The sequence below is a fragment of the Pimephales promelas genome, chromosome 4 (assembly GCF_988280905.1).
Source record: "Pimephales promelas chromosome 4, fPimPro1.hap1.1, whole genome shotgun sequence".
In the NCBI taxonomy this organism is placed as follows: Eukaryota; Metazoa; Chordata; class Actinopteri; order Cypriniformes; family Leuciscidae; genus Pimephales; species Pimephales promelas.
Window position 1 is genome coordinate 24,082,556 of NC_142772.1, and position 135,978 is coordinate 24,218,533.

At 39.1% G+C, this 135,978-nt stretch overlaps 3 protein-coding genes and 1 long non-coding RNA gene across 15 annotated transcripts in view; 2 read left to right on the top strand and 2 right to left on the bottom strand.

Moving 5' to 3' along the window:
• ifngr2 (interferon gamma receptor 2) overlaps nucleotides 1-2,894 on the top strand; it is a 4,909-nt gene extending 2,015 nt beyond the window's left edge. Inside the window, exon 7 of the mRNA XM_039649876.2 lies at nucleotides 1,572-2,894. Within this exon, the coding sequence (XP_039505810.2) occupies nucleotides 1,572-1,697 (126 nt within the window). The 3' untranslated portion in view covers nucleotides 1,698-2,894. The remainder of the gene's footprint in view (nucleotides 1-1,571) is intronic.
• A 6,215-nt stretch (nucleotides 2,895-9,109) lies between these two features.
• slc4a4a (solute carrier family 4 member 4a) lies at nucleotides 9,110-85,005 on the top strand. Of its 9 annotated transcripts, XM_089130138.1 has the most exons (28): nucleotides 9,110-9,389; nucleotides 9,490-9,604; nucleotides 14,752-14,825; nucleotides 20,499-20,672; nucleotides 38,130-38,265; nucleotides 43,064-43,224; nucleotides 44,810-44,989; nucleotides 47,529-47,624; nucleotides 48,945-49,021; nucleotides 61,045-61,202; nucleotides 61,363-61,450; nucleotides 62,004-62,158; nucleotides 63,848-63,961; nucleotides 64,350-64,524; nucleotides 68,415-68,548; nucleotides 71,403-71,674; nucleotides 74,882-74,952; nucleotides 75,769-75,954; nucleotides 76,226-76,339; nucleotides 77,232-77,393; nucleotides 78,931-79,109; nucleotides 79,893-79,965; nucleotides 80,062-80,130; nucleotides 80,682-80,855; nucleotides 81,089-81,253; nucleotides 82,266-82,359; nucleotides 83,040-83,119; nucleotides 83,490-85,005. In XM_089130138.1, the coding sequence occupies exons 2-27, from the start codon at nucleotides 9,588-9,590 to the stop codon at nucleotides 83,081-83,083; spliced, it is 3,342 nt and encodes a 1,113-aa protein (XP_088986264.1). In that variant the 5' UTR covers nucleotides 9,110-9,389; nucleotides 9,490-9,587; the 3' UTR covers nucleotides 83,084-83,119; nucleotides 83,490-85,005. The 9 variants fall into 9 exon arrangements, with proteins under 9 accessions (XP_088986264.1, XP_039505832.2, XP_039505836.2 ...); XM_039649898.2 differs by lacking the exon at nucleotides 47,529-47,624; XM_039649902.2 differs by lacking the exon at nucleotides 47,529-47,624 and having other exon boundaries at nucleotides 44,810-44,962.
• LOC148981699 (uncharacterized) lies at nucleotides 52,451-55,722 on the bottom strand. 3 transcript variants are annotated; one of them, XR_016168306.1, is made up of 5 exons: nucleotides 55,112-55,722; nucleotides 54,842-54,902; nucleotides 54,637-54,717; nucleotides 54,300-54,404; nucleotides 52,451-53,405 (listed from the first exon to the last, which is right to left on the bottom strand). It is a non-coding gene; the product is annotated as an uncharacterized LOC148981699 (long non-coding RNA). The 3 variants fall into 3 exon arrangements; XR_016168305.1 differs by having other exon boundaries at nucleotides 55,015-55,722; XR_016168304.1 differs by having other exon boundaries at nucleotides 54,842-55,720.
• A 6,027-nt stretch (nucleotides 85,006-91,032) lies between the features above and the next one.
• Nucleotides 91,033-121,935, bottom strand: gc (GC vitamin D binding protein). Of its 2 annotated transcripts, XM_039650025.2 has the most exons (12): nucleotides 121,812-121,934; nucleotides 121,401-121,470; nucleotides 120,857-120,989; nucleotides 110,035-110,246; nucleotides 107,992-108,124; nucleotides 105,095-105,183; nucleotides 99,458-99,581; nucleotides 98,326-98,528; nucleotides 93,128-93,260; nucleotides 92,102-92,172; nucleotides 91,878-91,977; nucleotides 91,033-91,226 (listed from the first exon to the last, which is right to left on the bottom strand). In XM_039650025.2, exons 1-12 carry the CDS (start codon nucleotides 121,870-121,872, stop codon nucleotides 91,185-91,187), a joined length of 1,371 nt encoding a protein of 456 aa, XP_039505959.2. In that variant the 5' UTR covers nucleotides 121,873-121,934; the 3' UTR covers nucleotides 91,033-91,184. The 2 variants fall into 2 exon arrangements, with proteins under 2 accessions (XP_039505959.2, XP_088986270.1); XM_089130144.1 differs by lacking the exons at nucleotides 91,878-91,977; nucleotides 92,102-92,172 and having other exon boundaries at nucleotides 121,812-121,935.
• Nucleotides 121,936-135,978: the final 14,043 nt, after the last annotated feature.

The following is a 135,978-nucleotide window of genomic DNA, read 5'->3' on the forward strand; positions in this document are numbered from 1 at the left end:
TTGTTTTGGTGCAATATTATTATTTTGTATATCTTGTTGAATCTGAGTTCTGAAGAGGCCTGCTTATCATCAGGCAACACGTTTTTCTTAAATTATCGTTCATCAGTTCGAAGAGTTAGATGTAAATTATTACTATTATCTTTTTTTTTAATTGAGTATTTGACTACTCGGCTAGTCCCTCCCTAGTGAAGGCCTCCTCTTTACATCTGTACAGATAATCGTTGTCGGGATAATTCCGGTTCACGTGGCTGGCTACGCCAAAGCGATAAAATGATGTATTATAAATTTTAAGGCCTAACAAGTAGTTTGTTGAGGGTTTTTTTTTTTTTTTAAAGGAACGACTACACGCCTCAGCACATGTATTCAAACGTGCATACCTATAGAATGAACTCTTAAAGGGATACTCCACCATTTTTTTTTTTTCATATTAAACTATGTTATTCCCTTAACTAAGATGAGTTGATGCATACCTCTCTCATCTCAGTGCGTGCACTCAATCGTTCTGGCGCACGAAACACTTTGATAGCACTCCCAAGCACTTCGACTTGGCGCATATATCCCAAGCACTTCAAAAGTGTCTTGCATGCCAGAGCGATTAAGTGCACGTAGACTAGACTTGTTTAACTACTGCGCTCCCTCTGTTTCCAGTAGGTGTGCCTCCTAGGGCAGTGAAGCAAGTGCATTCTGGGAGTTGTTGTCTTTCATCCACATAAGTCTTTTCTCAGTCTAGAAAGCTCCAAATTCAAAAATAATTTCACATTTCTTCTACATAAATGATCCATTTTAAATACACATTCATCTTTCCAGAGGTGAAGTTGATGCATACCTCTCTCGTCTCAATAGCTCTGGTGCGCGAGACACTTTGATAGCACATAACTTTGCCCATTTCATTGATTGGGATTCAAACAGAGAAGCGACCAAACACCTCCAAAACACCTTTAAATACAGTTACACAAGTAGTGTAATTTGACCTAGGACAGTGACACAAAATAAAATGTTGCGTTTTTCTAAGTGTGTAAAGTGGATAAGTATAATGTATGGCAGAATACCACAGCAAGTGCTTGGGAGCACTTCGACTCGGCTCATATACATCTATGGACTTGGCGCAGTAATATCATCGCTCTGGAGAGGGACTCCATTCTTCGTCGAGTTGCACTACTCGTGTAACTGTATTTAAATAGGGAAAACGTTGAGGTGTTCGGTCTCTTCTCTGCTTGGATCCTAATGAATGAACTGGGCTAAGTTAAGTGTTAACCAAGTGCCTTGCGCACCAGAGCGATTGAGTGCATGCAATGAGATGACAGAGGTATGCATCAACTCGTCTTAGTTAAGGGAATAACATGGTTCAATATGAAAAAAATGGTGGAGTATCCCTTTAATAACTAATGATCGTTGCGACGTAAGTGAATCAATCACAACCAACTTAAGCTGGAAAATAACTATTCCAGAGCTGTCATAAAGCCAAAACATTCTCTGTTTCTTCAATTTCCTATTAAAGCATTTTCTACATTGTTAAAAGCGCTATATAAATGAAGATGATTTGACTATTTATGTTCTTTCCCTTTATGTAGGTTCTGTATAATGAGTTTGCTCCGCAAGCTTGTCCAAGTCCCAGCAGTCCGAGTCTACGGTCGTATGACTTGATCACAGTAATAGAGGACAGCAATGAGGAACAAGAGAAAAGATCTTTGACTTAAAGATTGTGGCTGTCTTTACATGCACATTATTAGTTTATTTAAAAAAAAAAAATCTTTGGTATTTTTATTTGCAATTAACATACTTTGCACATCACTAACAAGCTTACAATTTCAAATCTGTCTTGTCTAAAAGCTTAGGAAAACGGTTACATGAGCAATAGTATTATTGTTGTTTAATGTTTATTTAGGGTATTTGGTTTACATTAGATTGCAATGATTTATGTTTCTAACACTTTTAACACTAAATCTGATAATAACTTTTTGTTGCCATGCTACAGTTTTAGAATAATGTAATTGCTATCTACATTTAATCTGCATACGGATCTATGATGGTGATGGGCGAAGTAGAGATTCAGCTAAAGGAAATAACTACATTCTGACAATAAATATTCAAATAACTTAAATGTAAGAATTCTTCAAATATTTTAGTTGTTTTTGTTTGGCCGTAACTGGTTACTCCACTTGACCCTCTGATAGTCGCTCCCTATTTCAGCTTAACTGCTGTAAGAACACATGCTCAGTTTTCAGCATTTCATGAGTTATGTTTTTATATTACAAAATTCCCTTTAAATACCTGTACATAGTACATGGTCTTCCCTCAGAGCATAATTTATAGTACATGTCCCTCATTATTAACATTTTATTCTATGTTTTTATATATGTATATTTTTGTTGAATGTCTTTTATTGTGAAATTAATTTGGTTGCCAAAATGTAAACACATTGAATCATTTCATATAGCAACTGTATTTGACGATGGAGTTAATTAGGAAGAGTAGAATGTGTGTCAGCTTATTTTAATTGTGTTCATTTGGGCTGCTTTTAATAAAAGCTTGCACTTGTATGTATTTTTCTATGTTCTTGTCGAAAAGTTTTGGTAGTGCCTACATTTGTGACTGTGGCCATTTAACATGCAATACAAACTGTGGTAGCTTAATATTTTTTATACTGTGAGTTTGTAAAATGATAGTGTAGTTTTTAATGAATAGTTTGATTAATAGCTTTAATATAATTGGTGAACATTGGAGATTTGAAACTATACTGAGCTCTCACTGTGTTCTTAGTTGAGAATTTAGAAATTTGTCTTTTTTGCACAACTGTGAAATTATCTTTATTAATTTAGCTGTTAATTTTTTTCTTGTTTTGATTGCAGATTTTATTTTACCTTTTTGAATAAAAGATTACCTTTTATTGTGAACATGCTCAAGACAATATGTTCAAAGTTTCTCAATTGTGAAACATGAAAAAAGGATAGATTACTTAAAAAAGACAGAAGTGTTTCCTCTTGCATTATTTTCAGTTATTAGCATGAGTTAAGTAGCCTATGCTAATGGCTTGATGTACAATATGCAAATTTTATGTTAAAAATAAAACTTTTTTTTCCCCAACCACAAGAGGGCACAAGCCTAAATGATTTTCATAAGCACTCAAGGAAAAGCCAACTACAAACTTCCTAAGCCTTTCTGCTTTTCTCAGAAAACCTAATCATATTTTGCAGCATTAGTCATATTTTTTATGTGATGAAAAGACTTGTTTATTCCTTAAGAAAACCTGGAGTGAAATGCCAAGACTGTTTTAGTCTGAACTGAACTTTTGCACTGTTTTATCCACAGAACATCTGATCTTTGCATGAGACTGAAGCGAAGAATGTGCCAGCGGCATACAATGTGTTGGATAGCTTTAGAGATGATAGGGAACAGACTTAAACTCCTTAACTCTTCCTCCTGAAGCTGTTGTCTCAATATCTCCATCAAAGGAATGTTAAGCCTCCATGCAGACCCACTGTGAGGAAAGAAGGACTTCAGATACTTGAAGCAGACAGGTGTTTACACAAGTGATGCTTGCCTTGACATGTGCAAAGACAGATTATCAAAGAGTTTGTTATTATCTAAACACTTTAAACTACCATGAAACACACCTAAACCAGCCCCAGAAGTTGGTCTTGGATGGTTCAAGCTTTGACATATAAGCTGTTTAGCTGGACTAAAGTTGGTCTTCCAAGGCTGTTTTAGCTAGCCTACATTTTTGTTGTTGTGCTATTAAGACTTGTGCTATTATGCTAATGAAAGCAAAAGATGTGTTGAACAACTGATAAAGTAAGTTAACCTTCGGTCTATGGGTCTAATAAAACCATTCTTGTGCGCAAAGGTCAATTAATCAATGAACAATTTAAAGAATGGATAGAAGTACGTTTGATTTAAAAGGATGTTTTGAAAGATGAGGATCTTCAGGTTGGAGTCACAGCAAATGCTCACATTAAATTAGAGTTGCATTCATTCATTGTGGCATTCTTTAATTATTTTAACAGGATTGACTTCTACACTCACCGGCCACTTTATTAGGTACACCTGTCCAACTGCTTGTTAACACTTAATTTCTAAGCAGCCAATCACATGGCGGCAACTCAGTGCATTTAGGCATGTAGACATGGTCAAGACAATCTCCTGCAGTTCAAACCGAGCATCAGTATGGGGAAGAAAGGTGATTTGAGTGACTTTGAACGTGGCATGATTGTTGGTGCCAGAAGGGCTGGTCTGAGTATTTCAGAAACTGCTAATCTACTGGGATTTTCACGCACAACCATCTCTAGGGTTTACAGGGAATGGTCCGAAAAAGAAAAAACATCCAGTGAGCGGCAGTTCTGTGGGCGGAAATGCCTTGTTGATGCCAGAGGTCAGAGGAGAATGGCCAGACTGGTTCGAGCTGATAGAAGGGCAACAGTGACTCAAATAACCACCCGTTACAACCAAGGTGGGCAGAAGAGCATCTCTGAACGCACAGTACGTCGAACTTTGAGGCAGATGGGCTACAGCAGCAGAAGACCACACCGGGTGCCACTCCTTTCAGCTAAGAACAGGAAACTGAGGCTACAATTTGCACAAGCTCATCGAAATTGGACAATAGAAGATTGGAAAAACGTTGCCTGGTCTGATGAGTCTTGATTTCTGCTGCGACATTCGGATGGTAGGGTCAGAATTTGGCGTCTACAACATGAAAGCATGGATCCATCCTGCCTTGTATCAACGGTTCAGGCTGGTGGTGGTGGTGTCATGGTGTGGGGAATATTTTCTTGGCACTCTTTGGGCCCCTTGGTACCAATTGAGCATCGTTGCAACGCCACAGCCTACCTGAGTATTGTTGCTGACCATGTCCATCCCTTTATGACCACAATGTACCCAACTTCTGATGGCTACTTTCAGCAGGATAATGCGCCATGTCATAAAGCTGGAATCATCTCAGACTGGTTTCTTGAACATGACAATGAGTTCGCTGTACTCAAATGGCCTCCACAGTCACCAGATCTCAATCCAATAGAGCATCTTTGGGATGTGGTGGAACGGGAGATTCGCATCATGGATGTGCAGCTGACAAATCTGCGGCAACTGTGTGATGCCATCATGTCAATATGGACCAAACTCCCTGAGGAATGCTTCCAGCACCTTGTTGAATCTATGCCACGAAGAATTGAGGCAGTTCTGAAGGCAAAAGGGGGTCCAACCCGTTACTAGCATGGGGTACCTAATAAAGGCCGGTGAGTGTATATGAGCATTAATTCTCTTGTTAACAGCAATGTAACAACTGCATCCTGCTACAGTCTTATAGCTTGCCTTTTAAAAGTTTGGTGTCAGATTTATTTGAAAATAAAATAATTTTATGCATCAAGGATGAATTAAATTGATCAAAAGTGACAGTAAAAACATTTATAATGTTACAAAAGATTTAAATTCTGTTCATTTGAACCTTCTATTCCTCAAAGAATCCTGCAAAATATATAGAGAAGAAATAAAAAAGTGTTTCTTGAGCAGAAAATCTGATTTTCTGAAGAATCATGCGAGACTGAATGACTTGAGTCATTGCAACGTTACATTTTACAATATTAAATAGAAATTTTTAAATTGTAAAAATAATTTTTCAAAATATTACCATTTTGTACAGTAGGCTACTAAATAAAATAAATGAAAAACAAATAATAAACACATCAAAAATCTTAAATGAAAGAAATCAACTTTTGAACATGCATGTCTTCCAATGTGCAACCCGTATAGTGAAACAAGTGAGAATCAAAACATATTTTTAAGGTGCAAACCACATTATTGTATATTCTTATCTATTTATGACCATATTTGTTATCGGAATGGACTTTCAAACTATGAACAAGATGTAAGCCAAGGCCTGTCATGTCTGTGTGTGACAGCTAAGATTGAAGAAGTGCATTCCCTCAATTACTAAACTATTATAAACCCCAGAAGAATCGTAACTGCGACTAGTAGGGATTTTGTTCAATTCTGTTCGCAAAAAGAATCAGATTCATTCCCTGATTCAATCTGACTCTTTCTGTAGATTACAGCATTCCACCAGTAGGTGGCGACCAGTGAATGTTTGAGTATTATGATTGAATCTTTGAAGTATTAATTTAACATCTTTGTTCCAAACAACAAATTAACAGCATTATTTAAAATACGAATTAGGACGATAATAATTAGGCCCACTTACATTACTTAATAATTAGGCTTGATCAACATTAGGCTACTTGTTTTTTTAAACAAAAGTAAACACATGAGGGCATTTAAAACACTAAATGAGATTACTAAGTCTATTAATTTCATGATAGTCGTATGCTTTATTATGAAGGTTTTCTGAAGGTGTTTTGAAAGAATCATAATCCTCTTTGTAAGATTTTTTTCCCATCCTTCCTGAGGAAGTGTTGGTGGATTTCGAGGACAGTGTGGTAGGCTACGATCAGCCTCGCAACCCTTCGCCACGGCACCCGTGCTCCTTCTTCCCTGGACCTCAGCGTGAACCATCGGCCATTCAGCCTCGCCGTACTCCTTCGGTATGTCGGCTCCACCTGGGTCGCTTCACCTGTCTGCTGCTCTCTCCTCCACCCCTTCAGCTGCGGCTCGCTCCTCTCTTCCTCAGGCGCCGCCTCTGCCCTTGGTCACTCCAGCTTGCCAACAGACCTTGGGATCTCCACCTCGATCTCGGGAGGTCGTCACTGATGCTCAGTCGCGGCCATCTAGTTCGTCGTAATCTCTCTACCACCTCGGCTCATCGGCTTCGCGGTGGGCTCCATTCACGCCGTCATTGCCTCCTGTCCCATAAACCCCATGGTGGCCCTCATCAGTGTTCCTCCATTGCTCCTCCCTCCAGCAACGCTGCCATGGGACACTCTGGCTGTGGCTTGGAAGAAGAGCCATCATCCCTTGGCTCACTTCACCTTCATCCCCACCCTGGACTTTGTTGATCGTCCTTAATCTCCCGGTCGTCCATTCAGCCCTAGAACTTCCTCCTGGGTGTCTGTACTACGCCTTTGCCATCCCCTCATCCTCTTCGTCTCCTCTTCTCCACGGCAAAAAGTCGCGCCTAACCGGGAGGACATGTTGTGTTTGGTCATAGTCTGCCAAAGTCATTTATTTGTTCTAATGGACACTTATTCTGTTTAGGTGTGGACTCCTGAATCACCATCATTATCACCTGTATATGTTCGGTTCTGTTTCTGTTCAGTGTCCGGTGTCGTCTAATTGTGGATGTGTATGTTGCACTGTTCGTCTGGATTACCCGTTGGATTTATTAAATATTACCTTATTGCCTTCTTCATCTTCGTTTCTGTTTATACAACCGATGAACTATGATAATGATAACAGTATTGGGTGCAAAATTATTTCTCATGCTCCTACAAAAGTCTAAAGAGTAGCCTACGTATTGATGATATACCAATGAGTCATGTAGCTACATGATGGATTAAAACTGCTATTTCATCCCTTCAAAAACTCTTTTTTTTATTATAGATGTGATGATGATAGTTTTTGAGTTCACGAATGGTCAAGTGTTTGGTTAACAGTATGCTGATGGATATAGATTTGTATTTTGAGAGTTCTTACTGGAAGTCATCCAAAAAGCATAACTCAAAGGCAATACAAAGCAGTCTTTAAGTGACATGATCTTCCTGGAGTCAATGACAAGATCCTCTCTTGATCTGAAAGTCTGTGTGTTTATTTTCCTCTTGCCTCAAGGTGAGAAGGTGAGTGTAGCCTACTTGTCTTGTAAAAGTATAGTATTTATGAGAAGGAAAACAAGAAGGAAAGAGGGATGATTCCAGAAGAGGAAAACTGCATAGATTCCAGGAGTCTCCAAATGAAACATGAAACATTGAAACAAGACTGTCTGGATCAAAAATGTTCAGAAACAGTTGAAACTTCAAAACTGTTGCATGCCATTATACAATAAATGCTTTAGAAAGCTCTCAGAGTGATGTTTTAGTTCAAAAGAATGGATTAAGAGTGTCTGCCAAGAAAAAAAAAAGTCAGTCGAGCAACAAGGCCTTCAAAATCCCTTCAGTTGTTTATTTTGCTCATTTAAAACCTGCAGATAACACCATACACATAGCCTACTTCTGTCCATGTCTGACTATAGCAACCTACAGCCTGTCTGAAACAGTTTGAAGACTCACAATGTCTTCATTCTTTTCTGCATATTAGCCTACATATAGGCAACATTTAAAGAATTTTTTTTATATATATTTTATTCTAAATCTCTTCTGGATTTTATAGGACTACAAAATGAGTCTCTCTATGAAAACAACAGAAAATATTCTAAATAAAAAACATAAATTGAAATGCTGACAATTGTCATTATGCTTCGAAAATAAGATGTTTGAATTCATTCATCTAATCTGCCGCTTGTTGGAGACCTTTGAATCATTAAAACAAATTTAATCTTAAAGAACATTACTGATATCTAAATTATTTGAAGCTAGCAAAAGTTCAGCTACAGTTCAAAACACAAAAGCGCAAATAGGCCTGTAAAAAAAACAGCTATTAGGCTAATTTCCACCACCACCAAAGTTTAATTCACCCAGTGTTCTGCCTAATGTGATTCAGACCAACAGCAAACAAAGATTCGAGTGTGTGTAAAGAAACTAAAGACAACAATGTGCATACATGTAAATATGACTTATATAAAAAAATCAACCTTGCCAACCATCCTCTAACTAACATATATGGACTTGAGTCCACTCCCTTTGCACATTTGGCTTTTTCTTCCTACAGGGGAGAGCATAAGAATGGCTGACCTTTCAGAGAGAGGCTCTCCGACTGTGTATTTAATATCATGTAGGCTACTACACTAGATTGATTGTGTGTTGTGTATGTGTCACAAAAGTAGCGTTCTGTTTGGTTTACATAACATAACATAACATAACATAACATAACATAACATAACATAAACATAAACATAAACACAACATAACATAACATGTTGTCTGATTGTGTGTGAGATTTCTTCAGAAGGTGTCGCTGTATCTCACGTGAACGTGAAGTAGCCACAAGGTGCGCGCGCACGGAGTACCTGCTTTCTTTCATCCCTCCGCCAAACTTCGGGTCCACTTTGAATCCGTTGATCAAATGAGCGCACATTAAACTATATACTCGGTTTACTTATGTCTACAATGAGGCGTGTACCATGTTCAGTCGTCTCATTACGGTATTTTGATTGCCGTCTTCTCAGAGAAATATGTGTAAGTCTCGTTTTACTCAAGGTAAACTTCTTGGCCTCCCACCCCACTCGTGCTGTGACGTGACTAGCAGCGGCTAGTGATAAATGAAACGCGCATTTTGAAGCGTCCAGTTGTTCTGCTGCTTCAGCAGACGCGCGTCTGTCACATGCGGTGGGGCACATTCACACAGAACTGGAGGTATTTTTTTTAATGTTCTTTTCTTTGTCACTTTTTTCTTTTTGCTATTGGAAAAAGTTATTCTAAGGAGTAACTAAAACCAGTGTTGTCAATGTTTTAGAGCGCCTAGTAACCGGACAGTTGAAACGTTTGCCGTTGCAGTGCTGGACTGAAACACCAAACCACTGGAATAAATTATCAGCTATTCAACTTCACAAAATGAGTGCCGGAAAGAGGTAAGAAATCCTGAAAACGTTTGCTATATTTACCGGTTCTGTGATTCGGGTTACAGTTCAGTTATCAAGTTTCATCCAATTCATAGTAGAAGAATAGCATCAGAAAGCCCCACTGTTTATCTGAATGAGTCTTCACACATGGGACAACTTTATCATTGTGCGTTTTCACGTTCCTACTTTTTTTTTCCAGTAGCCTACATAGCAATGCACGAAAACCTTTATAAAATATAGCTAAGTCATTCTGAAGGTCCCCTTCCATATCTAATCTGCTGTAAGTTCAACATCACAAGCTCTGTTTTTCTTTATAGTGTTTGTTTTTGTTGTTATTACAGCTTTGCAATTTTAAGTAATTACATATTTCTGCCACTGTCTCTATAGGTTAGCTCAAGAATACAAATTATGAAAAGATTCTGTTGGATAATGTTTTAGTAATGTCCGGTAACTAACTTAATCAGAACAAGTTGGCTACTGAATGCAATACATGGCTAATTTGTCAACACCTTCAGCGCCATCAAAACCTTAGGTCTTATTAACTAACAGTTCGATTGGAACTAAAGTTGGCCTGATTGAGTGATTCATTCATGGGAATTATCCATAACCTATAATAAACATGCAATAGTCATACACCCAAACTCAGGTCAATGCTGTTCATGTTCAGCATACATCTAAAGCAATTTCTTTATATTATGAAAACTTATTTACCTGGGCCTATATTTTCTCCTTTGTAGCCTATGTTCCATTTCTCAAAAATCAGCTATATCTACAGAACATATTGCAGAATTATTCTCTCAGGTGAGCCCAGATATGTAATCCAAACTGTTATAAAAACTTAAAGAAAGGGAGAACGAATTGATTTCATTTGCCTTAATGGGAATATTAGTTGTGTAGATTTTATTTATTTATAAATAGTTGAAAATGTTACCATTTACCAGTCTTGCTTGTTGTTAAGTGTGGGTTTAGTTTATTATGCTAGTTTGTAATAGTTTGTTACCCGGAAAGACTTTTAAATATGTTCTTAATTCTAGTCAGTCATCAGTTGCACAATGAGAGCATCGCTGAAATTAAACTTTACCCAATTGACACCAAAGTGTTTTTAAGGAAATGTGAGGTGAACTCATCTCATGTGAAGGAGACTGTGAGCCTGCTGTGTCACTATCTGTTCCATAGGTGGCAATGAAGTTTGGGGGAGGAAGAGGGACAGTTTTAATCTAATAGGACAGAGTGTGATGTTCAAAAAGCAGTTTGAATGCGGATCCTTCCTTTTTTTTTGTGCCTACTTCCCATAATGGTCGACAAAAGTATTTTCCAAGAAATATTTTACCTTTTAACAAATCAAAACACTCACACGCTCTCCCAGCTGATTAGGTGCTGAGACTTATATCAGGACAAAAATGCAAAAAAGGTTGACACTTTATTAGTTACAAAACAGGAGATAAAGAACAAACGGACCAAACCGTTTATATTCTTTGCCTCCTGTTTGTAACAAATAAAGTAGAGGGGTGACTTTTTTTTTTTTTTTTTTTTTTAACAAATCCTGGGTTAATCGAGTCTAGTTTTGCTTCTAAGATATTTTTTTCCCCTACAATTTGTACATTACGTACAAGTAAGATTACAATAAACAGGATTGTTTTGTAGAAGTCTGTGAATTATAATACGGGTTATTATTTTTGACACTATCTATAAATCTGGTATTATTGATGGTTGCTTTTAACAGAATTAACCATGCGGAGTGTAATGTCTAGCTGTTAGACAGTCATGTTCACAAGGTTTGTGTTAGCCAATAGGCTATTCATTGACCTTTTAACCAGTCTTCTATTATTATATTACGTCACAGATAACCAAGTGCTACAATAATTTACACCTTGTTTGGGTCACAGTAAACCTACCGTATATAGGCTAGTTATTGTTTAACAACATGTTTAATTGTAAAACCACCACACACCGCCACCTCGGTGATATAGTTTTTTAAATGGTCGTTAGTGTATTGCTAACTGTTAGCTTTTAACTTTTATTAAAGTTAAATAGCCCTTTGGGTGACCTATAGCTTGATGTGCTGTAGGAAAAACATTCCTCTATCTACATTTTGGCAAAACTCCAAAAAATTTACAAATCCAACTGTCTCCATTGACTTTGCATTGTGAGAGGCTGCCTCCTTGTCATTGATGACTTATAACAAAAGACAGAAAAATGCCTAAAAGCTGCTGCATGACAAGGTGTACCGCAAACAAGCTAAAAAACCCATGAAATAAATTATAAGCTTCAGAACCATAAACCGTAAAGCGGTTTAAGGAGACAATTGGATACAGGCAATAAAAGAAGCATCAGCATTTATGAATGGGTAAATTGTGTGTAAAAAATGGGTAAATCCTAGCTCTGCGTGTGCAGTGCACATTTTGTCAGTGGTAAGTCAAATTTCCAAATGACAGTTTTATATATTTATGTAAGCTAAGCTGTAGCATTTTTACAATATCATGTCGTGTACCAGTGGGCGTAGTTCTCAGAGTAGTTCGAGAACTAGTTGCGTTCTACCTCAATTGATCCACTTTTATGTCCTGAAACAACTGTTTTTTGGGGTCGACAGCTTATAAAAATGTATTTTTTTTAAGAAGTTATTTTGATTAAAGATTAAAGGAGTAGTTCACTTTAAAAAAAAACAAAAAAAAAAAAACTTTTGCTGATAATTTACTCACCCCCATGTCATCCGAGATGTCCATGTCTTTCTTTCTTCAGTCGAAAAGAAAATTAAGGTTTTTGATGAAAACATTCCAGGATTTTCTCTATATAATGGACTTCAGTGGGAACCAAACAGTTCAAGGTCCAAATGAGAGTTTCAGTGCAGCTTCAAAGGGCTTTAAACGACAACAGACGACGAATAAGGGTCTTATCGATCTGTCATTTAAAATAAAAAAAGTTAAAAAGTTAAAGTTTTATAAGGACTTATATTTTATAAGCTAGCCTTGCTCTGTTCTGTGAAGAGCATTCGTGTCTCTCCTGTTCAAACTCGTTCATCAAGATGAACAAACCTTTGTTTGAGTCATGACTCGAAGGGTCCTAGATAAGACCCTTATTCATCGTCTGGTGTCGTTGTACTGAAAGTCTCATTTGGACCTTGAACCGTTTGGTTCCCAATGAAGTCCATTATATGGAAAAAATCCTGGAATGTTTTCATCAAAAACCTTAATTTCTTTTCGACTGAAGAAAGACATGGACATCTCGGATGACATGGGGGTGAGTAAATTATCAGCAAAAGTTTTTTTTTTTTTTTAAATTGAACTACTCCTTTAAGGCACATGAATCTAGTCATAAATAATCTATGCACAGGTAAATCATTTAAAACAAACACTTTAATATTCCATTAAAAGTAAAATTCGTCCATTTTGACTTCCTGGTGAAAAACAAATTATGATTACAGGGGCAGATTATCGATTAACAGAGACTTATATCCATGCGGTTCCTTGCATAATAATTTATGATCATGATAGTGCATGATTTCTAAACTGATACATGTTTGCGTATCACAAAATCCTCTCGATGCGCCACCACTCACAGGACATTTCATTTCATTAGACAACCAACAAAATAAACTCATTTTACATTTCGCTGAAACATGCAAGAAGGAATGTGATATCATTGTGCAGAAATGCCACAACAGGCATGCTTTTTTCAATGAGTCTGGGTTACAGAATTGAGTGGTTGAACTTGGCATTTTTTCAGCATGCCTGATTGCATCTAGTCGAGATATGCAGTGACACTGGGCGCTCAGGGAGATCTGTGCTCTTATCAGAGGAATAAGCTCTATCCTTCCTGTTTGTGTTTACATTTTGGTTTGTTTTAATGGTTTTGTAAACATTCAGTGACAATTCATGTTGTAAGGAGCCCACAGAGGAAATCATTATCTGAGTGTGTTCTCAAGGAAAAGAAAAAAAAAGGAAAAAAGGTTTTAATGGATTTTAGAGGTCAAATTCACTTCATTTTCAAACCTGAAAAGATGATTGTGATCAAAACAAATAACATCATATCTATTTTCTGCACACCTTTAGACTTACCTCACCTTAGAGAAATGTCAGTGCCTGAATTGTTTCACATCTGGACTTCTTCCTAAAGTGTCAAATAGCAGTCACACCTCGCTAGGAGCAAAAATCTTTGTCCCAATAGTGGACAAATGGCTAAATTGTCCCCAAGATACAATTGTAAAGTGTGATGAAGTCTCAAATAAAGACATTCATTTGATGTGTTTATATTGAAATTAGTGTTATTGTACATGTGAAACTAACCACATACTCGTTAGTAAATAGCCAAAAATGCATTATGCATGCACATTATTGTGATGTTCACCAAATTTATAGGTAAATAAAATAAAATAAAAAGAGAATGCACAAATAACAAATGAGAAATACCTAATTTTAGCCAGATCAGGTCAGATGAAAGTTTACTTACAACTGCAAATTTGACCCTTACAGTCAAGTGTGATTTATTTTCCAGAAAAATACAGTACACATTGTTTGTTTGTAAAGTTTTCCATCTAAGGACTGATTATTATAGGTTAATAATCATTATTATAAGTTATTTCATTATTGATTTAATGCTACGTGGACATACTTTTACTCCAGCCTTTTTAAATATGTGTGTTTGTGCGTTGTGGATCACTTTTGATTATAATAGACCAGATAGAGAAATCCGATTGTCATAAACAGTGTTTGTGTATATGCTCAGTGTTTATCCCACCCACGTGTAACTTGTTGTATTAGCATTAGAATTGCTCTTTAGCTGATCTGAAATCTGTGTGTGGCAGCCTGGCTCACACCTTCTGTACATCAGACTCAATTAGCATCTTACTAGGCTGACCAGCCCGCCCCATCCCCCATAGACCGGATTACCCTCCCAATGTCTACCTGACCGCTCTTGCGTACCCTCAAGGGCAGCAGCCTCAGAACAGGACCGTGTCTCATAAGTTACATCACACATCTATTAACCAGGGCTGGATCCAGAACCAAAGACTTCCCCCTTGTTAGCGGTACCTGCTAACCTGGGAAAATGGCTAGTACTAGCAGAAACACACTGCAAGTGAATGAACCGCGATGTTATGGCTCCACGTTGTCTTTAGAAGAGAAGTGTGAGCAGTCTTTCTTCCTCTTTTACTACTATAGGGTGGAGGATGAGGCCGTGCTGGACAGAGGGGCCTCGCTACTCAAGCACTTGTGTGATCAGGAAGAGGTTGAAGGTAAGTACCTAATTTTTAGTCTAAAGTCACTTACTTCCATTGTTTAATTTGTTGTTTTTCAAAGTTTGGAACCAAGAAAATGTTCGAAGTGTGAGAGTCATTTGGTTTTGCTTTGATACAGTTTGATCTGATTTAGTTTAAGGCCATGAATGCAAGGTGATTTTGTGTTTACCCTCTCAGTTTCCTTCCGGTCCAAAGATAGATTTTAATGGGTGTTAGTGTGTGTTGTTTATCAAAGTGTACTTTAGGAACATGTTTGGGAAGGTACTTCGAAAAGCACACTATTTATTTTTTAAAACATTTTTGAATCTATCTATTGTAAGGCAGACAACTAGAATCAGAGTTAGAATGATACAGAGTCTGTGCATACAGAATATTTTCGTACTAGTAGGTCAGTATGGTATTCTAAACATAACCAGAGAAACTTTGTATTACAGTTGAATTTTTCATATATTTCACTATTTAAATAAAAGTACTATTACTGCTGTTAATAAGTGTTCATTTTATTAAAATTTTATTGGAAAAATCTTACTGACCCCAAACTTTACTGTTGAAAGTAGAAACATTAGTCTTAGAAATCCCCAAAACAACAACAAAAAAATGTCGACCAGCCCTCAAAGTAAACTATAACAACATATGTCTGTTAGACAAAGAGCCTATATGTCGCAGTTCTTTTAGATATAGCCTAGACCTTTATTAGCATCTATATTAGCATGCACAGTAGCGTGTCGCTATCTTCTGTACTTGTACCCTCCATCTCAACAGCTCTGTTACTGTGGTAACACAAGGTGCTTAGATGTTGAAGCCCATAATGTCCCAGCCAGAATCAGGGAATACGCTTTATCCAGTGACGAATTGCGTGCCACTCCAATTCAGCTCTCTTTCTATGGTCGCATAGAAAAGGGTCCCTCCGAAAGAACAGGAAGCTTGGCACAAAGCTGGCTCGACTATGTGTGGTTCCTCCCTCCCTCTTACCTCTCCCTTTCCTTCTCTTAGTCCTTGCTCTTACTCCCTTTTCCTTATCTGCTCCCGCCCATCCCAGCATAGGTGGGATCCCTATTCATAAATGGCTCTCGATGATCTTTCTGCACCATTTGTTTGTTTGTTTAAAACAAGCAATGAAAAAAGCAAAATGTCTTCAATTTACAATCAATTTCCCAGAATGTTTGCAGAAAAGATGCTGAATGTGCCTTGGAGCAGACCATTTTTGACTGATTCTTAACTTCAGACAAACAGCCACATAATTAAGTCACTTCCTCTCAAAGTACACGATTTGTACACATACACATGATGCCCCCCCCCCCCCCATAAAAAAAATCTGTTAGAATTTTTTATTTGTCAAAAGGCTTTTTGTATAATTGAAGACTTATTAGTAAATCATACTATTAAAAAAATCACGGTAATTCATAAAAAGTAATTCATACTATGACATTGTGACAAATTAGATTGTAACATTAAATATTATCTATTGTGAATGTACTAATGAAGTTGCACATATTGGTAATGAAATAAGATAAGAATTAGATTAACACACTCAATAATTGTCAGATGTACATGTCACATCTGGGAATACAATTTGGACTGCATCCAAATGCAGTGATCTCTCGCTGACTGTGAGAGTGTATTATCCTGTATAAAAAAAGAGACAGCAGGGCTGTGAATTCAGTTTAAACACACTTTGCATAATTTATAAGAATGGGTTATGTTTTACCAATACAAACAGATCTTTGTGTTAAAGTTCAGTGGATAATTATTGTCATTTTGCTTTGTTTGATATTTGTGAGCACTGCAGTTCAAAGTCCCAGAGACAGTTTTGACTTTTATCACAAAAAAACGTGCAGGTTTAATGAAGGATTTGTCTCTATTTCAGAGGAAAATCATTATAAGATCATAAAAACAGTAGCAGTAGTATCTTCACTATTGAGTCGAATATAGTAAACTGTTTTAGGAGAAATCTCCACTTAAATTCAGGATACACTGGATTGAAAACCAAGTGACTTTCTTTTCTGTTTAGACATTATGTACCTTTCTTATTGCATAAAATAATTGATAAATTTTTTTCACTAATCGGAAAGTAAGTAATTTTAGACCAAATTAGCAAGAAACAAATATAGAATGTTACCGCATCATGTCATCTAGCAGTGTAACGGTATGTTGTCACAATATATCACAATACAAAAATGCATCAATATATTATTGTGGATAGTGACTATAGATTGTATATAGTTCACCCAAAATGGAAATTACTAGTTTAAGTGTCAGTAGGCTACTACATTAAACTGCTATATGTTGAATATAATGTATAATAATGCAATGGGGAATATTTGTGGGTCCTTATAATGCCAAATATCTGATGTTACCAGTAAAATGTGGCCTACATTATTTTAAATATATCTAGTCAGTGACAGTGCAAGCTTGTTTGTCTGAAATAATTCAGGATTTTCAGCTTCATAATCATGAATATTGTTATTCTGGTGTCTCTATTGTCCTGTATTGGGTTTCCAGCACCAAGTCCATCCCATTCATTTACACCCACAATGAAAAAATCAAATTTTGGATTTTTATTAACCGTGCATTTTTTGTTATCATGTCTTGGAGTATCGCAATAAAATGGTATCGTGTGTTCAGTATCGTGATATGTAGCGAATCGTGACACGAAGGCACCGTTACACCACTAATATCATTGATTGTCATCTGGACTTATTCTATCTAGCCATTTAAAGATGAATTCTCACTACCAGTGACAAAGTGACACGATCCGATTCATTTCAGCTGGGGATTTCCGCCGACATGAGCAACAAAAGGCGTCAGGATGAAGGCATGTCCAGTGTAGTGACAAAGTTGAGATCTGTTTAACTTTATGCAAATGAAGAGTGACTTTCTGGAGCGACAACCAATTCAGTGGGTAGTTGTCTTCAATATGGAGTAACATCCGTGAATGTCATTCACAAACTTTACTTGGGACCGCCGACTAGCGACCTTACCGCCTGTCACTCGCGACGTGCAAAATGCAGTGGCTTCGTCTGTCGCCTAATGGCAGTGATTGTCCTGCGTTTAACCTCGTCATGCTTGATTATGTCATGAGGCTTATAAATCACTGTGGTGGTCTATTAGTCTCTCTGATGGGGTGAATCATGATCACTATGTGACCTGTGGCCCTACAGCTGGGCTGAAGATGTAAAGACAGCCTTGTAATTGGCTGTGGATAAACAAGTACAGATGCACCTGAATAAATCCTACATGACATGAAAATGACTTCGACTTAGTTTTACTTTACTTATTTTTTTTGTCATACTTTTAATTGCTTTATGAAACCTTCATTTGAGACATGCTTCAGCAATGTAACTCTTTAAATACTAAAGTTTTAGAAGTCTCTAATCGATCTGTCTAATACGAGTCTAATACTTGGGCTGAACATTTTTGACACAGATTGCCATGTTGTAGACCAGAATCTAATCCTTGTTATTTTAGACCTCAACATTTTTAGTTGTCAAAATGTTTTGCATCAAAAGCTAACAAGTGTTTATCTTTAATGTGACTGGGGGAGAGACATGGAAAGTGTCTGTATGATATGGATCTAAACATTGTACGTTCCACACTACCTGCTAGCTGTTCCAGACAAAATATTTTGACTGTCTACTGCAAACCCCTCCGGTGAAATCCACAATTTCCTGCATAAATTGCGTTGAGGAAGTCATGCCATTTATTCAGGTTCCATCATATGCCGTAACCAATGGGCCGCAAGGAAACAGTCGGTACTCTGCTCCTGACCTCAGTAACACTACACATTATTTATCTTACAGATATTGAAGTGTGTAGCTCTGGGATGGTCACGTGGTTTGTGCTATCTTGACAGAAGTGTGCTGTTTATCTCATGACAGCAACGATGTTAGGACTGACATTTTTGTATTTACTTGACTTGGCTGAGTCAATTAATTCTGTAAGTGTTTATCTACGTCATCAAGGGCTGTTTTGATATACTAAGGGGAATTCACTCAGAGCAAGCTGCAGCCACTAATAGCATTGTTTTTGCATATTTTGTCAGGGATGCGTTTGCATTTCATTCACTAAAGGCAATGCACAGCTTAATTCCATCACCAAGGCACCTGCTTATGTAACGGAGGCCAGCTAGTAGTTGCTGTGCGAGTAAACCTCACTTCCCGATCTCAATATGCGCTCTAGCGACAGCCGCTAGAGGCTGCAGTCTTTAGCCTCCTTGTTAGCGTGCCTGACTCTCATGCCGGAGACCCGGATTCGAGGCCCGCTCGGAGCGGGTCGAGTTGGACCCGGGTGTGAGACGTTACATTGGTGCCGTGACCCGGATGAGAGTGAGGTTTTGGGGGGTGAGTGTAACGAAGGCCAGCTAGTAGTTGCTGTGCGAGTAAAGCCTAGTTCACACTACATGATTTTAAAATGTTGGGCTGAACTGTGCAGTTCACATTACATGACTTGCTCTCAGTGAAATCATGAGTGTTCAAGTTGTTTAGCTGTTCACACCACACAACACAACGTGATTGATCCACAACAGGAGGTAACTCACTACACGAGTTAACAACGCACTGCATAGAGATACAACCACGATCGGATGATAAGAGCATATCATTTGTGACTCAATGAGAGCTGTTTCAGTACTATAGTACGGTCTAAATCCTGAAAATAATCAAACAAATAACGAGTTGACAACAACACGATTCTATCTGGTCTAGAAACCATGTTTTGTAACGAAAAACCACGCAATAAAACGAACCAGAAATGACGCGAAACTACAGAGAAGAACATAACACGCGAATATGGACGTCAGACAGAAACTAGTGCTGCACACTGTTTGCTCGACGATCTGCTCTGAGAAAAAAAATGCAAAAAAGAAAAAGTAAGATTTACCTGGTGTCCTCAACCCATGCGTTGCTATGATTGGCTGTACTCATGACATCACTGAGATTGAGTCGCGCGACTGCTCGAGATATCTAGCAGGCTAGATATTTTTCTGAGCTCGGTGACCTGTCTGCGAGCTGTCTTTGATGCGTTGTTGGCTCTTTCACACTAACGGATTGGCGAGCGTTAATCGTCCGCTAATCGCCCGCGATTTGCACGCGATAACACCCTGACTTGTCGGCGACTCAACGATTTGCAAATCGGGCTTAAATCGGGCTTAAAATCACGTAGTGTGAACTAGGCTTAAACCTCACTTCCCGATCTCAATAGGCGCTCTAGCGACAGACGCTAGACGTTAGAGGCTGCAGTCTTTAGCCTCCTTGTTAGCGCGCCTGACTCTCCTTTCGGAGACCCGGGTTCGAGGCCCGCTTTGGAGCGGGTCGAGTTGGACCCTGGTGTGAGAGGTTACACTTATTTCTTTAAAATACCAAAGTGCTCTCAGCCTCAATGTGTCTGGATTTAAACACAGTTAACTACTACTTTGTTGTTTTAACATACATAACATAGTTGTTGAAAGGTGAGGCAATTTACACTAACGTTCAAATGTTTGTGGTCCATGTTTTTTTGTTTTTATAAAAGAATAAGACAAAAATAATGATTAAGTTTTTTTTTTTTTTTTTTTTTTTGGCAGTGTGCTTATGCTGAGGAGCAATTGTTTTCTTGCTCTTACAAAAAAAAACATTTGGATGATGTCATGTGATCTAAATAGCCTGACTTATCTTCTCAATTTTACTCTCTCAGGTCACCACACCATATACATCGGTGTGCATGTGCCTAAGAGCTACCGTCGACGGAGACGTCATCGCCGGCGCACCAGTCACAAGGACAGAAAGGATAAAGTGACTGAGAACACTTCAGACAGGTCAGACGCAGAGAACAATGAGGAGGCCAGCAACAGCATCCTCAAACCACTCAGTAAGCGCTTGCCAAAGAGCCATCAGTTCACATTAACGCTGAAGTCTCCTTCACAGAGCCACAAACACACACACACACACACACACACAGATAGACACACAGCTACAAGCCAAGGCTGCTGCTGACTCTACTTTGTCAGAACAGATATCCAGAGCTGCCTAGCCAGTGGATGAGTGTGTTTGGACAGGCAGGGCTAGGGCCCCTGCGTGTAAGTAATAACCATCCAAATGGGTCACGATTGCCTGACGGTAGTATGTGTGTCTCTGAGATTTCTAATGGTGAGGTATTATACGCCCAAGGGAGGATCACTTAGGAGGCGTTTCTGTTGATTTGGATGCCAGGACTTTGAATGCTCTCTAATGATGTGATAGCTGAAAGGGAGAATGAGGAGGAAGAGAGGAGGTGAAAGGGATCACTTAAGCGAGGGAGAGGCTGAGAAAGAACATGATGATTGCAAGGTCATATAAGGAAAGTGTTGCCTTAAAATGGTGCAGTCTAAAAAATAGGTCAAAAAATGTTTCATGTACTAACCATTATGACAATTTAAACCTTAATTTGGGTTTTATTTATTTATTTATTTGTCAGTGGAACACACAAAAGGGATCTTCAAAAGAGTGTTCACACAGAATTTGTCCATACAAAGACACTGGCTTATAGTAAACACAGGGATGTCAATCTCAAAGAAGTAGATTTGTGCTCTATATTTTACTTTACAACATTCACCTCCACTGCAGGTTTCAAATTAAATATGGCACCTATAGTGTACAGGTTTGACGTCATTATTTCTGGTTACTTGACACTTGAGAACTAACGACATTTGATGCTGTGTTTGATTTTATTTTGACTGTGTGCCACTGAAGACATAATAGCATAAGGGTTTGGAACGACATGAGGGTGAGTAAATAATGATGCAGTTTTGGCTGGATTATTCTTATAAATTCTTAAATCTGCTAAGGTTTCAGTGCAGTTTACTGTGCTGACTCTGCACAAACTCGGTTATTGACCTTAATCTGAAACGTATTCAGCTCCTAATGGAAACTCAAGTGCAACCAAGCAGAATCAAGAACTTGACAGTGATGTCGACCCAGAGCTCACCTGACTTACCATCTCTGGGCTTTCAATTTATCCTCTGAATTCCCTTTATCCAAAAATACACTTGTTTTACAATACACTTGTTAAACAATTTGGTCCCATTAGTTAATGCATTATGCAAAGTAAAGTATATTAATGTTAGTTTTAAAAAAATATTTGTACTCATAATGTAGTTAGCTAATGTTAACAAATTGAACCTTATTGTTACAGTAAGTGTTACCATTTTAGCTCCATTCTGTAGGAACTCATTAACCCAAATATTTAAAAATATTTTATTCTATGAATCATCTTCCTTATCCTTAAAAGGGATGCATGTCATTTTTTTTTCAGTGTTAAAATACCTTCTCCTATTCTATTTTATATAACTATAAGTAAGTTATTTGTGGGTCATTTGGACAAATTAACTTTTGTCTCAACTAATGGTGTGAATTTGAGGTGGGGCTTCCTGTTTAGGTATTCTTGCATTTATGTACAAGTTAACTGAAAGGGAGAGTGAGCCCTCATACATTATTACACAAAGAATTAAGCCTCATTTTTATATGCGTATATGTTTTGTACATGCAAAATTGTCCACGTATATTGTTGTAAAGTGTGTCAGTGTCTGCTTTTCCTATGCAAGGGATTTTCTGATGGAAATTGATATAATGCAGAAGATTAGGGCAGTCCCACATGCAACAATGTTCTGGCTCCTTGCCTTCTGACCCTGAGCAGCGTGAGTACTGACCTTTGTTTATAGATGGATTACTTCCTGATTGTTATCCCTAATACGGATGCATGTTTGTTAGTATCAATCTTCCTCTTTATAGGCTGCAGCAAATAACACTGCACATCCATTTTAAATGTGAACATGATGTAAAATAAATAAAATAACTAATTGCAAAAACTATATAAAGGAATAGTTTACCCAAGAATGAAAAATATTTCATTATTTCTGTGGAATACTAAATTTGATTTTTTTGAGTGAGTCAATCTTCAAAATTACAAAAAGGCAGCATAGAATCTAGCCAAATGACTTCATGAGAGAATGCATGATTTCTGTATATATTTTGTAGTCATGTATTTTCAATGAATTATTGATTCACAAAACTGAATCAACTGATTTGGTTGCAGCGGGTAACCTGGGGAGGGGAAGATGATTTGTCAGTAAAAATTACAAAATTACAGGCCTTGTTTTTTTTTTTTATTTATCTTTTTTTTTTTTTTTTTTTTTTTGTAATTGCAAGAAACAGACTTGGAATGACATAAGATTGAGTAAATAAAGCCAGCATATTGTATCTCTTTAAACTGGCCTTGTTTTTAGGATGAATTCTGCTTAAGTGCTATGCACTATGGTTCATAGTACCAGCACTATGGTTCATTTTCATGCCTCCAAATATAGATGGGAAACTCTCCTCTGTGTTGTGTGAGATCATTGCTAATGATTCGGCAGATTGCAACTGGCCATTGTTTTCTTAATGTTATATTCAAATCTTTTCTCTTCTCATCTGTTAAGAGGAATAGTATCTATCAGATGTAGTGATTCGATTCAATTTGCTTTGAAGTTTTGTGCATTTTAAATGACATTAAGAATCAATAACGTTGACACACTGTAAATAATATATACATTTATATTCTCCATGTAAACTACAGTTCAAAGGTTTTGGGTTGGTAAGATTTTTAAATGTCTGTCTATTTAAAAATAAGTCTTATGCTCATTGTGATACATTTCTTTTATGACAACTATGAGAGATTGCATACATGGAAATGTGAATATTTTTGGTCTTGGCAGAATAGATCTGCTACCCTGCAGCCGCTGCAGAGCAAGTACTGAGACTTTCTATTGCAGTACATTCACAGACATTGCTGTGAGCATGTAAGACATGCTGCTGCTGCACGTCTTTTTTTTTTTTGATCCCTAGCTGGCATCTGGGGGAGGCAACCTCGCAACCAGTATGCTGCTGTGGGTGCCGCAGGGTTTCAAACTCGTTCGATCAATTGTCTCCTTGCTTTTCAGTCTGTGGCAACTACTCTTGTCTGCTGTGGGTCAAGCCGCTGGTTCTTCAGATCTTCTTCAATTTGCTTGATCCATGTTTTATTGGGTGCAGTGCACTGGATTCTCCACTGGGTTGGTCGTTTCCTGCATAAGAGTTGGTGTCGTATTCGATTTGCATCTATTCTAGACATGTGTCCAAACCTTCTCAGCCTTCGTTGTTGTATCTGCTCGTCAATGGCTGGTTTTCATTGATATCTGTCTCGGATTGCGTCGTTGGTGATGCGGTCGCGAATCGAAATTCCCAGGATCTGGTGTAGGCATCGCATTTGGAAAACTTGAAGTTTGGTCAAATCCATCTGGAGCAAGGTCCATGTTTCAGATTCATTGAGAATAATTGGTAGGATCAGCGTTTGAAAGAGGCGGATCTTGATCTTTGTCGAGATGTTGTTTCTCTTCCACAAACACCAGTTAAGGGAAGCGAACGCCACTGCTACCTGCCCCAATTCTGGTGTTGGTCTCCATAGAAGATGCCACTTTCTTCTCCTAAACCAGCGAACCAATGTGTTTGAATTGTTGCACTTGTTCAATCTGGACCCCGGCAAGGTGGAAGATTACTTGGGAAACATCCGTTGTGAGTACTTTGGTCTTTTCGACATTGATCTGTCGAAGTTATCTTCATTAGATTGAATGCCCTGTTTGCCCTCAAAGACTTTCCTCATAATGCAGTCCACCACAATATTGAAGAGGCCACATCTCCCTGACGGACTCCTGTTTGGATGGAAAACTGTGAGAGCTTGTTTCGGATTCGCACTTGACTGTTGGAATTCTTTAAGGAGTTTGATGACTTTTTGTGGGACGTGTTCAGTCTTCAATGCTGTAAGACAACTTGCGTATAATAATATGTATTCAAGGGTCCAGGCACTCCGATTTAGCTCAAAAGGAATTATCAATTAATTAATAGGGAATGTTAACAGAATCACTTATACGGCCGAGCAAATGACTCGTCCAGCGTTCATTCCAAAAAAGACTTTATTGATTATTCTAACTCATAAACTAATATCTAACACAATCACACACACACACACACACACACACACATTCATACGAGTTGCAGAAAGAAAGAGAGTGAGGAAAGAAAGAGTTTTAAGAGTGAGATGGTCTCTTTTCAGTGCTTTTGTAGCCTCGATTGGATGATCTTTATGAAAACATTGCCGATGATGGATAGGAGTCTTATAACCATTTATACTCCACCTAGGACGGTCCTCTCCGCCAAGGATGGTCCTAAGCCCGGTTGCAAAAGAAGGAAGGTGGGCGCCCTGGCGAGGTGACCAGAACCAGGAAACTGGGGAAACCAGCCAAGAAACCACATGGATTTCAAACTGAATACGATTTCAATAAATTCTGCATAACATGCATTAAATAACATACATTAAATAGCCCCCCAACAAAGCAGGAGACAAGATATGAGAAAAGTGCAGAGCCCTCCCCAACACAAACATCTTTTTCCAGATAGCATAAGGCTGTACAGCCAATGCCAAAGTTGGGCATCTTTTTCTTAGTCGCTCTAGATTTTTTACGTTGGAGCTCAGTTGTGAAACAGCTGACAGAGACTATTGTTATACACTTGTGAAGCAACTTTTTACCCTGCACAGTTGCACAGGTTAATTGAAGAAATAAACAATATAATACAAACATATATACACGTGCTGCTGAGTGAGAAAACAAGCTACTGCACCCAGATATGGATTTATACATATGAACACAGACAGAACGAGATTGGACACCACCACCCGCAAGACAAGTGGTTTATTTTTTGAGAGCCAAGAGAACGCACGTTTTAATATCAATGTGTGCTTAGGCTACCTACCCGACTGGCTTAATGCTAGTGGCCTATGACCATGTGTGCCTGAGATGATAAATAATCTGACAGAGCATGGCCTGAAGCTATGTGCAGCTAAGATCAACCACACAGATAAACATAGCTTATATGAAAAAATTGCCATGGATATAAATTTGAGTTATGTAGCTAAACATGGTTACCCTGTTAAAAGTGCAAATGCTTGTTTCACTTTAACCTTTTATCATATCCGTAGCTTAGATGGCGTATCCTGACAGCATTACAATAGACTGCTTGCTGCGGCATAGCACAATTGCGTAAATGTTTCAGTTAATATGCTTAGTTAATCACTCCACAAGACCATTAACATAACGCTTAAGCCGGGGACACACTTAACGACTGTAAGTCTGATTATAAATGTAGTTTGAAACTTACGACTGATCATGCCTAAACGTGCTGAGTAAGAGACAGTTGTGCTCATTCGGTGTTCACAGTCGTAGTTAAAATCTGCTCCAGTCATTGAAAAGTCTGTATGTGTGTTCAGTGTGTCCCTGGCATTAGATTAAACTGTAATGATTGCTCTTTTAGGAATTAATAAGCAAACCACATAAAATACAGATAATAAAGATAATTTAATTTGAATATGGAAAGTACAATTATGAGATTGATCGCATTAGTTTGATCTAAGTATTGCTTTTACATGAGGTAAACTTTAAATACAATATTGGCAAAATCCCATTATAATTGCAATAGTGAGGGTGCATTTTTACCCCCACGTTAATGAGAATCATAATATAGCGATTCAGTGCCGAAGTTATTTTATTTATAAAAACAGCGTGAGTGATGTAGTATGTGTATTTTTTGCATTGAGAGGATCCAAGCAAAATCTTTATTCAAGAAAAGTCACATTCAAGACGTTCTCATCACACCACTGATTTTTAAGATTAAAAGTTTATTTTTTAGTTTTAACTTGATTTATAATGGATGCTCTGTCCCTTCTCTCTGTGTCTCTTGATAATTTTAAACTTCATCAATGGGAGCCAGTCAGACCCTCTGTTGAGTAAGATGTCCCACAGGAGATCTCTTAAACCCAGAGGCAGGAGGGCTGGTGTACTGTAATCCTCTCAACTACAGTTATTCTCTTCCTCCACTGCAGGTTATTATTAGTTAATCTTACCTAAGTCAGACCCATATGTGTGATTGCCAGCTATAACAAATCTTTATATTCTTGACTAGTTAGTTAATATCGGACATGAACAAAATAATTGTCTTCTTGCCATTACAATAGTAACGGATAATCATGGTCTGCATGTGAATGTGGAAACACTGTTTAGTTGAATGTTGTTTTGGATGGATTATCACATTCTAGTGTATACATGTTTGTCAGCTTTGTGTATGATAATATTGGGCAGCAGTTGAACATGTATTATTGAAGCATAGAGAGTGTCTGGACATGCTGCTTCCTCTGACTGTGCTTTGGGGGATGTTTGGGATTAAAGGTGCTTATAGCTGACCACATGTCTTCCGACACACTATTCCCAATGAGCAGGAAGTGACCAGATCACACTCGGATATGTGTGAATATAAATGGACCGACACTGTGTATTATCACTTCTATGATGCACAGTGATCTCTGTCTATTATGTTGTCTAAAAATTGCATGTGATTTATCTTCCACTGAAAGTTTTGGTTCTCAGTTTTATTCATCTGCTATAATAAATACACCATTTTGAGTGTTTTATATTATTAACTACTACATCATAAAAAAGGAGTGCCTGTTTGTGTTGTGTGTACCATACCAATCATAACAAACTATTGATATATTGTGAATTTCAACACACCTACAATTTAGAATTTGGAAATCCAGGCCTTAACTAACTCTTATAAAGTTAATAAGTTTTCTTTCCAGGAAAGGAAGAAATAGTGTGTGAACTGTAAAATGTATTTTGCATACGTGAATAAAAAGTAAATATTCACCGTGGGTCTTTAAAAAGTCTTAAATTCAGTTATACTGTAAGTATCTTAAATATCTTAAATGGTTAACCAAATTCTTGATTTTAGGAGGTCTTAAATTCGAGTCAGGAAAACGGGAATCTTGACATGGTTTTAATGTGATTATTAAATTTAAAAATACAACTTAAGTTCTCTTACGAGAGGTTCTCTCGTACTGCATAATACCTTACACTAGGGGAAAACCTCTTTTCCACAAGATATTGAAGCCAAATATTATCCTTAATTTTGAATTAATGTAAAACGTGTTGCGGCAGCAAGCAGACATAGGCAAGACGGCTCACGTGCCTATTGGCTGTCCTGCGGCAACTGCAGCAGCCTATCGAGAGAGGTCCTTGGTGACGTCAGATCCACAGATCGCCGCTGCGACTCACACTTTCTCTCTCTCTCTCTCTCTCTCTCTCTCTCTCTCTCTGTCCTCTCTATAAAGCTAGCATCTTTTTAAAGATCCCTCTTTCCTGATGCTCACGCCGAGCTGCACTCAGTGATGGGGATCGCCATGTAATCTGCGTTTCCGGCCTGGGAGAGGATCATGCAGCTCTCGCGCTCGCTGATGGTGCCTGCCTTCACTGCGAGCTATTGCCCTAAGTGACTCTGAGGACTCGCCTGCATACTTTACCGAGACTGCACTTCCACCCGTTACAGTGCTGCGCCGTAAAAAGCGCCGTACTCACTGGGTCCTGAGCCTTCTCCAACCCATGACAGCTTGCCAGTTCGACTGCCAACTTCGCCAGATTCACTCGGGTCGCTCGCCGACGGACAACGGCTTCCATCCGCCGCAGCTTCCACCATTGACGACGACAAGGCAGCTGCATCTATGGAGGAGGCCAGCTGCTCTATCCTGGCTTTGAACAGTGAGGAGTGGGCGAGCTCTGTGGACCTCCCCTCCTCTGCCAGGGAAACAGGCCAGCATTGAGTTGGAACTGATGCGTCTGGTCTCACAGGCCATGGGGAGCTTGACCTCGAGTGGGATGTCCCCGTGCAGCCCTCACACAATCGGCTGGACGGATGTTTCCTGCAAAAGGACCGTGTCCCACCGCCTTCTAGGCCCACGCCTTTTCCTCCTGAGCTTCATGAAGAAGTCTCAAAGTCCTGGATTGCCCCCTTTTCAGACAGAGTGTGCATCTCAGCAGCATTCTCTGTGGTGGACAGTGCGAAAGACAGAGGATACCAATATCTTCCTCCAGTGAAAGAAGTCTGCTGGACGGCGAGCTAAAACGGTGTTACCTTCAAAAGCTTGCCATAATACTTCAACCATACTGCAGATAGCCATACTGCAGATACTCCAGGCCGACCTACTCCAAAAATTGGATGAGGAAGGACTGGAAGGTATCAGAGTGCTGGATCTAAGGAGCTCTACGGACCTGGCTCTTCGCACTGTGAAATCCGCTGCACAGGCAAGTGGGTGAACCATGGCCTCCCTCACTGTCACTGAGAGACACCTTAGGCTGACACTATCTGAGATGCCGGACTCTGAGCGCTCTGTGTTCCTCGACGTGCCCATCTCCCCAGCTGGCCTCTTTGGATCATCTATCAAAGATTTCGAGGATAGATTCATCGAGGTTCAGAAGACGTCACAGGCTATGAAGCACTTCCTCCTGAAGTGCTCTAGCTCCACAGCAGGTTGCTCAAAATAGCAGTATGTTCGAAGCTCCCAGCCACAGCCGCCGCCGTCGTCAAGGCTGGTACTAGAAACCACGCTCTCGCTCACAGTCTTTACGTTACTGCTACATCTCATATCGCCATTATGTTGTGGTCAGAGCCCAGATCTCATTCTACCCCCAGTATCAGAGTGGGTGCTGAACATTATAAAAGAGGCTATTTGCTGCTGTTTGCTCGACGTCCCGGCCGCTACACGGCGCGAGTCGAAACTACGGTAAAAACCGAAGTAGCCCATCTACTTCAAGCCGAAATAGCAAAACTATTGAGCAAATGGGCAATAGAGCTTTATCTCAAGCTCAGAGTGAAGGGGCCTTTACAGCAGATATTTTCTGGTATCGAAAGAAAGACGGGTCTCAGACCCAATTTAGATTTAAGACAGCTGAACAAAGTGATTGTGAAACGCCAGTTCAGAATGCACACAACCAGGAAAATCATCGCACAGATTTGCCAAGGTAACTGATGTATGTCAATATATCTGAAGGACGCGTATTTCCAAATACAAATAGCGTCACGTCACAGGCGATTCTTGAGATTCGCCTTCAAGGGCCAGGTACATCAATACACAGTCCTACCGTTCGGTTTTACAATGTGCATGGACGCAGCTCCCGCATTCCTCAAACTTCAAGGGATGCGAATTTTGAACTACTTAGACGATTGGCTGATTCTAGCTCGATCAAAGTCAGAGCTCGTAGAACACAGGACCATATTACTCGAACATCTCGAGAATCTAGGTCTCCGAGTCAATTGGGCAAAACGTTTGCTGTCTCCCAGTCAGAAAATATCTTTTCTGGGCACAGAACTGAACTCACTGTCTATGACACCGTGACAGTCGCCAGAGCGCAGACTGAACATTCAGCACATCACGAAATCCTTCCGCTGCGGCACTGTAATCCCGTTCAGAAGGTTTCAGAAAATGCTGGGTCTCATGGCCTCAGCATCATCAGTACTCCAGTTTTGTCTGCTTCGCATGCACCCGCTGCTGTTATGACTAAAAGCGCGAGTACCACCTCGGGCATGGGCCTCTGGTCTGTTTCGGCTCAAGGTCGATCTTAAATGTGTCACAGCTCTAAAATCTTGGTGAACACTCGACTGGTACCAGTCAGGTGTAAGCCTGGGGACTTCCTCTGGTATGAGAGTGGTGTTCACGATGCCTCCACCTTGGGATGGTGAGCGCTGTTCGAGGGCAGACCGTTCGTTGGCCAGTGGTCAGAACGAGAGAAGCTCCTACTCATAAACTGTCTAGAAATGATGGCAGTCGACAACGTGCTGAGCCGTTTTTGTCCCCGAATAAAAGGTCACCACGTTTTGGTCTGCTCGGACAATTTGTCAGTGGTTGCCTACATAAATTGCCAGGTTGGCGTCAGGTCCTGAAACCTTTACAGGCTGATGGAACGCCTCCTGGTCTGGGCTCAGCACAATCTGCACTCATTGAGAGCAGCACATGTGCATGGTCATCTGAATTTTGGACCAAACAGACTGTCCAGAAACAATGTTCCAGCAGGAGATTGTTCCCTGTATTCCTGGTCCTGTATTGACTCCGCTCTAATCCTGACATCTGAGGAGGGTCAAGTGTTGAAATACATTTTCAGATAACAAAAGAGAGATTTCACAAAATTTGAATTGTATTTATAGAGAGCAACACAAACGTCATGGTAAAATTCTTGTGAAGTACAGTATGTGACAGGCATATAAGGTAATCGGAGAGTGTTAAAGGGATAGTTCACCCGAAAATGAACATTCTGTCAGTAATTTCTCACCTTCATGTTGTTCCAACCACGTAAGACATGTGTCCATCTTCGGAACACAAATTAAGATATTTTTGATTAATTCTGAGAGCTGTCTCAGTCCTCCATAGGCTTCTATGTTAATGAAACTTGCCAGCCCAGAAAAGTTAGTAAAAACATTGTTAAATTAGTCCAAGTGACCACAGTGGCTCAACTATAAGTTTATCAAGCGACAATAATACTTTTTGAAAAAAAAAAAAAGATGAACCGAAGATGAACGAAAGTCTTACAGGGTTGGAACAACATGAGGGTGAGTAATTACTGACAGAATTTTCGTTTGTGGGTGAACTAACCCTTTAAGTGGCTCAATCTAATCACTTTCTGATGAGAAAGGGAGAACATACATAAGGGTCCATGTGAAGCTTTTGTCTGACTTGTGGGTCATCGACGATTCTGTCCTTTTGTTGTTGCCAACAGTTACATAATCACAAACTGAATAACAATAAATGTTTATCTGACATAATGTATGCTAGAAAATGTTGCTAATAGGGTGGAAAAGTTCAATCTAAAGAGGAAAATGAAAACTCAGGCAGTTAGCTGTCCCAAATAGCTATTCAAAGAATCATTAGGATGTACGTTCTCCATGATGTAGGAAAGTCGTTGTGAAGAAAGTGGTAGTTGTGCTCTGGTGTGCTCAGGGTATCAGTTACTGTCAGGAAGTCAGTAGGAGATGGCAGGGGAGGCAGTCAAGTGAAAGAACAATAGCTGTTCTGAATAAAACTCCTTTGTGCCTCAAACAAAAGACAAGAGCCACACATCACAGGCATGTGACGCCTCAAATGTGTTTAATCACTGTTGTGCTCATCACTGCTGGACTGATGTGAAACACACAGCAGTGATAACCAGCATTTGACTTCTTTCTTATACAGGTTAAATGTTTCATCTATAAAAGACTGAGAAAACATCATGTTACACATCATTTTGTCATAGTCTGAAAGCTGCAAATTCAATATTTATTAGTTGTAAACCAAAGTGTTGTGAGTCATACGTTTTTATAGTAGTTATTAACTTGATAATGGGGAAGAGGAACAAACCATAGTGTTAGCACAAATCCCACGTTTTTTGTTTTGAGAACTGTAGATAACCTATAATGAACTATATTGAACTATTTTGAATTATTGCTAGTTTAAGTGTTACCCCATTTGTGCATCCCTTTCGGAAGTTGACTTGAAACCCTCTTTGTGTCTTGATATGTGGCAAGTTGTGTGTTTCCGCCAAACATGTGTTGCTAGGAGAAAATACAAAGACAGCCTCTTAAAGGCCGTGTTGCAGGTTAACCACCACTGTCGATTAATGGGTACAAAAATCACTCAAGATATGTATATTATTTTTAAAATGTCTCAAAAATGGCCTTAAAGACCAGTTTTTAATGTTTTTGGTATTAACAGGTTTTTTTTTACGCAATTCGGTGATTACGTCACGTTAGGGAAAAGTGGAGGAAAGTTAACCTCAGTCTAGTATTAGAACAATGGCGACTGACTGGGATGAGGAAGAGGTGTCAAGAGCAAACATGTTTGATGGCCCGCAGCCGTATAATTTCGAACCTGCCAGACGTGAGAGGGCAAATAAGGAATTGCCAATGAACCTCTGCTATTATAAAAGGTCCCGTTCTTCACGATTCCAATTTTTGAACTTTAGTTAGCGTGTAATGTTGCTGTTGGAGCATAAATAATACCTGTAAATTTATAAAGCTCAAAGTTCAATGCCTAGCGAGATATTTTATTTAACAGAAGTCCCCTTTCAAAGCCTACAGCGAACGCCCAGTTTGGACTACATCTCTCTGCTTCCTTTTTTAATGACGTAACTAGGAATACACAAAAATAGGGGGCGTGGACTTGTTGTGCTCAAAAAACATAAAGAACGGGACCTTTAACGGAAATCAGTGAGGTCAAATGGCTAGGCACATTGTAGAAATTATGAGCCTATAAAGTAGTCCTGACATATTATAGAATGGACGATTTTCTTTAGTGCAATTTAGTACATTTCAGTATGGGATGTGCTGTTTTATTGGTCAGAGTGACGCTGGTGAGATTAGTTCGTGACGCGCTGACCATTGGGTGGCGCAAGCAATCACTTCCTCCCTGTGCTGTCGAGTCTGTCGCAACTCGCATGGCTCGGTCCATTGAGCCACGCAGATTACTTGTCAGTGCAGCGCGAACTCTGTAACACCGCGCCATTTCATCCCACTTTCGGTGTGTTTGGCTTCCCATACTTATTCTTGTTTATTTGTCAGACCCTGCAGTTGCTGTGTGACGCACGTTCGGTGACCGTAATGAGCTGGACGCGCTCCGAGAAAAGGGCGTTAACATCGAGTCCCTATTCTCCTATTCCCTATTTGACCATTAGGAATTTCAAATAACGAGCACCTAAATGTAGCCCATACAGATGTATTTCACAAGCAGCCGCGCCGCAGCCATCACCAAGCGCGAACCATTGACAGTGAGTGAAACAAAGCGAACTCACATGCCATAGTGTGACATGCGTATACCAATGGTGTAAAGATAATCATCATAGATGACGCCATGGGTTTTTATTTAAAATAAAGAACGTAGCCTACGCAATTTATATTCACAATACTTACTATAATATAATTTATATTATTTTGTTGGATTTTGTATTAGTTGTTTAAAGAGTAAAATGCATGTTTACAACCGACAAGTCGTCGGACTAAAAGGAAAAATAAATAAATAATTGGGTCGGCACTAAATTGACAGGTTTGGTTGGGTTATGACAAACTATAATATTTTTAAGAATGGCCTCACCATTGTATATCTCACCATCTCTATATCTATCTCTATATTTAGTCTATCTATATCAGAGTTCACTAACTGCGCTGACTTAGGCTCCGTAAATTTACATAGGACTTTTGATGTAAATATTGTGTATTCTGAATGATTCTCTTTTAAAATGTCCACAAGCTGCCAAGCCTCTGGTTTAATTCATGTCTGCAAGTATACAGGACTTGCAATGCTCCAAAGGCCATTAATTCTACTACGGACAGATGTGGGAAGCTTGTAACTGCCTCAACACCACAATTCACAGACCCATGAGCATTTAGAATTATTGTTATTCTGGTCTGTGCATGGCACAAGAATGTCATTGAACACTTGCTCTCAGTTGAAGTGAGAGGAATGTGGATTGGGATACTGCTGTTCGCATGTGGGATGTTGCACAGTTTTGCTAGTGAGATTGGGACTCTCCAGTATGAAGTGGCCGGTCAGCTAAGTCCCTTTTTGGACCCTGGGCATACTTCCCCCTCGCTTTTCCCATAAGCCCCTGGTGCATGGACAAAGTCCCCTTTGTGTGGGTCGTAGCTCTTGGCGAGAGAGCCCACAGCTTTGAAACTTTGTTTGAACGATGCGATTTTCATTTCTATCTGTCCTTTGCGCTCTCTCCCATACTGAACTCACCCATGCCTCGTTCTCTCCCTCCCTCACTTTTTCCCTCTGTCCCGGCCCTGCTTAACAACAGCATGAAGCGAGTGTCCGCTGAGGCTTAGTGCTTGGTATCCATAGCAGTGTTGTCTGTATGCATCTCAGGGTCACTTTGTGTGTGGACTTTTAAAAAAAACAGAGTTGGGACAATGAAGTGGCCCAAATGAGTTGAACAGTACTGCCTAGTCATTTCCTGTGAAATGAAATGAAATGAACATATCTTGAAAATAATCAATAAATGTATACTTTACACTTTGAGATTTTTTTTCTTTAATTAATTAACATAATGTATTACAATGTCTCGATACATTCAGTTTTACCATCAGTTTTAGGTTCTGTAAGATTTTTTTTTTTTTGATTGATTGATTGATTTTGAAAGAAGTCTCTATGCTCACCAAAGCTGCATTTATTTAATCAAAAATACAGAAACATTATTACAACTTAAAATAACTGTTTATATTTAATTATATTGTACAATCTAATTTATTCCTGTGATGGCAGAGCAGAATTTACAGCATAATTTCCAGTCTTTAGTGTTTTACGATCCTTCAGAAATTATTATAATATACTGAATTGGTGCACACGAAACATGTCTTGTTATTATCAATGTTTAAAACAGTTGTGCTGCTTATTTTTATGTATTTTATTGAATTTTAATATTTTTATGGACTTATTATGGTCTATTATGGTCTTTCCTTACACTTTTGTTTATCTTATTGCATCCTTGCTGAATAAAAGTATTAATTTCTTTAAAAAATACTGAACTCATGGTAGACTAACAAGGCAAAATCTCTGTATATTAGGTGGCACATTTTTATAGTTTCAGTTACAGTGTTTTGATTTGTAAACTCATGATAGTGTTTAATATGAACAAAGGTGTCACAAAGAGATTATGGTATTATATAAATTTTGGAATTACCGATGTTTTGTGGCTAGAGTTGTTTTAAAGTTTCTTCTCATTCTGTTATCACTTTTACACGTGCTGATAACATCTCAGAAGCAATAAAATCATCTATCAGAAGCAATAAAAGTTGAGGGAAATACTGGCTTTGGAAAGCTAGTGTTATATCCAGCACTTCTATCCACTCAGATACTGTATTTTAATAACCTTTTCAAAGAAACACAAGCACTTTATGGATAGTAATTCAGTCTGGAGGTTTCGTCACAAATCAGACTGATTCAGATTACCAGTGTTGTGCCTAAATGCGTTCATTGAACTCGTTCATATTTTGGGCAAACGTGAACTGAACGTACTATATTACTGCCTGATGAACGTTACTATGAACGCGTTCATTCTAGCGTCTGTGAAGGCACACTCTCTCAGTTTAACATCCTATATTTCTATAGAGTCTTCCAGGCGAAAACCTGGTTAAAACCCACGTCAACAGGCCTTAATATGTAGCGAAAAAAAAAAAAAACACCCAATCTGGCAACACCAGTCACCAGTGTCACACCACGGTCACCGCATGCGTCATCAAGACAAAAAGCAGCATGTAGTTGACAAAGCATCGAGGAGGCTTTGTATCGTATCAGTTTTAATACAAGGTTTTAATAATAATAATAATTGTATATGGGCTGTGGCAATAATTAAAAAATATGTTACTATGAACTAGGAACTGTGAACTTAGCTCAAAATTGTGATGTATGAACTATGAACTGAACTAGTTCAGTTTAAAATTTGTGAACTGAACTTTGAACTAGTTCATGTAGAAAGTGAACTTTCCCAAGACTGCAGATTACTCATTTACTCAAACAGCATTGTATCCATGATGTTTATTTTGATGTTATCAACATTGATTGAAGAGGTCAACTCGAGCCAATAACATGAGCAATGTACATTGAATCTCTTTTTATTACAGTAAACGAAATGCCTATGACAGGTTGTTCACACTGAGCTAGTGCTACATACGTCACTTATACCAATTTTTCCTGAGCATATATTGAATAATAGGGAAAGGAATTGAAGAATAGTCACCATGACCGTTCACCTTACACATATCTCTGAAAAATTAAAAAATGTCCAGTTCTGTTTAGTTTGATAATGCAAACTATTTAAAAAACAGTGTTTATTCCATAGACCATATAAAACATTGGACTCATGTCACCTGCAGGTTTCTGAAGAGCATTTTTGAAGCCCAAAGTAGGCGGAGCTGTTCGTCGCAATCTTAGCAGCGCGTCACTCCTGGATAATTGAAAATGGGCAAAGTGGCGGGATTAGCTGAGGTGACTTGACGCTTAACAGACAGCAGACAAACGGCTAGTAGTGACAGCAGCGGCAATCCACCTGTCACACCCTTTATTATGCTGAACTTTAAGGCTTAATATAATTTAAACGGATGAGTTATATCCGCTTGGTTTATTTTCTTATTTTTAGTGTTTGTTAGGATGCACTTCATGGGGTAACATCTGTGCATTTTGTATAAATAAATCTATAAATAAATATTTTAAAATAAATAAATATTTTTCTTAAAAATATATAAGTAGTGTGTATTATCAAGGATGAATCAACATTTATATAAAAAAAAATTATATATGCTAAGTATACTCAAATACATTTACATATTTATACACCTAAAAAAATAACCTGCAATTGTACTGTTGTATACTAAACTGATATACTTTAAACATGCTAAATTTGAACAACTACTTTAGTACTTAAATGGTCAGGTCACCCAAAAAAATAAATTTAGTGAAATCAAGTATACTTTAGGTACGCTTTAAATTGCTTGCATTTAAAGATCTTATACAGAGATCATTCTATCCTTACTAAGAGTGATATTTAAACACATTTTACTCTTAATATTAAGAAATGTGCATTGTGCAATACAGAAGTACTCCAAATCAATTTTAATTATAATATTTATATCAGTAAGTCTGTCAGTAAATATGTCAATGCATTTGTAGTATACTTTGTATAAAACAAACATATTTTAAACACATTTTGGTAAATATTGGTACATTTTGGTAAATATTCTTTTTCACTAGGGACTGTTTACTCTTTTCCACAAGAACTAATAAATATTCAAATTAGAAAACAAGAGAGAAGGAAAGTGAGGCCCTCTTGTGAAGAATGAACAGTTTGTGAAACATTTCCTAATTGTTAATGAGGGGATCAGGGCAAGGTGCCAAAGTCGGAGGGCCAATGGCGAGGGGGTACAGCCGGAGCAGCCGATGGGCGGGCTGTTGCTCTGGGGTGACAAGTGGGACCCCCTTTTAACTACATAGGTGTCACTGTGTTAGAGTGGGGTGTACAGGATAGCAGACAACACGGAGGATATCTAATGATGGTCTGAGTGCTGCTTGTCTGCGTGGGGTCTCGTGTCTTTGACCTCCCTCCTTCTCTCAGCCATCCTCACCAGCTTTGATCGTGTTCTGTTTTTAAAGAGGGTTTTAGGATGGATGCATCAGATAATAACCTAGAGAACATGTCTGAGAACAATAATGTGGAGAAGAGTGAGGCTGGAGAGAAGGTGAAGATGGAATCTGAGTCCAATAAGGATATGGACCCAGATTCAGACCTGTCTGCGGTCAAGATTCCTCCGCCACCTGAGCCAACTCCCTCTGGAGAAAAACTGGATATCTGGCCTAATGGCATAAGTGATGGCAAGCTGGAAATATGTCGGACTGTACCTGTGCCTCTGACCCGAAGTATTTTTCCTGTTGCAGTTTCACCTGCTGCAGAGCGCATCCGATTCATGCTGGGAGAGGACGATGACAGTCCAGCATCTCCTCAGCTCTTCACAGAGCTGGACGAGCTACTGTCTGTTGATGGCCAGGAGATGGAGTGGAAGGAAACTGCCAGGTAAGAGCCTTGTGTCTTTGCTGGGACTCAAAAAGGGACCAGAGCTATTATAGCCAGTATTTTTAGCAGGAACTAGGTGTTGAAAGGTTCCCTGAATATTTCTTTCTTTCTAATAGTATTATTTTATCTCATATTTTGCCTAAATTTCTTAAAAATTAAATTTTAAATTTGCAAACAATACTATTTTTTTTGGAGGAATTATAAGTTAATTTATAAGTTTGGGGTAATTTAAGAGTAAAAAAAAAAGATATTTTTAATATTTTACAATATTATCTTTTGTGGTATTTTTGGTCAAATAAATGCAGCCTTGGTGAATATAAGAATCTTCTTTCAAAAACATTATTGTTTAGATCCTAAACTATTAAATGGTAGTGCATTTTTAGAGAAGATGGGGGAAATAGTACACTTATGTTCTGTTTGCTTTATAGACCGCTTCAATTACTCTTGCAGACTTGTTATACAGGCTCCATACAATTCATCAAAAGAACATTCAAGTGTACTGGCTCTCTGCCAATGACTGCTTGGTGCCAGTATCTGAGGACATTTTAAATGCTTGACAGTGTCTAAAGGGATGTTTGCCACCAGATTATTTTTTAGGGAATGGTGTGAATCCATTTAGAAATATTACATTTATGCCCTCAGCTGACACTCGATCATTTAATGATTTAACTGTTGCTTTAAATCCCTGTGTTCATGAGTTCATTTGAGCAGAAAACTTGGTCTCTGATGAAGGACGAGTCTTGCATGCAGCTCAATTATGGAGCTGTGCTGCTCTTGAATGAATTTGATCATTCAATGAGAGGGGCAGTTTCATGTTAAATTGAGTAGCACTCCAGGTGGTCCCTAATCAGTGGCCATTATCACATGCCACAGCGGCCATTTAACAGATCACTACGAATGAGTACAGGAATTATTACTGCTGATCTTTTCATTTTATTTGAGAGATTGTTTTAGAGATGAGATTACAGTCTGTTTGTGTATTTTAGGATTAGGGACTGCATATTTAATCCTTTCAAGAAGGGTCATCAATTCGAATAAACAAATTTTTACAGGAGGAAAGATTAGACCTCAACATGAGGGCTATTAAAGACTCTAGATTGATGTCTGGGACTTTTGTCTTTAATACAGTAAATTTAAGAATATTGTCATGGGGTGAAGAATCACACGACAAGGGGAGCTCATGCAAAGTGCCCAAGAGTGGATTCATTTACGTACAACGTGAAGAAAAAAACTAAGAAAAACACGGTGAAGTGAGTTGCTTCTTCCTTGTAGTGCACTGAGCTGTGCTGCTTTTTGGAGGCTGAGCTGTGCTTGGAGGCTAAGCGGTCAACTGCTGTTTTCTGGAGAAAGATAGAGAACAGGCATTAACGTTCTGTCTCGTGCAGAGATCACTGTCCATTTGACAAAGTTCATGCAGATGTTCCTCGTCTGTTTCCAGGGTGACGCTGATCGCCCCGCAAGCAGCGATAATACCCCGCCAACCCCAAGAACGCTCGTACCTGGGTCTTTGTCTTGGGTTTTGGGGCTGAGTGGATCACCTCTACCTTTTTCTCTTGCGGACAGATGAGACCCCTACCGACCTGGAAACCCAGGTACTTTAGCGGTGAGCCCAGCCTTAGCGGTGTTAGCGGTGAGCCCAGCCTTCCGGAGCTATGACAGCACCCTCCACAGACGGTCCAGGTGGTCTTCCCAGGTCTCGGAGTAAACCACAATGTCATCAATGTAGGCGGTGGCGTAGGGCTAGTGGGATTGTAGTAAGATGTCCATCATTCTCTGGAACGTGGCCAGTGGACGTTCTAGGACGGTCTCCGTCCTTGTGCTTGGCACGACCAATAACACTTTCTCTTCTCCCCTTTGCTGAGCAACACAATAGAGCAGGCCATTCTGGAAAATGAAGTGTGGGAAAGGATGGGGGCCAGGCTGCTTTGCCCTCGATGACACAGACTTGGGTCCAACAGTGTTTCAGCCTGTCATCCCTATGTTGTTCCTTGGTGAATGAGCCCCCTCACGTTACCTGTTGGAACACATCATAAAAAAAGGTTACGATTTTGGGAGGGGAACTCACCTTCTCTTCCACTGTCACCCTCGGTCTTTGGTTGCTCCTTCTACGGCTGGTAGGCAGCATCAAGGCGGCCAACAGGTGGTCAAACCCGGGCCAGTCTCTCCCATGCAGAATGGTAACCAGCAGATACTTCATCACTCCTACCTCCACCGGCCAGGTTCCGTGGCCTGCTGAGATGTTCACAGTGTGAGCTGGTACTTGTCGGGTATCCCCATGGACATCGGGTTATAAGGAGGAAGGCGGAAGACTCCGATCGGGGGGAAGAATATTCAAGTGGATCAGGCTTACTGCACTGCGAGAATCAAGGATGGCCCAAACCGGCTTCCCGTTGATCCTGACATCGGCTTCCAGGACTCCAACTGGTATGTTGTTATGAACAATTCAGCCAGCAAACCAAGTTCGGTCCGGAGGCGTAGGGGCCACCATTGGAATGGGCTCTTCCCGCAGTGAGGGAACTGCTGGCCTGTCTACTTTTCCCTGAGTGCTCTTTAGTGTGCGTTGCTCGAGGGTCAGCCTTCAAGGAAAGAGCGGCATTCCCTCCCCAGCCTCTCGCTTTAGGGCAGCATCTGCCAGTTCGATGGCTTCGACAATTTTAGGTTGGTGTTCGGGTTTCTCATCCCGACTGCCTGTTGGTGTGAACGGGGAAGAGCACGAAGCAGTCAGTCGATGACAACGCATTATGCCACTTGGCTGGCAGTTGCAACCCCCTCCAGCTGCCAGTGCTGCATGAACCTCTTGAGTTCTGCTGCCTGGGGACAGGCCGGTCGATGGGGCTTATACTCCCAATCAAAGAAGAATTGAGCAGCGCATACTGGAGACAATCCCAGGCGGGCCAGAATTTCCTGCTTTAATTCCCGGGGAGAGAAAATTATGTGCGCTGTGCTACACCAGTTAGGAGAGATTGACCTGTGCCCAATCCTCCATATGACGTCATTGACCTGTGCCAACCATCAGTGGTGGCTGTGACTTCAAACATCTGTAGGTACGCTTCTATGTCATCGTGGGGGGTCATCTTCGGTAACAACTTGGCGGCTTGAGTTTGGGGGTCCGGCTGTGGGACGCATTGAGCGGCATGCATTGCTGCGAATTCCCTCTCGCTCTCCTCCTGGCGAGATGCTTAACTATTCACTGCTGGCGGATGCTAACCTCAGTGAGCCAGTTGAGAAGTTCCTTCATGTTGGGGCTGGATTACGTGCCTTTGGCAGAACCGGGAGAGGGAGGAAAAACAAACAAAAAACTATGAGATGTGCAGGAGCTCGCTTGTCTGTGATATTTTTGTTTTGTTTTATTTTTTCTTCACTTTCTTGCCCGCATTCTCCACCAAATATCACGGGGTGAAGAATCACACAACAAGGGGAGCTCATGCAAAGTGCCCAAGAGTGCATTTATTCAGAGAGTCTCGTACAGAGATCTCTCTCCATTTGACAAAGTTCATGTGGCTTATGTAGCTGTTTGCTTGATGGAGCATGGCTGGGGCTGATCAACCTGTGATGAGGGCATACAGGTGTTCCTTGTCTGTTTTCACTATTTTTATTTGATTTTATTTTTTTATTAATTGATTTGAATGTTTTTCTTTTAAAGGTCCCATGACATCCCATGAAATTTTCACTTTCAATCGGTGTAAACTGAGATTTGGTTATCTATGCCTTTGAAAAAACGAAAGCTCAGACAGGGGGATCTTGAATCTCCTCCATATGACGTCATACGGAGGAAAGGTAACCTCCCCTTTAGATGCTTTGCCTGCCCATGAGAAAATGAGCTAGAAATTATGAACGCATGAGCGGAATTTTATTTTTTCCTCGAGAGATATCAAGGCTTGCAAACAAGCGAAGCATGGCAGTTATTAGTTCCTTCTTCCGATCCTTTGAAGGAACAATGGGTTTGTTTAATTTTTTTCTGGAAATGCACCGACACAACTTCCCAAAGTTTTGAATGGTCCAAAAATTTCACCGACGACTGTTTCCTCAACTTGGGCCAATACAAAGCTGGCTTCGATGAATGTCTGAAAATAAATCAATCGAGCTACCAAGCAACAATTTCTGATGTGTAGCCTAATAGTATTGTTCAAGTTCAGACAGGTAATCTTTCTCTCAAAATCTTTTAATAATGTTTATGCATAAGTCAAGCCAGTGACTAAAAAAATAAACTTCACATAGTTTCTTTTAGTAGGATGAAAATAATCTTATTTAAAATGTCAACAAATTTCAAGAGAGTTTCACATGTAATACGTAACTATTTCATATGCAAGCATGTCAGCCAATCACAGCAGTGGTCAGTTACTCCTTTCAAACAGAGCGTTCAAATCAGACGCTAAAATCAGGCTAGGAAAAATGCCTTTTATTTCTAAATTATGACTATTTTTGATCTAAAAAAACATACTAACCTTATAAGGGCAACCCAGGAAACATTATAAAATAATATAATAACCCGTGTCATGGGACATTTAATACTATTATTCAGCAAGGATGCATTAAATTGAACGTTGTTGTTTTAAAATTTCTATTCATCAAAGAATCCCGAAAAATGTCTCTGTATCTCAGTATCCACAAAAATATTAAAATGACAACCGTTTTCAACTGATAATAATAAAAAGAAATGTTACTTATTTAGCACCAAATACATTTTCAATCAATGATCAGTTTACTTCCGCATTGCACTTTCATACAGAACTGTTCACATGAGACTTGATTTGAGCTCCATTACCTTCAAGTCTCTGTTGTTGTTTCTTCTACTAAGGTGGATCAAATTTGAAGAGAAGGTGGAGAAAGGTGGGGAGCGATGGAGTAAACCACATGTAGCCACTCTGTCCCTACATAGTCTCTTTGAACTTAGAACGTGTATAGAGAAGGGCACCATCATGCTGGACCTAGAGGCCTCCACACTGCCAGGGGTCGTTGGTAAGCTTTTCCTTTGCAGACATTTTGTGCTTTGACTGTCCTGCTTAGTCAGAGGATAATTAACATTGAATGTTGTGGATGCTCTGATTAAAAATGTAAAGTCTCTATGGCACTCAAATACCCTTTTCCCAGCAAAATGGAATCAATGTGAACTCAAATTGAGTGACTCACTGATTTAAGAGCAGAACAATGACATAATTGATTACATTACGAATTTTGAAAACAAATATTTTCTTTGACTTTTTATTACCTCCAAAATAATTCACTTCAGTTTCTTCATCACAAACAGCTTTTGATTCAACCTAGATTCAATAAATTAAAATGTATTGAAGTCTGTTCACATGTGATGTTTATGTATATGACTATCATTTTATTTTAGACAGACAAGGTACATATAGGGCTGAAAGATAATTTAACATTATGATAACATTTTGAGCTGCTTTTTCGGTAGTGAATGGTTTCTTGTAGGGCAAAATCTTTGGCACCAACACTGGCACCCTGTCAGTGGACAAAGGGCAAAAGAAAGATCATAAAGACAACACTTGAGATCAGATCAGACTCAGAGTTAAAAAAGCTTTTCCAAATGTACTGTACGAACTGAGATATAGCACGTGTAATGTGCATTTACTGTCTCGGCCAGCACAGCCAATCTATTTATTCGCTTTTCCATGACATTTTTTTCACATGTCAGGATGCATTCATTGCTCTGTTTAATTCACTCCTCTCTCAACCTCCGCTGTAACTCTGGGTTCAGATGCATGGGTGGTTGCATCCATTCAGGGCAGCCATTTCTTTTATACTGATTTCTGACAGAGCGTGAGGAAGATCAGGTTGAAAATTGTGTGGCCATTAAGCAACGCTAGTGAACTGTTAGCAAGTATGTGAATCTGGTCATGTTTTCATAAGAGCTTCCTTAGAGGATTGATTGAAAAAAAATAATTAGTCATTTACTGCAGCTATCTGGAATTAAGATGGCTGGTTAGAGATTGTAACCACTGCCTCCAATCACGTGAGATTTATTAATTCACATTCTTGAATCTCATACCCGTATCTCTTACTCAGAGCATGATGTGTCAAGTCCTATTATCAATTTGCAGTAAATCTTAAGTTTGGCTGAGTTAAGCTCAGTCAACCTCATAGAGCGCCTTTTGAGATAAAAATGAATTGAAGGATCAGCCATTAAGGGCCAAACCATTCACAAAAAGAGCCCGAGGGCTCAGGCCTCGTGTCTTTGACCCTCTTTTATAAAAATAGATGCTTACAGGAACCACCAGACAATCTTATGCACAAGCCACTGCCTCATTAGAAGTCCACTTCTAAAGGCTAAGAATAGAACGCAATGTGTCGCTTCACTGACACTGACTTCAAGTTCCTTCAGAGAGTTCAATTTCAAGTTCTAGTTAAAAGTTTTAAGAAGAGCGTTATGTAAAGTTGATATTTAAATTAAAGAAAATTGCTCTGTTGTGCAATGAGCTCCTCAAAATCTGTAGAAGTGAAATAACCATTAGGCAGGTCTCCTCTAACCCTCATTTAGCTTTCTCATGGTCTACCTGTCTCTGTTTTCTATTCACTCTGTTTCTTTCAGAAATGATCACTGACAGTCAAATTGAGAATGGTCTCTTGAAAGCTGACTTGAAAGATAAGGTCATGTACACCTTGCTGAGGAAGCATCGGCACCAGACTAAGAAGTCCAATCTTCGCTCTTTGGCTGACATTGGCAAGACGGTCTCCAGTGCAAGTAGGCTGTTTTCCACCCCGGATAATGGTAATATGGGTGCCAGTTTGGTGCAGTTATTCCTCCTATTTCTTTTCAATCTTTTTTTGACATTTTTTTTTATTCACGGATTTTGTGGATTGTTTTCTTAACACTTAGTATTTTTTTTAAAGTATTTTTGCCTTTTTTGATTTTGTGTTTTGAATTTTATTGTGTTATTCACAAAGATAATTGAAGAACCATAAAACCATTTTTTTTAGTTTTATTCATTTTACTTTATTTTGAAGATTTGCATCACAACCTTTTACAGATTTGATAGCATCTGTCACATAGTTTTCAAATATTAAAAAATGTGTTTCTAATGAATTTTTTTACTAATTTTGCTTATTTGATTAAGTAGTTGTCTCCATGTTTTAAAGACTCCATGGAATCACTTGAAATTGTGATGACCAGTCAAAAGTTTTATTTATTTATTTTGTATTTTGAAAGAAATTAATACTTTCATTTAGCAGGGATGCATTTATATGATCCAGAGTGTAAGGGGATTTAAGATACAAAAAATTTATATTTTTTTAGTAAATTCTGTTCTTTTGAACTTATATTGATATATTCATCAAAGGATCCTGAAAAAAGTATCACAGTTTCTACAAAATCACAAATCAAGTATTTACCACTTGCTAGTCAGGTACAGGTCGAATTGGGGGTAGGGGCGTTCTCATTCTGGAGAGTGTTTTATTGGACAAAAAACTGTGTTGGTAAGGATGACTTATCAATATCTGTTAAAGATCAGTTTTGGCTTTTAAAGAGTACAAACACAAATAGACAAAGCTAGTAGACATGGAATAAGTTCATGGGGTCTTTAAATAGTAACTCGTTCCTTTTCAGTCCTTGATATTATTTAGTCTGTCCTGTCTCTGTCTCCATGTTTTTCAATGATGCACATTGCACACAATATGCTGAACATTGCGTTACATTTTTGAGAATCTAAACCGTAAACTAATCTGAGATCTAATCTAATAAACTAATCTAATGAGAAATATAAGATGATACAACACTTCAAATAATGGTCAAGAGGATCATTTGATTTTTGGCAGTAATATTCAAATTCATTGATAGATAAAAAAAATACACAAACATCATGATTCATGGTCAGGCTACAAATTCACAGGGTCAACCGATTATCAGCCGATATTAAGCATGCTTTATGGTTCTTGGTATCGGCAATTTTCAAAACCGATTTGCCGATAGAATAATTTTATTTTAAAATGAACTATATTTGGCTCTAATGCAGCCACATCTGTCAGAACTCGCCACTCTGTAGACTAGACTAATGAAAGCTTTGCACTCTCACACCGAAAGCACTGGCTGACTGGAGCTGCTTCACTGATCATCAGTTGTCTCTCAAAATTAAGGCAGCAGCAGAATTTGCTGAAGAAGCAATAAATGACTACACTGAAGTTGAAAAATACCCCAATATAATAGAGCCCTGTGATTTCTGCGATGCAGAAAACTGACGAAATCCAGTCATAAAAATGTAATTTACTGTATTAAATTCTGTAGTTTACGGAATATCACGGAATTTGTCAACTTTTTGATTAAAAGCAGGTCAGTGCAAATCAAATAGAATTTCAAACCGCAAAAATACTATATAAATACGAATGGCGCAGATGCGTGATTTGATTTACCACACACACACACACTGGAGCATGCGTGATGCTTGCACTGTTTTCAGCATCAGCCGCATCATTATATGAGGACATGATTGCTTAAAGATCATCTCCAGAGTTGCTTAGTCACTTCACAAGCATTTTAATGATTTAACTGATAAAAGTTATCATCATATCATATCATAAACACACAGAAACTCAAAGATCTCCACAGCAACCTGTCAAAATAAAAGTTAGGTTTTTCATAGGGCCCTAAAAATGTCATTTTTGTTAAACTGTAAATAAATTGAATAAGTTTGATGATTTCAATTAATTAGAACTGCTTTTTGATTACTAAAATTTAAATTAAAATAGAGTCTTTAAGTTTTACAAAATACTGCTGGGTACTCCCAGCACTTTTTAAGTTATTTTATTATTATTAATAACAGTTCTCAGATTCAAAGATATATTTAAAGTCATTTAAAGAAAGTGTTTGTCAAAATCATTTGTTATTCTTAATTTTGACATTAATTTACATTTTTACACCTGACATATGGGTTCAAAATATCAGTTATCTGTCTATTTGATCTGTAATAATCGGTACATCGGCCCTGAAAATAACACATCAGTCGACCCCTAGGTTTTATACCATGAATCCTGTGATTCATTGACCAATGGACTGTTTGAAGGTGACAAATGTTATTCCCTTGAACTTTTATATTCCCTTAACTTCCCTACCTTCTTAACAAATGTTTCTTTTCTACCTTCTCTTTTTCTGAGCAATGTGTGAGATTTTACTGCAGTCTCACACAATCTTTTACAAAACTTGCTAAACTTTACACCTATAACCACTGGCATGACCTCTATTACCTTAACAATCTTTCTTTTCACCCTTCTTACCATCTTTTTTCCTCTGGATACCCTGCTGCACTTGTCACTAAAAGCACGTAATCCACTTGAGAGTTCAGTGCCTTGTCTAATGACTCGCACATCCGAGGAGGTGTTGCGAGTCCCTGGAAGTCCAAGCATGGGATGGCCTAGTAAGTTTCAACTAACCAGTTGCCAATGTGTGTGTGTCTCACCTCACATAGTGTGTTAAGTCCAAAGTATACTTAAGTAGGGTATGCGTATAGTTCACATGGTGTGAATTGCATCATCAGAATAGGACAAATGATTTTATCCACAAGATGGCAACTCTACCCTGCCCTATTTCTTCACAGTTGAAAAAGAACTCGATGAGACGGAACAACAACAAACTACTCAAAATGGCAAACACCAATAGATGGCTGCGTTGATGAGTGCTTGTGTGAGGAGCTTAAAAGAAACCCACAACTTTAGTTTTAAAGAATACAGAGACATTTCATCGGACACCAGACAAGGACTAAACTTTCTAGTGCGCATGAGTTTGACCACCTGTGTTCGCTTACACTGTTAAATGGAGTATACATTAAAGGCTATGTATTTGGCTGTACTCTTATACACTAGCCTCCACAGTAATAAACTGGAGTATACTTTGGGCTTAACATTGATGTGATAGAATAGCATACCTTGGTAGATTAAAAGGGTCAGATCTGCTTAGATCTTTTGAAGAGTTCATTGAACTCTTCATTCAACAGTGAATCTTCTCAGCGATGCCATAGAAGATTCATTTTTGATTCCTCACCCTTAATAGATTTTAATGGCGCATTCTTTTAATAATCACATTGGACTCATTTATGTGGAACTTTCCACTGGAAATCATCATGTCATCATGACTATAACCTTATTATTTAACAGCTCTGATCAGATAATGTATGATTCATGAAGGTGGATGTGAAATCTCTTCTTTTTACTTTTCTTCAATGTACCATTCTTTATTTGTAAGTGATTCGTAACTTTTTTTTTTTTGGCTACGTTTTTCTTCTTCTTTTGGCTGCATCAAACTGACATCTTATTCATTATAGCACAATAATCCTGGTCAGTAATAGTGCTGACAGGTTTTCTGTGACATTTTAAAAGTCTTTGCTTCACTGTGCTTGTCCTGTTCTCCTGCATGCTGTTCACAGCATGATTGCAATGACCTGGGCTCTGAAAGGTTAATAGTTAACCTTTCAGTAGATCCCTTTCTCTCCTGGCACATCACCTTTGCTAATTTATTTTATTCTATGGACTAAAGGAATTCGGAGCCTATAAAATATTCATATTCTGGAAAGTGTTGTCAGTCCCATTAGTTCCCCATTAGTTTATTCTGACATACAAAATGCTCTTGCTCATTCTGCTTTTGGGTTTTTCTGTTGACCTATTTTAATGTTTGTTTTTAAAATAATGGAACGGTTCCCTTTTAATTTGGGTCTTTTTTATTGAACCATTGTCTTTCTCAGGTAGCCCAACCACTACACATCGCAACTTGACATCAAGCAGCTTGAATGATATCTCAGACAAGCCAGAGAAAGACCAGGTGAGTCAAATTTATATTGCCAAGTGACCTCTGCTTAAAGGGATAGTTCACCCAAAAATGAAAATTAGCCCATGATTTACTCACCCTAAAGCCATCCTAGGTGTCTATAACATTCTTCTTTCAGACGAATACAATTGTAGTTATATAAAAAAAAAATGTCCAGCCTCTTCCAATCCTTATAATGGGAGACAATGGGTATATTTTGTCGGAAGTCCATCAAATCCTTAGCCTGGTTCAACCAGACTCTCGTACATTTCATTTGTACAGAGAGTCTGGCCGCTCTCCATTGAGAAACGTTTACTTCCTTGTAGGTAGGTTCTCTTTCGAAGTTCAGAAATATTGGATCTGCCTAGAGTCACTCAGAATCTGCCATAGCCAATCGCTAACGTCTGGTCGTGACGTATGTCATGCGCTGGAAACAAGAAGTCCGAATAATCTTAGGATTATGTTTACAATAAGATGTCTGTCTACGAGAGCTGCAGGTTTTGTTCATCTAAAACAGAAACTCAAATTATGTTCACATTTTTATTCATGACATTTATTTATTTTTTTAAATTACAACAAATTTTAATGATTTACAACATGAAAAACTAACACACCAACCATGCTCCTGCACGAGTACACAAAGTGTTCTATTCATCACAAGAATAACTAAATGTACTGTTTAGAATCTGAGCCACTGATATGACTCCTGAGTGCATCTTCAACAACAGTTTAGCAGCCAGGACTCGGGGCTTCCAAACACCAGGCTAAAGTGTCCACCCAAAATGTCACGGTCGTCGCGCACGCCGAGCTGCCCAGCACGAACTCCTAACTTTTTTGCCTCCTTCACTTGGTACTCCATTACTGCAACAAGAGGGTTGACAACAACACCTATCGGCTTTGCATCCCTATCGTTCGCCTTAGCTAACTCGTTCACCACTAGCGGAGTGAGCTGGAAAATCAAACTTTTCCCAAACCCCATTGGGAGGCGGGCCACAACATCATGGCCACCTACAAAACTTAGCAAACTTGTTCTTGCTCCGGCTTTAAATTCTGTATATTCGGCAGTTTTCCAACAACGGACCGAATAGCTTTTCTCAGGTCTTTCTCCGCTGCCATTACTGAACTCCAACTCAAACTGACGCACTACATCAACATCATCGTTCTCAGCCACTCCCTCTATTCGCTGAATGGTTCTAAAAAAAAAAAAAACTGATTTCTGGAAAACTAAGAATATACAGCAGTCCCAGACGTAGTACTGTAGGAAAATGAAATTGAGCGGAATGTGCGTAGGAGGGCGTAGCCAGGCTATCAAATCCTATCCATCTGTGATAAAATTGCTCGAAACAGTTCCGGGAGTGGTAATAAAGGCCTTCTGAATTGAAGTGATGCATTCGTTTAAGAAAAATATCCATATTTTAAACTTTATCATCTAAAATAACTAGCTTCCGGCAGACAGCCATACGCAAGTCAACTTATGCCAAAAGAGTAACCCTTGAACTTGGCTGCCCAGTTTGTTTGAACCTATGGTTTGAACTACTAGAGGTGTCAAAGCTTACGCTACTCCTACATCATGCATCGTTAAGTGTTACTGTTTTAGCGTAGGTCAACTTGCGTACGACCGTCTGCCCGAAGCTAGTTATTTTAGTTGATACATTTTTAAATACGGATATTTTTCTTACACAAACACATCGCTTATTTTCAGAAGACCTTTATTAACCCCCACAGAGCCGTGTCGAGCAGTTTAATCACAGATGGATGCACTTTGATTGACTTCCAAAAAAATGTACCCATTGACTCCCATTATAAGGATTTTAAGAGCCAGGACATTTTTTTATTATAACTCTGATTGTATTTGTCTGAAAGAAGAATGCCATATACACCTAGTATGTAGCCTGGATGCCAGCCCGAACGCAAAATTTTTTGGCCGGGCAGTTTAGTTTGGACTTGATCCATTGAGGAGTAATTATGATTGGTTCAGAAATCGTTGGGCCAATCAAATTGCCAGGGCGGGCTTAATACGATGATGGACAGATGATCGGCAGTTACATAATCATCTACCATCAAGTTGACTGCAGCTAAAGAATTGAAATGTATAGATTCTGCTATCATGTCTGTTGTAAAAGACGAATCGACAGTGCATTAATTTTAAAAGACGAATAGAGAACGGCAATTAAGGCATTTGTCGATCGGAAAGATTTGTCTGCCGTCCTTCCTACGGGATTCGGCAAAAGTTTCATTTATCTGTTGGCTCCGATGGTCGCTAAGAAGATGGGATGCAATGAAAACCCTGTGGTCGTTGTGGTTTCTCCTTTGGTCGCACTCATGGAGGACCAAGTAAAAGAAGCAACACTCATTATGTTACTACTTCTTCCAGCGTACGTGCAGTTGAGTTCTGTTGACAACTATGCGTAGCTTACCTTTGCTTCAATTGGTTATAAGTCTATCCAATTGAGTGCAGAGTTTGTTTGTTTTTTGTCCTGATTCGGTTAAGACACGCCTCATAATCAAAGCCCAATGGAGCAGTATCAGACTCACATTCTGACTAGAATATGAGTATGACAAAGTATGGCTTCAGAGTAAGTAAATCAAGGAGGAAAGTAAATCATTTGTTTCTACAAAAATATGAAGCCACGTGAGAGTTTTTAACATTAGTAATTTTAAGAAACGTTGGTTAAACTTTACAATAAGGTCTAATTTGTTAACATCAGTCAATGTATTAACTAACATGAACTAATAATGGGCAATATTTTTCTTACAATATTTATCCAGCTGGTTGTTATGTCAGAATAAACACAGACAGGGTGATCAGGACCCAGGACCCCACATCAGCCTGAAAGGGGTTTATTCTAAAATAACAACCTGCTGGATGTACATTTATCCTGCTTGAATGGCAGAAGCTATGTTTGTATGAAACAAATGAGAGTGAATCCACAATACTGTATGACAACCCTTACCAAAATAAAGTATACTTCAAGTTTATTTAACTAAGTAAACTTAAGTAAAGTACAAGTATTTCTCCCAAGTATACTGGACATACCAAGTATACTAAGATCATAGTACTAGTAGTATACTTGTAAGTATACTAATTTAATACTTCTTGGGACTAAATTGGCCCACTTTTTAGTATATAAAAGTATACTTTTAAGTATACTTAAAGTGTAAGAGTGGTAAACTTTGAGTTCACAACTAGTTTACTTCAAAGTTTTATTTTGTACTGCAGTTATACTACAAGTGAACTTATAGATATACTTCTAGTTTACTAGTTATATACTTCTAGCCTGGATTTTTAGTTTATGAAAGTACACTTTTAAGTATACTACTCAGTAAACTACTAGTTCAATAGTTTTTATACTATAAGTGTACTTGTAAGTTTTCTTTCAGTGAACTTAACATCATACTTATAGTTTACTATTTATATATTATTTTTTACGCTGTGTTATATGAAAAAAAAAACCCAGCATGGTTCATATACAGCAACCATATATCTTTCTTACTTAAATTGGCCAGAATTACCTTATGTGTTTCATGTAAGACCAATACATGTCCTATAGAAAATCAGACCGATTATGGCCCCTTTCATACTAAATAGCACACATACAACTTATAGGGGAATTTTGTGTCGTATACGAATACTGTAAAAGTCTTATATGAGTTGTACATGACAAAAGTATCGAATGGTGTATGGTACTTGTAGAAAACACACAATATTCATATACAAATCATTTAAAGTTCTTATATCGAATCAAATGAGTTTTACATGACAAACATATGCAATGGTATATGGTTTTATTACAAAACAACTTAAATTCATATACAAATCATTTAAAGTTCTTATATTGAATCATATGCTAGTCAAATTAAAGTAATATACGATTTATACACATTTTGTGTAATTTTTTTATACTTGTTATAAAAAAGTGTCATACAGATTTCATGTTTAGATGACCAACATGACTTATACAAAGTTTGCAAATTTGGAAATTGTACAGTACAGAATTCTGTTCATTGTAAAGTTTAAAAAAGGCAAAATTCAAACAGTGGTTTTAACAAACTATTTATTTTATTAACAAACAAGCCCCTTTACATCATAGGTTAACCTTTAAAATAAACAATGAATGCAAAATATAGGTATTTCTGTCAAATGGTCTGTCATACTTCAAATCCTGAACAGTGAATGTAAGTCCAGTGTCAGTGAAGTTGATTCAGTACCTTCGACCTGCAACAGTACAGCAGTGCTCGAGTCAACAACATTCAGCAGAAGAACAGTTCTAGGATACGAGCGGATCAGTCGCAGGGTACGAGTGGATCAGTTGTGTCCAGTTGCTAACAGTAGAGTTTCATAGAGCAGGAACGGCTGTGCAGATCCAACTTTCTCGAAAAATCCTGGAGTGCTGGTTCTCTAGATAACACAACACAAAACCAGATCGATCACAATTAATACAATTTGTGTCACACAAGAAACTATTTTGGTTAGATTAAGAATAGAATTTACTGATTTCCAAGTAAATTAAAGACTTCATTCATCCAAAAATGTTAATTCTGTCATTAATTATTATTATATGTTGTTCCAAACCAGAGTTTTGTTCATCTTCGGAACACTTAACGAAGTTAAGCCTATACAACTACTATTTCCAAAGCCACGGAAAGGAAATCAAAAGTCAAAAACATGTCCTTTGGTAAACTTGAGGAACACCCATCAAAGTACAAATGTGGGGAGGCGTTGCGACAGTTGTGTTGCAAAAGTGGATCTCTACCGTCAATCAATGCAAAGACATGTTACGCACAGAAAAAAATCCTGTTGAAAATTTTTAACTTTGCCGTCAATTTGCCGCAACGCTAAAAAAAATGAGCCTGCCTGCGACGCACGAATGGATTCAAAGTGTTCAAGCGTATACATGTGAACACAGCATAATGATGTACCTTTATACCAGTGATCTCAAACTCAATTCCTGGAGGGCCACAACTCTGCACAGTTTAGCTCCAACTCACACGTGTAAGGAAGTTTCTAGCAATCCTGAAGGCCTTGATTAGCTCAATGGATCATTTGTGTGCTTAGGTTTGGAGCAAAACCGTGTAGTCCTGTGGCTCTCCAGGAATTGAGTTTGAGATCACTGCTTTATACCTTTCTGGGGCTTGAAAGCGGTAGTTGCATAGACTGTCAATGGAGGGCAGGAAGCTCTCAGATTTCATTAAAAATATCTTAATTTGTGTTGTGAAGATGAAAGAAATTCTTACATGTTTGGAACAACATGAGGGTGAGTAATTAATGACAGACATAAATTTAGACACCCACCTTAAGAAATCTCCCTAATAGTCAGCCGCCGGAAGAATCTGTGTTCCCTTCTTGTGGCTGTGATGTTGGACAGGTGATAGGCAGACATTTCCCAGTCAGTGGAGTCTAAAATTAAACAGCAAGAAAACATATACCTGTCAAGTCATGAAAACAATTGGTTTGAAAACTAATTTTAAGTCAAAAATAAAAATTACTTTTGTAAAGTTATTTGACTGGACAAAATCAAAATGAGTGTTATGAAACACAGAAAATCATAGTTATACGAAATAGCAACAAAGCTATGATTATTGTTTTTGTTTGTGCCCATGATTCTCTCATGTTATCTGTTAAATCTTACCATCACCAAGTTCTAGTCTGTACAGTCTTTAAACACCAAGCCTGGTTAGCATTAGCCACTCGGTGCATCATAGAAATGCTCCTAGAAAAGACAAATAGCTAAATCAATAACTTACATTTAAACATAAAAGCATAACCACCAAACATCAAAAGTTATTCTGATAAGTACATTTTGCATAAATATTTAATCTGAAAGAATTAATTACCCATTCTAAGAAAATTGGTCGTCCAAAAAAGGAAATTTCACGTGCATTGTTGGTCTGCAGTCTGTGAGTTGTAAAAGATAGTTTGAGGAGGATAAATACTTTTACTATTTGCACGTCACAAATATTGTCATAAACAATATAAAACACGTAATGTAAGGAGTTAAAACACTTACTATTTGTTTTTACTGTTAAAAGCACATCACATATATTGTTAAAAAAACAATATAATGCCATGAAATACATATTGTAGATTAGATTAAAAACACTTACTTTCTGTGTTTTTCCTGTTAACGTTACAAGCAAACCTCCCTCGTCGTCAGCTCAGTTTTGAGTCAAAGAAGATAGTCGCCTTGGCTTAGAGAAAATATTCGGCTCGTTTAAGCGCACAAAGCATTTAAATATCGCTGAAAATAAATATATTATAAAATACATATTGTAAATTAGATAAAACACTTACCTTCGCCGTTTCCCTGTTAAAAAACAAACGAATCCTGGTCAGCTCTGCATCGGAATCGGGCGTCGACGGAAGTGCCCCCCTGAGAGCGGTTTAGCCACGCACAGCAAACAATAAGACGTTATACAATGCATAAATAAATGCGATAAAACACTTAATCCATGCGCTTTCCCTCGTCGTCATCGAATGCCTTGCATCGCGAATCATTGAAAATGGCGTCTATGTAAAATGTCTCTGCATGTTTCGTCGCGCTCAACAAGTAAAAGTCCCGGATGTAATTCATCATCGAGTTTTATTTAAATCTTTTTTTTTTTTTTTATTGAATATGTATCAAATAACAAGCAAGTACAGAGCACAAAAACACATAGAATTCCGACATGTTATATCAAGTATATTAAACTTCACACATGGAAAGAAATAAAAAAAATAAAAAAAATAATAAAATAAAAAAAAATAATAAAAAAATAAAAATAACAATAAAAAAAATAAAAAAATAATAAAATAAAAGACATACACAGAGGAAGTTTTATTTAAATCATGGGGTGCACCGATTTAACAAAGTTGCGTCAAACATGTTTCTAGAACAGTGAATAAAATGTTGAAAATTGGCGAGAATATATTTTTGTATATGTGATAAACTCTGGTGGTGATATGCATAAGAATACCTTAAGGAAAGTTTTATGTTTGTACAGGTTAAGAATAGTATTTTATTTTATTTTATTTTTTTATTCAGAAAACTTTAAAGGGAAATACAAAGACATTTGAAAACCCCAATTCTGATAATTTACTCTGATGAAGATATACATGTCTTTCTTTCTTCAGTCAAAAATAAATTAAGGTTTTTGAGGAAAAAATTCTAGGATTTTTCTACACAGACTTCAATGGTAACCAAAAATTAAAATTTTCTAAGAAGGTTCAAATGTCCATCTCAATGTAGCTTCAAAGTCTCGACATGATCCCAGTCAAGAAGTAAAGGTCTAATCTAGCGAAACGATCGATCATTAAAAATAATAATAATAATTAAAAAAATACTAAAAATAATAATAATAATATTATACTTTTGAAACTTCTTTGAACATTTGAATAGTTGGTTGCCATTGAAGTCCATTCTGTGTATAAAAAAAATTAAGTGATACATGGATATCTTGGATGACATCAGGGTGAGTTTGAAAGTCAACTTAATACTTTAAGATATATGCTGGACATGAATATTAAATTAGCATTATTTTCCTATGTTTTTACATAAAGAAAATCTATATGGCTTTTGTGTAGGACATGCAGTATATGACATGTATGATTAAAATATATATTAATATTATGCAATTTATATATGTTGATTTTTCAGCATATATGTCTCTTACAATATTCTGTTGGAACATATAAGAATCACAGGTGTTTTTATTTTAGCAAACCTTTTCCATATGGATAGGTTACTACTTGCATATTATACTTGAAATATACCTTTTACTGTACTTTATGTACACTTGATGTTAACTCACTCTACCAGTGGACTACAAATATAAATATTCACAAGACAAACAGGAGTCAAAATCAAAAAGTCATTTACTTTATAAATTTTCATAGTTTTCAAACAAATATTGTTTTGGATGCCCAGTTCAAACAAAGGACAACACAGTACGAACACATACCCACAAACAGGTTGTACTTCTTTAGTTTCTGCATTTAAAGTATACTACTAAGTTTCCAATTAGCTTATAGTATTTATGCTTGAAATAAACCATTAACTGTACTTTAAGCATGCAGACTTGATGTTAACTTGCATGTTAACTTGCATGTGAAAATTATTTAATAAAAGAGTAAACACAAGTACAAGCCAAGTACACTTAAACTTTCAGTATTCAGAAAGAATACTTTTCTTAAGTATATCTTGATCAAATGATTAAGTACAAGTATACTTAGACTTTTCTGTATACTTGTCAGTATAAGCCAAGTATACTTAAGTATACTTTTGTTAAGTATATATCTGAAAAGTATATTGAAAGTAGACTGAAAGTACACTCTCTTATTTTTAGTTTAAAACAAGTATTCTAATAGTACACTTGAATAAACTTATTTTTCGTAAGGGAATTAAATAACTGTACACAAAATATTAAAAAATATATTGATTTGACTGAGTCTTACTATTTTATTAGTTCACCAAATGCTAAACTTCCTGGATGAGCCTGCGTTATCTGTTTTCAGCTGTTGTTTTTGGGGAATATGCAGCTGGATAACCAATTGTCTAATCAGAATCAAGTATTCCACGGAGCTGTGTAATAACTAAAGTTAACTAATGTTAACTAACCAACAATATTACAGTTTTGACTATTTATCATCAAATAAATGCAGCCTTGAGCATAAGAGTCTTCTTTTATACATTAAACAGCATAAAGAAAATGTTATTTTATTTTATTTTTTTATACTCAGATGTAAAAATAAAGATGGAATATATAGTATCTGTAAATTTGGATTGCCAAAAACCTTTGCACATAAACAGTCTTTTTTTTATTTTTTTATGTTTTTTTTTTTTTCTAATCATAAAATAGGACATTGTGGTTACATGCACAGCAGACCAAAAGCAGTGGACTTTGTAATTCAAGGATATAGCTGGTGGGAATTACAGACAGGGAAGTTGGTCTCTCATTTTGGGAGCACCAAGAGGTCATAAGGGTGGTGTCAATCTGTGACAACCCGTAAAAATTAACTCACTTCACCGAAGTTCACCTTAGATGAATTGTAGAATCTTCCCTTTTACTTGGGAATGCATGCCTTTTTGCTGAACGCAGCATTATGTGCAATAGCTGACACATTTTTGACAGTGTTTTCTGTGCTTCAGGCAGAAAATACTAGTGTGAATGTGATTACTCCTCTGGCCTCCTTTGTTGACACTCTTAGGAGATGGCCCTTGCTCCTTGTGACAGAGTAGGGGATTGAGAGGCTGTTAGCGTGAGGGGGGCCAGACACATGGACAGATTGCGATTGTAAGCACAGATTGAGGGGTGGCTCGGCTTTGTGTCATGCACTGTGAAAGCCTTGTGGCTTGTTACACCTTAGCTTCTTTTTATTTTTTTTATGACGTCATTCCTGGTTTCACAGAATCTGGAAATGATGAAAATTAAGTATTTTTGAGTGATTTGGTATAGTGGTTTAGAGTGATGAATTATTTTGCCCTTTGTATTATGAATAATTGTTTGCTGTTCTAAATTGAGCTAACTTTAATATCCATATCCCATGGCTTCTTTCTGTAATGTAGGACAAAAGTACTTGACTTTTTTTTTCCTCAGAGAGAGCGCCCCCCTAAGGAAGGACCATGAATTTATTAGTCTTTCAAGCCTTGACAAAAATTGTTTTATTACATTTTATTAAGATGGATGGGAATAAGACAAATACAGTATTAAAAACTTTTTAAACGTTAAACCATTCATTTAAACATATTTGCCAAGCTTTTGGTTGCAGCATTTCATTTACGATAGCTTCAACAGGAAGTCATCAGTTCAATGGCTTCACAACATAAAATGCTGGCTGTCAGACTGTGTTGACAGACTGATGAAATAAAGCATTGCTTGCTCCAGTATCAGAGATGATGCTAAGCCTTTCCATGCCGTACTACCTGCCAGAGAGCTGGACAGCTCTGATATCCTTGTGAAAAATAAATATACAAAAACAAATATTTGAAATACATTTATTTTATGCTAAGTCTACTACAAATACATTTACATATTATGTTCTTAATGTAAATACCATACAATTGTACTTTTGGTATACTAAACTAAAATCTGCTAAATTGGAACAACTAATTTTTTACTTAATGCACTTTAGTTATCTGGAAATAGTGCTGCAGTCCAACTAAAGATATGTGCTAAAATGGAACTATTGCAAGTATACACTTTGTACTGTTTAAATATATTGAATTTAAAGACTGACCTAACTGTACTGAGGTCATTCTAACCTCATATAACTACAGTAAGAGTGACATTAAAAGACATTTTAGGCTTAATATTAAGAAATGTGCATTGTGCAATACAGAAGTACTCCAAATAAAGTTTAATTAAAATATTTATATCAATAATCCTCAAGCATTATGTCAGTATGTTTTGTTTTTTTATAGGGTAGAGATGTAATATTTGATTTTAATGGAAATTGATTGGGGTTTGTGATGTATTGAAAGGTCAGAAGTTCCATTTGTGATGCATGCAATGTAGAAAAAGTGGACAAGATTTTGTTACAGCTTTGTATGGTGTTGTATTCAGCATAATGTGCTGCTGAAGTAACCATCTGCCGACCCTTCTTTGACTCCTACATATTACACTGAACGAAGCTCTGAAGTAAACATTCTTATAAGTCTGAGAAAAAAAAAAAAACCCTATGGGTTGTTTAAGGTGTGTCCTTTTAATACCTTAATCATCCCTTTACACTCGTCTGTAATGCTGTCTACAATCTGGCCTCCAGTTAACATCAGTGACATCACTCGTCTCCATCTTTGGCCATTGCTTACTCACTTGTTTTTGTTTCATTCACGGTTAAGATCATTTTTATTACTCCATGGTGGCTTTGCTTTCTAAATTCCCAGATAATTAAGCATGAGCATGAGCATGATGAATCGAGTTTCTTCAAGGGTTATTCCCACGAAGCAGGAATAATCATGTTGGGCTGCTTCTTTCGTCTCAGTTTTCTTTCTTTAACCAAGCAAAGTCTGTGTTAATGGTATAGTTCACCCAAAATGTCTTATTTTACTCACCCTCATGTGCCAAACGTGAATAACTATCTTGCTTTAGTGTTTCACAGTAAGGGGCCGTTAAAATCACTCAAACGTTGTAGTTCATATGCTGACTTTGATGAGTGAGAGGTCTGTCTTGTCATGTGCTCAAGTGTTCCAGGTTAAATGTTTTCCATTGTGCTTGCTAGAAGTTTTGTTCTGTCAATTGTTAACTAAACTGCTTACTCTGCCTGTTAAATACGACTTTCAGGAGATAATATTTTTGTTTATGTTTTGGCAAGATACTGGGCAACTGGTTTATGAATGACTGACACTGGAACCTCATCTTCAGTTTATCAGCAGAGCTGTCAAATCTGATTTATGAGCTTCCTAGTTAACATGTCAATGGATGTCTACCATGTGTGCTAGTCTTACTGTTAAAGAATAATGAGAGTTTACATTTTTGGAAGTAATAAACAAATAAAAGTTCTTTATATACGCAATAAGCTTGAGTAATTGTGAACACATTTAGCTATTACAATAATAATAGATAGGTCATAAATGACCTTTGCGGCACCAGTTACAGTTGCTTAACGATTGGTGGCTATGTGAGCAGGGTGAGCTAATTATCTTTGGCTTGTAAATTTCACATTTGGCATGACTTTAAAGACTGAGCTGGCAGATGCCACTGCTTTGAAGTTGGCCTTCATTTTATCACTGGTAGGAACAACAACTTCGCATATAAATAAAATTAATTTAACAGTTCCTTATACTGGTTACCACTGGTTCCTCTGAATATAGAGCAAAGGAATGCAGGAGTCACAGTGGGCCTTCGCTGAACCCTAGAATGAACCATCCTACATACCACCACCAATCTTTGTTGTTTCCATTAGTTGGACAGTTGCGGCTGTTGGATTCATCCCATCTCGCCTCAGGCAACTCTTGATACAAAATGCCAGCCGGGCAATATGTTTAATGAGGTCATGTGTTAGGGCTTGATTTGTGTACTTCGTTTATCCATTTCTTCTTTCTTTTTGAACTGCATGCTTCCAGCTGAAGAACAAGTTTATGAAGAAGCTGCCCAGAGATGCTGAAGCTTCCAATGTTCTCGTTGGAGAAGTGGACTTCCTGGACAGTCCTTTTGTGGCCTTTGTGAGGCTGCAGCAGGCAGTCATGTTGGGGGCGCTGACTGAAGTGCCTGTTCCCACCAGGTATGACCTGCATTCACCCCCCCCCCCCCCCCCCCACAAGGCCAAGGAGGGAAGTAAACGTAGTGGAAAAGGGGTACTCAGTTAAAATTCAAAGCTTTTATTAAATGTGTATGTTTTTCACCAAGTGTGTTAATATTTGGTATTGTCGTTGTGTCCCCAGATTTCTGTTCATTTTGCTTGGACCCAAAGGCAAAGCCAAGTCATACCATGAAATTGGTAGAGCAATCGCTACCCTGATGTCTGATGAGGTACATGTAGAGTCTAATCTTAGCCGAGAACTGTTTCAATCCTGTTTTATATTGTTGCGTTCATTCTTGTTTGCTTATGAACTACTACATTCTGTAACAGAACTTGTGTTATAAATTTACTGTTACTATATTACATTTTTTTTTTTTTAGATTAAGTGTTAGTAATTATTGTTTTTGTCATTTTCTGTATTTTTTTATTTATTTTTTTCTATTTAGCTCAGATTTATTTTTGTTTCAGATTTAGTCTTAATAATTTAGTTTTTCAACTTAAACATTTAATTTCTCTCACATTTTTAGAGTTTGGTACACAGATTATATGTTGCTCAGGGCTGCTTTTTTCTCATCTCAACTGCTGTATGAACAGGCCAATTTAATAATCACACCTATTTGTAAATAAATTTGTCAATCCTAAACACTGACTGTATGAACATAGCCTACTTGTTCTGATACTGTGTAGCTGTGCCTGAAAAAAAAAAAAAACTGATTGTGTTTGAATTAGTTTGATTAGATTGTGTTGGGATAGTAAGCCAGTAATCACTGTTCTCTTATCAAGGTCTTCCATGAAATTGCATACAAAGCCAAGGACAGACAAGATCTTCTTGCTGGCATTGATGAGTTCTTGGATGAGGTCATTGTCCTTCCTCCTGGAGAATGGGACCCTGCCATCAGGATAGAGCCTCCCAAATCCCTGCCATCCTCAGATAAAAGGTTCTGTCAATGTTCCTATTTTGACTTGTGGATTTGAATGATGGTCATGTATAATATCTGAGCCTGTCAATTTTATGTCATATATATACTGTTTATATATTGGATGCTTTCTTGGCACACTTTAGGCCCCTTAGTGCCAATTGGGCATCGTTTAAACTGCGAGATGCTATCCTATTAATATGGGCCAACATTTCTAAAGAATGCTTTCAGCACCTTGTTGAATTAATGCCACAGAATAAGGCAGTTCTGAAGGCGAAAGGTCACACACCATATTTATATGGTGTTCCTAATAATGCTTTAGGTGTATATATATATATATAAAAGACATGGTCAGGAAGTAGTTTCAAATGCCAGCCAGGCAGGTCTGTGCGAACTAAGGTCACTCATTCATTCATTCATTTATAAAGGGTAGAGCAGCGGTTAATTAGATGAAGTACGTCACCTCTTTTTGGCTTCAGGTGAAGTGACAGCAGGCTGCCGTTTTATCCTGCCACCTGAATACAAAAAGGAGAGCTGTGTGCCAACAGAATGCAGTCACACCAGCATCACACACAGTGTACACAACACATTACACACACCAGTCCTCGTACATGCATTCACGGGTTGTTGAATGTAAACAACAGTATGAATTACTTCACTTACTGTACTGTCTGTCTGTCGTTCATAAAACATCCATCCATCACTTTAGCTTGTTCTTTGCTTAGTCTATCGTCTATCATTTTATCTATTGCTCAGTCCTTATTCTTTTTATTTCTTTTTATAATTTTTATCAGTCTGTCCGTTGTAAATTGTTTATTACTTTATTTCATGTTTAATCTTTTTTCTGTCTGTTTTTTTTATCTATTGTTCAATCGCTCTCTGTCTTTATCTCATTTTTTATCTATTGTTTTGTCATTCTATCTATTGTTTGATCATTTTATCAGTTTATCGTCCTTTCGTTCGATATCTTTTCTTGGTTTAAATGATTCATATCATACAGTATGTGTATTCAGCAGACTCAAGGGGATCCATGTGCAGCTTTTATAGAGAAGTCAGACAGGCAGGGATCGACACCAGTAAACAGGGCAATAAGAAAAGGCAGAGACAAACCAGATGACATGCAATGGTCGGGGCAGGTTGATATTTATTGGTTGATATTTAAAAAAAAAACTTATCTTACAGGTATTTTACCGACCAGGTTGACACCGTGGGGTGGGGTGTGCAGTGTGAGCGTGTGAAACCAATCAAATGCGGGTGTCTCACGGCCAATGCGTGAGAGTTGGCAGCTGTGCAGCACAGTGCACGTGTATGGTGTTTGGTATAATCAGTCCAGGAAGGTACAATGTAGTCTGTGATAATCCAGGGAGTTTATGGCTAATCGTGACAATATGGATTATTGGATGCGTACCATATTCATATACTGTACAGTATCAAGGCATTTAGATGTAATTTGAAGATTACCATGGTCTTACCATCTTTATCTTATATTTTTATTTCATATTGTACAGTTGTGTGGGCTACCACGGTACTGGCTTGCAGGATGTTTAGTTGACTTAACTTCAGGCTGGGGGCCTTAAAATTACTTATAAAGAGTCCCCGTGTGTGTCTTTTGTCATCTTTCTTCCTTCTCTGTTTTCTTTCCTCCTCTATAAGTTATTTCAGGACATTAATGACATTCAACAATCTCCATTTGTTTGTTATGTTGTCCAGAAAGAACATGTATGCTGGAGGGGACAGCACACAGATGAATGGAGACACGCCTCACAGCGGTGGAGACGGGGGCGGGGGTCACGCAGTAGGCGATGAGCTAAAGAAGACGGGGAAGTGAGTGTGTTTGTAGAATGTTTGTATAAATTCTTCTCAAGGAACAGATTATGTTCTCTGAACACCATGGTTTAGTTCAGATAAAGGTTTGTTTTCCTCCTTTCTAAATGACTAGACTTATCTTAATATTAGGCAAGCACTTAGATTTGATTTTTCTAGTACAGTACATTCCCACTGTTGGTTTTGGAAACACCTTGAACTTTGGGAAATTACTGCCTGGTACTATTAGTAATCCTTTTGAGATATATATATATATATATATATATATATATGTTACCAATTCAAAATACCGATTACAATACTACTATATGAAATATTATTTTGTTCATATAACATATGGTGCAGTATTTAGTTTAAGAATTGACCTGTATAATATTTTGTTCTTCAGGTTTTGTGGAGGCCTTATTCTTGATATCAAAAGAAAAGCCCCATTTTTCTTCAGTGATTTCTACGATGCACTACACATCCAGTCTTTGTCTGCCATTCTTTTCATCTACCTGGGAACAGTAACCAATGCCATCACATTCGGAGGATTGCTGGGTGACGCCACAGAGAACATGCAGGTAAAGATTATATTGCATAGTGTGCATGTGTGCCATGTATGTGCCATATGCTCTTTATGCCTGAAAATTCCTAAATAAGAATCAGTCCGAACTTGCCAGAAATTGTAATTCAGTGCTGGTCAATCTTTAACTGACGCAGACTGGGAGAACCTTCTTCTCGGCCCTCTTTTTGAATTGTTACTTTTAGTTCAAAGGTCATGTTAGTTAGTTAGTTAAAGTCTCACAGTTCATATATTAACTGTTTAAAGGGGTCATGAACTGGATTTTTTGGGTTATTTTATAATGTTTCCTGAGGTACAATTTTGTTGTTAATATGATTTTTACATCATAAAATTGTCACAATTTAGAAATAAATGGCTATTCAGCCTCTAAATTGAACACTCCGTTTGAAGGGACGTGTCTGCTGTGAGACTTCAGAGGAAATGCTCAGTGCTGTGATTGGCTGACATCTTTGCATATGAAATAAGTAATACATGTGGAACCCTCTCAAATTATTTTACAACGTTTACTATTACAGCTGTCGAATATGCTTATAGTATTATATTTAGATCTATTACCAGACAGACAGTCTGTTGAACACATGAATAAAGTGATCTCATCATTGCAGCGCAATTTCTGCACTCTCATGAATGTTTTCCCCATAAATAACAATGCAGTCACAATGTAAATACTGTAAGAGCTTCTTTGTGCAGTGTAACAGCATCATTGATTACATACTTGGAGTTTTGGCAAGTTCATTGTTTAGTCACTGGCTTGATGCCGAAACGGTATTAAATGATTTTAAGACAGAGGAAATCCATCTGAAATTGAGTAATTATACATCAGAAATCACTTATCACTGATCAGGCTTTGGAATAAACATGCTTACTTGCATGTTTGTGGTGTTGCTGACGGATCCATATCGTAAAAGTCTTTTTCCAAAGCCTGTGACTGAATTACCAAATAATCAAATGAACCAAATACAAACAAATATTGCACTGCTGAGACTTTCACATTGTTGAGAAAAAACACTTTCCTAGCATTAGGATCATTTGGATGCTAATGCTATTGATCCTGTTTCAATCTTTTCTCGTTCTCATGTCACTATTCACTAACGGCTCAGACACTGTGACGTTGATACTCTTTCTCTGCCCTTTGATGTCAAAATTCCACACTTTTCCGAGCCTGTGGCTTTTGTTTCTGGCCTTGGTTTCAATAAAAGCTATTTTGGGACTAAGAAGGAAGTTTTGAGTTGCGTTTTGAAACAGGATATTTTTATAGTATACCAACCTCTTACCTGTCAAACGATCAAGGAATATTTGGACTCTCAGATCATGAACCCTTGCTGAGATCTACTGCATTAAAAATGCTGTAAAACCCTACCCTTGCATGAAAAATGCTTAGATCTACTGCACATGTTGTTGGCTAGTCAATATTTTAGCTCAGGGAAACACCTTAGCAAGTCAGCTAGCAAAGTGGTGCAATTTAGAGGGATCTATTTATTTTTAAATACATTATAACAATAAATGAGGAAACTAATTAAGATGAGGAGGACTACAGTGTCTGTTCTGAGTAGTCCAGAGTAGATCAGACTCCCCTTTAGTGTTGCACGGTGCACTTAAAATAAAATACTTGAAAAAAAAAAATTCAAACGTCACGATTCCTAAATGTATTAATATCGCTATTTTTATGAATGACCACGTTCCAGATTTGCAAGAGACGTTGGTGAGTGCAACGCACGCTTTCAGTGCCTCCCCATGGACGTCTGTGTTTTTTCTCCTCACGCACGCTGCAAAGAAGCTGCAGCTGTCATGAGACAAACACTACAGTGAGATGGTTGCATGTGCGAGCACAAGTGATACTGTGTCTGTGGCTGCCAGTCAGTAGTGGAGTGGCAATCTGGAGAGTCGGGACTTTTCCCGGTGGGCCGGTAGTGTTTTGATAGATTGAAGCATGTGTCTGAGTGAAGATGTTGCGCAAGTCGTAAAAGACACTGCATCGATGCAACTGATAGCAGTGAAAAAGTGCACTCTGCTTTAATTTAAAAAAAACCAACAGATTTTAGCACTAGATCTTTTATTTAATGTGAAACGCCTTGTATCTAATATAGTATTGAAAAAGTATCAAAATCGCAATTCTTGACTTAGTATTGGTATCGAAACAACTTGATTCTATTTACATCAAATGGGTTGACAGGACTTTTTTGTGTCAAACTGTCAAAACTGTTGTTTGTCATTTTACTCGACAAAAGGTCTTAATCCTTAATGAGGGTGTAGCAGACTTTAGTCACAGTTTTTGATAAAGGTCAAAAGACAGATGAAGTGGTAATAATATACTACAATCACTGACATTCTCATTTGGACGGGATTCGATTTCTCAGAGAGTGCCCGAGTTAGCTATTATCTGGTAATTTGTATTTTGATTGTGTGAGAAACACAAAACATGACTGATTCAGTTGGGATTTAAAGGGATAGTTGACTTTGTTTTAGCTTACCTCAAGGGCATCCAAGATGTAGGTGTCTTTGTTTCCACAGTATTTTCAATTTTGACATTTTTCGGTCAAATCGGTGTTGTCTGTCAGTCATATAATGCAGGTTTAGGGGGTACACGTCAAAGAGCATGCACAGAGAAGTCAAAATTAAACATGATTTAATGACTCGTCCTGTGAATGACACAGAGATTTTGGTGGTGACACAGAAGTTTTACCTTTCACTAAACATATTTAGATATATATTGAAATCGTCTTACATTGCGGTTTCCTGTATATCTAAATATGTTTAGATCTTCAAAGTGAAATGTAAAACTTCCGAAATCTCTGTGTAAACAATGAGTGACGTACACGCACAAGCGATCACTTCCGGCCGAACGTTGGACATGGTTCAGTTGGACATTGGACAACTGATTCAGATCAGTTGGACATGGCTATGGTTCCACGAGGTAAAAACTGTATGATACTGTTCGTTTTCTCACACAAACCGCTCGTTTTGTGTCTTAGGTCATCAATGTGTACGAGTCATTAAATCATGTTTAATTTTGACTTCTCTGTGCATGCTCTTTTATGTGGACCCCCTAAACCTACATTATATGACTGATAGACATCAACGGTTTGACCGAAAAATGTAAAAATTGAAAATACTGTGGAAACAAAGACACCTACATCTTAGATGCCCTTGAGGTAAGCTAAAACGTATCAAAAATTTATTTCAAAGTGAACTATCCCTTTAAATTGGAGAGAAAACTGTAACATGAAGTCACATCTCTTCAATGGCAGTTCATTAAAGTTCTCATAGACCCTATTTTCACCAGGATTAGTCTTCTGAACAATATTTGGATTTCAGATATAAACTTATTCACAGGACGTACAGTATGTGAATTCATATACTAATTTGGACATGGCTAGTTATTACTGAGGAGGGAGTGTCTATTGTCTGGATATGGGCATTTCGGAAGGTCATGCGATCTAAAAAGTGCATTAGTTAATTAATTGTATGGGTAATAAGATCTGTTTGTTGAATTAAGGTAGAAAAAGTTAGCTTGATATGAATAATAAATCAATTGAAATAAGACTTGTTAACAGTATTTACATAAATAAGGGAAGTATTAATTAAAGGATTAAGTGAGAATAGATTCTGAGCCATTTCTGTGAGTAACTTTGAGTTAGCTAAAAAGCAGTTTGTTTATTTGTTTATTTTGTTTATTTTTTCTTCTCACACGTCCTCTGTAAAAATCACAAAGTATGTCTGTGAATGATGATGAATTTCCTTTAACCTCCTCGGGAATAGCTTGTCCCATCCAAAATGGATTTAAACATGCTTAAACAGACTTTCTTCACAGGGAATGTGATTGTGACTGAGCTTTAGATGGGTTTTTCCATAACCCTTTGAATCTTCTTCATTGTGTGTTGGGTAAAGGGTGTACTGGAGAGCTTTCTGGGTACAGCGGTCTCTGGAGCCATCTTCTGTCTCCTAGCTGGGCAACCGCTGATCATTCTCAGCAGTACGGGGCCAGTGCTGGTGTTTGAAAGGCTGCTCTTCAACTTCAGCAGGTTCTTGATCATCTTTGTTCACAATGTAACAATGTAACAATGGAATAAAAAAAATCACTATTCCTTTATCCCTCCATGTTGTAGCTTGCACTATTCTGAACACTGACTGACACTTTCTATTATTAGCACTTCTCATGCTTAAGATATATTGCTTGTATTCCTCATTTGTAAGTCACTATGAAAAAAGAGTCTGCTAAATAAACGTAAACAAACTAACTGACCTTTTTGTAATTGACTGAAACATTTCGGTTACGTTTGTAACCCTCATTTCCTGAGTAGGGAACGGAGATGTTCCGTCGAATGACTAAGAATGGGGTTTCGCTTAGAACGCCTATCAGTTTTTATCAACATAAAACGAGCCAATGGCAAAGAAATGCCATGGGTCTGCGGAATTTGCATGGCGTAACTATGCCTCACCTCGTGTGTATAAAAGGAGGACGCCGGCAGAATACAGACATGTTTCTTCGCTGAAGAGCCAAGACTGAGGTAATGCGATCGCCGCAGCATAGCGGAAAGTCTCAGGGAACAAGGGTTACATATGTAACTGAGACGTTCCCTTTCGTTGTCAGGCTGAGTTCCATTGGGTGACGACGAATGGGGATACCAGTCTAATCACGCCACTTTCCTGAGTAAATCTGAGATCCCTGCTCTCAGGGCTTAAATCTCAGTTCCCTGGACTTAAGAAATACACATATGACCCAGAGGGATGCATATGGGGAAACACTGGAGTGTCCAGCCGCTGGTAGAATATGGGGTGGCAAGGTGGCTTGCCGATGGAAAGACAACTGCTCAGAGAGGCTTACATCGGAAATACACATTTGGGGTTCGCTCAGAGATGGGACCATGCACATGAGAGGCACCTAGCCGACGCGGATGCAATAGACACTGGCATCGACGTCAGGAGTGCTGGAGGAACTCGGGGCTTTCGGGGAAGCTCACCTGAGGAGAATATTGCACGTATCCAGTCTGTAGAGTGGAATGGCGAGCCAGCGAAGACACCTGACCGGGTCCGGTATTAGCTGATTTGAAACGAGTACATGAGAGGAAAATGGCTCCACTTGGAGATTATAGAATCTGGCGAATGTGTTGGGTGTGGCCCAGCCTGCAGCTCTACAGATGTCTGTTACCAAGACGCCATGCGCTAGAGTCCAAGAGGAGACCGCACTCTGGGTGGTGTGGACAGTCACACCAAGGGGGCATGGTCGACCTTGCTGCCGGTATGCCAAAGCAATGGCATGTTCACTATACATGTCCTGAAACACTGCGTACTGTCTACATAGATGCAGAGGGCGCGTACTGGACAGAGCATTCGAGACCGCTCGGCATCCTTCATGTCGGTCAGGTTCAGCCAGAGGTGTCTCCAAACTCAGGGAGCGTGCGTTCACCTTCGTCGCCCGGAGGGCAAGGTTGATGGCGGCGAGCAACTTATCGAAGAGCGGTGGGTCTGTCCTGCCCTCATGCATGTCTCTGAGCATCTGGGCCTGGTAGACCTGCAGAATGGCCATAGCATGCAGCGAAGCAGCTGCCTGTCCGGCCGCTATGTAGGACTTCGCCACTAGCATAGACGAATTCCGACAGGCTTTGGATGGGTGCTTAGGCTCGCTGCAAGAAGAAGCACTCTGTGGACACAGTTGCATCTCAACAGAGAGTTCAATCATGGGGACCCCAGTGTACCCATAGGCAGCAGCTCCATCGAGGAGAGGAAAGACGGATGAGATCAACGAGCGGTCACAGGAAGACATGGGGGGTCTTTCAGGTCTTCGAGATCTCATCATGCACATCTGGGAATAAAGGTATTGGGGTTGGTCGCAGACGTGAATTGGCGGCCGTGCCCAAAAACCAATCATCTAGCCCGGGAAAGCATGGCAGTCATCTTGGGGTCGGACTCGACGAACAACTCCACACCCGAAGGAGGCAGCACCAATGAGTCTTCTTCCCATAAATGTGATGCTGCGACAGACATCGCATCATCCTCTGTAGAGCCAAAGAAAACTCTTGGTATATCCGAAGATGGGCCCGTGGGAATCCCTTGGACGCTAACTGGCATCGTCACAGGAGGGGTAGGTGCAGGGCACGGACGTGAAGTCGCCGCCTTCAGGTCACACTGGTCACCAGCCGAAGTATACTAGCTCTAATCCTAGAGGAAGTAGATCGGGGTGTGGATGAGGGGACTCTCACTCTTGCAAGGTCACTGAATCTCGACCATAGTGATGCAATGGTCATGTTCCCTTAGAGATAACATGAGTCATCCACGAGCGCTGCTCTAGCGTGATCACTGCCCAAACACACTAGACAGCGCTCGTGCCCATCAGAGTCAGACACGAGTGTGCCACATTCAGAAGTGCACGGGTGAGGCATCTTTAAAAATACGTGCCGTGTGCAAGCTCTTTTAGAGAGGAAGTCTCTTTGCTGAAGCGCCCGGGGAGAAATACACTCACAGGCAAACCATTGGACAGATAAGCAGGAAGTGCAAACCCGCAGGAATATCGCCGTCAGACCAACACCGGGAATCTCGCTCATCTGAAGAAGTTGTGGAACGAAGAATGAACTTGGCTCCGAAGCGAAGACATGTCTGTATTATGCCGGCATCCTCTTTTTATACCCACGAGGTGAGGCGGAGTTATGCCGTGCGAATTCCGCAGACCCATGGCATTTCTTTGCCATTGGCTCGTTTTATATTGGCATTCATATAGGTGATCTAAGCGAAACCCCATTCGACCTCATCCGCTGAAGTGTTCAATGCATAATGATGTCCACCAAAGGAATAAATTTTACAATATATTTGAGAATGAAGTTTCTTTCATTGCTGTATGATTTGAAAAGTAAATGTTCTATTCATACTTTTTTTCTGCAGGGAAAATGAATTTGACTACCTAGAGTTCCGTCTTTGGATTGGCCTGTGGTCGGCCTTCTACTGTCTGATTCTGGTGGCAACTGATGCCAGCTTCCTTGTGCAGTATTTCACCCGATTTACAGAGGAGGGCTTTTCGTCACTTATCAGCTTCATCTTCATCTATGACGCTTTCAAGAAGATGCTGAAATTTACCCATTATTACCCAATCAACCCAGACTATAAAATCGATTATGTCACGCAGTATGACTGCATGTGTATGGCGCCCACTGATGGTGAGACTTTGTACTTCTATTTATCTGATGTTTTCTTCTTTCAATGTTAAGATGCAAATTGAACCGACTAAACCTTCATTCATTTGCAAGTTTGTAAACTTAGGTAGCTAAATTTTTAATCGCCTTCTTAAGCCTCCCATATATCCACCAGATGCAAGAAACGATAAGTGCTGACCAAACAGAAAAAAAAGATTACTGATGCATATGTAACATTATTTTGCTCAGTGAAGCAAATATTACGTAGCACAAAGTGACCTTTTGGTTGGGATCCAAAAATTGACTCAAATGCAGTGACCATATTTTCATTCCTCTGCTTGGCTACCTACTAGTATGAATTGACATTTTATTGAAGTTTGCTTAATTTATACTGATACACAAATGGAAGCATAATAGTTTGATAGGGATGGATGTTTATGTCCGGCTTATGATCCAGCTGTTTTTGAAAGGTGTCCATCTGGCAAATGTTTTATAAATATGGCCAGCATAAATATTTAATTTTTCCTTTTGTTGTACTATTTCTGCTCTTCAAGTGATAGTTTAGACCCACGGGGTTGGTTTTGTCTTAAAGTCTCCCTGTAGTCAATCATTGTATCCCTTAAATTCATCTTTAATCCCCCAAATTACATATTTAAAAGGTATTTTTCTCCCATTGAAAATAATTTCTTCATGCCTTAAAATAGCCTTAATGTAAATCTACACCCTTACTTCATTTAGATGCAGAATATGCAAATGAGTCCATGCATCCACTCAATCACAGCAGGTAGTCCAATCGGACTACCTGATCCACTTGGTCAACTTTATTGTAATAAACGCTGCACAATGGCAAGTGGACATACTGGTTTAATTCAGCCATATTCAGCAAGATACAAAAAAGTGTGCTCTGAACGACAACAATTCCATTCTAAAATTATTAACAAGAATAATAAAAATCCCAGAATATTTTTCTCTATTATATATCATCTTTTAAATAACAAACCTTATAATTGGCTAGATCAGCCCTCGCTAACTATGTGTGAAGATTTTGCCATGGTTTTTTAATAATACAATCATACAGAACAGATCTACTCGGTTACTATCGTAACCTCAGTTCCCTGAGAGAGGGAACGAGTATTGCGTAGCTATACGCAGTGGGGGTAACTCCTTTTCCTCGATTTACTCAAGCCTGCAACTGCACATCCAATGGCATGGGCAACTCTGACGTGCGACCAATGAGCTTGCCCAACATCAGAGCCCACCGAGGGGGTGTGACCTAGTGTATATAGACCCCCGAATTCACCATTATAGCAGGTTTATACGGGCCAGGAATGAGCCAGTACGTCCCTGTTCTTCGAGAACACCCTGCAGTGGGTGTTGGCTCTCGAGGCAAAAAGGTCGACGTCGGCCTTGCCGAACGTCTCCCATATTAGACTGACCGTCTGAGGGTTTAGGAACCACTCGCTTAGGGGAGTGTTGCCCCATGAGAGCATATCCGCACCCAGACGCCCGGGATGTGCACTTTGTAAAAAGCCGCCGTCGAGTCTGTTAGGCGCAGGCTCCTTAGGCGGCAACCACTTGAGCCCGAGGCAGTCAACGGCATGTGAGAGAAGGCACGTCAGCTTGCGATCCGCTCCCGCGCGGGTCCTGCCAGACTCCTGGATCGACAAGGAGCTGGAGCGTTGAGAACTCGACCACTCCTCGGCCGTTTGATATGCATACCACTGAATAATTACAAACTTTGTTTTTGAAGTTCTGAAGTTGGTGTGATATTGTGTGGCAATGGTGTTGACATTCACTTGTTGTTCACAGATGATAGATCTGTTTATTGTGCTAGTGGCTGTGTGTGTGTGTGTGTGTGTTGGCCTCAGTAGGAATGAGGGAGCGAACTAGAGGCGGATGTGGACATGATGTTGTTTGGGGTTAATCTCCTCCATGCATGTGGTGAATTAAGACTGTACAGAGACCGGCTGGCGGGCGGTTTTCTCTTTCACTCACGCTGCTTTCCTCTAAACCGCTGTTTGCTCCTCTTTGCCCTCCCTTGACTTCTCTTCAATTCGATGGTGCAGAGGGAACAACAGCTGTGTGGAAATTAGTTCCAGTTAGGGGAACCCAGCAAAGAGACTCTTTAAAGATTAATGCTGTTGAGAAGTGGTGAATGTTTACAGTGGGCATTGCGGGGCACGTATGCTGTATTTAACTTAACCGCAACCACGACAGAATGTTTCTTCTTGTGTGAACGTCTGCTGTGAAATCTGTCATGTGTGTTTAAAGTGTTATTTCACCCAAAAATGAAAATTATGTCATTAATGACTCACCCTCGTGTCATCCCAAGCCTGTTAGACCTCTGTTCATCTTCGGAACACAGTTTAAGATATTTTAGATTTAGTCCAAGAGCTTTCTGTACCTCCATTGAAAAAGTATGTACGGTATACGGTCCTTGTCCAGAAAGGAAATAAAGACATCATCAAAGTAGTCCATGTGACATCAGTGGGTTAGTTAGAATGTTTTAATGGATCAAAAAATACATTTTGGTCCAAAAATAACAAAAACTACAACTTTATTCAGCATTGTATTGTCTTCCGGTTCTGTTGTCAATCGACGTTCAGTGACGCTGCCCGAATACAGACGCACCAGATACACGTCAGCAGCGTCATACGTCATCAACGTCTTGTGAACACGGATTGACAACAGAACCGGAAGACAATGCAATGCCGAATAAACTTGTAGTTTTTGTTATTTTTATAATGACATAATATTAATTTTTGGGTCAACTAACCCTTTAAGTGGCCATTAATCTCATTAAAGCATTATCTATCTACTGATTCTCATGAATATGATTCAGAGGTATTAGTCACTTGTCTCAGAGGCTTAATGTGGCTATAGGATAAAAATAAATAAATGAGATCATCTGAGTCTTGAGTCAAGAGTGCTAAATAGTACAAATGAAATATATTATTAATTTACTACGGTCAAATTTTACAGGTAAATTAGGTCCAAAAAATGAGACCACTAACAAAAACTTTTTTCCTTTTCCATTTTGTAAAATGTATTTTGATTTGCATTATTTTCATTTTATTTTACATTTATAATATTCATTTTTTTCTAAATCCTAAAACCAGTCTTGGATAGGATTTTTATTTATTTATAAGTGGATTCAGATGTTTGAGCCCCTCTGTATGTTTTTGGTTCTTTCTGAAGGGCGCGTTTGAAACCTTTGACCGTGTTTTTCAGGGAATTCTTCAGATGTGTTCACTGATGCACTTGATTCAACAATTATCTGGACTGTAAATTACAGCGATACAGTAAGTGTTTCCCTAAAACATCTCTGAAATATGTGTAAAGGCTGGAATTCCTTTTTTTAATAGATTTTAAGACTCTTCTGCATTATACACTTGTCGACTTTGTAAATAGTGACCGTGTAAAACGACTGAGGATCACAAAAACAGGCACCCCATTGCGATTTTCTGTGAAATCTGTCCAAAATCTGCAGACTAGCATTGACTTTTCCAGACTGTAAAACTTGTGTAGTGTACTGTATTCCAGTCTTAAGACTTGTTACATTCATGGAGGTCACCCAAAAGAACTTGCACAACACATTAGAGAAAACTTCCTTGTTCTAGTTTTGTTCAGAAAATGCATAGTCCTTTTTAATCCTTAAATTGTTGGCTGTTTCCTAAAACATTTTCTCCCGACCTGGCTGACATTTTGTCCTCTTCTATCTACCCTAACCAATCTCCCAGCTGCGAATAATAAAGAAAGATCTCTATGACAATGGTTTCATTCAGATGTAGTCCTCAGTTTGAGATCAATGAAACATAATGCCCAATTTCATGCCAACATCTTTGTGACTGAATGAGCCATAGCTCATGTTTCGCACCTTTTGTGTAAACTTGAACAGTAACAGAGTCATTGTCCAACTTCAGAAAGGACGAAGACAACAAAACAGAAACTAGAGAGGTTTCTGTTTGATGTTCTTTAACAGTCTTTGTTCATAACATAATTGTCTCTAAGCTTGGGAATGTAATGATTTTCTGTGAACGAACTCAAATTTTATTTTAAAAATCGACATCTGTAGGTTTTCATATTCTGATCATCTATTTTTATGTTATTTTTTGCAGCGCTTGAATGCCAGCTGGTCCTCCCTGTCAAAGAAGGAATGCCTGAAATACGGAGGAGAGCTAGTGGGCAAAGCCTGTGACTTTGTGCCCGACATCACCCTCATGTCCTTCATCCTTTTCTTTGGCACATACACCTGCTCCATGTGTCTGAAGAAATTTAAGACCAGCCCATTCTTTCCTACTACTGTAAGTAGCCACACTTTCAATCTGTAGCGTGTTTGTGATGGATTTGTCAATATGTGACTCTAATCATATTGCCGATCTGGAGGCAATCGATATTTAGCCAAACCCTGCCTCAAATCCATATACTTTGGGCACTGGGCAGGTAGAAAATTGTTTTGAGAATTCAGTTTCCAATCCTAATCAATACTGGAGTTGTTGAGGCAAGAGACTACTGATGTGATGCACACTACATAGATCCTAAAAAAAGCTTTTTTGTTTGTTTTTGTCATTTTAGGTGAGGAAGCTCATAAGTGACTTTGCCATTATCCTGGCCATTTTGATCTTCTGTGGCGTCGACGCTCTGGTTGGGGTAGAGACGCCAAAGCTCATAGTGCCAAGTGAATTTAAGGTAAACTTTCTGTTCGTATTGTCTGTCTGTTACTGTAAAAAGATGTTCCTTTTGATGTACACTTCTAAAATTGCTACAGGATAGACTGTTCAAATGTTGGCGGGCAGTACATTTAAAAAAAAAAAAATTGTTGTGCTCACCAAGGCTGCATTTATTTAATTAAAATAAAGTATAATATAAATATTGTGAAAAATTACCATTCAAAATAATATTTATATTTGAATATATTTTTTTTAACATAATTTGTTTCTGTTAAGTCAAAGGTTCATTTTTTAGCATCATTACAGGAAACATTTCTTATTGATATTGAAAACAGTTGCACTGCTTAATGATTTTGTCGAAACTGATATATTTTTTTCAGGATTCATTCATTGAGGATCAAAAGAACAGCATTTATTCAAAATAGTAGCAATCTTCTGTAACATTAGAAATGTCTTTTAATGCATCCTTGTTGAATAAAAGTAATAATTCACATGCATCCTTGCAAAAGTCAAACATGCTTCCAAACATGGAAGTCATTATGACATTGACTTATCTTGACATAATGTGCCATTTTGACTTTTTTTTTTTGTGATTATTTGTAAAAACAAACAAAAGAAATCAGTAGCAAACTAGCAATACACTGTCTAATAGAATAGCGTGAATAAATAGCCTAATCAAGTGATGAATTGTTCTGCATTAGATATTATTTATTTATATCAGATATCTTGGGGGACAATGGGGTGTTTCTACCCAGGTTTCCTGAGGGTCTTCAGGAAGAACAAATATCAAAGTGTACATTGGCTGGCACACTACTTGCCAATCCATTCAGGACATTACTGTTTGTATCCTGTAAATTGTTGCCAAGTGCCACTTCTGTGACCCTCAAACTGCATTCCTCTCATATCCTCAGCCAACAAGCCCAAACCGTGGCTGGTTTGTGCCACCGTTCGGAGGGAACCCCTGGTGGGTGTACCTGGCAGCAGCTCTGCCTGCCCTGCTGGTCACCATCCTGCTCTTCATGGATCAGCAGATCACCGCTGTCATTGTAAATCGCAAGGAGCACAAGCTTAAGGTAGGCCTGTCGTGAGTCTGCTGTGTGACTCTCTCCCAAGCCAGATGGTTTATCATGCTCACTTTGAGCCACCCAGGACCACAGGAAACGCTCACAGTGCCGGAGGGTGACTATATCGGGATATTTCTAGAAAGTCTCTTACAGATATAGCCTTTTAATCTTTTGTCTGGAGGATGTGAATCAGCACTTGGAGTCAAAATTAGCATTATTCAAACAGATGGTCTGAGAAACTGATACACACCAAAGGGGGGAAAGCTGCTATAAATAATTCAGGAATTCCTATTTGTTAAATTCGTAATTTGAATTGAAAACTGAAAGAAAAGAAGTTAGATTTTGTAATATAATGATTTTAATAGCTAGATAGGCTTTGTTGTTAATCAAGAAATATACATAAGTTTGAATTATAAGTCAGGGTTATTATACAGCATTTAACTGAAACTAAACTAAAACAATAAAACGTATTTCATTTCAGCTAGTAACCAAGGGGAACATTTTTTATTTTATTTTCATTTACTAAAATGTACTATGTACTGAAATAACTAAAACTGAAATGAATGGATAAAACGAGATAGGCATTAATACAAATGTATAAAATGAAAAACAAAATTACAAGAAAAAAATACCAAAACTCAACAAAAAAAACAGAACATATAAAAATAAAAACTAATTCAAATATCAATACAATCCATAGTAGGATCTCAACCTAAAATAATATTGCTATATATTTTAAAAGCTATTTCATCCCACTATCACACTTTAGGTCCACATTATTGTAACATATTTTGTGTAGTGGAACAAACAGGAATTGTGAATCAGACAAAAGCAAACCATTTATTCTCTTGTGGCCTGTAATGTGAGACAGGCTTAAAAACATCGTGTCCTCTCAACCCCATGGAAGAACTCCTATTGTCATCTCTGAGAATTACACTGCCCTGGAGACATATTGTACTGTACATTTGTGTGATGTAGTGAAGTTTTATGCAATAACAACATAATCAGTGTCTCTGATTATATTTATAAAATCATAAATGGATGCTTCCTATTGCTTATCCTTAAAACCTACCCTAATCACCTCTCTCCAAGCTGATACACGATGGGAATAGGGAGAAGAACAGGACTGGGAAACATGATGGGAATAGGGAGAAGAATAGGACTGGGAAACGGTGGATTTGAACTTGGGATCTACTGTCAAAAGCTGAATCTAACATATTATCCACACCACTGTTCCACTTACTAAATTGTAAATTCGAAATTGTCATCTTTTTGTTGGTTTTAACAAGACAACAGTTCACTATTTTTATGATGCTTTGTTTGTTTTGGACCTTGACAGACATGATTAAGACATTGGAAAAGAGCTCCTTAAATGATGTTCAGTTAAAAAAAAAAAAAAACAGCATGCAAGTTTAGCATTACAAGAGGCTGCTAGAAATAGGCAAACTATTCCTGCAAACTGTCACTGACCACTGTTATCAGTCATCAGATGTTTTTGATACCTCTGACAACATCTGTGACCATCCTTAATCTTTGTCTCGATCAGAAAGGTGCAGGCTATCATCTGGACCTGTTATTGGTGGCTGTGCTGTTAGCGGTGTGCTCTTTCATGGGTCTGCCATGGTATGTAGCCGCAACTGTTATTTCCATCGCCCACATTGACAGCTTGAAGATGGAGACTGAGACGTCCGCCCCTGGCGAACAGCCTAAATTTTTGGGTGTCAGGTATGTTGTAAAGCATATAAATGATGAGATATTTGATTGAGCTATTTGTACAGTGTCATAGATCTGACTATAACAGCTTTTGCGTCACTCTTGACTACAGTTTTGGGCTCAGTGGGACGCCTTTTAAAATGTTGCGCCTGTATGTTGGACTGAACTCTAGGGGGTTTTATTGATGCAGCTGTAAGCTGTACAAACGTGAACGGCCTAGGTCTGCCGAAAACACGCCAGCAGTATTTAGGTCGTATTTTGAACACTTCTCTGGTTTGGTTAACCAATCCAATATGTTTCTCGAAGTATTTCAAATAATAATGATAATCAGTATTTCCATTCATAATTGGGGAGGTGGGGTCTAATGGTTAGGGAAATGTATGTTTATCTTTATGCCCCTGACCAAGGAACTAAACTTCAAGTTGCTTCAGGGGGACTGTCACTGTAATAAGTGTACTGCAAGTCACTGTGGATAAACATATCTGACTGTTGCATTCTTCCTAAAATTAAAATCATGTGACACTGAAGACTGGAGTAATAATGCTGAAAAGTCAGCTTTGCCATTCTAGGAATATATTACATTTTAAAATATATTAATGTACAAAACAGTAATTTTAATTGTTATAATATTTCACAACATGTTTTTTTTTTTTGCATTTTTGATCAAATAAATGCAGCCTTGCTGAGCAAAAATGACCATAAACTGCAAAACTCTTTTTACTGTAATATTTATTTTTTTTATATTATTTTTTTTATTATTATTTTATATTTTACATTTTGTAATTGTCTCCTCAGGGAACAGAGAGTCACTGGTGTCTTTGTCTTCCTTCTCACCGGTCTGTCTGTCTTCATGTCCCCGATCCTCAAGGTAATGATACAGTGCATCCATTAGTGTTTTTTTTTTTTCTTTGAATTTTCTCAAACCCACAATGGCTTTGAATAATTGAATAATTATTTCCTGTAGTTCATACCCATGCCAGTGCTTTATGGAGTCTTCCTCTACATGGGTGTTGCTTCACTCAACGGAGTGCAGGTGAGTTCATTAAAAACTGAATTGGGAAAGCCTATGACATTCAGTTTCTGGAATGTAGAATTATAATTCAGGTTTGAATCTAACAAATCCCATACACATTATCTAAACCCATACACATTATCACGTGGAGTATGAAATCATTTAAATAATCGGTTACACTTTATTTCGATAGTCACTTTAGACGTTCTACTAATTATAAGTAACTTTTCATCTACATGTCAACTAACTCTTGTTAGAGTATTAGTATATTGTCAGTAGACTGTTAGGTTATGGTTAGGTGTTAGGCGAATAAGTTTACTTGTAGTCTCCAAGTTACTCATAGTCAGTTGAATGTCTGTTGGGGGGACCAACAAAATAAAGTGTTAGCAGATATTAAGCTGACAGTCTACTAATACTCTAATGACAGTTAGTTGACATGTAGTTGATAGTTAGTAGAATGTCTAAATGACTATCGAAATAAAGTGTTACCAAATAATGCCTATTTGAAATCGATTGATAGTAACTTAGTTGGGGAAACTGTCTTAAAGAGTATTGCTCTTTTTTTTTCTCAGTTTATGGACCGACTCAAGCTGCTCCTCATGCCTGCCAAACACCAACCAGACCTGATCTATCTGCGGCATGTCCCACTGAGGAAGGTCCATCTCTTCACCTTTGTCCAGATGCTCTGCCTGGCACTCCTCTGGGTCCTCAAGTCCACTGTGGCAGCCATCATCTTTCCCGTCATGGTTAGTCACCTCTTTCACCTATTTGTGATTTAACAAATATTAATGCTAGAAGCAGATGTGGCTGAAAAACTGAGAGCTTCAGGGCTTTGAAGAGTGGCTAAAAACTACTCGTCGGTTATTTCAGCCCACTAGAAACAGTCAAGTGCAATACTTGTTTGAAACACTTCTCTTTCATCATCTGTACTGTTTGCGCTGACTGAAAAGGCACCATTTGCTGTTTTCTCATTGGTCAGATCTTGGCTCTGGTTGCTGTGAGGAAGGCCATGGACTATGTCTTCTCCCAGCATGACCTCAGCTTCCTGGATGATGTCATACCTGAGAAAGACAAGAAAAAGAAGGAGGATGAGAAGAAAAAGAAAAAGAAGAAACAAGGGAGCATAGACAGCGACATGGAAGATGTGAGTTTCCTAAAAAATGCCACAAGCTTTTGTTTTTATATTACTATTATGAATACTTTAGACTTCGAGAAATGGGTTTAGCTTTAATCGATTGCTTTATTACCTGTGTATGATACACCGAACAGTTGAGGAATTGATGATAGATGTTTGACTATTTATGTATTAAAGCGATGGTTCACCCAAAAATGAAAAATGTGTCAGTAATTTTTCACCCTCATGTTGTTCCAACCCTGTGAGACATTTGTTCATCTTCTGAACACAGTTTAAGATATTTTTGATTAAATCTGAGAGCTGTCTCACTCCTCCATAGGTTTCTAAGGGATTGAAATTTGCCAGCCCAGAAAAGTTAGTAAAAACATTGTTAAAAATAGTCAGAGTGACTACAGTGGCTCAACCATAAGTTTATCAAGCGACGACAAATACTTTTTGTGCACCCCCCACCCAAAAAAAAAAAAAAAAAAAAAACGACTTTATTAAACTTTTAATTTTCTCAACTACTAATTCTCTTTAGTAGTTAGTAGGCCTCTGAGTGATAACGTCATAATGTAGGCTTTCTATTGGCCGACGCTGGTCATGTGTGTGATGCGTGGGACTGTGGAGGAGTGAGAAAAGCTCTCAGATTTAATCAAAAATATCTTAATTTGTGTTCCGAAGATGAACGGAAATTTTACGGGGTTGGTACAACATGAGGGTGAGTAATTACGGACACATTTTTGGGTAAACTAACCCTTTAATTTATTTAAAAATTGTTTATTTAATTAAAATAGCTCCAATGAAAAAGGAAAACTATTGGAAATTAATAAGTACTAAGCACCTCAGTGACACCAAGAAAGTTTCTATGATTGTCAGAAAGCTATGCATTTTCTATGAAGGGGTTTTTGTTTGTTTGTTTGTTTGTTTAGTTCAGTTTAATACTATGAATAATTGGCCGGTCATGAAAGAGGAGGTGTGAACCACTCTGCTACATGAAGGTTCAGCTCCTAAAACTCTTTGACCATTTCTCCCTGTACAGTCTGACTATCCTTACAATGAGAATGTCCCCAGCATTAAAATCCCAATGGACATGATGGAGCAGGAGCCTTTTTTAGGGGATAAGGCCTCTGACAGTGAGTAGACCGGACCTGGGGCCTCAAGTCAACTTCTACCTCTTTAATTATTCAGCTCGAACGTTTTGCTTTCTTCCTTTAGCATGCCGTTCACGCTACCACTTGCTCCTCTGTCACATAATACTTGTGGACTATATGTCAGTCCTCTATGGCAAATGACATCTTCATTTTGCTTTACTTTTGCATTTCTGTTTGCATTTACTGTGATTTTGTGTACTACTAACATGGATTCTGGGATCATTTTAACACTTATATCCTCTTGAATATTTTTTTGCCCATCTGTCTTGTTAACCGAGATTGACAAAGATGCAGAAAATATCGCTCCTTTTAGATTTACATCAGTGAAACTGATGATCAAGATTAAAATGAGTCAGTTAGCGTGTCCTCTGTGATTTATTTTTTTACTAAAACTTTGTAGTTGTATTAGAATGAATAATTATCTAATGGCAGTGCTAATAAAAAAATAATCCCATTAAAAAATCCCAGCACTCACTCAATATAGAATCCTTAGACACCTTTAGAATGAAGTGAATCTGCTTCTTCTTCTTTTTTTCTATGCTGTATGCTGGTGGCGTTCATCCTGCATGGTGTGAATGCATGAAGTTGGTGTACAGTGCTGGTGTTCTGCAGAACGTGAAGTCATGCATGTGCTAATAATGAACCATGTGTCCCTCTTGCAGGAGAAAAGTCCCCTTCATTCCTCGACCGATATTCATCGTGCTGAAAAGCGGTACTACTTTCAGACCAGCCCGATGTCAAGGTATGCATCTGTATGCATTAGTAGTATGTATTTATAGTATGGATGTATAACAACAACAGATGATATTGAGAAGTGTAAAATGTGCTCTTAAGAACATCTAATTAAAATGATTAGATCCATGCTCAGATTTTGCATAAAAAAACAGGGTTTTTATTACTATAATTCAATAAGGATGCTGACAATGACAATGAAAAATCATAATTTTTCAAGGTTTCTTGATTACATAATATCACCTCTATTACGTTGTTCTTAGGTTGCACTTAGGTATTTGAACCACTAGTTAAATTGTTTCAAAGCAATTATTGGTTGTTACCGGGAAATTATCTGAATACCTATTAGGAAGTTGACTGTACTCATCTGTATTTTTCAGTTCAGAGAGACTGCCATTAAATGTGCCTCAGATTAAAATAGACATGGACCCAGATGACAGCAATGCCTTCTACTGGAGAAGTCGAGGGTCCGAGACGTCCATATAACTCCAATTTGCTGAAAGCCATTTACCATGAGATATTTTGTAAAAACTCTTCCCCATCACAGATCCTTTCTGTAAAGACTTAAGAACAGCTCGAGGAACACTTGTCTTTCATTCACTTAATTATTATGGTTTGCGAATTGTAATCCCTAAACTACTATGCAATTCAGTTCATTGTTTCACTTACTGTATGTGCTGAGCTGTAGAGAAATGCTGTAGCTGTTTCCCACAATTCCAGAGCTACTTCCTCCATTATTCATCCAATACAATATGAATCTTTCCATCAAATTCACTTACCATGGCACTATTTTCCCTTTATTTTTGCTGCTCTACCTCTGTTTTGCATGGTAGGCATTATGTAAAAAAACAAAAAACAAAAAAAAAAACCTTTTCATTTTTTTTTTATTTGCAAAGCATGAGATTTTAATGTTGGTCTTTTTTAGTGTATATCTTGAGCAAAGTATTCAGCAAATGATTTCTGTTATGATAAGAGCAAACAACTGTGACATAATATATTGTAATATATAACTGTTGATTTAACTTTTAAATGATTATTAATGTTATTGATTGGCATTGAACCAGCTGTTTTTCATAGTTTCATTTAATATAATGTGGTATTCAATTTTATTTGTTTCCTTCCATTCCTAACAAACAATGTGTATGCCTAATTATCCAAACATTTTCTAACAAGCTTGATTAATTAAGAAAGCCTAATTCATTTTGATTTTCAAGTCTTGTTAGACATTTGCTTCCTCACCTGGTTTTGGAAACCATAAAAAAGTCTACATGTGTAAACCTACATGTACTCTGGCATCCTGCAAATTATTTACCCAAGTGGCTTAAACCTGAATTACAGTAATACATGAAATTCCTTTAGGTTTAAGATTTTTTATTATTATTATTTGTGCACCATTTACATGATGTCTAGGATTGAATGTCTTATTGTGTAATTTGTTAGTGGTATATGCATTTGAAGGAAGATTTTCAGAGGACAGGGAAATATGTCATACAGTGTCTGAAACATGTTTTCCTTGAGCCTTGATTCTTCAAGAACCCCAAATACTATATTGATTCCTGCTAATTTGACATTATTCTCCCATCTTTCCATCACTTTTCCTCTTTCTTTCAAAAAACGTACTATACTGTCATTTCAAAATCAACCTTGAACCTTGTAAGTATAAGATTTTTAACTTATATTTTTTGGGGGGTACATAAAAACACAAAATTATTGTGAAAGCATGTCTGGGGAAATTCTTGAACGTTTTAAGCAATGCTAAATATTAATTGTAGAGTGTGTAACTGAAACTTTTTTTAATCAAGTTTTGTGACTTTTTAGAACAAAACAGCTGCAATTATTTTAGAATTTATATTTTTCAAAGGAAATGACTATTAAAAATGAACAGAATTTATTAAATGGCCTCCTCGTTTTTTTTTTATTATATATATATATATATTTTTTTTATTATTATTTTTGCTTTTTCCCATCAGTATCATCCGTCAGTACTCAAAAAACAAACAAAAGTATTTCCATTTTGGAAAACATTTAAGTTTGATATATCATTTGCCCCTATTTCTACACTAGACTATCAAACCCATTTTAATCCCATTAATAACCCATTAATAAACTTATGCTGCTCCATCAATATCCAATAAAATTACATTTTATCATATATCTATATTTGTAGTAAATTTGGGGACCAAAACAATCTTAATCTGTGTTTATTTTTATGACATTTACAAACAATAGTGATTTTACTTCAATTCATGTTAAACATGACATATATGGTCAGGCATAGGGTGGGCAAAAAGTGAAGGGCATGTAATTTACAATATTGCATAATAACAATCTTGACTAATTCTCAACCTGATTATTACTTGCCTGAGCTGTTCACACTGAATATGACACAATGTCACCATCTAGTGTTCAAACTTAACATTGCAGAGTCCATGGAATGCACTTCTAATTTAGCGAATGTTAAATTTCGAGGATGAAGGGGTTTGGAGAGAAGAGAAAGAGAAATAAGGCTTCATTAATTGAATAATCAAATATAATAATTCCATTTAAACCTGTGTAGTCACAAAAACGTTTTACATAATGCCCATTTGAACTAATGTCACTTTCAAAGCCTTTCAAAATCATTAGCATTATTAGTGCATAATGTGACATTAAAACCCTCCTACGCCAGCAAGGCTGTCAGGCTACTCATGACAACAGAGTGCAGAATCATTACTTTTCAATTTAGTATAGGAGAAAAGGTTACATATGTAACCCATTTCCCTGAGAAGGGCAATGAGACGCTGCGTCATGGTTTTGACACATTGGGAAGACTCCATGTGAACCCGTGTCTAAAACGTGAATACACACCAATTTGGATTGGCCACGACAGGCCGATGACGTCACAGGGGCGCCGACAAGAGGCTGAAGAACACGTCATCAGCTGCAGATTGTCTGAAGTGGCAACAAGACATAGCGCCTTCTTCTCAGGGAGTTGGGTTTCATAAGACATTACCATTTGAAGTAGAACGTCGATGCTACGTCATGGTGTTAAATGTTAAAACCCACTGTGGCAGACTGAACAAATGCCTGCTCACTGTGCTGTGAAATTAAAGTAGGCCTACTGCTAATCCAACCATAAAAACCCCATTGGCCAAAGCTCTAATGGGCAACCCAAATCGAAGGGAGCATATAATTAAGTGGCTTCAAGGACTAAAAGAGACATCAGGAGAGAGCAGTGCTTTCTCTCAACTGTCTGCTCTACCCTCAAGTGCCTCAAGGAGAAATATCAAACCTTCAGGAGATCTGTTCACGAATGGTGACAATGTCCACTTTTTTTAATGGTCTGTTATTCCATTACTTCTTTTTACAAACCGTTACAAACGTGTTACAATACTGCCCTACAAAGGCAAAAGACCTTAACTCGCCAGAGTGTGAAACTGAGAAAAATGAGTTTAAAGTTTTTTTTGTTGTCCAGCCAATTGTATGATAGGTAGGACACTGAAACTTTGCCAAGTAGTTGTCATAATAAATATATTTATCTACATAAAAAAAATTGAGCTCAAACTTGACTCTTGACCTTTATTTGGAAGTTAATGTATTTTCTGCCTTTGCATTATCTGCAAAACAATAATGGGTCATACAAAGGCAAAATACCTTAACTTCTAATTTATTGACCATTTTGACTTTTATCACTCTATACGAACATTTCTGTGATAATAATGAAAGCATGACAATAACATTTAGTGAGTTCTGTCTAGTAAGGATTAATTTTACATCAATAGAATATTTTTTTAAAAATATTGAGAAGGCTATTATCTGTATTGGATCATTTTAAAACTTTAATTTTAATTTTAACGTTAGTTTTAATATATTTTTTTCTGGACAGAATGGAAATTTATTTAGTACATACATATAAAATATAAATAAGACAGTCTTATTTTAGTCAAATCTAATACTGGTGCAATTTGTACATTAAATGTAGTTTGAGTTATAAAACATCATTTATTTAAAATAATTGATATGAAATAATTCTCACATTTTTTTAAAGCTATGAATATAAGTTAAACGACAAAAACAGATGAGATATTTGATATTTTACAACAACTATGAATGCACCACGAGTTTTACCAGTTTTAAGTAAACGCAACCTTTAATTCACGTCTGTTCTTTTCCCGACAACGGCAGTGAGTGACCATGTGCTATCTACTTTAGTGACTTTTAGCTCATAGCTAGCTTTACTGTTTAGCCGGGACAATTTCATAGTGGTTGGTGTAAACGGGACTTCTTGTTACCCTACTAGCTACCCACAGCGACACTTAAAATTGAATGTAAACCTCCGGACAACTTTGCACTTTGATAGATTAACGTTAGGCGAGCCAACCGGCACATGATGGATTTAAACAATGGATTTGTCTTCTCAATTGATGTTGTTTTCCATGGATTTTGACCATGTTTAAAACAAAAAAAAAAGGTAAGCTGCGATCTTTTATATTTGCTGGGTTGGTTTGTGTGCGTGGGGATGTTTTCTTTTCTCCTCGCCAGCCAGGGGGAGGTGTGTCGTGAGGCGTGTTGTGAGGCCAACCTACTCGCGTTGTTTTCTGTTAGTGAGTGGACTGTCAGACCCTGTATGGCACGAGAAAACTTGTAGACCTACTACTAGTACTAGTTAATAGTACCACTGCAACAGCGGTACAATTTTATTTTCACTTTATTTAATGCATGTGGCAAAAACGCTTCAATTACATTACGGCATAACGCCGTAACTTCAGCGCTGGAACTTGTTGCTGGTGGGTAAAACAAAGGCAGAGTGCCTTAACTGATGTTACGGGCTTCTGCCTTTGCTTTCCCTCTGCTTTTGGAAGTTAAGGCAGAAACAACATTTTATTTTTACCAGAAAAGAACAAAATTGACACAAGATATTTATCCACATGATAAAACTGATGTCCATTGTTCCAAATATGACAATAACATTTTGACCAAAATTGAAGTTAAGGTCTTTTGCCTTTGCACGGCAGAATAGTTCCACCATTATGTCCACACTATCACCTCCAGGTCCACGCTAGAGAGGCAAAAGGCGAAGGAATGAGACGCGAGTGGCAGTAATGCCCATTTCCTTCTTTTGTACATCCAATTCATAAGTTATTACATTGGAAAGCACATTATTGCAATTCTCATAGGCCCTCTACAAGGGGTCACGCACACTGCTCCAACTCTGTGATCACCCTGCAATAAAACTGTCTCCATCATGTAATGGCTGGAACATTAACGCTAACTCAGATGAGGAAGTGGGATATGAGTGTTACTCTTCTGTAACAGACCATTTATATGTGATTATAGAGATAGCACATTGCTTCTTCCCTGTACTTCCAATATTGGTAAATGCGACCAATGAGGAAGTGGGATGTATGTGGTGATATTTACCACTCCCAAATTCATTACCTGGAATGTCCTTTAATAAATCGGCCTGGTATGCTTGCATTACTGCAATGTTGCATAAAGCGCCCCCGGCCTGACACGCTGAATTCGCCTTGCCTTTGAGCTGAGATGTGGTTTGAAAAGGCTTAAAGAGCAAGGTTGGAGTCGCTCAAAGAGAGAGAAAGACATGGAGCATTTGCCGCGAGGAACATCTCCTTTACAGAGCCAAGTTGCAGTGAAGCTTCTTCACTGTGAAACGATCACAGTGAACACAGCCAGAGCTGACCATGCATGATGACCACAGATGACACATATTTTGTTTGTATCATTGCTCAAAATTCAACACAGAACAGGGCGAGAAACGTTTTCTAAACCCACACTTTCTTCCCATACTGTTTGATTTCTTAAGAAACCCACATTTCACATGCACAAACTTAAAACAAAGTGGCCTCCTGAAGACCAAAGAGCTGATGACATGTTCTTCAGGTGGCCTATTATAGCCCGTCAGTGCATCTGTGCAAGCATCAAAATTGGAGTTCGCATCTGCTTCAGACACCATTCCACACAGAGTTTTCATACACCATGATGCAGCGTCAAACTAATTAATGGCATTTAATGATTTTAGAAATTCCAAAGCAAATGCACACACTAAAACATGCTGTTATATGGTGAAAAGACAGATGCCTTTGGCGTGAGAGACCCGGGTTCAAGATATATATATACATATATATATATATATATATATATATATATATATATATATATATATATATACGCACACATGGGGATTGAGAGAGACAGAGAGAGAGAGAGAGAGAGAGAGAGAGAGAGAGAGAGAGAGAGAGATGTACTACAGTAGCTTACAGCCAGCAGACATCAATGCTATCATAGCATTATCATAGCATTTTCAGTTCTTTTCATGTTAAGCAAAACAAAAATTTTAGTCTTCACTATGTATTTATGAGTTATAGTGGTTTTGTCCAGCTGACCACAAGGCTTAAAGGAATTGTTCAGCACATGTTCTTTTTTCATCATTCTGTTATGCTGCCAGAACTAAATGTGATCCACAAAGCTGTATAGTGTGAGTCTCTTTTTAGTTCCGATCAATATGTTGCGATCTTAGTACAGGAAGAACATGTTTGAGGGCCTAGAAACATTCTAGTTAATTCATGTGGTCCACACTCCTTACTCAGTGCATCACCATCAGAGACATTTTGAAGTGATGCATAACATCCTAGCCATTCAATTCAATTTAAAACTACTTTTGAATCCAAAAATCCATTTAAATCTCCAGAACTCAGCCGTGTTCAAAAGAGTTTGAATTGGCAAAGAAAGCTAAAGTCCACTCCTGTACCAATGGAGCAGCTTGATAAGAAAAAAGTTCCAGGTTCAAACTAAAATTGGAGAAGCCTCCGTCAGCAATGCGAGATAGAGATGCAATTCACTCAACTCTCTTTATTGCTCCAGGAACCTCATGTGACCAATACAAACCATATCAATTTTTAATGAGTGTTAGAATCATGTTGAGAAAGACAAATGTTAAAATGTCTCTCTAATGGTGATGGTGTGTGTGAAATTCAACATCCATGCCCACCATAACTGCAAGGCTTGAATGGTGCTCAGAACCATACAAGTTGTTTGGTTAATCAGTGTGAATTGTTCTTTTTTTACTGAAACAGGGTGCATTCTGCCACTGTGCCACTGTGTGCTTTATTGTATTTTTTGAATTGCAAAAATGTATAAAGATAAGCTATAAAGCCATCTACACAAGTGAGATTTTAATTTAACTTATGCATCTTATCTGAAAACTGACAAGGTCTGCAGACTGATCTCATGAAGTAGCGTGTGTATGACACGCCAATTCGTATTTCCATTTTTGGCGTGCTAATAAGACGCATAATCGCTTTTCAGTGTGTTTATGAACGCCGTTGATTTAAACTGTATATAAATATATGACTTACCTCAACCCTGTCCCTAAACCTAGCCGTCACTGGGGTTAATGGCATTTATGACTGTTCCCTTAACATTCTAGGGGGAAAAAAAGATCGCTCCCCAGATGTAGATCTACATTTTGCTTCGTTTCGCGCGGACATTTGACGGCGCGTAGCCTACAGACACGCGGAATCACTCGGACGTTAATGGCGGAGACATACACGCATGTCATGTTGGACAAGGAGATAAATTCCTCAGATAATTCCTGAGGGCCTATAACTTCTATTTTTGTATTTTATTTCAGAAAAAAAGCGAAAAATAAAAATGTAAATAAATAAAAGCAAAAAATGTATTGAAATCAAGGGAAGTTAAAATCAAATCTCGAGAATAATTTTTGTTAATCACTTTGCTATGAAAGCTAAATGTACTGTAAATGTGCAGTCTTCCAGTGTGTGACGAAACACCATGGCAACAACAGAAATCATTGTGGATGTTGTTATGCTCCCGGTAAAGGTTATTCATACAGATGCCTAATACATTTACACTGCAAATGCCATAAGCCTCATGGGCTAAAAGAGCAAACGGAGACAACAAACAAACAGTCTTTGAAGCAAGTGGAAAGTTTATTTAAAGAATAAAACATCTGAGATGACAAGAGACATGACATTTCAAATTGGAGAGGGAATTTAGAAGATCTCTTCATCCAATATAATTGCTGGCGCTCAAAAGAATCTTTGATGAGCGAGTCTTTAAACGCCAGTCTCGTCGTCATACTTAATAACATCCTCTGTCTGAAAAATAAAATATGAGCTCTAATCAAACCTTAGTTCAATATCTGTATTAAATTCTACAGACACCCTGAATCCTGATTTGATCTGCTTGTCCTGGTGGTGAAATACTTAGTTAAGTTTATTTTACTTTACCTCTGAGGGATTTATCTTGTTTTAAGCATACATTTAACAGTTATTTTTTGATTAATTAATTTTTGATTAATGCTATTTTTTTTTTAGTAAGGGAAAAAATACAATGGAATTGAATGTGGTACATCAACTATTTGTTTACCACAGATTGTAGGTTTTTGCATGCATATGCTACTACGCACTGAAAACCCCCTGGGTAGCTTTAGGGGCAAGGGGGGTGGGGAGTTCGTACTTATTATACGCCAAACGTGCGTATCATATGCACGTGAAAAATGCCTACCATATACATGCAAAAACTAGTTTTGGCGTATGAATGGCACGAGAAATGACATTCGTGCTATAGATACGAACTTTCATGAGATCGGGCTCCATACCACCATGTTTCCATTTAACTAATGGAACCTTATTGTAAAATTTTACCCTTGTCATTAATAAATAAACAACAAGAAAAACTAGTTTTACACTGCAAAAATGTCTATGGTTGAAATTATTCTGAGAATAGTGGTTAGTCAGTGCTCTCACCAGCTTTTGACACAGTTGTGCCGGGGAATGCTTGGAACAGCAGGATGTGGTGAAGTTAACCCATGCTTTTGCCTGTGTCTCTCCTCTCTCACTCTGTATCCTGCAGGAAATAAAGCATTCATGTAAGGTTTGTACTGATGTGCAACTGGCTCCTTTCTTCCAAATCCCCTGTTGTTGAATAACATCAACTGATGATGTTCTTTTCAAGTCTGACTGTAACTTACGGTTTGAAGTACTGCGAGCAAGTGTCATCCAACTTGGACAGAAGTGCTGTAGTCTTTTTCAATTTACTCTCCTGTTCAATAAAAGTTGTGAGAGAGAGAGAGAGAGAGAGAGAGAGAGGAGGGGGGGTAGAGAAATGAAAGAGGCATTTGGACAGTAATACAACCCATAAAATAAAATTTTCATTGTCAACGTTCAAAGTCGAGCAGCGGGAGAGAAGATGAGATGTGTCGTTGTTTGACAGTTCGGGCTTGGTTAGCACCCAGAGAGTACAAAAAGCACCCTGTCACTCAAAATTAATTGAAATCTTGCAAGACTCTCAGCTGGTGAGTGAACTTCATTTGTGCATGTTAATGTTGTGTATTCATTCCCTGGTTACAGATTCAGTTTAAATTTTTTAATTAGATGTTCACACCAGCAACTTTTCTTCACTTCGCCATTTATAGTAGAGTAGCAGCAAGCGAGCAGATAATTGGAGGAACTTCAAGAGAAAACTGAAAGACTAAATGAACCAAACATTGAAACACGTTTGATCAGGTTAGCTGTGAGTTTTTGACATCATTGTTAAGCATGAAAAGAAGTGCTCATGGAGCTCCAATTATAGCATTATAACAGGATTTCTTAAAGGTTAAATTACTTGAACATCCTTATGAATGGCACCTGCTACTTCAACACAATTTTTCATTTGAGTTCACCTTATTGCCTAGAGAACCAAGGAATCCATCAACATAACATCTCTCTTGAGACTTCAAAGCAAAATTAAGTCCCTCATTCTCAAGTCAGAGAGTGGCATTGTGCTGGCAAATCATAGACATGCTTCAAAAAAGATTAAAGCCTCTCACAATGGCCATCTACCCATTGTTTTTAAGCAATCTTATCCAGTAAGGACAGAAAAAAAATAAAATAAAATAAAATAATAACCTGCTGCTAACTAAGCACAAAACATAAAACAAGGATACAAAACTGTCGAAAAGTAGAGACTGGTTAATCATGTCAGTTTCAGGAAGAATATATGAACATCATCTCACCTTCTCTACTAAACACGATGTGATGTCAGCAGATGAGCAGCAGGCTGTTACCATGTTCCTGATTCGATCGAGGACGGTTGTCAGCACAGGCAGAGAAATAGAAGAATGTTTTACTCCAGTCAGGAACAAGTATCTGGAAACATGCACATATACACGTTTTTGATCTCATTCATACACTGACTTTAGGAAACATTATTCCCCTGCTGTTGCATACAACATGGCATTTCTCCTTTTCAGTGGCCACAATACGTTCTGAGGGCAGAATAGCAGGAGTTCAATGCGTTTTGAAAATGCTCTCCCTTCAAGTGGAGGTTCCCTAGGGAGACACCCACTGATATCTCGCTTCCTTCGTGGCACCTTGAGGCTGAGGCCTGCAGTTCGCACGAGGGTACCAGCTTAGGATCTGGCCATCGTCTTAGAAGGTCTCTCCCTAGCTCCTTTCGAGCCCATCGAGGGAGTTTCAGAAAAGTTTCTTACTCTAAAGACCATCCTTCTTCCCGCTATCTCATCTCTAAAAAGAATAGGAGATATTCAAGCACTTTCGGTGGCTCCCTCATGCTTGGAATTTGCTCCTGGTTCGGTTAAGGCCTTTCTCTGTCCGAGACCAGGGTATGTTCCTAAGATACTAACTATTTCTGTTAGACCTATGGTTCTGCAGGTTTTCCATCCTCCGCCTTTTCTGACGTCAGACCAGGAGAAACTTGATTTGCTGTGCCCTGTTAGGGCGTTAGACGCTTATGTCCACAGAGCTATCCTGTGGAGTAGATCAGAACAACTGTCTGTTTTTGGGTCACCTAAGCAAGGGTGTCCTGCATCTAAGCAAAGGATGAGCAAGTGGGTGGTCGAGGCCATCTCGTTTGCTTATGGTTTGGCCCATCAGCCTTCACCTTTGCCTGTAAGGCGTCATTCCACCAGGAGTATGGCTGCCTCTACAGCTCTTCTTTCAGGAGCTTTTCTTCAGGACGTTTGCGATGCGGCAGGCTGGTCCTCACCGCACACTTTCATCAGGTTTTTATTCCCTTGACCTTAGCTCCACTCCCGGGGCTCAGTTTCTCTCGTCGGTTTGTGTCTTCTAATGACACACGACAGGGATTTGGTCGTATGGGGATGTGGCATAAACTGAAAAAGCTTGCTCTGTTCTGCTAAATCCGTGCCCCGTTGACACATGTGGCCGTGCACATTTTAGCTTCATTTTCAAATTAGACCGTATTTCAAATTAGGGCGAATTACTTGAATGGTTTATTAGCCTATAAATCTTAATGAAAAACACAACAACAAAACAATGTAATGCAATTACAAATAGGTGCTTTTACATTTCGTTTTTACAGAAGATGTTTGCTCAACTGCAATACGTCCATAGGACGTATCCTGGCAGATGTCAAATAGACATATCAGATGTTAGTAAACCGCAGATGCTTTCTAGATAAAGTATCTTTATCAGACATCTTGCAGACATACATGTGCTATCTGGGTATTAGCCTACATAAACAAACTATGGTTTTACTAGAAAAGTGCTTTATCTGGGATACATCTCAATGTTGGGAAGATGGATCTGTAGTGGGACCAGGAGAGGACCCGGCCCTTTCAAGGGCCCTTGTTTCAACAACAAGCAAACCCAGCGACTTATTATTCCTGGGACCAGAGGCTCATGACCTCAGTTAACGTGGTTTGCATTGAAAGCACAGCTAAGATAATAATGCACATGCACTGCTATCAAACCCCGAGGGCTGTGCAAACATCTTTCTTTCTTTTTCTTTTCTGATTCAGATATCAGGGCGGTGGGAGCCACCACCCTAATGCCTTCATGTCCCACTGCCTGCTACTGCCTCACTTGTCGCCAACAAGTCTTTGTTTCTTTAAAGGACCAAAAATTATTACTAATTGACCACGTGCAGCTATAAATAGAGGCAGAGGGTAAGGGCCCTCCCAGGTCCCTCCATGACCTGAATCAGTGCCTGAAGCTGGACAGGAGGTCCAAGAAGCTGGTGTGGGAGGATATTGGTGGCAAGCTGAGCCACCATTTCAAGCAGACCTTTGTGCAAGACAAGGTGGCTCGCAAATAGAACATGTTGGTGGAGGCCTACAAAAAAGTAAAGGACAAAAATTCGTCCACAGGAAGGGGCCCAAGTAAATTTCAGTTTTTTGCTGAGATGGATGCCCAGATAGCAAACTGACATTGAATCAACGTGGAAATATGACATCGAAACAACGTTGATCTGACATTGTTTTGCTCATCGAATTAACGTTGAACCAACGTCAGACGCGTCATTCTTTCAAAACTAACGGAAAATCAACGCGTTGTTTCAACGTTATGAAAGCAAACCAATTTTCGATTTTCATTTAGCTTTGAAGAATGCCGCGTCTGACGTTGGTTCAACGTTAATTCGATGAGCAAAATCAACGTTGTTTCAATGTCATGAGAGACGTCGTTTCCACGTTGATTCAATGTCAGTTTGCTGTCTGGGTGGCCATTTCTGCAAGTCCATAATTGTGCATCCATCCATCATAAAGGTGCTCCACACGGCTCTAGGGGGTTAATAAAGGATGAAAAGATGAGTTGTGTAAGAAAAATATTCATGTTTAACACGTTACCAAGTAAAAGCTTCAAGCTTCTGACAAACGCCTATACTTATTCCTATAGCACAGCATGACGCCAGAACAGAAGTAGAGTAGTGCGTCATGTTAAATAGTGCGTAAATATCAACAGTACTTTGCATTACTCGCATAAGTTGCGCTTTAGACTTAAGTGGAATCTGTATGTTTGTTTGGCCAGAAGCTATTTATTTTAAAGCTATTATTTTATGTAGCTATTTATTATAAAGTTTAAATATGTATATTTTTCATACACAAATTCGCTTCGCCTCAGAAGGCCTTTATTAAAGAGAATCGCTGAAGATGTGTGCAATGCTTTTATGATGGATAGATGCATTTTTTATGGACTTATAAACAGAAAAGGTCATTTGTTTTAATATTACTCCTATTGTATTTAGCTGAAAGAAGAATGCCATATACACTGAATGGCTTGAGGGAGTAAATCATGGGCTAATTTTCATTTTGGGTGAACTATCCCTTTAAGAAACTTTGCAACTTTATGTCAACTAATCTGATTCATTTGCTCATTAGAGTATTAGTAGACTAGTAGGGTTGGGTAACTTATGAAGGTAACTTATACTGTAGTCAGTAAAATATCTGTTGGGGGACCATCAAAATAAGGTGTTAGTGGATAATAAGTAGACAGTTTACTAATAATGCAAAAATCAGTAGCTAAAATATCTTTGCAAGAATCCGGTCTACTACCATACATATAAAACACTTTATTGTATTTTTAGTTGTGTATGTTAGCAAAGCACAAATACATTATAATACTCTGGTGGTTGGTTGGGATTATGGATACTGAAAGGTTTACAACACAGTTTGTGTTTTTGTGCTTTATACAAACTGAATTTTTGGTGGCATGAGTCCATTTTCACACATTGTGGAGCTCAAAAATGTATTTATACATTTAAAGGCTGATTTTTCTGGTCATATAAAAATGAAGAACACCACTAGAGGGTACAGCTGGACAGCGTATGAGCGAAGAAGGAGAGACTATTATGCTTTAAATTGTTATTAGTTTTAAAGAAATATTAATGACAACTCACATACTTCAGAACACCCCATCTCACATTAATTTCACTTGCATACACTCAGAAGCCACAATAAATGACATAGTATTAGCCCCCCGAAGCACCCTGAAAATGTCACCTTTAATGACACCAGGCTACGAGGTAAACTCAGTAGAACTTGCAAGCACACATTCAAAACCAACAGTGAGTGGCTCCTCTAATTACAGTCCAAGATAAATTAAACATAGGATTCTGTGCACGGCTGTCTGCCCCTCAGCAAGAGTTCATTCTTTCTTGTCCACCCATGCAGGCACACAAGTGACTTCACAAGCTTCACTCATCACAGCATGCAGTGCATAACGGCTACATTTTCACTAAATTAAAAAGGCATAAGGTGATGATCAGAGCACAGCCATAACATGCTCCAACAAATGAAGCAGACCATGATGCGAGAGAAAAAAAGGTCAAAATCTTTGTTTGAGGGCACCCTGTTCTAATTTTTGGTGCTCCAGGCAAGCATACTTTGCATGACAATGAATGTTAGTCTGCAAAGGAAAAAAAAAATGTCTGAAGTGTTACGCAGAAGAAAAATGGGTCTGTTCTGCATTATGTACTTAATCTGATCTTTGTGAATCCTTTTTTGGTTCATATGTCAAAAATACCTGGACAGTAATAATAAAGGTAAAATAACTGAAGAATATAGGCCTATTAGGAATGAGTCCATCCCCTCAACTCCGGTAATCTATAACATTCTTGTTCATGTTCAAAGGAAAAAATTATATCCAGCTGTGGCCAGAATTCTACTGGTACAAAACCTGTTTTACCTTCATTATGATCACGGGATAACTTAATTTTAGATGAGAAGGGGAACCAGTGAAACTTTTCATGCACAGTTCAGGACTGAATTTCAGCCCAAATAGATCTTTGGTTTGATCTCTAAATTGATCACAAGAGGCATTCTGAGCTTTAGTATCTGATGCGATAGTCCTTTCCCCCCCTATTGTGACATAGCCTATTTCCAAATGACTTCTCGAACAAGAAAGAATGTTGGGAAGAAATAATTGATTGGATTTTTGGATGGTTGTGGTTGGCTAGAGGGGATGTGCACAAAAGTGGGCACATGCATTTAAAAATAATGAGGCAAAGTATTTAAAATAAATAATTGAAATATTCCATAAAAAGAACAGAATTGTTCATTTTGATTTCAAGGTGACTTTAAGCAAAAGTCTGAAGAGAATTGTTTTGATCATATTCAGAGTCACAGTATGAATAATTCATGACTAGTTGCACTTTTGCCCTTTAAAATAGATTAGCTAAATATCTATTGTGTTTGGGGAAAAGGAGACCTGTGCCAAAGTGAAAGCACAATATACCCATTATATCACTCAATATTGCATTAGCATTTACATCACATTTGGCAAGACAGATCAAAACATAGTAAGTGATGTCATTCTTACTTCAACAAAATAGCTACAGACTTTGGCACATGAAATAAGCTAGCTAACAGCTGAAATATATTTTCTGGATGACCTTTCCTTTAAGACATGCATGGTTTCCCTACCACCGAATATTTGATGAATATTAAATGAACACCTGTCAATCCCATTTGGTTGAACTTCGCCGCAGAGCTCGGATGAAACAGGATCAGTTACATTTGACTGCTGACGGGATTGTCTTTCCAAGTCATCCAAGCAAGGAAGTGTATCCAGGGCAGGTTTCCTGCAGCACTTCCGGAAATCCTCAGACATGGCATTGAGTTTGGATTCACTGCAGAGAACTTTCTGAAAGCTTGTTAACTATAATTATGAAGGGGAAAAATACAACAAATCAGGCTCTCCTGCTGAATTTCATGACAAAATAAATGATATCAGAGTTCTGTCAAATTTATCTCTATCTGTCATGTACACTTTCTCTTAAATAGAAAGTATAATCTTTTCTGATCATTTCCAACGCATTCTCATCCTTTAACGTCATATAGAGCGCTATATGACAAAACGGCGCTATACTACGCTAAAGGCACCCGTTATCGTTAATATAACACGTGCTGTGAGGGCTAAGTTTAGGTGTGGGGTAGGATGTGCGTGTCATATTCACGCTAAAGGATTTATAACGTCTTGGGTTCGCGTGTTATATTAACGATAACGGGTGCCATGTGCGTAGTATAGCGCCGTTTTGTCATATAGCGCTCTATATGACGTTAAAGGATGAGAACGGGCTGTCATTTCTCTGTCCTGGTATTTTGATTAGAACAGTTGCACATATATATTATTTAGTCTAAAATTATATGACACATTATTGTGATAAAGTTGAATGAGAGGCAGCAGATTTAATAAACAACATTTTTGCCACAGCAGGTATTGTTGCGAAGTATAGAGAGAAAGGCTGTTTTTTCAATTGATTTCACTCAAGGGACTCCATGCAGTTTGTATAATAACCACCAAGTATGGTCATTAAAATAAACTCAGATTCAGAAAATCCTTAATTAGGAAATAGTGCATATTGTGTCTTCTAGTAGTTGACATGTTATTCATCAGTTACCCCAAAAAATATTCTTATTTGTCATATCATCAAATGTCTTATGAAGCGGAAGAGGAAAATGCACTGCCAGAAGGAAATCTGTTCAATTGTCCTAAAAGAGATTTGAACCTTTGTGCTCCAGCTCCTCATTGTGGTTTGTTGAACACAACATCAAGTGGAATCGGAGCGGCCTGGCCGTTCTACTCACTTCTTCAATTATACATTCAGGTTGGGGCTGTAAACAGCATTTTTCAAGCCCAGACTGGAAACGACTGGATATGGCTGATGCATCTTCAAAGGGCAGTCCTAGATTTCCATAGTATACAGACAACCTACAAATATGTAAAGCAATGTAAGCCCGTGGTTATGTAAAAAGTAGACTGTGTAGGCAACTAAACAGTAAAGAACACACATCTTAAAATAAATAAAAAATGTAGAGAGGAGAAATAACTAAGTTTAGAAAGAAGTTTAGTTCTCTCATATTGTGCAAGTTGCTTACGCTATACTGGTAAAGTAATCTTTTCTTGAGATCTGAAGCCCAATAATTATCCTTTGTATTTATTGTCAACGCAGTGCGGCGGACAGCAGACCATAGCAGGCTGTATAATTATATTTCCCATTCAGGGAACTTCGAGCTGCGTGTAAACGCCGTGGGGAACGCCTCTGCGTGACGAGTCATGAAGCACGTATGAAATCTGTCCAATGGCGAGACGGAACGTCATAGGCGGGGTGACGTATCGACCAGGAAACTATAAAGCATCCCCGAAACACAAGCGCAACAGCTTCTGAGTCTTCACAAGCGCTCTATGTATGAATTTTGTCTGTCTGTCTAATATTGTATATTTATATATATTGATATGGCGAGCAAACAACAGCAGAAAGTGTGTTCATCCCTGCCCTCGCTTCATCACGGGTGGGGATACACACGATCTGTGTGTTGTTTGTTTGGGAGTGCAGCATGCTCAGTCGGCTCTCGAGGGGGCCGGCTGTGCACTGCGAGTGTCTGCCCATGAAGACACTTCGCTCCCGCCGGGCACTCTTCGAGGAGAGTGGTTCGGTGCGCGCTCCCCGCGGCTCGGGTCCCGCTGCTGCCGAGGCACAGCGAAGGCTTGCGTCGTGGGGATCGCAGATGGATCTATCAGCGGGGATTGAGACGGGCCCCGCCCTTTCTCTGCCCTTACCTGGTAGATCCAGTGCCTCAGTTCTCGCTGCGGGAGTCCGCGTTGCGGTTTTTCCTGCCCGGGCTGAGGCGCCATCACTTCAATTATCCAGTTCTGAGGAGCTGGATGTTGAAAGGGGGGAAAAAAAAAAAAAAAAAATGGAGGTTTTTGACTCGGGCTGTGGAAAAATTAACCATTGAATGGCCAGTTGAGAAACAAGAGTCGAGAGAGTAAATTGGATGAGAGATTTTTAATATCACACTCACTACCTCCATGCCGGTGTTTGCCTTTCTTCCCCGATCTACACACCGAGGTGTGTAGATCGTGGAACAAACCAGTGTCAGCTAGAATTTTGACACACCAGACCTCTATGTATGCTAATATTGCTGGGTCTAGGAGATATGAGTGAGGGGGAGGTCGTCGGCACTGACGTGATTAATGAGATACTGCGTCAGGCGGCAGATATTTCTCTCCGTGCCACCAAGGAGACGGCCAGATCAGTCGGCCGCTCTATGGCAGCCCTGGTGGCCACGGAGAGGCATCTGTGGCTAAATCTGGCTAATATGAAGGAGAAAGATAAAGCGTTTCTCCTGGATGCGCCGCTGTCGTCCGGGAAAAAAACAGGCAGCGGCGCTCCAGAAATGTCTCCCCCTCCGTACTCATCCTTCGGGGGCTGCTGGGCGAGAGCAGCCCCGCCCGTCGAGAGAGCGTCGCGTCTCGGGCTCCTCCCCAGCAAAACTGGGCTGAGACGCGGCGTTCTCAGGCGAGGTCTTCCCGGGATAGAACCGATCTGAGGACGGTTATTGTCGCCAGGAAGGCTTCGTCGAAGAAGTCCTGACGCCACTGGTGTCAGGCTACTGAGGGTGGTCCCCACCGTGAGACAGAGGTGTTCGCCGCTGAATCCGGCGCCCGCTCTCTCTCGGTGCCCTCAGGGGTTCGTTCTGCCAACCCTGCCTGTAATGGGGGGTGCAGACGGTCCCAGCGAGCGATTTCCCGAGGGACGCTCGTTTGCTCCGAGGAGCGATACAGAACGGTCGTTAAACCCTGCCTGTGCGCGGTCACAGGGCGCTGTTTCTGTTTTTAAAAACTACTCCAGAGGCCAGTCTCGAGAGACTGGTAACCTTAGTAGAATTTCTGGTAGAATGGGGAAGTCTTCCAAATATATCTCGTTGGGTCCTGCAGACTATCGAACGCGGGTACGCGATCCAGTTCAGGTCGCGTCCACCTCGTTTCCGGGGGGTTTTGCCCACAGTGGTGACCCCCGAGCAGGCTCTGGTTATGGAACAAGAAGTGAAAGCTCTGCTAATGAAGGGGGCGATAGAACGAGTTCTTCCTCCCGACAGAGAGCTGGGGTATTACAGCCGGTACTTCATTGTTCCAAAGAAGGATGGGCGGCTGCGTCCGATTTTAGACCTGCGCCTCTTAAATCGGTCAGTAGGGAAGCTCAAGTTCTAAATGCTGACTCTCAAGCAGATCGTGTCACAGATCAGGTCCGAGGACTGGTTTGTCACGATAGACCTAAAAAAAGACGCGTACTTCCATATCTCCATCCTTCCGCAACATCGGAAGTTCCTGAGGTTCGCTTTTTGGGGCGAAGCGTACCAATATCGGGTCCTTCCATTCGGCCTAGCGTTATCTCCTCGAACCTTCACGAAATGCATGGACGCGGCCTTGGCCCGCTGCGTCTCCAGGGCATTCACATTTTAAATTACATCGACGATTGGTTGATTCTGGCTCAATCGGAGCATCAGGCGATTCGGCATCGAGATGCCGTCCTCGCCCACATCAGAAGGTTGGGGTTGAGACTCAACGCTAAGAAGAGTGTGCTTTCGCCAGTTCAGCGGACCACTTTTCTAGGCGTGGTATGGGATTCGACGACGATGCAGGCACGTCTGTCGCCGGCTTGTATAGCCTCGATTATCTCGACTGTCAAGCAAGTGAAGCTAGGCCAGTCACTCACTGTAAAGGAATTCCAGAGAATTCTGGGTCTGATGGCAGCAGCATCCAACGTGTTACCGTGCGGCCTGCTGTACATGAGACCACTACAGTGGTGGCTCAAGACCAAGGGGTTCTCCCCGAGGGGAAAGCCGCTCCGCAAGATCAAGGTCACGCGACGTGGTCTCCGTGCCCTGGCTATGTGGAAAGAACCTTGGTTCCTGTCCCTGGGACCTGCGCTGGGAGCCCCGTGTCGCCGGGTAACGGTGACGACGGATGCCTCTCTCACGGGCTGGGGAGCGATCATGAGTGGTCGCTCGGCCCGCGGGTTGTGGCAAGACCATCATCTCCGATGGCATATAAATTGTCTAGAGATGATGGCGGTGTTTCAGGCTCTGAAACACTTTCTCCCAGACCTCAGAGATCATCATGTTCTTGTCCGGTCAGACAACATGTCTGTGGTCTCTTACATAAACCACCAGGGGGGTCTGCAGGGACCCGTTCTGCTGAACCTGCCTGTGAGGGTGGGCGCAGACGGTCCTAGCGAGTGGTTTCCCGAGGGAAGCTCGTTTGCTCCGAGGAGCGATACAGAACAGTCGTTAAACCCTGCCTGTGCGCGGTCACAGGGCACTGTTTCTGTCTCTATAATTACTCCAGAGGCCAGTCTCGAGAGACTGGTACCCTTAGTGGAATTTCTGGCAGAATGAGAAAGTCTTCCAAATATATCTCGATGGGTCCTGCAGACTATCGAACGCGGGTACGCGATCCAGTTCAGGTCACGTCCGCCTCGTTTTCGGGGGATTTTGCCTACAGTGGTATCCCCCGAGCAGGCTCTGGTCATGGAACAAGAGGTGAAAGCTCTGTTACTGAAGGGGGCGATAGAACGAGTTCTTCCCCCCGACAGAGAGTTGGGGTATTACAGCCGTTACTTCATTGTTCCAAAGAAGCTAACGATATACGCCTCCCTCACGGGCTGGGGGCGATCATGAGTGGTCGCTCAGCCCGGGGTCTGTGGACTTTCTCCCAGACCTGAGGGGTCACCATGTTCTTGTCCGGTCAGACAGCACATCGGGGGTCTTTTTATAGACCATCAAGGGGGTCTGCGCTCATGTCCATTATTCAGGCTAGCGCCAGATCCTTCTGTGGGCCCAGGGGAAGCTTCTTCTTTGGCGATTTTATATCCCAGGATATTTAAATCGGGGAGCAGACATCCTGTCGAGGCAGGGGCCGAGGCCCGGGGAGTGGAGACTCCACCCCGAGGTGGTGGAGCTCCTATGGAGTCATTTCGGTCATACCGAGGTAGGCCTATTTGAATCCAGGGACTGAGACACTGCATGCTGTGGTTTCTCTGTATCCACCAGCCCCTCTGGGGTTGGATGCGATGGTACAGGAGTGGCCGAGGTCACCCCTGTACGCATTTCCCCCGATTGCTCTGCTCCCAGGAGTTCTGGAGAGGGTTCACCGAGTCGGGGTCTTTCTACTGTTAGTAGCCCCGCGTTGGCCGGCCCGAGTATGGATGCGGGTCGATACTTCACCCCCGCCCAGATCTATGGAGGTTGTGGCTTGGCCTCTGAGGGGGCCCAGCTCATAGAATCGGGTCTCTCGACTGAGGTCGTGGAGACCATCCTCCAATCCAGAGCTCCGTCCACGAGGAGATTATATGCCTTGAGGTGGCAATGTTTCACCTCTTGGTGGGGAGAACACCAGTTGGACCCAGTTAACTGCCCGGTGTGGCGGTGCTGGAATTCCTTTGGAGCATTTCTCCACAGGGTTATCCCACTCCACACTGAAGGTGTATGTGGTGGCCTATCTGCTTACCACGTCCCTTTGAGTGGAGCTTTTCACGGGAGATACCCATTGGTAATTCTTTTTCTTCGTGGTATTGTGAGGTCAGACCAAGAGAAACTAATCTGCTCTGCCCTCTGAGGGCTCTAGATGCTTATGTCCACAGAGCTGCCCTGTGGAGAAAGCCTGAACAGTTATCTGTTTGTTTTGGACCTCCGAAGAAAGGTTGTCCCGCATCTGAGCAGAGGTTGAGTAAGTGAGTGGTCGAGGCCATCTCATTTGCATATGAGTCCGCCGGTCAGCCTTCTCCTTTGGCTGTCTGGGCTCACTCAACCAGGGGTATGGTAGCTCCGCTCCAGGGGCGCAGGTGCTTTCGTCTAAATATGTGCCTGATTTCATACAACGGACACCTGCTCGCATGGCGGCGTTGGTATTAGCGTTCCCACGGCGTTTACACGCAGCTCGAAGTTCCCTGAATGGGAACGTCTCTGGTTACGTATGTAACCCTAGTTCCCTGAAGGGAACGAGACGCTGCGTGTCTATGCCATACTCCCAGCATGCCCGTGAGCGCTTGCTTCAGTCCTATCAGAAGCTGTTGCGCTTGTGTTTCGGGGATGCTTTATAGTTTCCTGGTCGATACGTCACCCCGCCTATGACGTTCCGTCTCGCCATTGGACAGATTTCATACGTGCTTCATGACTCGTCACGCAGAGGCGTTCCCCACGGCGTTTACACGCAGCGTCTCGTTCCCTTCAGGGAACTAGGGTTACATACGTAACCAGAGACGTTTTTATATGATTATTGTTATTTATTTATATTTTTACAGGAGAAGCAACCTGTGAGCTGGCAAGAGTTTAAAACTAGTCTGAAGAGGATGCATAAACAACATAATTGTATTTTTTGTTGAAATTTTCCTCTAATGGTGTCATGATGTGGTGCAAGCCATGTTTTTTTTTTTTTTTTACCCAAATTTGTAGGATTTCAAATTCACTTGGTTGTTGCAAACATTGGATAGAAACCTCAGAAAAATGTTGGAGCTTCCCATTTGGAGTCTCTGTAAACAGACAGGATTTATATTAAGTATTTTACTAATAATTCAACATCAACCACCACCATCATAATGATTATCATCATCATTATCATCATAATTTTGATCATTATTGGGGTTTCGGCCTTCTGATCTGAACTGAATGATATAATCATATTAACCATTCTTATCCTCAAAATCATTTTATTCCATTTCATTTTCTGCTCCCCCTAGGCAAATTGCTAGCCAAAACTAGACAAATAGCAGTTTCATCCTACACAGCAAGTAAAATAGACATTTAATTGCTGTTTAGCTGTTTATAGTGTGGGCCGCAGAGAGCAGATTTTAGCTCCATGAACAACAGATGCGAGTCTGCTGGCGCAGGTTTTGTTTTGACAGTGGAATCCTTGGAATCCTATTTACGGACTTGGAATCCTATTTTCAAGCCTTTATTTGTTATAATTTGGATGATTATGGCATACAGTTTATGAAAATTTTGATATTGTAAAAAGGTTTTCATTGCTGTAAGTCATAATCATCAAAATGATAACAAATAAAGGCTTGAAATATCTCACTTTGCATTTCACCTTTTAAGTTGAATTACTGAAATAAATTAACTTTTGCACTGCATCCGATTGTTCAAGTTTCACTTGTATGTTTGATTGTCTTCAGACAATACATATAACAATAGCAACAAAGAGGAAGCAATTATGCTTCTGTGGGAAGTACAGCAAGTGTGGTATCTTATCTCCTCCTACCTTGACTTGGCCCATTTTGACTTGGAACTGGACAATATAAAAAATAATAAATATATAAATTGTATTTCCAACTATGTAGAAAATTGAGAGCCTATTGTTGTCTCTATTGTTGGAAGAAAATTCTTTTTCACAATTTTTCATCAGCTTCTAATTATGAGTTAATGAATGCATCCCTGCAGAAAACAATAACAATACAAAATAATTGGTCTCCATGCTGGTGCTGGTCCAAGTTGAGGACCAGCAAAATGATTCTATTCTGTTTAGGTATATGTTGAAACATATAAAATGTATGTCTTAACAGCATGTGTTCTGCATGCATAGCTTTAGAAACGTGAATATATTATTTGTACAGTTATTTTATCGTTATTATTACTGTCCAGATATTTTGGACATATGAAACGAAAAGGATTCGCGAACATTTGTATGTGCCTAAATTTGTCATATGCAAAATGCTTACTATTAATTGCTGTCAAGTACCCTAAAAATGTATTACTACTGACAGCACATTACTTCACATGCAATAAAATACCATTACTTCATGACATCACATGCACAACAAACTGAAGACCAGCATCCAAAACGTATGCAGGTTGATTCAAAAGTTTTCCGATAAACAATTCACAGGTTGATAAGAGTTGAATAATATTTTTTTAGCAGAAGGTTTATAATATGCTGCACTCAAAAGTCCCAGAGTGAAAAATGGTAGCAGAATAATGCTCTTGATCAGACAGTAATAGAATTCTTTCTGTCAGGTCATTTTATAATACTGGTTTTACTTTGTGCACTCAATAAATTATATTACCACAATTAATATATCATTGATATAATTCGCAAGTAGAGGAGAAACAGTTAAGTTTATATTGAGCTGTTAGATCTAGTATTAACTTGTCTGAACCAATTACTTTAATTGTTAATGCTCTCCAACATCATAAATTGGTAACACTTTACAATAGGGTTCATTAACATTAGTTAACTACCTTAGTTAACATGAACTAAAAATGAACAATCCTTATTCAGCATTCATAATCTTAGTTAATATTAATTTCAACATTTACTAATATGTTATAAAAATCAAAAGTTGTATTGTTAACATTAGTTATTGTGAACTAACATGAACAAAGAATGAACAGCTGGATTATTATTAACTAACATTAACAAAAATGAATAAATACAGTAAATGTATTGCTCATGGTTAGTTCATGTTAGTTAATACAAAACGAATGTTAAATAATGAGCCTTATTGTAAAGTATGACCAATGTATTTTAGCTCTCTAAATTTGTTTTTCATTTATTTAGAGGTGTATTTCTTGAGAGGTACACACGTTTTAGTAAGTTTAAATTTGAGAGGTCACAAGATTAAATCTGGCAATGGACAATTTTTAAATAAATAAAACCTATTTATATATATATTTTTTTAGTAACAGTGAAAGGTAATCACAAACCAATCAGAACCAGACATTACATTTTTCATGTCTTATCCATTTCTGGACAACGCAGCCAACTATCTATAATTCGCTTTTTTTGGTAACCCTTGACTACTGTTCCCTGTCATTTCAGTGTCAGTTACTTCAGTCGTGGCGTCTAATAATAATATAGTCCTACAAGATGTCGAAGCTGAATAACAACTATTATTGTTAGAATGATATGCAGAGTGCGTGTACATGCAAATGACAAGATGATTAACTATAACTGATTTGCTTTAGTAGGCCATAATCAGCATTAGATGACACCTCTCACAGGGGTTATGCCACCCCAAGGTTTCCAATGAATGTAAATGGTGAATGTACTGCATTTATATAGCGCTTTCACAGACCCAATGGCCACCAAAGTGCTTTACATTTTGCCTCACTTTCACCCCTTCACTCACTCATTCATACACTTGCGGTGGTGTCAGCCATGCAAGGCGCCATCGAGCTTGTGGGGAGCAGCTGGGGTTAGGTGCCTTGCTCATGGACCGCGACACTTGGTCAGGTGGAACCGGGGATTGAACCACCAACCACCGGTTTGTAGACAACCTACATGAAACACTGAGCCACTGCCGCCCCAATGTAATCAGAAATTTGTGGGTTCATATTACCTCTTCGAGAAAACAAGAGATCTTGACAGCAGGGTGACAACATCTCTCTACCATTCTCACATGGTGCTGAGTAGCATTAAGAACAAAGCCTGCTGGGATGTTTCTGTGCCTCCGGGCAAACTCATACACATACCTGAGGGAGAGAAAATAATGACTTTGATGTCAACATGGTAAATCAAAGCCCTTCAAGTTGTGAATCATAGAGAACAGGATATTAGGCTCTATATCAGTAACTTCTAATCATAAATCACTAAAAGTGTTTCTTTGATTTAATCCCATCAAAGCAGAGCACAATCCTCATGTTTACTCATGGATGGGGGTGTGCTGTCACCAAAATATCCTTTTATGAAAATGTTTTGTCATCATGCTCCCAAGGCTTTTAGAACAGAACGATTCATGTGACTACACCATTTCAGCTTCATTATATGTAGATTTTTGATGAAGAGAGGTAAGAAATAAAGCCAGAATTGTATGGACTAAAAGGGTTGCAGTGGTCTGTTTCTTTTTTCAGCAAAGCAAATGTAATGACATGACATTGTGTAAGTGATTTAGATGAAAAAATAGGAAAAGATAGGAAAGATCGATTTTTTTTCCTTGTTAAAATTATAAAAGAGATAAGTTATAAGAGATAATTATACTTTACTTAAAAAAAAAATGTGCATCTGTTATTTCTCTGCCGATTTCACTCCTCATCTCCCAACTACTAAGTACTGGTTCTGTTCCTCTGGAATTAAAAACTGCTGCTGTCACTCCTGTCCTAAAGAAACCCGGCCTTGACCCCACCAACATGGCCAATTTCAGACCAATCTCAAATCTACCATTTCTATCGAAACTGCTTGAGAAGGTGGTCTCTGCCCAACTTCAAACACACTTGTCCTGTATGAGTTTCTGTCTTCTGCTGAACACAAAGGAGGATATTTTGAAGAACGATTTGGAACCAACAGTTGTTTGGCAACAGCAAGAGTATCCCTTTAAATAGAAGTTCTGACCAAGAGGCCTCCCCTGGGGCAAACCAGCCCAACAAGCAATTATCACTTCCACCTGTCTATTATGCCCATTTATCTTTCCTGAGTAAAAAAAGGGGAACTACATTTGCCAAAGCATGTTCTACAAATCAGGTAATATTTGCTGTGTCCCAATTCAAAGGCTGCATGCATCCTTCGTGTCAAGACCAACTGTGTTGTCATAATTTATTAGACTGACATGGAAATGGTTGTGGCAGACGGGGCATATAACACCTCTGTTCCCTCCTTCAGGGAACAATGGTTACAACAGTACAGTAACCGAAAAGTTTTCAATGAGACAGTCATGTTCAACGTTACGGCCCAGACACGCGAGGCAGTGCTATCTAGTGATAGTGCTATCTTACGGGGCCAGGAATGACCGCAACCAAAAAAATACACAGGTGGAATACCATCTTTTAAAAGACGCAACATCACCCGTGCTTGCTTTTGATCATACCCAAGTGAGATGCCACAACAATTGTCGAAAACAATCGAAAAACAGTCTTTCGACGTAACGTTGAAACGTGACTGACTGATAGGGAAATGAGTTTCCTTCTCTAATCAAGCTATACCTGGGACAATATAGTTTGGAAAAAAATAGAGAGAGACATGGCTATTCAGAGAGACTTAATAGTCAATGATTTTGTCTAAGGTAATATAATTGGGATACTTCTTACGAATTAATGTATTCAGAAGGAAATGATTAATTTAATGATATAATACGATTCAGAAGATTAATTGGGGCATATATTCTGACATATGGTAGGCTACTGTTTCAAGTCAGTGTTAAGTTGTTCTTAGTCAGAATAATTAGTAACTTTCAACTAAGATTATTTCAAAGGGCTCCAAGTTTGACAATGCATTTCAAGGATTTCTGAGGACTTGTTGATTTGCGTAGTAGTGCTAAAGAGAATGACAGATGAAAGATGATAGTGACCAGTTGTTAAGCATGTTGCATTGATCCCTTCTGTTTTTATTTCCATTGATGAAACCCAAATCACTGTGGCCTTCATAGGTATTCCTGTGGGACAAATCTCACCTGACAGAATAGTTCTTCTTGTATTGAGTGTACTCAGAGCAGATCTCCTCATTTGTGGGCTCAATTAGTGATGGCAGCTCATCTGCAGAATACCGTAGTGAAGCCAGACACAGTTTCCTCTCATGACCCTGAAGTGTGCAGCACTGCTCAATGCCTGGATGTTTGGGGAATGGAGAGTCATTTCCGCATGACTTCTCAGAGATCTCTGTAGCCTTAGATAGAGATTATTATATTAATAAAAGCAAGAAACACAACACTCCAAAAAAGGCACAGAAAGCATACCTCGGTTATGGGCTGACAAAATGAACGTTTTTGTTCAGTGAATTTGTCTAGTAAATATGATGTCTTTAATGATGTTTCATTACAAGGTCACTTGTCACTGTTTCTCTGGTGGAGTCATTAGGCCACATTAAAAGGGGGGGGGGGGTTGACTGCGATTTCACTTTTTTCATTTTAAATAGTGTGTAATGTTGCTGTTGTTGCATGAACAGTATCTGCAAAGTTGCAGCGCTGAAAGTTCAGTGTAAGCAGAGATATCGTCTTTTTAAAATCAGGAAGTATAATTGCCTACAAAAACGACTCGATTGGGACTACAGCTGGGTTATGGTACGTCACTAACCCACACGTTTGCATTGACCCTCCCTCCGGAATAAGCAGAAAAGAACATGGGCATATTTCAGCAGCTCCAGCTCGTCGAGTGAGTTGTTCATCCACCTGTAAGGTCTTCTGTATTCGAACTTCCCACAGACGCTGTACTACGTCAGCAATGGATACAATTTATGTTTGATTATGTTCCTGAAAATAACGATCGTAATCTAGCTCTCTGTGCTGCGCATTTTACGGAAGACAGCTTCCAGAATCTCCACGAATTCAACACCGGATTTAACAAGAAACTATTACTAAAACATGAAGCAGTTTCAACTTTAAAACCAGAGGCAGCATTTGTTGGGCCACAACCTGTAAGTAGGCTAAGACTTAATCCTTTTAAATGTATTTTCATGTATAATTCCAGACGTAGCCTTGTGTTTTATTTTTTTCAAATGCCAGCGCTGGCTTTATAGCCACTATAGGCTACTAGTAATGCTATGTCTACGAAAAATGCGTACAAACATTATGGACCTGAATTTTGTATAAGTACTAATGTTTTTAACGTATTTTTCATGTATATATACTTTATGACGTTATTTTCGATTTGATCAAGAACGTAAACTTGCCAACGCTGTTTGTGTTTAAAATTAGTAGCCAGTCAGTTGCTATTTTTGCCAGTCAGATGCTATTGTGTAAAACAAACGTGCATAAAGTTAAAAAATGTAGCAAATTATCATTCAGAAATGTTTAGTAAGAGCCGTGTGTAGTGAGGTTCTGTTTGACTCTCTTCATCGCCGCTTTCTTGGTCTGATTCTGCCTCAAACTGATACTGCAGTTCGACACATATTTACATCTGGACCGGAGCTCACGTTTCACCCGTAAAGGTAATGGGCGTTAACCTTCCGGTCAATGTGAACGACAGTTTAGCCAATCACAACACACCGGCCCAAACTAACCAATCTGAGCCCACTACGTGTTTCTGAGGGAGCGGTTTCATAGAATCAGGAAGTCAACCGCTCGTTCAGGGGACAGACGAGAGCGCGGCTGACAATACAGGTGAAGTTTATGAAAAATAAGACTTTTAAAAAAAGAAAAACCACGAATACATGTTAAATTGCACCCCATAAACACAATCATGCAAAGAAAAAAAGCAGTCAACCCCCCCTTCAATCAATTTATCGTAGAACCAGCGCAGTTTCGAGTGCAGAAATCATCTTAGAAAAGGGTTCATGTGTGATTCATGAAACATTTTTATGCTGCCAATCCAACGCGTTCTCATCCCAAAGCGCCATATAGGACGCTTTTGCAAAAGCGTAAATATCCAACGCACATGGCACCCTTTAACGTCTAATGAGACGCTTCGGTTAATGGTTAAGTTTAGGTATGGTGTTGGGTAAGGGTTAGACCACTAGGGGGCGCCTTCTGCCCAAATATATCTGCGTCTCATTTCACGTTAAAGGGTGCCATGTGCGTTGGATATTTACGCTTTTGCAAAAGCGTCCTATATGGCGCTTTGGGATGTGAACGGGCTTGCCAATCCCATCGTGCGAATGATCTGGCTGAAAACAACCATCATATAAATGTCATCATGCCGCTAAAATCCAGAGTTTAAAGCCTTGGCTTTAAAGTTTATGAAACGGAGAAAGTAACTGGTCAAGAAGAGGAAGTAATCTCATGACCATTTAAATTGAGAACTGTCATTTTTTGGGGTTTTTATTTTGATAATGAATGGCTGAAATGTCAAGTTAGCAATATTAGAAGTGATACGTTGTGTGTGTTTGTGTCACATGCTTGTCCTGTATCGTGTAGCACACGTGGTGTTTTGTGTTCCTGTCTCGATCCCACCTTCCTTGTTATCTCATTATTGGTTTCATTTGCCACACCTGTTGATCCCTCATTACATGCCTGATTTGTCCCTTTTATAAGTTCCTTGATGTTTGCAATCTGTTTTGGACCGTTGTCTTGTAAATGTCTGCTGGTTTCCCATGACTAAAGTTGTTTTGTTTCATATTATGTTATTTCCCCCTTGTGGGTTCTTGTTTTATTTAGTTTCTTTTATGAAATATATCACAGTTATTTTGCAATTGAGTCCTCACCTAGTTTTCTTTAGTTGTCACATAACTGTTTGTGTGTGAGGCACCTTTGCAGTCAGGTGGATTTAATAAAATAAAGATATATAATATATATGTATATCTAGATGTGTAGCCTAAAGCTAAACCCCTGAGAGAGAGAAAAAAAAAAACATTTTTTTTTTATTTTTTGTATTTGTAATGGGTCACAGACACCCATGTAGGCTACTCTAATTTCATTTAATTTAAATTTGACATTCTAATCAGTCATATAATAGTTAATGATCGATTAATGAGCTTCAGGCTCAGTCTAATCGAAATAAACAAAATGCTCTCATTACAATTCTCCACCAGATTTATTATGCTGCATGCAAGTTCAGACTAACTCAAAAACTAGCGTACACGAGCTGAGACCCGACGTGTGATTTGATCGTAGCCATCGCTCAAATAGCCTTTATTTTGATAATGCCAAGGTTTTCATGGAAACGACCATACACACAGTTTTTTGTCGTACTTTTGTTTCATAAACTAGGCCCATTATTTTTATTGGTATGGAGACAATCGGATACATCATGGTTTTCGTATGTGCAGAGTTTGAAACCCATTAAAACAGTCCTTGAGTTTAGAATTGTAAATGCAATATGAGTAATTAGACAGTTCAGATGAGGACATTTGTTTGAGTAATTATTTTTTAATGACATGGATGTAAGCTGTCCCTAGGGAAAGACACTGATACATTGAATGGAGCAGCAAGTAACTGCACACCCACACACCAACTAACATGCATTGTAATTAAGTGTGCAGAGGACAGGGTCTCTATAACTGACTGGATTGCAAGAATGTTTCTAGAGTTGTGCTGAAGTTGCCTCTAGTCGGGATTCATGTAATTATCTCCATGCACAAATTAAACGACAAGTTTTATTTGAATGTGTAAGAGGCTATTTTATAAACAAAGCCTGCAAGTAAGGGGCCGCTTCTTATTTTAATGGATGTTCGAGATAAAGGGCAAGAATCAATAGGACGAGCGGGTGAAATTAGATTGGGAATTGTTACGAAGCATATTTAAACTCATGTCATCTGCATAAGTACCACAACCATGTCAGAAGAACATGTGTGCTAGCTGCCATGCCACCGCTCAGACTCAAACAGCTTGAATTTTCTCCAAAAACAAACTGCTCTAAATTACAAACTCCAAATAATGGCTAAAATTCATTCATTCATAATTATTCATTCATTATTTATTTGTAGAGCACATTTAAAAACAACCCATGGTTGACCAAAGTGCTGAATAGGACAAAATAATCAATACAAAGATGAAGTAAATAGAGACCCTGTCCTCTGCACACTTTAATGCAAATTAATTACAGTGCATGTGCATGTTAGTTGGTGTGGGTGTGCAGTTACTTGCTGCTCCATTCAATGTATCAGTGTCTTTCCTATCGGCATATAAATGAAATGACACGCCGTGTTTAGAGAAAATAGAACCCAGTGGTAACAGATAAAGAGAGAATAATATCTGAGCTAGAATGGATCCCTGAGGTACACTGCAGGAAAGATGTGCTGCTGAGGCAGTGCAATTTCCAATACATACAGATAATGTTCTATTAGATAAAAAAAGAAACAGTGCCATGAATGCCTAAATTCTTCAGTCTAATAATGAGGGTTGAGTGATCGACCATATCGAAAGCAGAGCTCAGATCTAAGAGGACCATAGCAACAGCACTCCGGGTATCTGTAGCCAGCATAATATCATTAGTGACTTTCAGTAAAGCGGATTCGGTACAGTTTCCTAAATCCTGACTGGAAAGTATCATAATGAATTTGTACTCATGTAGGAATGTAATTGATTAAGAACGACCTTTTTCCATGATTTTCAAAATAAATGGAAGATCAGAAATAGGTCTGAAGTTACTTAAATCAGATGTATCGAGATTAGGTTTTTTCAATAGGGGAGTGACTGTGGCATGTTTTAAGCAATCTGGTAGCATACCAGTGCTCAAACAAAGGTTGATAAAAAAATAGGATATCAGGCCCTATGATATCGATAATTTGCTTAAAAAAAGTATGACGGAATAGTATCATTAGGACAAGAAGTAGGTTTTAGATGTTCAACAATGTCTTTGCAGGTAGTTAATGAAATGGGATCAAACATGCTCCAGGTAGCTGAGCAACTAGGCACTGGACTGAAAACAGGAGAGCTCTGCGTTGTTTCTGGTCTTAACCTCTTATCTTTCTGCTAAAAAAAAGATGAAAAATTTTCACATAAAGTGTCAGACAAAGTGGGGAAAGCATCAGCCACAGGGTTTAAAACAGAGTCAATGGTGGAAAATAAAATTCTTGGTCTATGCTGATTTTTGGAAACGATTTCAGCAAGATATTTTGATTTGGCAGACTTGACAGCTTTCTGGAAAACATGAAGAAATTCTCTCAAGATATCATATGACACCTGCAGTTAATCCTCGAGCCATTTGCGTTCTGCTAGTCTACATTTTTGTCGGAGTGAGTGGATCGAGTCATTAACCCAAGGTGAACATTTTTTATAGAATATTTACATTTTAAATGAGTAATGATATTAACAATGTCCATGCAGGTATTATTGAATAAACTTAGACATGCATCAGTCTCCGGGGATTCAGAGATTCATTTCGTTGTTAGTAGTTCATTAGCTGCTTTATAGGCAGTGGAAAAGTCCTCACAAGCTGTGGATGAGAAATAACAAACCCAACGTGTCTGAGCCTAAATACGAGGCAGTTGTGAAAGTGACGGACTTATACGAGAATCCATTGTCTCTTATGTCCATATCTGTGATAGAAAATCCATGAGCAAAGACAAAGACCAAGATGTGACCATGAACATGCGTGGGACATTGTACATATTGAGAGAAATCAAGAGAATCCAATAGATTACAAAAATATTTGGTTAGCAGCTTATTAGGACAACAGATATGAATGTTAAAATCACCAAGCGGTAAAATTCGGTCATATATTGCTACTACATTCCCCAAAAAGTTCGCAAATTCGCTCAGAGATAAATTGTTGAACTGTGGGGACCGGTAAACAACTGCGCATAATACTGGATTTTCTGTGTTCATTAAGGACATTTGAACCTCAAAGCTTGTGTAAGCGTCTGTCGAAATGAAGCGGCCTTGAAAATAGTTTTTAAAAACAAAGGCCAAACCTCCCCCGTGACCGGAGTGTCTTGGAGAATTAAAAAATGAGCAGTTTTGAGGAACAAGTTCAGAAAAAGGGCTTGAGTCCCCCAATTTAGTCCAAGTTTCCGTCATAAACTGGACATCCAGATTTTGTGAAATAAAAAAGTCATGCAGAACGGAAGTCTTATTTACCAAGGATCTCACATTGAGTAATGCCATCCTTGGCGGCAGAGAATCGCTCTCAGGTTGAATCCCTCTGTTTAGCGGGCGCAGAAACTGAGGGTTCACTCCACCTCAACAAGCCGAGTAGACACACCATGGAAACATTGAGGGAGTCAGGAACAATAGGCCGACGACTCCGGAAAGATGGATCCCATACAGCACAGCGGACAGAAGAATTCACGCTGGCTTTCAGTCTAGTAGCGGCACCTCCTTGTTTGCCGTGTCTTCTACTGTGTTTTTTTGCGAGGAAGATTAGGTGTGCCAACACAGTTGCTCCGGGATATTCATCCAGGGTGCTGAGGAGAACGGGTGAGAACCGCTCCATAAATCCTTATTAATATTAATGACTGAAGTTTTCAAACCTAGCAACATTTGCCGATCATAAATAAGAGTTGTAGGCCATGTTTTGATCACAGAGAAGCAGAAAATACTGAAAATAATCCACAATAGAAAGAACGACAGACGGCTTGCAAAACACAGCGGCGCCATCTTGTCAGTGTCTCAAAATGCCTCTCTTCCCACGCTAGTCAAATCTATCTTATTTCAGTTGACAGCCACTGCAATGGTCTGGCTAAAGCCTGGAACACACCAAGCCGTCGCCAACGAACTAGCGCTGATGAAAGCCGACTGTGTTGTCGCCTCTCGTCCGCTCTCGTCGAGGTAAAAAGCTGCACTTGAACACACCGAGAAACTGCAGCCGACTGTCAGCTAGAGTGTGCGTTCTGCGCCTGCGTTTAATGAGCCAACTGTCTGTTTCTGCAGATATATTAGCCTAAATTTGTCATTCAAAAAGGAAAACCGACGTTGCTGGGTGCAGATACACATAACATAAACAAAGCAGCGCTTGCTTACCCTTTTGAATATCAATCCTGCTAAACATTTTCTTTATTCCACTCCGCTCATGTTAATATTGAAATATTCGCCAAGGAACACTCAGGTAAGAAGATGTAACATAAGAACAGCCTTCTATCTATACCGTTGTGACTTCTTTGCTTGCTGTTTTGCTTTTATTCTCGTGCACTGACTCTTTCACTAAGCTGAACAGCCAATCAGAGTTCTCTCTTTCCCCAACAGCCCGACGGCGATTTTACATGTCGAATCGGATGAAACAAAGCCGACGAGGACTATTTTCAGCCAACGGAACCGTGCATATCACACCGAGGAAACTTAGTTGGCTGACGCACAAAATCTGCAGACAGCCGACCGTTGGCTTGGTGTGTTCCGGTCTTAACAAACCACTGATGTACTTAAAGAATTAAAACAAGCTTGATGACACATGAAAATGTATGAATTTATAATGAAGATCAAGCCAGAGAGATTTAGCAAGATGTGAGTTATATAATCAGGCATAAAAAACGTCTCGGTTACGTATGTAATCCTCGTTCCCTGAAGGAGGGAATGGAGATGTAGTCCACGTGTTGACTGATTGGGATCACACTATCTTCGAGTACTATTAAAATGTAATTGGTGTGTGTGAAATGCATTACACACTCCGCCCCCATGGCCGGGTATAAATACGGAAGTGGATGAATGCACTAGTTATTTTTCACTGAGGAGCCAAGCGTAACTCTGAGTCAGCAGTGGTCCAACAATATTGGCGATGGGACTACGTCTCCATTCCCTCCTTCAGGGAACGAGGGTTACATACGTAACCGAGACGTTCCCTTTCAGTTGCTCACGTTCAACGTAGTCGACATGTTGACTGATTGGGATCCTAATTAAAACGCCATCAAGTGCTGCCTCCTTCCAGTGCCTAAACAAAAGCCTCCAGATCCCCCCTCAATTAAGGCGGGAATAGGACAGGACTTTGGTCAGGAAAGACACTGCTGTTCCTACAGGACCACTGGGAAAGCGTTCCCTGAGCATGGAGGAAGGGACGCTGTGGAAGCCACATCCTGGTAACATGGTAACAAGGAGAATACACATGGAGAATACACATTAGAACTGGTTGGGTGACCGGGCAGTCACCCACCCTTTTGACTAAAAGGGGGAACTCATCTGCAGATAAGAATTGTGCACATATCCATTCCATAGAAGGGGAATGGTGCAGCAAGCTGTGAAGAGAGCCCACGGGAAGCAGCGGTTCGATTAAGGTGTCGCCTAGCCCTTAACTCTAGAATATCTATCAGCGAAGCACTATTGTGTCAACGGTCTAAGCGGGAGCATACACTTATTTAAGAGGAGCTCACCACCTAAGTGGACATGTGAATCTCGGGAATTTCACCAAGATGAAGGCAGCCGCTTTCAGTGGGCCAAACTCTTAACAGGTAAGAGCTGGTCTGAGGTCCTAAGGCTTGCATTCTCTGCACGTAAAACCGCAATGAAGTGGATGGACCTCCTCCAGGCAGTGCTTGCAGGCTCACCGCCTGGTCCCAGTTTAAGGAAGGGGTAAGAACCTTGGGTACATATCCAGGCCAGGGTCTCAGCCTGCCTGAATTCCAGGCACAAGTCGTTGACTGAAAGCAAGTGAGTAGAACCCTCTAGTAGAGACCATGTGAGCACAAGAACTGTATAAAAAAAGAATTCACTGGCTGCAGTGGCTCAGGGGCAGTCTCTGTATTGCAGTAGCACCAGAGATACAGTAGGCCCGAGTGGATAAAGAGGGGTGCATGGATGACCCTTGCTCCCTCAGGAACCTGATGATCAGGACATCCCATACTTCTGACGGCTTCCGACTTCTAAACCTCCCCGTCCAATTCTTTGAACGTGGGTGCCATCTCTGCAATGTATTCAGTGGAGATCAGGAAGACTGTCAAGGGAACTAGATCTGGTTGGGCCAAAAAGGGGCAACTATAAGACCTATTCCACTCTTGACTTAGCACAGTAGATGCAAGCGACATGCATGCACAAGATAGGAGTATTGCTCAACACTAGTTGTGATAATTCACTGAGCTTCAGGAGCATTTCTGATCAACACCTGATTGTGATGAAATTCACTGAGTTTCAGGAGCATTTCTGCTCAACGCCTGATTGTGATGAAATTCACTGAGCTTCAGGAGCATTTCAGTTAAAGCTGCCACATAAACAAAGAGACTGAATGTGATCACTGAACCAAACACTAACACTTGAAAGCAACACGGACTGAGGTGCGCACTTGTTCAGCAAGTAGGCTAAAGTGACCTGCGCATTCATTTTAGCTTATTGTAATGCATTCAATTAAATAAACACTTGTTAGGGATGATAGTGTTGATGATTTACCTTGGATACAAGCGAGAGTGAGCCTGCAGTGAATTTGTGCATTGAGCGCGGAATAAGGGCAACAACAACACATATCTTTTGAGGATGTCAAATGATTGACCCGCCACAAGAAAAGACACAACATTGACCCGCGTTCTGTTTTCTATCATGCGCCGTACATGTTTACGATGAAGTAATATGCATGCAAACGCACCAGGGTTCGATAGAATCAAGTTGAGTGTGAAACCAGACCAACGCTGCGGGGGGCGCCGGGAACAAACGTGCTCGGGTTCTGACCGCAGCAAACAAGCCCAATGTAAAAGCCCAGTGGGATAGTCATGATGATTGTTGATGAGACGTTAATTGGATTAATTATTTGAACGTGCTCCTCCTGAACTATGTTCAGTGAAACATAATTTAAAGTGAATGGGAAATTACACTGATTAGTTGTTGTTGTTTTTTTGCATGTTACACCCAAAACACACCCATTACTCATTTTTTAAGAGAATAGGGACAATCCTTTTAAAAAGGACAATCCTTTTAGATCCTGCACTGGGTGCGCTGACCATTTTTTCCCCATTGTTAGACTATCAAAAGTGGATTTGGACTTATCAAATTAATTTTAAATCCTAATCTTAAGGATTTATGCAGACTTAAGTGTAACATGAACATGAATGTGAGCTGGAACAGTGATTTTCTTTTTTCAACCTTAGGTAAAGTAAACCTTAGGTAAGTTAGTTTATTATTGAAGTGGGGATAGGACAAGAAAAGTTATTCTAACTTCTTCCTACCCCCTTTGAACATGATTGTTGTTTGGACCATCTGTAGATGATCTTTTTTTCTTGATGTTAATGATTAACTATTTATTTTTACTTTTTATTCAGTTTTTGCTGTTGTGTTTTTTTTTACATGTTCAATAAAGAGAATAATAAAGTGTACTAAGTACACTCGCGCTGTGGGCTTTACATCATTAAAATAGGGCCCTATATCTCAATAAGAACTTCTATAGATGTCTGACAGAAAAAAAGTAAATCTGGTTAGTAATAAGTGTCCTACCATGCATTTCACCCTTTTTTATATAAAATAAATATAAAATCTTTATATTTCTATATTTTTGATGCATTTGCTTTTTTAGTTTTTTTTTGTTTTTTTTTGTTTATCCAACCAAAATGTGACATCTGCCCAACGAGCTTGATGTCAAACAAACGTTGGATTTAGAGGTCAGCCCGGATTTAGAGGTTTTTATAGCAAAATCTAACGCCTGACCGATGTTACAGTCTACATCCTCTGCCTGCTGGGAGCATTTACCATTCCTCAACACCTGGTTAGCACTGCTTTCTCTCTCCAGTAGGTTTTCATTGAAAGCATTGGTAACCCCACTTTCAAATTGGCAAGTGATTGATTTAGATGTGATCTAAACTGCTGTTTAATAAAAAGAGGATAACCGATGGTTAAGTTGAGAACAGTGTGAAAGTCTTCTTTTGTGTTTCATCTAATGACTATTGTATTTGCATAAATTTTCCCTGACACTTGGTATTCATTTGAGTGGTGTTTGGTTTGTCACTAAATTGCATTCAGGCACAAAACGCCACTATTGTAGAGGACAACCACTTACTCCTTTATCATAGCAGTCAGGACTGGCATCATCTTTGCAGCATTTTTCTGCAAGCTTGGTCATTTCATCTGCCACACAATTCACCTCCTCGAATGTGCCATTCGGGAACTTTTGACTGTAGAGGACAATGAACCTGCAGCAGGATCAACGAGAAACATAACATATCCAAGCATGTTCAAAGAATCTCCTTTATTTTCCTGTTTTTTCTTTTTTTCACATACATCAAACAGAAATGCAGGAATAGCCTATTCAGTGGACAGAATGAATGGAATTAAGCTATAATTGACTAAATAATTAACAAATTCTTAATAACATTATATTTGAGAATTAACTATTTTGAGCATATAAAGCAGCAACAAGACGTGTTATAGACGCGAATTTGATGTGCTATTCCCGTCTTGTGTGAACGCACAGTAACACGCCTAATGTTTGACGGACCTGCTCAAATAACGGTTGCTATGATGTGTGATTGGACAATGGCCGTATTGGGGGAAGGGCTGGCAAAAGGAAAATTGTGTAAATCCTGAAATAACTTTATACTTGCATTTCTTTGAATTTTTCAGTTCCAATGGCTTTGAGCTTTTGGCAAACATTTTCTTTGGTATAATTCTTGCCTGTAGAGATACAAAAACAAAACGAAAATTAAATCGATAAAAAATAAGCACAAATGCACTAATCAACATAGCAGTCATGAACTATAATTTATTGTCCTTATATGGCTGATTTATTCATGGCTCTAGCTATAATATAACACAATTCCAATGTATATGCTGACTTAATATTGTAAGCTTCAATCTAACATCATTAACACAAATTCACCATGTAAGTGCCAATATTAAACATTTAAACTGAGATATATTGACAATGAGTCAATAATGATTTTACCTTTTACCACTGTGGAAATGCAGCAAAATACCTTAAGATTTATTAAATTAGATAAATCTGATCTTCCTACCTTTGTCAGCAAGCAACGCTGGAACTATTAACACAATTAAAATGAGAGCTGTGTTCCTCATATTTTACCACAGGTAATAATGTGACAATTTCAAGACGAGTTCAAATTAGGAACTGCCTCTGCATTGCAGTTTTACAAGAGACAAAAGTGTGCATAGTAAAAAATTAACTTCAGTAAAAACAGACAGTTATGTAAATGTTTAAATGCAAACAAGACTCTGGTTTTCCCCTTGACCCCATGACACAGCTTGACAGCTAAAACACTAAAACTTTTTGAAAGCAGTGATTGAGTGGTCTACAGAAGCACTTTTGTGAACATTTTTAAAGGCAATTTTAAAGTTGATCTAAATTAGTCAAGATTACTAAAGTATCTTACTTCAGATTTGAGCTTGGTATTAAGAAGTAGGCTACAAATCTCTTGGAAAGTGATATTAGCTATCACTTTGATATTCAAGTAAGCTTTTCATTTGCTTTCTCACTGTCCCAAATTCTAAAAATAAATAATGCTGCCTGCACTCAACAGTTACTTTTAAACTTTGCGAGTAAGAAGTAAGTTATACTTGGAATACATTTTTTTTATGAAGACATTTTTTATAAATTGTAGGCGAAGGGGTCATAGAATATTGGAGGTCCAGTTTAGAAAATTGGTTAGATATTTCTGCCATCCTGGTATTCAGCTGTAGATGGCAGAATTGCAACTCTTTGGATGCCAACTGCCATTAAACACCAATGAAGAAGAAGAAGTGACCAGGTTTAATCTGTTTGGTTTTGTATGATGTTCCAGTATGTAAATATGACAATTTATTTCCTCAAGTGGTCAATTGCAAACAATAAACATTTAACATGGTGACCGGTCTTGTCAAAACACATGCAGGACAAGTTAATGAGTTAACAGTTTATTAAAATCTTGAATGTACAGAAGGATGCACACACGGCCGGACACACGGAACTCGAGCTGTGTCAACGCTGTTGAAACGCCTCTGTGATAAGAATGGTTTTGCATGAGATGGAGTCTACTGGTTTCCGGAGAGCACTCAACAAAATCCTAGATGACAACATTGGAGTAAGTGACAACCGACAGATCCCCATCAATTCACAAGATAATGCCAGAAGACTACATTCATCACGAGTTTGATGTATGACATGTGGCAAAAGGTATGTTTTAGAAATCAATGCCTACTGCAATCTGGTATGTTAATTTCTTTTTACTGTTATTTAGTGATAGAAAAACGCAGCATTCAGCATTCAGCAGCATTCCTGGGATCAAACACCTTTGTCATTATCTTGGTGGGTCCATCTCTGAACAAATTTCTCTGAAAAGAATTACTCTGAAAATTTACTCTGAAATTACTCTAAAAAAAAAAGACTGAATGGTTCACCCTCAAATCTTACAACATAACAATATTCCTACCGTGACTGTTTAGGCTCACTGCCACTCCCATCATTCTCTTTCTATGCACCCTTTAAACAGCATTCACCGGTTCTAACCTTATAGCGTTTGACCAGAGCGATGCAATTATTCATCATTTAAACTGCAATCAAATGGATTTCCCCACACATTTTCTCTCTGTCCTCTGCGTGGCATTTTATTCTTTCTGTGTGTCAGTGACATCAAAAATGCACAAATCACACATATATCATGTGTATCTCCACCCGTGAGGAAACAAGAGCAGAGAGAATAAACATCAATATTCTATAATTGATTAATTGCTATAATTCATTATGAGCATAGTCTTCATAGAAAGTGTTATCATGAATTCTTACTTTACAATAAACTGCCAAGTGCCTGCTGTCAGATGAGACCAAATATTTGCTTTTAGTGGGCATGCCATTTCTTGTTTGTTTGTTTGATAATTAATAATTTTGCCGCCCAAGATTCAATGTAAGCATAACAATTAGTTCAATACTAAAGGCAAAATTTGTAGATTAAATTGTACATACATTTATTTTTAGGCTCGAAAATTGTATCAAGCTCCTTCTGCAGAGGTTTCAATCTCAGCATTCTTCAGACCTACCTATTATATTTTTAAATCCTCTCTCCATCTTTCTCAAATAGAATGATCCTTTCGGCTGACCATTTCGATTTTACTCAAATGACCCCAACTACCTTCGTGCTGCTTACTGTTGAAGATCCATTTCTTTGTAACTATGGCTGCTGAGATTCTAAGCCACACCATGGAAAGGCTTTAATCTATAGTATAGATCAACAATTCCCATCCCAGACCTGTAATGGTCTAATAATCCAAAAGGTAGAGGTACATTATTAGTTCATATTGTTTTCAGCTATTTGTTATGAAATCAGTTTCTTTTGTCGCACACCTTTCACATTCTCAAAATAACATTAATGTTTCTGCTTTGGCTGAGAGTCTGTTCTGCTTTTCAATCATCAGCATTAGTACGCCACATTTGCCATCGTTTTCAATACTTTAATAGGCATTTGGAGTCTTAGAGCTTTGCTGGTTCACAAGTACACATTTATTTTAAGGATCTTGTGCACTGCAAGACCAGCTCAGATTTTTTTCATGACTCCTTTAGAGTGCCCTTAGATCTGAGCAAAATCGACTGATACAGTACCCATACGTATTTACAGACTTTGAGTCTTTGTGATATGGAGATTAGTGCAAGAGACCATGATTTTAAATCAGCATTTTAAAATGAGCAACTGAAAAAGTTTGGTGAATAATTAGGCTTGTTTAAAAATATTTTATATATGAAGAGTTCAGATGCAAAAGCCTCTAAGTGCCATTTGAAATGTTCTTCTAGAATGATAATTTTTTATTAAGCTTGTATATTTAAGTTCAGTAATTTCACTTAAATGACAATTAATAGGTAATCTTCATTGAAATTTAAGTGAAAGTACTGAACTTAAATATACAAGATTCTTTATAATTATCAAATGTGAAAGTACTGAACTTAAATATACAAGATTCTTTATAATTATCAAATGGCGCTTAGAGGCTTTTGAACTCTTCATATATAGTTTATAAAGTAAATATAAAGTTTAAAATATATTTTAAGTTGTATTACTTTCACATTAAATGAAAAAAATGTAGAAACAAGACCATTTTAAATTTGTTTAATGGTATTGTTTTACCTTTTTTTTTACTTTGCACTTGGAAGGATTGACGGACTGTTACTCTGATACAGTTACTGATGCCATATTATTACAAAATATTATTATTATTATTATTTTACTTAAATTAACTTAAATAAATCTTCACATAAACCCAATGTAATAAATGTAAAATTTAGCTGTGCCTTTAATATATCCAGGCTCAGCGCTAAGATTTTTTTGCATGTCCAAACAGGCCTGTTCAGATTTTTATCTGCCTTGCAAAAATGCACAAAAGTTACTGTTTTTTAATAACTTTTGTATCTGTGAAGTTAAACACTGCATAAATGTACTGTCTTTACTGCATAAATTATAAATCAAAATTTAGAATAATCCTTTTTAGAAAGTGATTCAGTCAAGAGCAGTGAGTGATTTTCTCTTTGTCTTTTGTTCTTTGACTAACATTAAAGGTTTTGTTCTATTTTGGTATTTGGTATTTTCCATAATTACCATGAACGCAGAATAGATGGGCCAGCCGCGAAAGCTTGACAGGCATAGCAACAGTAACTTGGGAGGGCGGGGCTTAGCGAAGGGTCAATTATATATGTTTGTCAAGTGACGAGAATACTTTTTGTGCGCAAAAAAAAAAAAAAAGCAAATTTGACGACTTTATTCAACTATTCATTTACAGGGGTTGGACAATGAAACTGAAACACCTGGTTTTTACAACACAATAATTTGTTAGTATGGTGAGGGCCTCATTTTGCATCCAAATACAGCACCAATTCATCTTGGGAATGACAGGTAGAAGTCCTTCACTGTGACCGGAGGGATTATGAGCCGTTCCTCTTCCAGAACAGTGTCCAGGTCACTATATGATGCTGGTGGACTTGCTGCTCCAAAACACCTCAATAATATTTAGATCTGGTGACTGTGCAGACCATGGGAGATGTTCAACGTCACTTTCATCTTCATCAAACCCTTCTGTCACAAGTCTTGCTGTGTGTGTTCGTAAATGATCATGCTGCTGATACAAGGTTTGAGCATCAGGTGCTCATGATCCTCCAGAAGGGTTTGGTAGTCCTCGGCAGTGTCGTGTCCATCAAAAACAATCAGGATTGTCATGATATTGGAGCTCAAACCATCACTGATCCACCCGTGCTTCACTCTGAAGATTGGCCGCCAGGCATATAGATGTGAAACCTCCAACATTGGCCAGTGTTTCAGTTTCATTGTCCAACCCCTGTACTTCTGTGTTTGCCTCTGAGTGAGTTCACTTAGTGAGTTCAGAAACCCAGCGCTTCTGGGTTGTATGTCAGAACGTGAGCTCACTCAGTAAACATTTGTCCATTTATTTTGCGGAATTTTAATATATAGACCTGAAGAAAGCAGGCAGTACTTTTATTGTCAAAAAGAATCTTAACATTGACAAAGCATAGGTAACATTAAACCTACATACTCATTTTCACAAACACATGCAGGAAAATAAAATGATATAAAATTATTAATTATAATTATAATATTATTATTATAATTAAGTTTCTTAGAACTTGAAGAAACGGATTTAGACTTATTTTTGCACCGCGGAACACTGGATTAGTTTCGGCGGACCGATTATACTGGAGCACCAACTAGCGTTCATGACTTTTTTTTACAGTCTATGCTTCAGACAATTAAACAACAAACCACAGTGAACATGAACGAAGAAGCTGACGAGACCGATTTGGTTGGTCCCGTGGATGGGAAATTTTGTTATAAAAACAAACGGATGGAAGCGTCATTAAGAGCATGGTTGTGTGCAAGCTATGCAACAAGGAATTCGCATATCACATCGACCCTCAAGTTTCACCTCAACGCAAACATATAAGTTACAATTGCACTGGTCTGCTGGACTTGATTGAATAAAAATAAACAATATTTTGTTGCTTAAGCAGCTTATGTATTGAGTCATTATTCAATGGTATACTAAAAATCCATGTGAAAAAAATCTTTTCACTGTTCTCAGTTCAAATATTTATGCAATTAAAATGCGATTAATTTCGATTAATTAATTAAAATGCATCTAATTAATTAGATTATTTTTTTAATCGAGTCCCGGCCCTAATATACTGTTTATATATATATATATATATATATATATATATATATATATATATATATATATATATAATTATTTCAATTGAATTAATTTCCAGCTTAATCTCTCGTTCCACACTCCAGTCCAGTTGGTGGTGGTAATGCACTTTTGAACTGGTTTGCCAACCGCCATTAAACCGTTCGAAAGGGAACTACTCGGTTACTATCGTAACCTCAGTTCCCTGAGAGAGGAAACGACTATTGCGTAGCCGGCAGCACTAAAGTAACTGGTGAAGTTGTGACTTCAGTCAAATAAACCTGCAATAATGGCGAATTCAGGGGTCTATATAGACTATTGGGCTCTGACATTGGGCTAGCTCATTGGTCACACATCAGAGTCACCCGCGCCATTGGATTTGCAGCTATGAGTGTCTGAGACGCTCAGTGTGCTGGCTGTGCTTCAGTATATCGCTCAGTGTGCTGGCTAGGCTTCAGTAAATCAAAGAAAATAAGTTTCCCCACTGCGTATAGCTACCCAATTCTCGTTCCCTCTCTCAGGTAACTGAAGTAACAATAGTAACCGAGTAGTTATCTCTTGAGTCTGCTTCCGTAACAATATCCAGCTTTTGCTTGAACATTCTGTATTCATGACTTGTGTGTGTTTGGAAAGATGCAATGGCAGGAACAATGACATTACAGTTTTAAGTTTGAAGGTAGTAAAGCCTCTATTAAAGACGTTTAATTTTGCCAAAGAAGACCTTTTTCCTTTAAATGACTAAATGTTTATTTAAAAGCAGCCTAGTTCAGTGTATTGTGTTATGATATCATCATCATCATGCTTAAAACTGATAATTTTAATAATTGTGTGGGAAGTGAAATTTAAGGGTTATAATGTTCTATGACTTAAAACAGGATAATATCGCGAGAATGGTGCCCTGTTTAGCTGCGATTAGAGAATGAGAGATATGAGACATACTCTTTAATAGGCTGCGCCCAGTTCATGATGTTGAGATTGTACAATAAACAAGTGTTGTAATCACTGGAGCTCCTTGTTATTGTTCTCCCTACGGTGCTGATAACAGGACGAAGCCAGGAACACACGGAATAGCGTTGAGTAAGAACTAAAGGCTGAGGATAACTCGCGTGTTACACTGGTGGCAGCACTGGTTGGATTGTTTTAACCTGCAGAGCCGTTTAAATATTGTTTCATTATTTTTTTTTCACATGCTCTTTTTGCAAGTTCAGATTATGTGCATTTTGTTCCCTGGCTTAAAATGGCAGGTGACGAGAATGTCGCAGCTGCAATGCAGAGAGACAGACATGCTGTAGATGAAGCAAGATCACATCTGCCATGTAAAATTTATCTCCCTGTTCCTTTTTCTGCAGATGGAAAAGAGCTTTTTAGTGCATGGATTTAGAGATTTTGAGACAGCACTAAACGTCTCAGCTGTACCACTGAATAAGGCCAAACTTCTCCCAGTAATACTGGTCCAGCATTTGGATACTGGCAGTCTCTCTCCCCTAGTTGTGAAAGCTGACTATTATTTGACTAAAACTAGTTTGAGCACTATTTTTGATTACAACTTCTTTGGCCACATTTCAGACTTTTTTTTTTGAATGCTCGTCCCCATAAACCACAAGAACCACTAGAAGGAATTGTGAAATTTTTCACAGATTTGTGACAGTCTTAGATCCATCACTTCAACTGAATACGGGCTGCAAAGTTAGACAATGCCTTGAAAGTGCGTGAGCTTAGAATTATAAGGTTCTATCTCCGTTTCGGTTAGTTCCGAGATATTGAGCATCAAAGTTTTTACATCCCAGCTGGCAAAACTGTTATATAGTATAATCTTCTATTATAGCTTTATCTATTAATCTTTTTTTTTACAAAAATAACACCACACAGGCATTAATAAACACCTAATGGATCAGATTATGTCAAAAACTCAATTTTGACCAAAAGTGGAGATAGAACCTTATAATTCTAAGCTCACGTCCACTTTGTGGGAACGTGCTCACTTGGCCATTAGTGTTGCTAACCCTTCAGCTGTTATGCTATGTGACATTGGCCATAAATTCACAACCATTGGCCAACACAGTGACTACAACTCACATCACTGAATTAGCTTCAGCCATTGCTGAACCCCCGAACTGACCTGCATTACGTCAGTCTAATAAACGCATGGACCAGCTCTCGCGTCGGATTTCCAGCCTTCAGGACGATGAGACATCTCCCACACACTCTCCACATCGGACCTGCGGAGCTGTGAACTACAACATCACAGCACACCATCGCCAGCCTGATTGGGATGATGATAATTACCGCTGGGATCATCATTGTGAACCTCAGATCATCACTACCGCTGCTGTTCTTCACAACTTACACAGCGAGGACAACAACGACACCCTCAGGATGATTGCTGTCCTCCACGACACTACCATGGCCATTCAGAAACTGATGAGCACTTCCAAAGGATGACTTCTCCTGCCAAAGACATTCCAGCTACTCCCCTTCCTCCCGCATAATGGAGTGACCTATTTCACACACACACACACACACACACACACACACACACACACACACACACACATGGGTATGACTGCCACAGAGAGAATTTGTATCAAATTTGAATAATGAAGTCAGCCACACATGCAGAACACATGTTAGTGAGACCTACTGCATTTACTTGCACACTCACATGCTGGGACACCAAGACAGAGATGAAAGACAACTGACCTTTTCCACTTTAGAATGTTTACATTGAGATGTAAGAGCTGGATCTGTGTTTTGAAACCAAAGAAATTGTTCTCACGCAAAAGCTATAAAAGAGGATCTTTGCCGCCCTGCACACACATTCTGTGCTGGAAGTATGGCAAAGAGGTACACTCTCCTTGAGACTATCCAACAATATGCAACTACAATTCTCTATCCAATAATATGTAACTACAACTACAATCACAGATAGATGATTAGAGGACAGACTAATCATCTATCTGTGCATTTGATAGATGATTAGACTATAATGCACAGAGATGCATTTGATAGTCTAACAGAGGGTGGGAGTGGCCTTTTTCTTTTATTATTTGAATATACCCTCCACAAAGACCCAGGGCTTAGGAGTGTTGTAAAGAGAATTCCACGCAATGCAACATAACACTTCTCACGACATTCAAAATGATGTTATTGCAAACATGAGCTGTCTGGTTACTGAAGAAATTGTGAAAATACTCAAGCAAAGGCTTGAGCCAGCCGAGAAGGAAAATATCCGTGGTCTTTTAATCCCTTGACCATTAACCTACCAACAGATTTCCATTCTTCCTCTTGCCATTTTGGGGATAGTGATCATGGCACCCTTACTTCTGTACCCTCTGCTGCACAGTCTAAAAACTCTGTCCAGAAGGCAGCATATACATCCCTGGACACGACATCAGCATCTGCCCCCATTTCATGAATTAAGCTGTATTTTCACCGAGTAGGACATCATCACTTCATCCTTGAATTGAGTAATCAGTTCCTCAGATTGATCAGATTGACCTTTGGAGTTTCACTGTCACATGAAAAAGTTCATGAGCAGAACTTAATGGGCCAGCAGGCACTGTGTCAGAATGTACAGGAGTTGAGCTGTAGGCATTGATATTTATCTGTGCCTCTTCTATAGGCTCATGTAAAATTGTGTCATCAAGATCTTCTAAAAATGGTCCACCTTGCAAAGGTCCAAAAATGACCTCCGATGTATCACACAAAGATGTAAGATCAACTACCTCTACAGCAGTAGAGACAAAAGCTTCCACAGTGTGTGCCTTCTGTTCACTGGCATGTGTTTTATTTTTATTTATTTTTTTGTCAGCTGTTCATTATCTTCTGTTGTGTTTTTCTGTCACTCATTTAGCCTCGCTGCATCTGTCTGTTCATCAGTTCCTTCTGTCATCTCTGTGAACACTTCATCTCCATTTGTCAGGTGCTCTGTGAACAAGTAAAATCTTAAAATCTCCAATTTATGTGTCTCATAGAGGGCTAGAACCCCTGGAAGTACAGATAGAGAACAATGCCTACCAAACCGATTTACACTATTGGATGTTCATATCTAATATAGGATATGTATACAGTATAGTTCATTCCTGCTTCTTTTTTTTACATTCTGAATTATATAAAAAAAATATTTTTTTAATTTTAAGACAGTTGTTGGCTCCATGAGGAAGGATTCTTGGAAACCAAACATTGCAACATTCTCTCCAAATCCTGGTTGGCCTTCTCAGTTTGACCATTTCTCTGGGTATGAAACCCAGAGGACAGACTAACTGTCGCCGTCAGTAATATACAAAACTCTCGCCAAAATTTGGACACAAACTGGGGTCCCCTGTCAGAAACCATTTCTATCGAGAGGCCATGTAATTGAAAGACGTGGTCTATGATCGTTACCGCTGTCTCCTTAGCTGAGGGTAATTTGGGTAAGGGGATGAAATGGGCCGCCTTCAAGAATCGGTCCACCACAGTCTAAATGAATGTGTTACCCTGGGAGGGTGGGAGGGCAGTAATAAAATCTAGAGCGATATGGGACCAAGGTCTCGAAGGCATTGGCTGAAGCAACCCATCCGGAGGTCGATTGGAAGACTCAGCAGTGGCACAAACTGAGGAAGCCAAAACAAAACTTTGAATGTCGCGAGCCATAAGTGGCCCCCAGAATCGTTGCTGGACTAAAAACCTTGTGCGATTAACTCCTGGATGATAAGCCACGTTGGAACTGTGACCCCACTGGATGATGTCAGACCGTAATCCCTCCGGCACAAATAAACGATTCGGTGGGCACCTGGGCGGATGTGTTATCTCTTCTAAGGCCTTCTTGACCTAAAATTCGACCTCCCATGTGAGTGTGGAAACAAATATGGTTTCGGGTAAAATACACTCTGGAGTAGACGCGGGGTTCTGAAAAATCAAATTGGTGAGACAAGGTTGGGTTTGATGTTCTTGGAACACGGACGGTATGAGTGAAAAAAATCTAAACGACCGAAAAAAGTGCCCACTGAGTCTGCCTGGAGTTCAATCTTTTAACAGTTCTGATATATTCAAGGTTCCTGTGATCAGTCCAGACGATAAAAGGTACCCCCAACCCTTCTAACCAGTGGCGCCCTCCTCCAACGCTAACTTGACTGTCAACAACTCTCTGTTACCAATGTCGTAATTATGTTCGGCTGGGGATAAACGATGAGAAAAAAACGTGAAGGGTGCATCTTGTCGTCTACAGGAGAATGCTAAGACAACACTGCTCCTACTCCCACCTCTAATGCGTCGACGTCCACCACGAACTGACATGATAAATCAGAGATGATGAGGATGGGGGCTGAAACCAAGTTTGGTAAACACAGCCTAAGTTGTGTCAGACCACCTGAACGTAGTTCTGGGACAGGTCAAGGCAGTCAGAGGTGTGACTAGCTGGCTGAAGTTTCGAATGAAACGCCGGTAAAAATTTGTGAACCCCAGAATCCTCTGCAGGGCCTTGCGGGAATTTGGACTTGGCTTATCCACCACAGCCTTAATCTTCTCAGGGTTCATCCACATTCCCTGGAAAGGAACAAACTATGCATGAAAGTTGCATTTCTCTGCCTTGACAAAAAGCCCATTCTCTAGCAACCTCTGAAGCACTCATGTTCCTGGGGAGTAGAAGAAAAAAATCTATATGTCATCCAGGTAGACATATATGAACTGATCGATTATATCTTGCAAAACGTCATTGACCAGTGTCTGGAAAACTTACCTGGCACTAAATCAATTGCACATTCGTAGGGACAATGCAGAAGGAGAGAAGCAGCACAAGACTTACTGAACACCTCCTTCAGGTCCAGATACTCAGACGAACAAGCAGACATGAGACAATATTTATGACACTCTTTGCTCCACTCCAGCAGTTGTGTCGGATGAGTCATGGGTGTCCAAGGACGACAGGTGCCAGGGGTGAGTCCAGAATATAAAACAAAATAATTTCAGTGTAGTTGCCAGAGGTGATGAGGGTGATGTCTTCAGTGGATAAGGAAATGGTGGGGAGCTCATGACCATTCAGTGTGTGAACTGCGATCTGGTGAGTGAGGGGTTTGAGGGGAATCTGAAATCTGCGTGCAAAATTATGGTCCATGAAATTACCCTTAGCCTCAGAAACAGAAAAAAAGTGCTTGACAATTGAGCTGGTCACAGTGGACTGACTATTTAAGTCTTACCAAGAGGAGGGTGGAGGTAGATGTAGTCGTTGATGAGGTCTTCCTGGCGGAGATCCCACCCGATTGTAGCCTCAAGTTTACTATCGGGCTAGGCCCTTTTACTGGGCAGTTGTATGCACAATGTCCGGCACCTCCACAATAAAGGCAAGGGCCCTGGGACCTCTGCCTCTCCCTCTCCTCTCGGGAAAGCCATGCTCGACCCACCTGCATGGGTTTGTGATTGTAGACAGGACTGACCAAGTCCCTGCCGCTGGATTGTGGACCGTTGACTTCCCTGAGCATGCGGGTGAGATACGTAGGCTCTTAACGCCCTAACTGGGCAAAGAGACCTACGTTTTCTTCCTGATAATGATCTGGTAGGGCAGACGGAGATAACCTAGGCCCTGAACAGTGCGTTGAGGGATTTAAGCACGTATCCGTGTCTTGGTTTGAGTATGACCTTTGAGTCATTAGGCCCAAATTCCAAACACGTTGCACTCACTAAGAGCACTTGTAGATCCCCTATGCACTTTACTGACGCATGACGCATTCAAAGTGTTTTTGAATCGTCTCGATCGTCTCACCTGGATCGTCTCGAATGTGTAAAAATAAATGTAGGAATGAAAAATGTAGGAAATGAATGACCAGATCATTTTCCCCAGTGACAGGCCAGATGCAGGTTCTGTAAACGCTGCTATGGCCGCCACGTAAACTTTGAGCATGGATAGGGACCTGCCCTTATCTAGTAGCTCTTGAAGGAAGGAAAACACTTCCTTTAAACCCGCTTTTTCTGGGTGGAAAAACCTTGGGTTTTGCACCAGTTAACAAACACTGATCATGTTGAGGCATAGAGAATTCTAGTAGACGGTGCTCTGGCCTGCGCTATGGTGTTTCGTACTCCCTCTGGAAGGTTTGCGGGTACCCGTTGATGGTCCACGCGTGCAGGGCCCACCACTCCGGGTGAGGATGCCAAATTGAGCCCCCGGCCTGAGAGAGGAAGTCTTTCCTCGTGTTCGTCAGCCGCATTAGGACTGGGAACCATTCCTGGTTCGTCCAGAGCGGAGCCACAAGGAACACTGAGCATCCGGTTTCCCTGATTCGTTTCAACACTTGAGGAGCGAGACTGGGGGGAAAGCATAGAGTGGGCAGCGGGGCCAGACGTGGTCCAGTGCATCCTTGCTCTTGGAGAAAATTTCGGGCAGTGAGCGTTTTTCTGGGATGCGAATAGGTCCCCCTGTGCTCCGTCGAATATCTCCCACAGCAGGAGGATTTGTCTGCAGGTTCAGAGGCCATTCCCCAGCTGGTATATTTTTTTTGACAGCCTGTCTGGCCCCAAATTCTGGGAGCCAGGCACGTGTGCTGCTCTCAATGAAAGTGTTTTGAGACTGGATGCTGCCCTGGCGATTTATGTAGGATATCTGACATGTTGTCCGAGCGGACTAAGATGTGGTGGCCTCTTATTCGGGGACAAATGCGCCTCAGTGCGTTGTCGACTGCCAACATTTCCAGACAGTTTATATGAAGGAGCATTTCTCGTTCTAACCATTGGCTGAAGAACGGTCTGCCCTCGTGCAGCTCTCCCCATCCCGAGGAGGAGGTGTCTGTGGACACCACCTGCACACTCGAGGAAGTCCCAGAGTTTACACTAGACTGGTACCAGTCGGTCGCTCTCAGAGGTTTCAGGGCTGTGACACATTCTTGACTGACCCTAAGGCGAAGCAGACTGGAAGACCAAGCTTGAGGTGGTACTTGTGCTTTGAGCCAAAACTGCAGTGGGCGCATGTGGAGTAGGCCCAGCTGTAGTACTGATGAAGCTGAGGCCATAAGGGCCGGCATTCTTTAAAACTTTCTCAGCGGGACTATAGCGTCACGGCGGAAGGATTTCATGAAGCGGTGAATGTTTAGTCTGCGCTCTGGCGACAGCCGTGTTGTCATAGACAGCGAGTTCAGCTCTGTGCCCAGGAAAATTATTTTCGGTAATGCTTTAGATTATAGCCCGGAAAGTACTGTGTAATTAAGAGGAATTTTTCAGTGTAATTTTCTGTAATTGTAGTGTACCTATAAAGTACTTACATGTAGGTATAAGGGAACAATATGTAAAGTTTGGGGTAACAACAAGGATAATTAAATATATATATATATATATATATATATATATATATATATATATATATATATATATATATTTATACTCTAAGTATTGTAGAACTTAGGGGTACTTATTCTACTATTAAGAGACAACGATCTTACATTTGGGAGCAAATTAGCAAGAATATTCACTGGATACCTTTTTGTAGCAATTGTGCATCAATACATACTGTATAGGCTTTTAAAAGTGACAGGGTACATCTATGCATTTATAAATAAAACAATAATAATTTTTTTTTGCAAATGTTGAAAATTTTTGGGCTAACATGTTTCAAGGCAAGAAAAGCTATGACTATTGCAATTTTTAAAAATATACTGGGTAACATATCTGGTTGTGGTTACAGGGTAGGTGGTGCTTGCATAATAAATAAATGCTTTTGAGTCAGTGGTGTAAGATTGTGTGTATGCATGCTTATTGTACTTACCCAGTAACCACATGGAACAAGAGGGTAACAAACACCATTTTATTTTACAGCCCAAAATGTCACACTCTCCCTGTAACTACATGAGAGTTACAAGCACCACTACATGAAACTAGAGTATCTTTCCCCAATATTTAAACAAAATTTGCAATAGTTTTCATTTTCAGTGCACTTTTGTTAAAAAGATTATAAATGCATAGATATGTACCCTGTAATAAAGCCTATACAGTATGTACTTGTTCACCATTATTTCAAAAAAAGGTATGTTCTTACTAAATTGC

Excerpts from the sequence above, each read along its gene's own strand:
- slc4a4a (XM_089130142.1), top strand. The coding sequence starts at position 14,639 with ATGGCTAGTACTAGCAGAAACACACTGCAAGTGAATGAACCGCGATGT. Across the intron at positions 74,953-75,768 it reads CTGTAAATTACAGCGATACA|CGCTTGAATGCCAGCTGGTC; the intron begins GTAAGTGTTTCC and ends TATTTTTTGCAG. Across the intron at positions 79,110-79,892 it reads CCTAAATTTTTGGGTGTCAG|GGAACAGAGAGTCACTGGTG; the intron begins GTATGTTGTAAA and ends TTGTCTCCTCAG.
- gc (XM_039650025.2), bottom strand. The coding sequence starts at position 121,872 with ATGAGGAACACAGCTCTCATTTTAATTGTGTTAATAGTTCCAGCGTTG. Across the intron at positions 105,184-107,991 it reads TCTCTTGTTTTCTCGAAGAG|AGACTCCAAATGGGAAGCTC; the intron begins GTAATATGAACC and ends GTCTGTTTACAG. Across the intron at positions 91,227-91,877 it reads CACAACTGTGTCAAAAGCTG|ACAGAGGATGTTATTAAGTA; the intron begins GTGAGAGCACTG and ends TTTATTTTTCAG.